Source organism: Hydractinia symbiolongicarpus, chromosome 5 (assembly GCF_029227915.1).
Source record: "Hydractinia symbiolongicarpus strain clone_291-10 chromosome 5, HSymV2.1, whole genome shotgun sequence".
NCBI lineage: Eukaryota > Metazoa > Cnidaria > Hydrozoa > Anthoathecata > Hydractiniidae > Hydractinia > Hydractinia symbiolongicarpus.
The window spans coordinates 6,561,231-6,705,409 of NC_079879.1; the positions used below are offsets into that span (position 1 = coordinate 6,561,231).

Here is a 144,179-nt window from a genome sequence, read left to right on the forward strand (position 1 = left end):
TAAGCGCTACACGAATTTAGTAATTTCGTGTTAAAAAAGCATGAAAATTTTCGCTACAAAGTAAAATACGCCACGAAGTGAAATACGCCGCGAAGTGAAGTACGCCACGAAGTGAAATACGCCGTGAAGTAAAATACGCCACGAAGTGAAATACGCCGCAAAGTGAAATACGCCACGACGAACACAAATACGACTCGACGAAACGTTAAACCACCCCACAAAGAAAGATATGACGCGACAAAAACCACACCACGAAGAAAGATACGACGCGACAAAAACCATACACGAATATTGTCCCATATATAACTCCATAGATTTTGTCCCGTCTTTATATGGAAAAAAGCTTGTTAGAATGTTTTTTTCTTTCAATTAAAAAATTATTTGTCCTTTTATGGTTTATATGAAAGAAAACATGCTGCCCGGAGCCGGTGTGTGAGCAACTTTAATTACTGGAATTATATCCACGTATCTTTGCTCCATCTTTAACCTTTTGCACCGATGCTAATCAATTATTAAGTATACTGACTTTTTTATCGTTGTCAATCGTCTACCGTTACGAGTAAGTCGTTACAAAACAGCAAAAAAGAGTCATAGTTGAGTCGAATCTTCTATTATATTTATTTCTAAGAACAGTCATCGTGTACACCTGGGTTGTTGCGTTATTACTATCTATTTTAGATTTATTTAGCTATTCTTCCTGAAAAAACCCTATATTTTTTATATATTTTTATCATAAGACGTGCTGCGCAGATTTTCTCTGGTAATACGAAGTTTTAGCACAAAGCCTAGTGATCAGTAGGTACTATCTTGGGAACCTTATTATCTGAATTTCTGATGCTGAAAACCCTTGATGTGATGTTCAACAAATGTTTAATTTTTATTTTAATTTCTTTTATGGGAATCAAGAAATTTAGCTTCAGCCTGGGTTGTTTTTATTTTTTTTCGTATGTTCCAGCCTGACCATTATGCTTATTTTGTTCTTATCTTTCAAGTAATTTTTAGTCTTTTATTCTTACAAAAAAAAAATGGAAAAAATTGTAAAAAATTCAACGGTTTTTATAGACAAGATGAGGCCCAAATCCTTCAAAACATATTTTGTCAATAAAACCATCTAGTAATTAATAAACAAAAAAAAAAAATGACAAAAAAAACTCCGGGACTTCCTTTGTTCGTAGGGTCAGCCTAGGTAAGAACACCTCAATTTGATATTTCCAAGTTAGTAGTAAACAAGGTCTAATTAAGCGACAATTAGCCTGGTAATTAAAAAGTAATTTATAGCTTACCGCGAAAACACGAGATGGGCTCGTCTAAAAGATATTTGAAAGTTATCTAGGAACCCGTTTGTTTTTTTTGGCAAAAATCTTTACTGGTTCTCGAGATATTTGTAAGTTGCGCTAATTATACAGTTAGGGGTTAGCATGTTATTGTTGTTATTAAGAATAATTATAGTAACTAAATATTGAAAATCTGTATTATAATACCCGTATACATCTGTCTGTCTGTCTAAGCGAACCCGTGGATTTTCCACGGGCTAACGACTAGTTATTTAAAATGTTCAAAACACCAAACTGGATGGTCAAAAAACATTTTTAACCCTATCTGACTTGTGAAAGCTGTTAAATACAACACCTCTTCACACTCGTCAAACCGTGAAGGAAGAAGGGTCATACATAGTAAGTGGAACTTGCCCTTAAGTCAGGAACTTTTCCTGAAAACTGGAAAAAAGGAAATATTGTTCCTGTTCACAAAAAGTCAAGCAAGCAGCAAGTTCATAACTATAGACCTATATCACTACTGCCGATCTTTGGGAAAGTTTTTGAAAAAGTTATTTTCAATAACCTTTTCAATTACTTTCAGAGTAATAATATCTTTACAGATAAGCAATCCGGATTCAGACCTGGAGATTCCTGTGTCAATCAACTTGTGACAATTACTCATGAAATTTATAAAGCTTTTGATGGAAAGACCTCTCTTGAAACTAGAGGCGTTTTTCTTGATATGCCTAAAGCGTTTAACAAAGTTTGGCATGATGGCATTCTTTTCAAGCTAAAAAGTTATGGTGTTCAGGGAGAACTTTTTAGTGTTCTTGAAAACTATCTAAAAAATCGTCAACAACGGGTTGTTCTCAACGGGCAACATTCGACGTGGAAGGATGTACTTGCCGGCGTTCCTCAGGGGTCCGTTTTGGGTCCATTGTTATTTCTTATTTGTATTAATGATCTACCTAATAACTCTCTTCAACCAAGTTATTTGCTGATGACACGTCCTTGTTTTCTATTGTCACTTCTATTGAAAAGTCTTTAAACAAGGACCTCGATGCCATTAATATGTGGGCTCATCAGTGGAAAATGTCATTTAACACAGACCTCAATAAACAGGCTTCAGAAGTTGTTTTCTCTAAAGAAAGAACTCCCAAAATCAAACCCCCACTTCTTTTCAACAATGCCCCTGTTTTAGTTGTACCTTATCAAAAGCACCTTCGTCTAACACTTAATAGGAAATTCGCCCTTGATCATCATTTAAATGAAAAGATTGCCAAAGCTAATAGACGTATTGGTCTAATCAAACAACTTTTCGGCAGCCTACCCAGAAGCGCTCTTGTTACCATGTACAGGTCATTTGTGCCCCCTCATCTCGATTATGCGGATGTAATTTATGACCAGCCGCATAATGATACCTTCTGTAGTAGGATCGAATCTGTTCAATATAATACTGCTCTAGCAATAACAGGTGCTATAAGGGGGACATCAAGGGAGAAAATTTACCAAGAACTAGGTCTAGAAAGTCTCCGTGATAGGCGATGGTATCGTAGGTTATGCTTATGTATGAATGCAACAAACTCGATGTAGCAATCAGGGAATTAAATTCTTTGCCCTTGTTTAAAAAATCCATTCTCAAGTTTATTCGCCCTAAACCTTCTCCTATTTATAATATAATGGACTCTCTTGGTTTGAAATTGTTAACACGTTTAAGAGTTAGTATGAGTGAGTAAAAGACCATAAGCATCGGCATAACTTCGCTGATACGCTTGCTCCTTTATGTAATTGTGGACTTTTAGAATCAGAAACCAGGTCTCACTTTCTCTTGCGCTGTAGTTTTATGGTAACCAAAGAAAACTCCTTCTTGATAATATTATAGAAATAATTGGTGATATTTCGAATTTTTCTGATGAAAACCTAGTGCAAGTACTTCTTTATGGCCAAGAAAACACTAATATGGTCGAAAACGTATCTATACTGAATAACACAATTGTGTTTCTTAAATCGTCAGGAAGATTTGAGGGACCTCTTTTTTGAGTTAACAGTCCTTTTCAAACCCTTCTCTTAAACGTTTTTCTTGCCCTTTTCTTAAAGCGTTAAAAAATATTGTATATCATTTATATTTTAATTTTGTTTATTTTGGTAGTTAGGTTTGTCTAACACCTATTTAAATGTCGTACTTTTAGTATTTTTTTTCATTTTTTTCTGTATCTGTCTTGTAATTTTTTTTCTAAATCATTATATATATAAAAAAAGGAACTTCTACATCCAAAACCCTATCAAGAAATTAACTTGATTCTTTTGCGGGAAGTAAGGTATTTGCAACCTTAGCGTACAAGTTTTTATTATTTTATTTCTTTTTATATCTGTGGAGAATGGAATTTTTTACACTCTTTCCGCTTTAAACATTCTCCTTTTGTATTCTTTCGTAAAATAGGCCAATATAATATGGTGATTTTACGGATATTGCTACAGTTACCTCCGGGTAGGTCGAAATCAACTTTCATTATTAAAATTTCGTAAATACTTCCTTATAAAAAACTCTGGTTAACTCGAACCTCAAATAAACTCGACTCACTCTGAGGCTAATTTTTTCGGATAACTCGAATTGTTCACTCGAGAAGGAAATCAAGACCTCATGAATGTATGACTTTATTTTTTTTTTGTAGTTTTTATTAACTCTTGATGTAACATAGATAGATAATGTTGTCTGCTGTTGTCCAGAAAAATTTAATTTATATGAGACTTGCATTCCTTTTTCATCGCCAAGATAGCACTTTTTCCCGGTAAGTGTTACCGTACCTCGAAATTGCTTTAATGGAATTATTATCTCATTTTAGTTACACATTCAATGTAACGGTAGCTTCGCTTAACTTTAACATTCGTGAAGTCGAACTATTTTCCTCGTTCCTCGAGAATTAAGTTGCCAAGAGTTAACTCCATAGTCATTGGTTTGTTCTTATATTTTATGACGGGATTCAGGCTGTTCTTAATTTTCAGTAAAACTACAACTTTTTACAAACTAGGTTCTTAAAAATAATAACATGAATATATTAACTTGCTCTGACCTCGAAAAATTAAATCACAACATACCAAATCAAGGACGCGGTTAAGTAATGTGCTGTTTAGGAACAAAAGTTTAAAGAGTTAAATATTTTCAGCTGATTCAAATATAATAACTGTAATCACGAAGATTCCTCAAACCTTAGCAAGTCCGACGAACCTAAATATATTTGCTACAAACCACTTTTGAACTACGACGTCGATCCGGGACTCTATTTACCTCTCGGCTTTAAGAATGGTTTGGAGAGTAAATTCGCAGCAATTGCCAAATTTTCTTGTCAATATTATAAACTTACACACTTAAAAAAATTAGACCTACTCACAACAAGTGTATCTGTACGTTTAATCAAACTTCATCCAAACCTCGACGCGTTGTTAACAAACTTTAATAATTTTACTTCAACTAATTTTCCTGTTTTGTTTTTTGGTGTGTGTGTGGCAACATAATTTCCTAGTTTAAAAAAATGACGCAGTTGAAAACAAACAAATCAAGCGAATGCGGAACTTTTAATATCACTATGAAATTAGCCATATTCTTTTGAAAAATACCGATTTCATGGCCACTAGTGTTTTTACACTAGTTTAGTATCTTGGTATGTGCATTAAATTTATTAGTAATTTATAGCTTACCGCGAAAACACGAGTTGGGCTCGTCTAAAAGATATTTGAAAGTTATCTAGGAACCCGTTTGTTTTTTTTGGCAAAAATCTTTACTGGTTCTCGAGATATTTGTAAGTTGCGCTAATTATACAGTTAGGGGTTAGCATGTTATTGTTGTTATTAAGAATAATTATAGTAACTAAATATTGAAAATCTGTATTATAATACCCGTATACATCTGTCTGTCTGTCTAAGCGAACCCGTGGATTTTCCACGGGCTAACGACTAGTTATTTAAAATGTTCAAAACACCAAACTGGATGGTCAAAAAACATTTTTAACCCTATCTGACTTGTGAAAGCTGTTAAATACAACACCTCTTCACACTCGTCAAACCGTGAAGGAAGAAGGGTCATACATAGTAAGTGGAACTTGCCCTTAAGTCAGGAACTTTTCCTGAAAACTGGAAAAAAGGAAATATTGTTCCTGTTCACAAAAAGTCAAGCAAGCAGCAAGTTCATAACTATAGACCTATATCACTACTGCCAATCTTTGGGAAAGTTTTTGAAAAAGTTATTTTCAATAACCTTTTCAATTACTTTCAGAGTAATAATATCTTTACAGATAAGCAATCCGGATTCAGACCTGGAGATTCCTGTGTCAATCAACTTGTGACAATTACTCATGAAATTTATAAAGCTTTTGATGGAAAGACCTCTCTTGAAACTAGAGGCGTTTTTCTTGATATGCCTAAAGCGTTTAACAAAGTTTGGCATGATGGCATTCTTTTCAAGCTAAAAAGTTATGGTGTTCAGGGAGAACTTTTTAGTGTTCTTGAAAACTATCTAAAAAATCGTCAACAACGGGTTGTTCTCAACGGGCAACATTCGACGTGGAAGGATGTACTTGCCGGCGTTCCTCAGGGGTCCGTTTTGGGTCCATTGTTATTTCTTATTTGTATTAATGATCTACCTAATAACTCTCTTCAACCAAGTTATTTGCTGATGACACGTCCTTGTTTTCTATTGTCACTTCTATTGAAAAGTCTTTAAACAAGGACCTCGATGCCATTAATATGTGGGCTCATCAGTGGAAAATGTCATTTAACACAGACCTCAATAAACAGGCTTCAGAAGTTGTTTTCTCTAAAGAAAGAACTCCCAAAATCAAACCCCCACTTCTTTTCAACAATGCCCCTGTTTTAGTTGTACCTTATCAAAAGCACCTTCGTCTAACACTTAATAGGAAATTCGCCCTTGATCATCATTTAAATGAAAAGATTGCCAAAGCTAATAGACGTATTGGTCTAATCAAACAACTTTTCGGCAGCCTACCCAGAAGCGCTCTTGTTACCATGTACAGGTCATTTGTGCCCCCTCATCTCGATTATGCGGATGTAATTTATGACCAGCCGCATAATGATACCTTCTGTAGTAGGATCGAATCTGTTCAATATAATACTGCTCTAGCAATAACAGGTGCTATAAGGGGGACATCAAGGGAGAAAATTTACCAAGAACTAGGTCTAGAAAGTCTCCGTGATAGGCGATGGTATCGTAGGTTATGCTTATGTATGAATGCAACAAACTCGATGTAGCAATCAGGGAATTAAATTCTTTGCCCTTGTTTAAAAAATCCATTCTCAAGTTTATTCGCCCTAAACCTTCTCCTATTTATAATATAATGGACTCTCTTGGTTTGAAATTGTTAACACGTTTAAGAGTTAGTATGAGTGAGTAAAAGACCATAAGCATCGGCATAACTTCGCTGATACGCTTGCTCCTTTATGTAATTGTGGACTTTTAGAATCAGAAACCAGGTCTCACTTTCTCTTGCGCTGTAGTTTTATGGTAACCAAAGAAAACTCCTTCTTGATAATATTATAGAAATAATTGGTGATATTTCGAATTTTTCTGATGAAAACCTAGTGCAAGTACTTCTTTATGGCCAAGAAAACACTAATATGGTCGAAAACGTATCTATACTGAATAACACAATTGTGTTTCTTAAATCGTCAGGAAGATTTGAGGGACCTCTTTTTTGAGTTAACAGTCCTTTTCAAACCCTTCTCTTAAACGTTTTTCTTGCCCTTTTCTTAAAGCGTTAAAAAATATTGTATATCATTTATATTTTAATTTTGTTTATTTTGGTAGTTAGGTTTGTCTAACACCTATTTAAATGTCGTACTTTTAGTATTTTTTTTCATTTTTTTCTGTATCTGTCTTGTAATTTTTTTTCTAAATCATTATATATATAAAAAAAGGAACTTCTACATCCAAAACCCTATCAAGAAATTAACTTGATTCTTTTGCGGGAAGTAAGGTATTTGCAACCTTAGCGTACAAGTTTTTATTATTTTATTTCTTTTTATATCTGTGGAGAATGGAATTTTTTACACTCTTTCCGCTTTAAACATTCTCCTTTTGTATTCTTTCGTAAAATAGGCCAATATAATATGGTGATTTTACGGATATTGCTACAGTTACCTCCGGGTAGGTCGAAATCAACTTTCATTATTAAAATTTCGTAAATACTTCCTTATAAAAAACTCTGGTTAACTCGAACCTCAAATAAACTCGACTCACTCTGAGGCTAATTTTTTCGGATAACTCGAATTGTTCACTCGAGAAGGAAATCAAGACCTCATGAATGTATGACTTTATTTTTTTTTTGTAGTTTTTATTAACTCTTGATGTAACATAGATAGATAATGTTGTCTGCTGTTGTCCAGAAAAATTTAATTTATATGAGACTTGCATTCCTTTTTCATCGCCAAGATAGCACTTTTTCCCGGTAAGTGTTACCGTACCTCGAAATTGCTTTAATGGAATTATTATCTCATTTTAGTTACACATTCAATGTAACGGTAGCTTCGCTTAACTTTAACATTCGTGAAGTCGAACTATTTTCCTCGTTCCTCGAGAATTAAGTTGCCAAGAGTTAACTCCATAGTCATTGGTTTGTTCTTATATTTTATGACGGGATTCAGGCTGTTCTTAATTTTCAGTAAAACTACAACTTTTTACAAACTAGGTTCTTAAAAATAATAACATGAATATATTAACTTGCTCTGACCTCGAAAAATTAAATCACAACATACCAAATCAAGGACGCGGTTAAGTAATGTGCTGTTTAGGAACAAAAGTTTAAAGAGTTAAATATTTTCAGCTGATTCAAATATAATAACTGTAATCACGAAGATTCCTCAAACCTTAGCAAGTCCGACGAACCTAAATATATTTGCTACAAACCACTTTTGAACTACGACGTCGATCCGGGACTCTATTTACCTCTCGGCTTTAAGAATGGTTTGGAGAGTAAATTCGCAGCAATTGCCAAATTTTCTTGTCAATATTATAAACTTACACACTTAAAAAAATTAGACCTACTCACAACAAGTGTATCTGTACGTTTAATCAAACTTCATCCAAACCTCGACGCGTTGTTAACAAACTTTAATAATTTTACTTCAACTAATTTTCCTGTTTTGTTTTTTGGTGTGTGTGTGGCAACATAATTTCCTAGTTTAAAAAAATGACGCAGTTGAAAACAAACAAATCAAGCGAATGCGGAACTTTTAATATCACTATGAAATTAGCCATATTCTTTTGAAAAATACCGATTTCATGGCCACTAGTGTTTTTACACTAGTTTAGTATCTTGGTATGTGCATTAAATTTATTTTCTGGCAGCGACGCGTAAATCTTGGCAGCATTTTCTTACAGGCGACAACGTATATAATATATCAGGTTTCTTGAGATAACATTTAAACTTCAAAAAAATCACTGAGACTGGCATAAAATATTACCCATTAAATGAAACGGAACAAACAGATGAAAACCGTCTTCGACCCAGAGTTTGTTGCCCAATGTAATAGCGCTTACTTCACGGCCAACAAGACCCTGGTAGAGTCCTCCTTCTATGAATGGCGGAAACGATATCTTTTGGTTGTTTATGTTTTTAACCCTTGAATTTAGAAAGTTTTAGAAACCAAGTTATTTGTTCGCCCGAAACTATATTTTTGGCTTATGATGATGTTAGCAAGATAGCTTAGCTGCACGTCTTTTCTCACTTACCTAAATTGCCAATCATGTTTTTACAAAGCTTCAAAAAGAACCTTTATTTTTATACAAAATGTCAGCAATGGAAATCTGCCAAAATAACATTTTTTATAAAAATATTTAGTTTGGCTCATCGTTTTTTGGTCAATATTTCTGAATATTTTTTATTATCAGGAATGCTTCTATGTTTCAATGTTTTGTAACGAAACCCGCCATCTTTATAGTAAACATTGCATATGTTATAATGCGTAAATAAATGATCTATGTCGGATGTAGACCAATCGCACTGCAACTTATTAGCCTATGCCAGGTTTTTTTCGCCGTCAGCCTCTATGTAAAAAGGACAAGAACCTGGGGAGGAGTCAAAAATGCACAACTTTAAAAACCGAACAAAATTTATTCAGAAATATTTTACAATAATGCAGTTAATGAAAAGATACAGATATGAAATATGGTAATGTGCGAAGTAACATCGTTTGTTTTATAAGTTAAATTGCGGGGTAAAATTACCATTACCAGCTGAAAACTGATAAGCGCTTCCCATCACTTGTGGTTCGATTTGTTGATCTTCCTCATCGCTTTCCAATTCAAAGTAATTGGTGAATATTTCTGTAGCTGACTTGCGGATAGGTTCATTTTCGTGTTTTTGCAAGCTCTCTAAAGGATCTAACCCGTTACACTCCTCGATCATGTACGTTACTTTGCTCAATGCATTCATACCATCGTTCGCGAGATCCATTTTTTGTGCATTCTAAAATAATATTTATAGGTTAGTTATAGTCAATTTTACAATTAGTTTATAATAACGTAAATATAGATACATATAAGGGAGCGCCATCAGCTCGAAGTTGGGTAGTTTAACTAGAGCTTACCGCTTTCACAAAAATGTATGAGTTTTACAAGTTGTACTAGTTTTATTCACACTATTTAAACTTTTTACATTCACCAGCTCAGGGTTAACTCGACTGAACTATTTAATATGTACTTTTCAGGAACGTATAGAAAAACGAAAACTGCTAAGCATAGAATTTTTAAATTTTTCAGAGAAAATTTAGGACTTAAGGACAAAATGTGGACAGACGTTTTACAGAGACACTTAATGCCTATTCAATTAAAACCTACCAAAAGTATATTGTTAACAGCATCTAACGCGACCATTGTTGTTTTGCTGTCATGCGTAGCAAGCATACGACACAGAGGACCCAGAACTTGATGATGCAGTAAAGTAACAATTTGGTCCATAGTTCCACCTGAGGTGTAGTTCGTGATCACCCATACAGCTTCCTTTTGTACTTTAAACTCGCCATTCTCAAGGGCGTTTACAACAGGCTGAAGGAGTTCGCTGTCGATAATAGCCTATGACAAATGTTGCCATATTAAAAATGTTATCACATACTTGCAACATAAAATTAGCTCTTTTTAATCTTAAAACTCGAAGTGGATTGATTTAAAATATACGCAATCAACTGTCTAAGAGGCTTCCAGGTGGGAGGTGGGATTTCACGGTTTTTGAATTAGCAGAGAGACAGTGTTTCGACTCACTTGTATTTGAGCAGCATTTCCAGCTGCCACATTAGACACAGCCCACGCAGCTTCTTTTACTATTTGAGATTTCTTATGAAAAAACAATGCCTTCAGTTTCTGCAAAGCACCACTGTCCACTACAATTTGCGTTTGTTCATCTGTTCCAGTGACGATATTGCCAATTGCACGCAATGCAGGAGTCTAATTAAAATATTTAACATTACACTAGAAGTTTATTTTACAGACATTTGGTATTTTTAGCTGGGAGACAGTGGCAAAACCTACCACAATTGTAACATGTTCATTAGATAACAATTCCACCAATCGAGGCACGACCCCAGTTTGGATTATAACACTGATTTTCTCGTTTGGACCATCTGTCAAGTAAGATAAGGCCCAACAAGCATCAGCCACGACATCGTTGTCTGGATAATGGATAAGAGCTGCAAGTGCTGGTAAAGCTTTTTGAATTGACTCTAACTTTGGAGGTGGATTTTTATTTCTGCAAAGGTTTGATAATGTCCATGTAACGTTGCGAAGAAATAAATGCTAAAAGTCAATGTTTGCATCATCTTCAGTTAGTTCACTGCTGTTGTACCAACATTTTAATCACTGATTGTAGAAAATTACCACCAAAGCCTATTCCCTAACAAAAACTATTACTTACTGGGGTGTTCTGTTTAATCAATGCAAGAAGAGGATCAACAACACCTCTGGAGATAACATAATCACGAAAGTCAGGACCGTCACCTAACAAAACAAGAGCAATCCAATGTTTAAGTTGCTGCTACCCTATTTCATTTAAATGCCCAGGTGCTTGTTAGAGGAAATTCATAAGAAGAAAGTACCTGCAATGTTTCCAAGAGCCCAAACAGCCTGTTCTTGAACTTGAGCGTGTTGTGATGAAAGAAGCTCAACAAAGCAGTCCACTGCACCTAAAAAGTGATGCATTTAAGCTATGACTCAGAATCATTTTATTTATTTCTTGAAGATATAAGGAGATGCGAGACTTGAGATCCAAAATCTCTAAACTCTGACAGATGCAAAAAATGATTTCCAATCCCACAGATAGAAATCTACATCACAGTTCTACTAAAGGAGTACCTGCTTCTACAACTGTTCTTGTTTGCTCAGAGCTTCCAGAAGCGATATTAGTCACTGCCCAAGCAGCTTCAAATTGAATAGACGTACTATGAAGTAAATATTTAAAATTATTTTTTAGTGGTTAAATTTACAGTACATAATCACAAAGTCAAACGTGTTAAATCATCCAACCTTGTTACTCATTGAGACAACACCGTCTACACTAGAATATCATACAAGTTCAGACACATTGAACCTTTTAAAATCAATTTTTTTGTATTGTATATATTAAAGCGTGTTAGTAGCAACTTTGTTAATACCAAAAAAGTATAGAAATAGTAATAAAATATGCAGCCATAATACGGGCGAATTTTAGTACTAAAACTTTCATTCAGGTAATTTGTAATAAAACGTTCAGCATACTCTTGTTTATACTGTAGTAATGTAACCAATTTCGGTACCAGGCCAGATCTATAAATTAAAAAATCAAGTGGTAAGTTACAAGTCTAGAAATTACTGCAGAGGTTGACAAATCGTGTATGCACATTGTGTATTGTCAGTGCATTCCATATAATTGTCAAATTATAGTGGCAGTAAAAAACATTTTTAAAAACAAAGTCTGTACAAAGCATGAAGTACATAACTAAAAGTTAAACATGTGACACTCACTTGATAACTTTGTCAATTGGAGGACTTTCTGCACGAGACAACAATCGTCTAAAAACAAGTTACAAGGTAAAACTTAGTGTATACTTTATTATTTTCTTATTAAGCTGAAAATTAAAAAATACCTTGTACTTTGCACAGCATTATATATTTCTTTATCTGCCGCAGGTACACTACTTAACAAAATCTAAAAAAGCAATTACAAAAATAGTTGTCAAAGATCATGATTCTGCTGCCAGTTTTGCTAATTGCTTTAATAATGAAAGATTTTTTTATGCATAAAAACTAATGGCATTAAGCATTTTCAATTTAATTTTCTGAGAAATAATTTTTACAAATTTTGCAAAAATTAATTCATGCAATTTTTTTCCCCTTTTTAAAAAACGATTTGCACTTTTTCTTTCTGCCTGATTTACATAACTACAACATATAATATATTTTAAATAAAATGCTAACTGAAACAGTCTGATTATGTCTCCTACATGAAAGCCATTAAAAAACAACACATACAAATTGAGAAACAAAAGGTCATCTTGCAAAAAATTGTAGGGCTTATCTCAATTGTGAGGGAAAAAAGTAATGACTCTTACAGAATTAAAATCATTATAAATTATAAAAATGCATTTACGGTAATGGCTTAAATAAGCGCCCCCGCCCCCTTTTCTAGAAAATATTTTTATAAGCGGCTGTTTCAAATAAGCACCCCTTCCATTTGGCCAAGGCTGGGCGCTTATTCTAATTTCACACACAATTCAATGAAATTCAATGTCTTGGAATGTTTTATGAAAAGTGGCTACCAGAAATTCTGATTCTCCCCATTGTTATGAACAATCTGGAACAGAAACATCATTCTGATAAAAGAGATGTGGTGGAGGCTTTCCCCAATGATTTAGATTCCTAGGAGACATACTTCTGAAAAATAATTTAACAAGCGGCCGTCTCCAAAGGCGCCCGTTCCAATTTAGCCCCCCCCCTTTAAAGCAAAAAAATTTTATAAGCGCCCGGGCGTTTACTCAAGCTATTACGGTCATACACAATTCACAACACACATAGTTTTCTATGAAATTTCCTGTTAGCATTAGAATTCCTATTAACATTCCTGACTTTCAACTATTTTAATAAAATAGACAGCCATATTTTGTCATACCTCACAAAGAACAAATAAAATATTTAACAATTGTAAAAAAGTCTGCAATTTCTCACTTTTTTTATCTCCTCCAGTGGCAAATAAGGTGTCGGTGTCTAAAAAGACAGGTAAAATTTTATACATCATATGCAAAACAAGATTGTTCATACTGTAGTGATATAAAACAATTAAGGACTAGTTTGTAAACTTTATCACACAAGCTTAAGGGGTCTCAGTCCTATCAATAAAAAAATAACACAAGAGCTATAAATCGCTCCCCCATGGGTACAATAATTTAAACTGGGCAAGCAATTTGGATAAATAGGATAAGATTAAAAATGCATATTTTATCACAAAGTCTTTTTTATTTATGTTGTGTTAACTTTTATGTATTTTGATTCTATTTTATTGTAAATAATTAGAAAGATAACATTGTTTCCCATGTGAGATGAATTAATGTTGCTCAGCAGAAAACTTTTTTGGAATTGGGGGGGAGCAATTAATGGCTTAGCTAGTTTCTCATTTCTCAGAATTGTGCGAGCCTTTGTGTGAGTTTTCAGTTTTCAAGTCAGCTCAGGCTAAGATCATGCTCAAGTCCCCACATAATAGCAAAACATTTTTAGGCCTGACCCAAGTTAAAATTTAAGCCTGAGCTCTCTATTACCCAAATATCACTATGTTAAAAAGCAATTAAAACATCAAATTGTGAATACAGTAGGGAGATTTAGCTGCCATTCATGGACCAGGCTGAGTCAAGTCTCCAGTTTGGGCCACAGCATGGTAACCTTTAAAACTTGGTGCATGATGGTGAAAGCAAGTGATAGTTTAGCGCTTTTGATAGAAATAGTTTCAGATTTCTGTCAATACAGACAATATTGGGATTGGAAAGAAAAAAATTTAATATTAGTAATTATTAATGTATGGTTCTGAAACCACTGAAGATTGTTTAAAAACTATTAAAACATGATAGTAGAAAATTAAAACATCACCTTATCACCTAAAAAATATCAGTGAAAATATTGGTGTAGTTCATTTAAGAACCATCAAAACAGGTCGAAGAGTGTGTACTATTAAAAACCATTAAAAGATATAATTGTAAAAAAAGCAAAACATTGACATAAATTCTTTAAAAGCTATCCATTGGATCACAAAAGGTGAAAACATGTCATAGGTTATACAAAGCAAAAATGTCATTAGGATCTACAAAGTCTCAAAAGTTTGTTTTAAAATTATGAGTTTTAAACTTTTGTGACACTTGTAAAAGTGAGAAAAGAATTCAGTTCAGAATTTGTTCAGAAATTCCCTTCTAAGGTAATTTCTTTAAAAAGTTTTAAAATCGTTTTCACTTGTACAATTTTTTAGTTTAAGGAGAGGCGAACTGCGCCCAGCACGATGATTATTCATGATCACTCTGTTGATTTTAAAGACCAGATCAACTGGCATGCTCTATAATAAATCAATTTACATGTTCCAGCCATCCACCATAACAAAAAAAACATCCTAAAAAAGACTGAGAATTGAGAATATTTATTTGTACATAAAACGTTGCAGAACGACATCACACCAGACCAAAAATATAAACAGTCTGTTAAAAATACCAGTTTTGATTATGTTTTTTTTCATAATTCAGTATTTTTACACATTTGCTAAACGAGTGGCTAAATTAAAAACAATGGAATATATTTCTCCTTATTGTGATGGTAACAGGTCAATACGTACAAAATAATGAATCAAATCATTTTGATTCGTAAAAAATGCAAAAGAATCCTGAAGACAGTCTCTCAAAGTTTCATGCATGGTGGAAAAAGAAACTGATTTGAAGGAACATAGATATTTGAACCTAAGTTATTAACCTTCTTGTTTTTTATTGTAAGAAACCAGCAGAGCAAGTAGACCTTTTGCAAGGTCTTATAAATAAAATAAGAGCCAACTAAATTAAAATGAACCAATGAGCTAAGAGCCGGTATGGTCACATTTAGCCCCTTCTAAATAGTACAAGAATTAATTGTATTTGTTTAGGTGAACGAGGTCTTTTGGCTCAAAGTATTTCCTTAAAATAATCATGGGTAAGAACAATCAAAGTAAACAATCAAAAAGTGCAGGAAATTTGTTTGTGACCAGCATCATAATATTCCCCATCTTACCTATTTCAATTTCCTTAGCAGTATGGTCTCCTGGCTAACATGTTAGGGGGAGTATTTTAAATTGGGATGGCGCTTACAACCTCTGGACAGAACGATTCCATGCTCGTTTAATTTGTTTTAAAAACAAAAGTAATGCTAAGCTACAATGCAAGATTTATAACTGGAAGAATTTATATCTTTATTAGTTTACCTGCTGATTATTTTCCTTTAATGGACTGAGGGACGCTAAATCAGTCACATTTCTCTTCTTTAATATTTGTTCATCCTTTCTGGCCTAAAAACAAGAAAACAAATGATGTATGTTATGTGGAAGATTATTTATGACAGCTTAAAGATTATTTAATTTTACCTTGCGTAATTCAACTGTGACATCTGTACGTCTTCTTCTTAAATCCTAAAAGTTAAATTCAGTTAAGTTAGCTGAACGTAGTAAAGTAAGGCAGCCAGCCAGAGTACAATAACTGTCAAATTTTTGCAACAAAAAGCATCGCTTACGTCCATATCTTTCCTTCCATTTTTAAAATCTTTTATTCGAGAATCTACACGCGAAGGCATCTTTTAGACAAACTTTAGTGACTTTTAATTTACTTTGATCAAGCTATGTTTCTTCACACCCTAACTGGCACAAGGTAAAAGTTATGTGTGACTCTCAGAGAACCTGGCCTGGTATGCACAACGCATTATATTCAAAATAGCTAACATTTTGAATATCTTCCCTCGCTTTATTTTCATTGGCTCTTTAAAATTAATTTGATTTATGCAAGACATTTGCAAAATCAGCATTGCAAGTTGACTAATTATGCCCGGTCCAAGCTCCCCATGATCTGTGTGGTAACATCCAAACAAAGATGGCATACCAAGCTACAGCACATGAGCAATCACAAACTTTTTTTTGTTTTTTCGTTTTTCTCTGATCGAGACAAGGATGTTGTGGGATTAATTAAATAATATAATATTGCCTTTGATAACTGTGTATTTCTTTGACTTGTGGTAGTTCTTTCATTTTGTTCACACTTGGCTGGTGTGTGCTTATACGCTCTTAGAGAGCTGGTGGTGTGGTTCTCCTCTGGCTGGTCGAAATATCACGTGATCGTGTAGCTATCACTCTTTGGTTAAGGGAAAACACAGACTTTTCATGGTCAAACTCCCACCAAAGAAGCTTTGATCAAACAAAAATTAAAACATGCACTAACTTTCCAAAAAATTTCATAGGAATTAGCAAAATGGAGATATGGGCCGATAATTAGTAGGATCTGTTTTATTGCCACTTTTAAAAATAGGTGACACCCTTTTAGTCTTCCAACATTTAGGTACATAACCAGTAAATAAAGATTTGTTGAAAAGACTTGATAAATAAATACTTAAAACTGACGAACTTCGGCAGTCCTAAACCAATTCCGCCCAACCTGTAGCTTTATTAAGTTTTGGTGAACTAATTATTTTTTTTACACTTTTGGTCTCAATAGGAGCCCACCGAAAATTGTGCCCGCTAATAGGTGGTTTAACATTAGTAGTGTCAGAAGAAAGTTTTAAGGCTAGTTTGGCACCAACACTGACAAAAATGCGCTGACCAAGAGTAATATTTCTCGGAGGATATAGATAAAACCGTTTATATATTCTATTTATTATATTTATTTATTTATTATTGTATTTGTTATAATTAAATCCCTTAAGGGTTTAGCAAGTTTATATTTGCATGTTTAAAAACAATGCGGCTGCGAAGAAATATTAGAGCAATTATATTTCTTGTAATAGCGAGATGCATTGTGTAAACGTATTGATAAGCTATTCCCTTAAGTATTAGCGTGAAGTAATTAAATAATAAAAATCTTTCACAATGTTTCAAAAGAGTTTGCGCAAAATAGATTGCTAAAATTGATCCTGCAACCTATTGTGATTAAACAATCGATCGTGTGGGTTCTTTGTTTATTGGCGAGGCAATTATTTTCTTAAAAAAACAAGAGCTATCGCAATGTTATTGTTCTATGTAACTATTCATGCGAGTTTCGTGTCCGCGGTAGATTACATTCAGACTGTACTGTATTGTAAGAGTTCAACCTTGATATCATTAAATTAACATGTTGTAAACATAAACTGCTTGTAGATCCTATTGGAGTTTCACTGCTTCTGTGAGTGTGTTAACTTCTTTCGTCTAGTGTCATCAGCAAAACTGGTCAATAGACAGGGTATATCTCTCAATATTAGTAAGGCTAGCCATGTAAAATATGTACATTTATCTGTCTATGTATATAGTGTATGTGGTTTGTAGAAGGTAAACACATCTTCTTCACAGGGAAAGTCCATATAAAACAACCAGGTTTTCTAGCTAATGAAATACTTTAAAGTTGAGTATTTTAGATTGTTGAATAATGTACTTATGCACACTTACATCACAGCCAATTTTTAAAGTTGGGGTCTGGGTTTTAAGAGTTGGGATTTTGGGTCGACCCTAGTTCTTGCATTCATAATTTTTGTGGTCAGAAGTCTTGACACTTATCTTTTTGATATTGATATCCAAAAATAAATTAAAAGCCATGAGCGTCGCGTACAAGAGAGGGCTGTACTGATTGGCTGAAAATTCGCATAAATTAGGTGGCCTCATTTGGCTTGTAGCTGTAACCATCTTTTCAATGCATAGTGAGTCTGGCCGTGCAAAATATAAATGTAAAATGGTGAATGCTAAAAGATGTTTAATATTATACAGAAACACAATGGGAATGTTAATGGCAGGTAAAAATGTTTCTGCTGACATTTTAGCACCACCATGTTTTTAATTTTTGAATTTTAATTTACTTGAAAATTTCTGACAATAAAACACCTTTTTGATTTGCTGTTTTAACTACTATTTCTATTTCTGCCTGTACCAAACTCTCTTTTTCTATAATGGTAATTATATATAAATGGCAGAATAAAAATTTAGGCCTGTGAAGAAGAAAAAGTCATTATGGCATGCTGAACTAACTTATTGTGAAAAAAGGTCTAAGAGAAAGGTAAAGTCGAGATGGAAAAGAAGAAATCAATCCTAGATGAAGAATGAAATTGCAAAATATTTGTTCTAACTTGAAATGAGTGTGACCTTAATTCTTTTTTACAGCATGTAAAGCACACAAAATACGTATCTCATATGCATATTGTGTGTGAGTTGGCATACCTTTTCTTTGTGAAGTGTGGTTTTGGTTCTGTTGTTTTGGGTTTTATAAGGCATTTTAAATCATTTTGAACACAATAAAAGACACTCAAAAACATTACTAGTCTTGTTTCCTCAGGAAAACACACATGTTAATAGAGAATATTGTAGTATGAAATAACTTGTAACATAAAGATTTTTCAATGGAATGCAATTTGTAAACTTGGGGAATAGAGCTAGCTTCTTCCAATAAGTTGTTACGAACATCAACTAATTGTCTTATGATAATAACAAATTGGCACAAATTAAATCATCTTCTCAAAAAATTTTAATAACAGTAATATTATTGAGCTGTGTAACATCTCGATTTGATAGTAAAACAATGTTTAATGTTTACATGGGCATGCTTTATTTTTTTGAACAAAGTATGATGTCCCTCATAGCTTTTTGATTGTCATTACAAATTACAGAAATTTTGACCTTTTCTACGGACCAAGTTTTATAAGTTTATAAAAAAATATGGCAAAGTCTAAGCCTTATACCGCTTTGTATTTGATATTTTGGAACAAAATACAGGGCTTTCTAATCCTATGTCCGTATTTTTATCACAAGAAAATCTGGCAATTTCTAAACTTTCTAGGCCTTATCTATTGAAAACATTTCATGGTATGTCATTTCAGCAATGAAAAGTTTTTGCCGTTGTAGTGCCATTGTCTAACATCCTAAGTGATGGCAGAAATTTAATTAAAGTTGTCATTATAATTTTTGTATTCCATATTCAATATACAACCAGTCTTGACAATGTTATAAAACTATGTAATTTTGTAATTATGTACAATGTTTAGTATTGTCAAAATTAATTTTATAATCACCTAGAGAAAATAGAATTATGAAGAAAAATAAAAGGTAAAAAATGGCTAAAGCAAAACGAGGTAAAAGTGGTTCTTCAACTGAAACAGCTCGATGGGAAACAGAACTTATTCAAGCTTCCTTTAACGATGTAAGTTTATTGTTACTTTTATTTTATTTATGTTGCTATATCAACACCTGAATAAATTAGTTAAGTTGCCCCCCCCCCCTTTTTTGGCCTAAGAAGTCAACAAACTTTGACACATTATTATTATTTTGGAAGATAAGAAATTCTAATAAACTTTTACCACTGTATTTCTAGCTTAATCCCTAAACAATGACCCCTATTTATCTGAGTACTATTTTTTATCCAATACTATATACCCTGCCAACTATTTTATGTAAAACTGGTTCATATTGAATAACCACAAATTTTAGAAACTTATTTAGGCTTAGTAAGCTATTTCTATTTTTTTACATGAGTAACAACTGGTTGAATTAAGCAATCCATCTTACAGCCGCAAACAGTCAATCGAAAATAATGTAAAAAAAAATTCAAAAAAAATTATTTTGTACGCAAACAGCAAACATACACAAAAGAAATACCCCTCCCCCTTTTTAACTTTTTTTTCGTTTGTTATTACATTACCTTCTCCATTCTCTCCCCAAGGATGAACATACTTTTTAAATCTTTGTTACAAAAAACATTCTTATGCACACAGCATCAGACTGTCTACGTATTATTTTTCATTTAGGAAAAGTGGAAGCCCATGGTAGTTGTTTTAGCTCCAAGTCACCATTATGACAAATTAATTATATCACTGGTATCAGATGCAATACAGTCTGGACTTAGAAAGTTGTTTAGTGTTGTTGATTATGAAGCTCTCCTAAGTGAGGTATGTGTGTTTATATTTTACATTATGGAGATTAAAGCTTAAGTAGGATGGTAAATCATTTTCTTTGTTTTTGTGATTTTGTATTCAGATTATTTTAAAAGTTTTTTATGTCACACATCAGTTTTTTTTAAAAAACTACATCAGGTGGAGTCTGATGCAATATTCCATGCAGTTTTGTCTGTCACACAAAATGATACCACAAGTAGCAAGATGTCTGCAGTACAGTATAAAAAGGACATGTGAGCCTGTGCATTTTATACACAGACCACCAACTATTCTTAAGGTGGCAGTAACCCTTTTTTAGCTGTCCAAATAGCTGAATTATATACTCAGTGCTTTATTTATACCATTTTTTTTACTGTTTCCTAAAAAAAACAGAAAAAATATGGATCTATAGTCTGAAAATAACCTTTCGTAACTAATTATGTAAAAAAAAGAATTTCCGATTTTAAAAGGGTTTTGCCACCTTAAAAATTGCATGGAATTAAATATGGTTTTTATGGCCAAAAGCATTTTAAAAAAATGGGCTAACTAGCAAAACTTACAATACAATCTATACTTTGTATAGGTAAAAGAAATTGCTACTCAAAACAAAGGTGGAAAGGGAAAGTCATCTGGTGGAAAACAGCATCGATTTTCTGAAGTATGTGATCAAGTGAAAAAGGTTTTAGATCAAAACGAAACTATATCACCACAGTTACTTACAAAATTAATTAAATTCAAATTGCTTGTTATTAAAAGTAAAGATTTGGATAGAAGAGAACAAGAAAACAAGGTGGGAGTCAGTTTGTACCTGTTTGTATTTTTAAAAAACCCTTTTATTCAGTTAAACATATATTATGCAGGAAAGTCATACTTTTAAAAGGATCCTTATAAGAAATGAGATAAAGAGAAAACTTTAAAATTGTATAAATTGTAAGGCTGGCGAATTCATGCACACCAGGCAAGAATTTTTAGCTTAAAGTGTAAAAATTAATCATTTGGCATTAAAAAGAAAACCTTTGATTTGTTGATGCTATGTGCATCGTACCACATTACTAAAAGACATAATTGCTCTGAAGTGCTTCAAATGCTAACTAAACGTTAAAAATAACATTGAAAAATGTTTAAATCTTCTTGAAAATGTTGTTGTACCTACTGCACAAACCTGAACAAGGTGACTATTATTAAGCTTTTGTAAGTTTCTTCAGATGATCTAATCTTGTTTCGTAGTGCATGTCGAACTTTTTGAAGTTTCTAATTGAGTAAAACTTTTTCTTACTTCATAAAGTGCATCAAGATGCTGAGCAAGTATTTTATTTGTCCTTGATTCTTCAAGAGCTGATGGTGTAGATTCCATATTGTTTTGTGTGTTGTGTTTTTTTACCAAACATTAGTTGATAACTGCTAAAACCATGCCACATCTGTAAAGTGTTTCTTACCATGGTAGTCTATGCCAGTAGAATTTCGACACGGATCTTTGGACACTGTTAATAATCTTTTTATTGCTGATTGCTGAAAACTAAGTCTTTCTCGGTCTGCCTCTGGGCTTTGCCCCAGGAACTATCAGAACTCTACACTTTCTTACCCAATTATTCAAGTGCTCCGGCCAATTCAATCTTCTTATCTGGCTAACATCTTTAATTCTACGGATAATTAGCCTGTTTCTTAGCTTATCTGAACTCTGTCTGTCTCTCAGACTGACATTACACATCCATCTAACCATTCTAATATCATTCCTTTCTAAACGGTCAAGATCTTCCTGCTTCACTGCCCATGTCTCACTACCGTACAACATAACACTTCTTACACAGGCCTCATGCAACCTACCTTTTAGCTCAATTAACAAGACTCTGCTAGTCAACAAATGAAGTAACTCTGAACTTTTTCCAAGCAGAACTTATCCTACAAGTAACACTTCTTCCAAAACCCCTTTCACTGCCCAACATATCACCTAAGTAAAGAAGTTCTCAACTAGCTCTAACGATACTTCATTCTCTATAATCTCACCTTTGCAATGCTTGCATACAAACTGAATGTCAGCTCTTAACCTTCCATCAATACTACTGCACTTCTTATGTACCCAATGCTTGCAAGTCTGACAAAAAATTGAGTTACTACCAACCCCTTTCCTGCAAACTCCACAAGACCACTTTCCAACTACAACATCACAATATTAAAACCCTAAATTTAAATTTAACACTGATATAGTTTAATTTGGACTAAATTCGATAAATTCCTGTACGCCTCTGGGAGGTTCTTATTTACAAAAATTAAAAATTAAACAAAATCTATTAAATTATGTTTTGAAGAGTGAAGGGGGGAGGACTTTAGAGAGCCTAGTCAAAAATAACATTGTTTGATTTCTTTTTTCAATTTATTCAGGATTTTTAAATTGTTTAATTTTATAATGCAAAATTTATTTCTAAGACGCTTAAAAGTTATGTTTACATCTTTAAACTTTCAACTTTCCATCTGTGAGCCAAAAGCTACTTAATACCTGTCTAGTCTATCCAAAATATAGCAATGTATTCTCAAAACCACCTAAAGTAGCCACCGTACTTCTTCATGTTCCTTTTATGTTTCTATTTTGCTTCTTCTTTTCTAAAAAATTAAAATTCGGTGCCTTCTGTTATAGAATTTATTAACATCCTCAAACTCTAAACATAATCCTGATAGTCGCTCGCAATCCAAGAATACTGCTAGCCCAAAAGGAAAATCACGGTCGCCTGGGAAAGGAGGAAAAAAGGGCGCCAAAAAGGAAGAAAAACCGCCTTCACCGAAAAAAGACACGAAATTGAAAAAACGTGGAGAGGAATCAGAGAGTTTTAAGACAATTGGTAAGCTTTTGTTTTATTCTTGTGATTTACGACACAAGAAAACTTATTTGTAGCCTTTGACTAACCATGGACTAACTGGTGTATTGCACGCAAGTTAAAAAACTGTAATCTCTGATACTTGAAGTACCACAGTTACAACCCAGCAGCATCTTATTACCTAAAAAAGTAAAAACCCACCTATAACATTTTAAAAACCCACCTAAAATATTCATAAGTGGTCAGTAAAGCAAAACTTGTCTTTACGACGTACATCCTATTTGTAAACAGTACACCAATACACCATCCTGGTTTAAAACGCTTCAAGCCTATAGAAAATAACAACAACAATCTTTACAGGACTACACTTTTTTTAAGTCTTCATTAGAATTTTGGCGTTGCATTACTTGTTAGTGTGACAAATTTTCAGGTTGATAATCACTGGTGGTTGAGAACTCTGTACCTCCAGATAGTTGTTCAACTTGGGTGATCAATCTTAGGAAAATAACGTTTAATAGTTTTAAATATCTCTGTTACACATAATAATATAAACAAATATCAAAACCTTTTTTTTTAAAAAAAATTGTTTTACGAAGTAAACCTAAATATTTTAATTGAACAGCTTACAGGAGCCTTTAACTATGGAACTTTTTCATCACTCTATTTTCAACGCTATATAGATGATGAACCTGATGGAGCAGAAGACCCTAAGCACTACATTGTTTTGACTGGATTCACGGAACCATCTTTGTTGAATTATTTAAACGAGATGAAGGTTACGGTGAATACAATAATCAACCTTAAAACAGATTACCTTATGAAACATCAGGACGCTATTGAAAATAGTGAAGAGGTAAATTGCCTATGTCTGAGAAATTGTTAAAAAAAGATTATTAAAAATAAATTTTAAAATAATTCTTTCTATGAAAATCATTGCTTAAGAAAATAAAGGTGTATAAAACATGAATTCAGTTTTCTGGAAAAGTTGTCTTTATAGTCAAGATTTTGTTTATCTTGTTTAAGAATATTTAAACCATATCTTTGTAATTGTTAGAAAGGCCAATTTTTAGTACAATATTTAGTACATATGAGACTAAAGGAAGACGAGTTGTTTATTTTATATTCTTTCATGATACAGGGTTTTAGCTATTGAATTTTAAGTGATTTCTTTAATCCAGGCTGTACTGTATAACTTTTTTCACTGAACTTCTTTAAAGGAATCTTCTGATGAAAGTGATGAGCAAAAAGCTTTGTTGCAAAGTCAACTTGATATATTTTGGCATGATTCTGCATTGATTGTAAAGCAAGTACCTACTGGACATCCGCTACGTAATACTGCAAAGTTTGATCTAATTGTCCAAGAAGACTGTTTACCTGAACAGCCGTTTGATGTCCTGGATCAGGAGAAAAAGGTAGGCTTTGTTTTATACTGCAGATTCCTTGTGGACAGTGTCCTATGTAATTGTATGACCTATGTAGCAAAGACACAATTTAAAACACAAATAGTGTATTGTAAATAAATCCTGGTTGGAGAAGCCATAACAAAATTGCCTTTACATTTAAAAATATCCTGTCCAATTTACCATCAAATGAAGAGTCAAAGTTGGTTCATAAGTGACTGCATAATAAAAAGATTTTTTTCAACACAAAAGCCTGCTTTATAAAAAGGTCATACATTTGCTATAAACTGCATGAAATGTATAACGAGTGAGATTTATTTTCTTGCCAGTTTGGCCATGACCTTTTGCTGCGTAAATCTCTACTTAGTGCTACAGATGCACAATATGGAATTTTGTACAGGTCAACAAAAACAGTAAACTCATCAATTTCTTTAACTGTAGGTTGAATTCAGTACATGGCTTTTTGATAAAGTTGCTGATGTCTGCTTTGACACATTGGATTATCAGCGACAATATAATAGATATTTGGCGAATTTAAAGGTTATCGATGTTTCAAGTGATGGTATACCAGAAGATAAATCTGGATCTGAAGGTACTCTTTTATTTATTCCTATATAGAATCATGCTGCCTTCAGAACGTAAGAAAGTCTCTTTACTCTGAAGTACTGAAGTCGCATCATCTTTTTTATTGGATAAGGTGTCTTCTTCTTTGAGGTTACCACATGACTTCTTAAAAAATCAAAGGCAGTTATAGATTGTGTCCATCCAACAAGAATATACAATATCACATTACCTTTATTATCAGTGCTATAGTTACGAGTTGATCCACACGTTGAAAACGTTTGATTCGCTTTAATTATTTAAATTTGGATTCCATCTGGCATTTTCATCTCTTTGATCCCAGAATCTGAAGACCCAAATTACATGCTTGATAATTATTTAAATATTTTAATATGCATAGTAGTTGCAGCTCTCATTATTGACAAAAACCCATAGATAGAAATATTGATCAATACTGACCCGTTAGGTTGTGATATCAATGGTCCGAGATCTTTAGGACAATTTAATAATACTAAGCCTTCACACTTTACATCTTTATTTTGTAGTTGGCGAGTCACCAGTAAAACCACCTTCTCCTGACTTACGTTATTACAGAAAACTAATGAGTAAGATTCCTATTGAGAGTGAAAGTGTTCCTCTTATAATGGACTGTTTGTTGGAACAGGTATGCAAAAACAAAAACATTGGTCTTGTTGGAAATATTCAGAAAAAATTTGGTAACATCTCACACACGTTCATAAAAGTTGGATTATTGCATCATTAGCACTTTACACATTTTATCAATCAGAAACTAAAACAAGGGTCTAGTAGACAATTATTTCATGATTTTAGTATTGAATGTGCTTTATCTGATTATTTAGGATTAAAGAGGTAATTTATCAAATATTAAATATATAGCTTACAAGTGTCTTTTTTTAGTTAAGATTTGTGCATATTTTACAAAAATAACACTTTCTCAAAAAGAATATAGGGGAAACTGTTGTAAAGGCAGTGTATATTTCTAAAAAAAGTCTTAAGAAGTCTTAGTACTCAGTTTTTTGAACAGGTTTCGTTAAAAAAGACTGACTATAATTTTACTAAACAAATCTTATTTTTATCAATTTACACTTCTGGCACTCTGAAGTTGTTTAAACGTATTGTCTAAAATATGTGCTTTTATTTAAAGGTCGTTGCTATAACTGATGGTCCAAATCCAATGGATGTTCTTCCTCCAGCCAGAGAAGATGGTTTAAATCATTTGGTTGGTGAATATTTAGATAAAAGACTAGCATTTTATGGAATGCAATCGAGTAGTCAGGTAAAGTGAGAGCGTCAACAATTAATATTAAGAATCATTCTTAACCCTGACCTTCGAACAATCTTACTTTTTTGTGCCTAAATTCTACTTGTGTTTGCACTAATATTTTTTATACTTTTCACTTTTTATGTTCACACATTTTTTTCGTTCTCACATTTTTTCGCATAAGGCACTGTTTAATTTTTTGCAATCTTCCCTTTCACATTTATTTTTTCCCTTGGTGTATGTTGTACTTGACATAGTCTAAAACTTTTTGGTGTGTTTTTTTTTTTTTTAGAATACTGCAAGCATCAAAGCAAAGAAAGGGAGCAAACCAGAACTACTCTACTATGAGGATAAGTTTAAAGCTGCCTTATTAAACTTTGATGAAAATGATGACAAAACGAAAGCTGCAGATGTGTACACAAGAATGCAAAAAATAAACATTTATTCCAACTATGTAAATTATCTTTGCCCAACGCAAGATGAATGGATTGAAAGTTACATACGAAGGAGGCAGTTGTATCAGTTTTGCTGCATGGGTAACGAGATAAGTGAGGAAATATTCGAACAAGCCATGCGCCAGTTCATATTTGAATCTCTGCCACTTGAGACTGCTGCGGATTCAGGAAATGTTATAGAACATGACACGTTTGAAGAACAGTTGGAAAAAATTGTAAGCTGTTGGGATCATCCGTACTGCGACATGCAAAATATTTCAAGCCAGCAGGACGTTGAGAAAAACACCTCTGAGAACGCCGCACTACAAGTATTTCGCAATCTCAATCACTATTGCTGGTTAGAGCGTTTCGAGCCGGGTATACTATTCCAGGTAGGTACCGTAACATTAAGCATTTGATACTTATTTAAACATGTGGAGGCTTGCTAATGTTCCTCAAAATTCAACAAATGTTTATGCGTTTTCAAAGAAAAGGAAGAAGTTAAAGCAATAGGTAAATGTTAGACATTTAGTAAGACGAAAGAGGCTTTAGTTAATTTTGAAACAGGTAGTGATTATGTGTTTTTATTTAATTATTCTTAATGTTAGTATAAGGAATTGTCCAATGTCTTTATTAAAAAACATTTTTTTTTATATATATATCTGATAGATATTGGATGCCGCAGCAGACATTCGTCCCTTCTTAGACACATACTACAATCGGGGAAACAACACCATGCTGATGGTTCTCCATAATCCATCCAATAAGAACTTACAAAACAATACGAACTGGGATGCGTGGCTTCATTCTAATGTTGGCTTCCGAAACTATCTAGAACATGTGGCATATGAAATTGAAGATTGGACAAAAGAAGCGGAACGATTGGAAGAGGAGAAAACAAAACAGGAAGCACCTCAAGAATCGACGGAACCATCCCCTGTCCCCCCACCCATCAAGGAAAGAAGCAGGTCTGTGATACTGAGTTAGAAAGTTATCCTGGCCAACAGTAGATTCTATTGGTACTGCTGCATACAAGCCTGTTTAGTGCTTAATTAAACGTTTTTTTTAGTAAAATATTTTCTCGTATTTTCGATAACCAAATTAGATGTCCTTATTTAGTACACTGATGAGTAATCTACACAATATGTCTAAGTTTGCTTGGATCATCTATTTGTGGACGATATGCCCATTTAGTATCTGTTTGTGTTTAAAGGTGGGGCCTTAAAACAAGAGCAGAAATACTGCAAGAGGAAAATGAGCGAAAAGAAGCTGAAAAGAGCAAGAAAAGTCCTCGTTCTAAAAGTAGCACCCCTAAGAAGTCTAAGTCACCAGAAAAGAAAAAGTCAGGTAAAATGCATTTCAAACGGTTATTAGTTTAATCTGAAACTACAAGTGTTTTTAGCATAAATCTTGTTTTCACATGCTTTGGCTCGCTTCTATTTGGTAAGTTAAGAAACTGATTTGTTTCAGTCACATACATAAACAGTTGAAAAATTTATTTGCTTTTCGCCACTTAAGATTTGTAACTTGCGGTAAAGGTCTTCAAGTGCTGACTCTTGTGTTTTCGATATTATTAAAACGTTTCTATTGTTAATTATACAAAAAATTTATTTCTTCTAATTCTCCTCTTTATTTAAATCCAATATTATATTTTACTGCACCTAAGTAATATTATTTTTATAAACAGAAAATAAACGAAGGACGCCTTCGGCAAAGAAAAGTCGTTTGACAACTTCCGGAAAGAGGCCTGGCTCGACAAAATCAGGTGCAAGTTTTCAGACACAGTTGCCCCCGTTTTCACAACCAGAAAAAGAATATGATTTCACTGGATACAATTTAGGCGATAACTTGCTGTCGGTCTCTGGCGATCTGTCCTATCTCTTTCCCCAGAATAAATCACTCATTAAAATAGAACGATTTCAATACGTGCAAGCGAACACAAGTGTCATGGTGAGTGTAATGAAGCGAGGAGATTTGTTCACAGTCAATTTTGTCAATCCTTTGTTTACTGAAAACGAAGATCAAGAAGGCGATGTTATTCAGGAGGTGGTGAAATCTAACCTTACAATGAAAACATCAGAAAACGGTAAGCTTAATGGTTCAGGTATTTTTTTTCAATCTTTGCTTAAGTGTTACATAACCAGAAGGGAGAACTTTCGAAACATAATAGGCAATACTTTAGATAGGCTTTACACGTATTCTCAATATTCTGTCTTTGTTTTAAAAATGTTTACACGATTTTGAGGGAAACTGAAACTGGTTTCCGTGTTGATTTCATTTCGGTCAGAACCTTCATGTGAACACGATTTACCCAAAAATGAAACTATTGCCCATGTGTTGAAGTTATTGCGCATGTGCACAAACTCATGATGCACGTGCAGATTGCACAACCCCTATTATGAAAATCTCAATGCGAACACGGGAAAATTTTTTTATAATACTTTTGCCTTGATTTAAGTAATGTTTCTTCGTTGCAGTTGCATATTAGTTTGCCCAGGTTTCTCTATATTATGAATACACAGCAACACCATATATGGGTGTAGGTGTGTGAGAGAGAGAGAGTTTTGTCTTTTTCTTACTACTTTCTTCTATTGTATCACTTTTTTAGATGAAATTGAGAAAAGTTCAAAGCCAGAATCGATATCAGGGGAGATTGAGAAAGTTTCAAAATCTGAGTCTACGTCAGGTGAAATCGAATCTGAATTTTCGCTCCCATCTCTTCCGGAAACACCACAACCTTCCTGTATGTACTCCAATATCAACGCTACCTTTTCCGATGGAATGATTCTAAGTTTAAGCTCTTCGGTAAACACGACAAATAATAAATTAGTTGATAAGATGCTGTCGATAAGCAAAGAACCTAGCGAAGTAAGCAAAGAACCTTCGCAGTCTACTGCGCATCCGAAAAGTCCAAAGGGTAAGCGTACTAAGAAGGACGAAGACACGAAAGCGCAAGAGGAAGCCGATAGATTATTACGAGAACAAGAAAACGACAGAAAATTGCAGAAGCGCAGACAAGAAATAATAAAAATATTGAAAGACAAGGAAGGGTGCAAAAATCTGTTTGTGACTACACCCGATGGTTTGCACATGTCAATTTTGCATAGCGTTCATTGGGTAGATGGAGAGTCGTATGAGAAGACATTGGTGCTAAAGCAGGAACAGTTTGTCAATAAATTAGACGAAGATACCTTAGAACAAAGAGAAGTTGTCAAAGAATTGTATAGGTGCATAACAGAAAATGGTTGGTTAATGAAAGTGAGTATATTTAATTTTCTTGCTATTAGTAGTGTAATTTACCTGTTGTTGTGGTGAAAGGAATTCGTTTAACAGATGTATTTGTTTTGATGGCAGGAATTTATTTTACAGAGACAATAACTCTGTTGATATGGTAATATTAATTGATTTTATTGGTGCAACCTCGAAATTGCGGTAATGGTGAAATCCGCCTGTTTGCATGGCCATAGAATTGAAACGCCCCCATTATGGCAGGTTTTTTACATGATCTTTTTCTGTATGAGTAGTTGGTCGGGTAAGTTATGATAATGTCTGTTGTAAACTAGTTCTTTTTATGTGTTTGGTAACAATGTGTTCGTGCTTCAGTACATGTCAGATGAAACAATCGAAATCTTCACACCAGCCGGTGATGTCTTGAGGTCGTCACCTTACGTGAAACCATCACGTTTCGAAGATTTGGTTGCGTCGTCAGAAGAAACTCCATCCTCAAGACCGAACTCAAAGAAACATGGCAAGCAATTAAACCAACTAGTTGATGAAAGTGCTACCGTTAAATCCTCGCCTTCAGTAGTGGAAAATATTGTTGAAGGATTCGATGCAGACTGGCATGTAACGTTGTCGTCTGGTAAACAAAAGATAATCAAATCTGACGGCGCAGAAGAAAGTCTGGAGGATTTATTAGTGTCGTCTGCTACTTGTTTTGACACGAACCAGGTGTGAAACAATTTGTACACGCGTTTTTTTCATAATAATTAATTTTAGAAAAGTTTCTGTTGGAACATCTTTACCCTGGCGTGGGTGCACGTTAAAGGATTTCAAAAATCTCCATTTTGGTAATGGTATAATGTTATAGTTTAATAGCTTCTCAAACTCTTGACGGTCCATGGATAAAGTTAGCCTATAATCTGCTAATTTTATGTATGTAGGTCATTTTGTTGAGTTGTAATAACCTCTCCTACTTATGTAGTTCTGGCTTCGACAAGGGTCCTATCCAGTCTTTTAATTTGAATTGCGAAAGTTGAGCAGTTTGCCTACCACTGTCATATTTCATAAACAAGTTTCTTTTTTGGGAAAAACCCGAATAAGAACGTAAGGCTGTCATTTGTCAAAAATTTAGAACAAATTTTAAAAGTTCTAGGATTTGTAGTACTGAAATTTCTTATGGTTACTCAGTTTAAGAACGTTTTAAAAAACATATTAGGCTTTTTAATTCAAAAATAGAGAACGTAAAGGCTTCTTAAAATTAAGGGTTCCCAAAAATGACAAATTACAACAACTAAGTGAAATTATTTTTCACAACATAATTTTTTAGATTCTCCTAACACGAGAGGATGGTGTTATCACAATTGAAAAACCAAACGGAAGCAAGATCGTTGAATATCTAGATGGCACAAGGTTTACGAGTTTCAGTCAGCAATACGAACAAAGACAATTCAATGCAGAAACAGGAGAAGAAGAATTCGTACATAAAATTGATCATTTCGTTAAGGTTGAAACAATTTTCTGTTTGATTTTTCCTAATATATTTTTCCTAGAATGCTGCAATTACTATAAGGTACTAATCAGTTTCCCTAAAAAGTCTTGCTGTCTGGTTTTAAACGCTGGCCACCTACATCCTACATCCTAAAAGTAATAAGGTTGCAGTCTGCAAAATATTGATCATTTGATGCTTTTGACCGTATTTGTAAAATGACGGAAAAACCGCCATTATCTCAACAATTTCTGCCATTCATTTCAATGTAAAATTTCCTTTTCAGCGTGAAAAGCACAAAAAAATGTTGTTGTTTTTCTTTTTCAGATTGAGCATGATTGTATGGCTTCCGTTCTAATCAACCAATCAGTACCTTCAATGACAATCTCCTTTGGTAACAAGAAAGAAATAAAGTGCTTTAAAAATGGCGGATACGTTATTTCGAAGAATGAAAACGTGGAAATGATTATTGACAAACACGGTATTTACTTTCGATTAGCATAAACATTGATTTAAATGTTATGCTAATAAATTAAGGGTTATTTTCTTCTTTTTCTGCGAGATTTATAACGTGTGCATTGCTAGATTCGTTTTCACGCTCACAAATTCTCACGCGTTTCTCTTTTTACAGTCACATGTATATTAACTTGTTAGTGTGCTTATATGTTGATGTGTTTACACCAAAAGCTTGGTGTTGAAGTAACCACTGAGGTTTTAAGGGTAAATTTGCCCCATCAACAAGAGTTCAGTGTTTGGAAGATAAGAAGTCTGTTTCCAAGCTTGCAGTTTGCAGCTTGCCTTATCTTTCGCGAATACTGTGATGTTCTCTATGCAATTGTCTTTCAGGTAAATCCTCTCTCCATCCGAAGCACGATTTTGATATTTCATCTGATGGATCAATTGAATTACCTGCCAGCGAATTGATACCTGAGGAGCACTGTGTTATTAAAGAATCAAGTAAACAGTGTCTCGATCTGATGGACGGCGAGGGGAATAAATTTGTTGTCCACGCATCGGGTGATTTCACTGTTGATAAAAAGCCCGAGGGTCATGATCGAAGTAAGTCTGGATTTTATATGATTATAAAGGTCTAGCATCGCCAAAGTTAAAGTTAATGATAATATCTTTTTACACGGAGTACATGTAGTTCAGGCATGTATAGCGCATTTCTCTATCTTGAAAAGAACATCGCAGCTACACCGTATCACTTTTCAAAACATTTTTCTCTCTGTCTAATGATTGGACCGATTTTTTATCAAATAAGACACAAAATCTCTAACGCAAATAGGTAGTTTGACATCAATACCATTCTATCCTATGGTGAAATAGTTTTAAAAGAGTGACAAAATTTCACTTGTATAGGAGTACGTGGAGTTGATTGTTGTATATTCTAGTCCATATTGGCCAAAATCCACCCCGATTCAGGTTGTATACGCGTACACATAGTAACAAAACTCTGCTGTATCTTCCCGGACTAATAGGTGAATGTTAAATTAACCATTGAACATTTGATATGGTGTTCTTTCAAGTCTTTATATTTTACGCGAAATCAACTAAAAAAGATTATTTTTTTAGCGAAACTGTATTTTCTGAGGGTTTTGTTGACCTCACGATATTTTTAATAAATTGTAAGTTTAGTCTTGCCATGATAGAATATGTCAATAAATCGAATTATCAATAGAAAGCGAGTGTTATTTCTTAACTTTGCTTTGAGAAGGCTGCATTTCAAAAACATCTTCCCTTAAAGTTTTATCATTGTGCTGTCTTTTCGAACATGATTTTTAAAGGGAGGGGTGCAAAACAATAAATGTTTTGATTGGAATCTCACTTTGATGGGAGAAAGTTATCTGCCACACAAAAATTCATCATTATTAAGTCATTATTATTACAATTATTATCGTTGTAGCAACAATCCCTCCTCGATATTTTGTCGTTTACCCTGATGGCAGTGGAGAAGAGTTGCTCCAATATGATGATATTGCTGAATACTTGCAAGAAGCAGAACTCGACCCATCTGCTGCAGTTCTAAAGACTGGCATTGAAGGAGATGATGAAGGGAATGCAGTTACAGTTATGAAACCTTATGAAGGTATCTACTAGACGGCTATGTTCTGTTGCTTAGAGTTGTTAGTTTAGCTTACACATGTAATACCTTTCGACGTGGGTTTTAATATCTTAAAGTTAGCGTATTTTGACAAAAAAATGCCGAATTCACCAAGGTGATGTCCTCTCTCATGGTACAAATTCCGTACAAATTTATTTTTAGGACCACCTTCCAAGGTGTGGAGAAAGAAGAAAGACGAAGCTAATATAATTCCATTAAGTTTAAGAGAAAGGGACTTTAAATCATTCCCTGCACGTGAAATGAAGAAGCCTGGACCTCCGTTTGGTACCAAAAAAGGTAACTTTTTTCATGCTTAGAGATCTTCTTTACTTCTCTTTTGATCACTTAGGACTTATTACCATATTTTATCATGTATTTTGCATGGTGTATTTGTATACCACTAGTGCACGCATCTGCATCACTATGTACCATTTTGATTTCCTGTGTCTGTTGTACGCAACAATTATTTAACTCGTGTAGAAGTGCCTGCTAAAATTGTTCCCAAGAAAGCCCCGAGTTGTCCAGCTTTGTTAGAAATACGTCATTTGGTGCAATATAAAGAACTCGCACAAGAAATAAGAGAACAAATTATAGATGGTATTAGCAGGTATGGAGAGTTTGTTCAACAACAACAAGAATCAGATGCCGCTCTTTTGAAGATAGATGAAAGAAGTGACGATGAAAAACTGTGTGCTGAGGACATACAAAAGAAGGTACGTCTATGCAGCTATATCTATGCATGTGTGCTGCCCACCATGTTCCCTGTTGAGAACCAACGAAAAAAGCAGGGTTGTTAACAGGTTTGGTATAGCTGAAAAAGTTTGCAAAATAGGATTTTTAAGAAAAAAAAGAACTGGAAAGTATAATTCTGAGCTGGAAAGATTGGAAAAGTATTACTTTGCGTAGAGGAATTTCTTTACTCATATTTTGACTTTCTATGGGAATAAGTATGTTTTGCAGTCAGGCCTGCAGTCATTAAAAGGTGAAAAACATATACAATGCCACATTTTTGTCCTTAACAGTTGTCACACTAAACTAAATATTTACGAATGTATTTCCAAGCAGTAATTTTTCTTAATTTATATATTTTTTACATTTAGTACTTGCATAATGAACAGGTAACTTCAGGTAAATTATTTAGAGTTGAAACCCTGTTTTTTTCTCCATCGCGTTTCTTTCCATTTTGTTCACTACTTTTTCGGGATATTTGCACATTATACTTTCAGATGAAAACCTCACGGTGTCAGCTGAAGAGATACTTGCTAAGAAGTACATTGACACCATTACGCCTCCCTCCCCCGAACCTGTACCGACTGCCAAACCGCAAAGAAGTGAAGCTGAATGGGAAAGAGACAGAATCGAATTGGCTGAACTAAAACATGCCAAATCCGTTATCCGAAAGCAGGAGTTTCCTCCGTACTTTGACACAGAAGAGGGTGAGTTACGTTTAGTAAAAGTTATTCTGACATTTATCATGCTGAAAATATGACACGCACACTTTTTATATGAATTATAAAAAAATTAGGCTGAATTATTCTCAGCAAATTCTTATACATGTGTATTATTTAACTGTGTGAAGTGGTTGTTATCTTGTTAGAAGTTCTGGACAATAGCTAACAATTGAAGAAAGTGACACGTTTGATGTTGATGTTATATATAGTTGTATCAGCTAAAAAAGGCTTAATGAGACTAACTCTTTTTCTCCTTTCTATAGAAAATCAGTCTGAAGATAATTTTTACAATATTCTTAATTTTCGAGAAAATATTTTTTACAAAACATATTCTTACATGGAAAAGCGTAGTTTGTCGTAAATTTCGTAAAAACACGTGATTGTGTGCTTGTTTTTCATTGGTTGTATTACTGTAGGTCAGCGGTTTCTTTATGAAAGTGGTATCCTACCTGATATGGAGAAGTTGACCAGTGATTTAGCATATGAAACTGTACATCCTGTTAAAGGTGATTCTCCCATTTCTACGACGACATTAACTAGATCGCAAATTTCATCTATGGAATCTTCGGCAGGAACACCAGGTATGGTAATTCGCGGGTCTCCGCCATGTTTGTTTAATTCTCGTGTGTGGAAATCGTTTTTTACAAGTTTTTCCTTATATTTTATGTAAAAACAATTTGCAGGTAAAGATTTTTGTATAGGGTCATGTAATTGGAAAGGTATTCAGCGTATTTTTGTTTCTACGGACCATGAGTAAGGACAAATTACATGTGCTATGTTTTTGCAAATGAAATAAAAATAATTTAGATCTTTGAAGACTTCAATAGAAAAGAGCTTGATAACACCACAAATAGTTATTCTTTCTGTGTTGTTTTCATTTAATCTATTTGATTCACAATCTTTGGCCCTCTGTTTAGTTGCGGCAAGCACACCTCAATTTGAAGACTCGTCTTATTCAATGCAATCTTCCTGGTCGTCGATGAAGTACGACACAAGCGGTAACACTATCTCGCCGCACGTCTCCTCACTTGACGGCCGACCTTTAGGTCCGACACCGAAACAGGCCAGTAACATGACGTCAAGTTTTGATGGCGTTCAAGTAAGTGAAGAAAATACGAAACTACAAACCATTCCAGAACTTCTCACCAACAGATCGACGAGATCTGAACCTTGTAAGTGGATACTGTAACTTTTCAGTTATAAGCGGGAATTTATCAGTGAGTTTTAAAATAAATTTTCTATGACACATCAGGGTATGTTGTTGGCATCTCAAGGAAATATACAGGCTGCGAGGAAAATATTAAAATCAGGGGCTTTTGGGCGTGGGAGGGGATGGAGTATGAATGAAGGGATTTAATTTTTTGAATTGACCAGAGACACGGTATCTTTAGTTGTCAAGATTCAAAATGCACCAGCTCAGTGTTAACATTTTAATTCAATAGTCTTAATACTGGACAGCTCCAACTATAAAACTATAAGAACAAATTAGAATAAATTTCTTCTTCATCTAGCTAGCACAGCCTTAAGAAGTTTAACCTACGATGCTTCAGGATCACTACGAAGAGATTTAGTTAAAACGCCAACGTCTATATTGGGTTCGAAACCTAACGCAATAGCGAACAAGAGGGTAACGCATTTTGTTTTGTTTTTTCGTTTCCACTTTTTATAACCATAGGAAGAAACTGTAATGTTGCGATATACTATTTTTTATAAGCAACCAATTTTTTAAAGCAACGTTAATACGAATAATAATGGATAAGTTAGCCCGTGGAAAAATCCACGGGTTCGCCCGTCCTTTTAATTTACCCGTCGCAACAAGGAGGATAAAAATTATCGCATTTGATATTCCTGTTTCCGTAGCACAATGTTCTAACTCAGCGGGGGGTCTGCGCAGAGACAGACAGATGGAATACGGCTATTATTAAAGAGAACTAGTCGTTTAGCCCGCGGGCACACAGACAGACAGACGACGGCTATTATTAAAGAGACTAGTCGTTGCCCGTGGAAAAATACACGGGTTCGCCCATCCTTTAAATTTACCCGTCGCAACAAAGTGGATAAAAATATATCGCATTTGATATTCGTGTTTCCGTAGCATGATTTTTTAACTCTTCGCGATTAGTACAGTTAAATTGTGTAGCACAGGCGCATAGGGATAATATCCTTTTGAAAAACAAAAACACTTCATTGCAGCCTGTTTAAATAAAAACACAAGAAGCAGTCCATTGTTAACACATCGCAACTTCGGTTTAAATAAAACACAGGAAAAAGCTTGTTGTTACCCTGTCCAGTTAAAAATATCACTCTGCCATTTAATTTTGCAGAATAAGTTTTCATGACAGTAACAAATAGTGTATTTAGCATAATAATTTTGTTGTAGCTAGCTAAAAACTGCATTTGGCTGCTCTCACTTTTTGCAAAAGATAGCTATGAAGAGCTAGCCACAACCAAAACATAAAAAAATATTGATATACCAAACTGAATAAAAACATCAAAGAATGGGAACCAATAAGGCTAGCTATAGCTTCCTAGCAGAATGCTGCCTTGAAATCTACATTCCTAGCTAACATCTGAAAATTGGTTTGTTTAAGATTTATACATTGCTAGAAAACGTGACGATATATTCATCTTAACATGTAAAAACATCGAAATAAATATTCCTATAGATTCAAAGTGTTTAGAAGAGAAAAAAGGTCAAAAGGAGACTTACGAACCGGACAACATCACCTCCAACTAAAATGGATTCCGAGCATGTTTTCGTTGTTTATCCGGTTCTGGCGTGATTCCGAAATTATGCTGCGTCCAACCGAAAAACGGAGGACCGTAAAAATCGGGCCCCGCGATAATTTTCCGAAAAAAGCTGCGCGCAACCATTTTGAACAGAATACGGCTATTATTATAGAGATAAGCGACAAATTATGTCAAACTCAGCTTTAAAAGGTGTTCTTTTCGTGTCTCCAATTTAATCCGTTTACCGACTAGTAGCCTTGTGGGATAGAGTTCGCCTCTAGTTAAAGGTCCTAGGTCAAATCCCTAGCTAAGCCGTGCTAGAGACCATAATAGTGTAAATCTATTCTTTCCCCTAAGTGCGAGAATAGGTTTGAAACTTTAGGCGGTTGTCTAAATGAGCCATTGCCGTGCTTGCACGACTTTTGTAGCTCTAATAGGAGCTTTTAATGCGCTGGAATCTCCTTTGCAGAACCCTTGTTGATAGCAATATCAATATGAACTGAAGAATCTATTCTGGGTGATGAAGGACTAAGTAACAATTTACTCTGGGTTTGAGGTAGGAATTCAACATAATCAAACCACTGCGTGTGTGTTGACACGGATATTATTAGCATTTGGTAATCTTAAAATTTTACGACTTTGGTTTAACAACTGTGAAGCAACTTTTCTATTAATTTAAACGGAATTTTCTAGCATCTCAAGTACTAGGTCGAAAGTAGAGTTGCTTATAAAGAAAAGTATAATAGTGTTGGTGGTGATATGGGTTAAGACACACGCAGCATAGAATCCCTTTTTAAAATTGAGGTAAACATTTGTGTACGTGAAGTTTTAATCACGAGCAAATGAATGTACTCACCAGACTTTCCGTGTATATAACCCTTTATTTTTTACTGCTATCTGTCCCCATATACGAGGCTTCAGTATTAACAAAGTTAGTTTTTACAAAAGATTTTCATACTATTTTTTTTTAGTTTCAAACTGTGGAGGAATCAGTACGTCGACAAATCAAAACGGCGTCAGTCTCAGGTGCAGTCGATCATGATATAACCTCTAAACTTCGTGGTTTCGTTTTATTGCCAGACCTCGTAGATTTTGGAATTTTAAGAGAAGGCTTAACTTACGCGTTTTCAGTCACCATGAAAAATGTTGGCGTTGATAGTTGCAGGTTTAAGATTAAGCAACCACCCCCGTCTACAGGGATGAGAGTTATATACAAACCTGGACCGGTAAGTGTGTTTAGGCGTTATTAATTACACGTGTCCGGTTGGAAGGAGGTGGCTGTTGTTAAAAAGTGGTCTATAAACCAAAAAAATAAAAAGTGACAAATCCAAATTTATTGCAGGAAATGCTATTTTCAAGATTGTGACAACCTGAATTTAGTTGTTTTTATTTATTTTGCGCGTCGTTTGCAATTGGAAGGGAAGGAAACCTTGAACTGTTAAAAAGGTTTTATCAGACACGCTGTGGAAATTTGTTGGTTGTCTTTTGTATTATATAAAGTTGTTAGGTGAAGCAGCCTAAAAAAAATGTTTATTTAAATGAAAACTACAGCAGTGAAATGACTATATAAAGGTTTTCCTGCACTGATGATTGACAATAATCAAATATTGGAGCGTTTAGGACGATTTGTGTGCTCGTAACGTCTCCATTCTCTATATTAACAAATAGCCATACTGTGTTTCCGAGTGTTCACGACTATTTTTCTTTTACCTTTTCGTAAAAATTTTGGCAAGCACTAATTTGGCGGTTTTAGTCTGAAATAGCTATATTAAGTGCTCGCCAAGTTTAATTTTTTTCATCCATCGTCGAAATAAGTACTCGTCAATATTTTTTTTATCTTTCGCAAATTTAACGCAAATAAATTTAACTGAAACGGGTTTGACATAATCATTGACGACGAAGGCGACGTAGAAAACTAGGCTACATAGAAAACCAGACTACATTTTACATGATTCTTTTTATTTTAATACGAAGAATGCTCTTGTTTAAAAAATCGTTGTTTTTATCTTTTAAGATAAAATTTGTAAGCAGCATGAAGATAAAAGAAAATCTTTTCATCGCTAAATTAAATATAGGACAAATTTAAGTCAAAATGGCCAAATTAAATATATATTTGCCATCGCCAAATTAAATGCCTGGCAAAAAAATCAATTTGGTCCATTGCCAAATTAAATGCTCTCCAAACTTTGTACGAATAAGGTATTATTTGCATTCACACATTTTAGATAGCAGCAGGAATGTCAGTGATATTTGACATTGAAATCTTCGCTCTTGCTGTCGGTGTCGAGGGAAGCTGCGGAATTGGACAAATATCGCATCACATTGAAATTACTACAGAAACTGAGATTTTGTTCCTACCCGTCATTGCAAGTAAGCTTCATTTCGCTGGTGTGTTGTAGCAGACAAGTGACTATTACGTTGAGTATCCACCTATAATTCGGAAGTTTTGTAGCGTACCGCGACATAACCAAGCGTCCGTCATTCTGGAAAATATTTTTTCGTGGAAACCCCTTTTTTTACCCAGTAAGAAATACACGCGAAAAATAATACACTCCAGGTCGTAAATTGTTTTCTGATATGTGATATACCTAATGTGGCTCTGGTGTGTTGGGTAGAGGTTCTCGAAATAGTACCGTCATTAACAAAAATAGGGGACGTATTCATGCGGTAATTTGTAATTTAATTTCTTTGGCTTTGAAAGTCTATCCTTTTTGCCATTATTAATACATTCTTCATTTTTAAGAGTTTCATGTTTCTAAGAATTCTGTTAACTTGTATTCTTGTAGCTATTATAACGCAAGAAGAATTCGAAAATCCTTCAGACCAAGGACCACGAGGAGGTCCTTCAAAAGGAACATCGATACTTGGACAACGTCCTTCATCGAGAGAATCATTAACCCGACCAAGAAGAGAATAGATAGAAGGAATGGTGAAAAGTTTTCGCCTCTGTAAACTAAAACAAATTCGTTTATATGTTTATTTGTAAATTATTTTATTTTGTTGAAATAAGTAATATATAGATTCAGTAAATATAATGTGATGGTTTAAACTTGTTGTGTGTAGTGCGAGTGTTGGATAAAACAGCAGCAAGAAAATCAACTACAATATTGACGATAAATATTGAGACAAAGGTAGTTTTTTAAATATGGGCAAAAGTGTGTCAATGCGCTGCACCCGGCAGGCTACGAAGTCGCTACTTTTGCACACACTTTGGCCAGGCAGACAGCGTTAAAAACTTGCTAGTCACATTCTTTAACACGCCCCTACACTGAAATAATCCACGTCAGGGCCCACGGTGTTTTCACCGTGGGCCCTGACGTGGATTATTTCATTGAGTTTGGACTTAAACTACTACTGGTGGCGAACTTCGAAATTAGTTGTCTTGTCTCAACATAATTTGACCAAGATTGTAGGTATGAGTTTCTTTATCACCTCAGGTGAAGTTAAACTACTTCGGGTGGCATTTCAAACCGTTGCGGATTGAAAAAACTAATCTACAATTTTATAATTGAAAAAACTAAAACAGAAAAATTCTAAAAATATAAATTAAGTACTGGTTAAAAATAAATATGTGCATGTGTTGATGTTGGATAATTCTAAGTGTGCATATTTTTGCAGAGTGAGCATATAGATTTCGTCCCCGCAGCTACTAGAGTGAAATTACGCCATCGTCGAACGCCCACTTTCACGTGTGAAGTCGATATTTGGTCCTACAGGAATAATACCAGATGGATTGCTGTTTTTGAAACTTGTCTAAATATAAACACGAATTGTCAACTATTCATTGATCTAATTTTTTTAATTAAAATGTTGCCTTGTATTAAAAAATCTATTGAAATGACATTTGTATTTCACCATGCCAAAACTCAATGAATAAGTTATTGTCATGCATGATGTCTGAAGGCAATCAAAAAATTTAATTACTTTGTGATAAATTTTCGCAGAGATGAAATTTCGCGGTTAAGCTCATCCGCGAAAATCGGAACATTTCGCGGTGACATTTTTGACTATTTTTTGAAACTGGCAAAATTAACTCTTTGTTAATTTTCGTAACAAACAGACAAATCTATTGTCGAAAAATCTTCAAAAAAAATGAATTTACGAAGGCGAATTCTGGCAAGGAAAACAGCTTTGTGTCCCTTTTGATATCGTTAAACCTCTTTTCCTTACTTCGAAAGATAGAATAGATTACATATCAAGAGCAGCCGACGCTAACTTAGATTCATGCGAAAGTATACATTCAAGAGAGAAAATGTTTGCCACTGTAAATAGTCACGCCCAAATTGTGGCAAAACTCCCAAAATTCTCTGATAAGTTTAAAGTTCCTTAAATTACCTGAAATTGAAATAGAAAAACAAAAATTCACTGATTAGTCTTAAAGTACCTAATGCTAATAACTTTCGCAAGTGGATAGTTACGCATATTTAACATAAATTCTTACTCAAAAAAAAATAACATCCGCTAAAATCAGTACCTACGATAAAATCGACTGCCTAAGGTCCTGTAAATACATGTTACTTACATAATACGAAGAAACTATATGTCTCATGTCAACTGTAGAACCAATATTTCTAGTTTGGTATATATCTCGTGCATACGCCCACAAGTTAGGGTACTGAATCAGCATTTTTTTGTTGCACTAAACATAATTAGCAGGTTATGTTAATTGTTATGTTTAACATATTTTTTCTTCCGCACGCACGGTAGGGTGATGTATTTAACTGATATGCGTGTAAAAAGAGTCCATACTTTAAAAGAACTTTAAAGTACAGGTAAAACTCTCATTTTCGTTCAGTATTTTACTTTAGGACTTTAAATCCATTAATAACGACAAACAACTGCTAATTTTCGCTGGTATGTTTGTTGGTGTTTCATTCTTATCACTACAAAAACAGGAAAGAAATCAAGTCTGTGGTATTCCCTCGGCCCGAGTTACGATAACCAAAAACTATTTATGGACTTCTTATGACTAAAATCAAGTGCATATAAAATATTCTCCAGCCTTCTAACCAGTCGCAATACGACAACTACATTTTATGGCAACCTTACCTTAAACAACGGACCATACACCGCATCGAATCGAACCAATGGTGTAAACAAGAAAATATCGGCTTCTGTAAGTTTCGAGCCCGTCAAAAATCTCTTCTTTGATACAGTATCTTCTAACTGGAATAAAAAAAAAATTAACACAACATCGCAAGAGAAATCGTGATGTACTGAACAACCTTGACAAAGCCTATGCTAAGCTTTAAAAGTACAAAAAAAATTGGAAACTTAAGATAAAATGGAAAATTGCTATTGGAGAGCACCTTATCCAAAGCAGTAAACAATTTTTCCACTTTTTCATCGTAATCTTTTTGTGTTTGCGCGAATCCGATACCATAAACAGCACCGGCAACATCGCTAGAATGAATAAACGCCAAACAAAACATATAAAAATATATTTTATATACCCAAGGTAACACCGATTAAGGCTAACTTAGGTCCCGGCTAATTTGCACTCATAAGTTCTCTCAAAATCTACCGTCGACATAACGAGGGACTGACAAAAAATTCAAAAACTGCCGAGACTTGGCATAACTTTGCAATACATTTTGATAAAACGTCGATTTTTATTTGTAAAGGGGTAAATTTTTTCAGGTTATATACTTTATACATAGTGTCATGCAGTAAAACTGTCCAAGCACATGACATTCTGGAGATGCATAATGGAATTAAAAAATTTGCTTTAGATAGCTTTGTTTGCTCAAAGAGGCATGTTTTAGTTTCAAAATGTCATTTTTTACTATATAGTCCTAAATTTTGCAAAATTTTAATATCGCTAATAAACTGCACGCTATTAAATTTTGCGAAAATTGAGTGTCAGTTTATGTGCTAAAAAACTAAAAAATTGGCCAGGGTGACGAAATAGCAAATCAACAGAAAAATATCAACAACCAACTCGCACTTACGATGAAATTTCCTTAATCAAATCATCAATTTCCTTCCTCTTCTCTTCTGGGTACAAATCCAAAGCAGCTTGTTCCTTCGTTGCACAAAACTCGTTGAATTGTGTCGCAAACATTCTCAAAATAGCGGCGGAGCTGTTATTTACAATTTTCTTTGTTTGCTTATCAAACAGAACAGGAACGCTGATCCTGCCCGTGTAGTTGGGATGCGACATTTCATAAATTTCTTTCATATTTTTTTTCCCGTTCACTGTGTCTGCAGTGCATCCATCTTTTTCTGGAGAAAATTCCCAGTAGGTCTCCTTTACTGGGTCAACGATATCCATTGTGATTACATCTTCCAATCCTTTAATTAACCGGCCAATGACAGGTCTAAGAAATAAAAATAGTAAGCTTATTAAGGAAAAAAGTTTTTGAAAAAATTTTTACTGGTGAGCGATCCTTATATCCCGAAATTTTTTGATGCTGCAGAACTTTAGTAGTAGTAATTTTAGTAATAGCAGAATCGGTCTATATGCCTGTGGTTATGTATTTTCTTTTTGTAAGACGTGTGTCGCCATTTGTTTAAAGGAGGACTCAAAAACCCATATGTTGAGAAATATTAAAGAAATGCACAGGAAAAAATCGGCAAATACTTTAAAGGAAAAATCTTTCGCGAGTTAAAAAATCGAAAAACTATGGAAAATGACAATACGGATGAAAGTGATATAAAGTGAATTTTTTTATCCCCAAAATAAAAAAAATAAAAAATGGAACTCCAAGAGAATTAACCTTCATGAATAGCCTATTTTGATATTCAATTCAGGGAATAACTTTCGTAATCAAGTGTGTTTAAAAATTGGATAAAAAAACGTAAAATCCCAAATTTGTTGATTTTAAAGTAGTGTTTGTAACTACATGGGAGAATGATTTTGTTGTCAGGTCCGAAAAATGTCAAATCTTGAATAAAATTTACCACAAAAGCAAGACGTTGTCACAAAGAGGAAAAAGTAAAGACAACACTAAGGTATTATTGTGATGTCAAGACAACAGTTCTAGACGGCAAAAAATCGACATGATGAGAAATGAAAAATTGTGAAAAAGAATATTTAGATTTTTTTGGATTTCAGCTAAGCCCCTAAAAACAAATTTCTTCCCCAAAAAATATTTTGCAACAATTTAGAGTACTGAATAAGCGGAGGTCAGAATGAAAGGAGTGGGGTAGAAAAAACATGAATACTTAAATGCTTGCTTTCATTATATATATACAGTATATATTTATCTATTCAGTTATATGACATATGACTGCAGTGCTACATTATTCTTGTTTCCACTCTGAATGACTTCGTTTTGCATTCAGCATGTCGTTGCAAATTGATCTTGGATCAAATTAAATTGAGTTTGCTCATCCGATTTAAACAAATAAGGGGTGGTTAAATAACATGGGGGTGAAATCAATAATTGGAAGAGAGGACGTACTTACTAAAACAGGAAACGACCGAAAACGACCAGGAAACAAGCAGAAACGAGCAGTAAACGACAAAAAACGAACAGAAAACCATCAAAAAGCCCAAAATACAACCAAAATACAAGAGCAAATAGCTATACGACAGGCAAAAAAGATTACCAAAATGCTTGATTATGCGCCCAAGTTTCATTCAATTTGTGTTTTTTCTGGGAAGCCATTGCATTGAAGTGTCACTTAACCGAAGTTTTTTTGCGCAAGAGACCGTAAAAAAAGGTCCTGTTTATCTGCGGCCTTTCCTCTTAAGCGGAGTATTTTTGCTTGGATTTAGTAAGGAGATTAATGGACTGAGAAATTTGGTCCCAAATTAGTGAAAGTTCCACTTATCCAGGGTCCTCTTAACAACTTTTTTCTTATTTAGTTTGATGGTTACACGTTCGTGCATTTGATATCACCTTCAACTTTTTAAACTCAACAAAAATAGCCGCTGGAAAATAACAAGCTGCGCGGCAGAGGAAAATTTGAAAAGAATGAATGGTGACATGAATGAAATTTCTGTTTCACCCATGTCTGGAAATTCATAAACTTTTCTTTTGGTTTTTCTATGTCTGGGTATGATATAGGAGGTTTAATGGACTGAGAAACTTGGTCCCAAATTAGTGAAAGTTCCACTTATCCAGGGTCCTCTTAACAACTTTCTTCTTATTTAGTTTGATGGTTACACGTTCGTGCATTTGATATCACCTTCAACTTTTTAAACTCAACAAAAATAGCCGCTGGAAAATAACAAGCTGCGCGACAGAGGAAAATTTGAAAAGAATGAATGGTGACATGAATGAAATTTCTGTTTCACCCATGTCTGGAAATTCATAAACTTTTGTTTTGGTTTTTCTATGTCTGGGTATGATACATATATAGATGATAATCTTCAGGTCACTTCTACACCTATGATATGCCGACACACAAGAGCCCTGGTGACCAACTTGTATGATATCTTCAACATTCCTGCCCTATTACCGGTTTAAGTAGACAACTAAAAATGACATGGATCATGCATATCGAGAGCAACAACTATTTCATATTGAACAAAAACTAAACAAATTTAGAAGTTTCTTCATGAATGATTTTTAAATCTCTAGACATGTTTTTTTTTCTTTTTTCTTCCACACGAAACTTTTTTCGCAGTCACGAGAAAATCGTGCAATTAGTTACATGAAAACGAAGTTTTCGGCCAAATTTAAAACAACCTGGGGGTTTTGAAGATATTATCTGTGAAATAAATATTGCAGAGTAAAGCGCTAATTTACTCTGGTGAGTCCTCCGTGGGTCACAGAGAGAGAGAGCACAGGTTTTATTATTTGTTAACTGCTGGTTTCTGGTTGTTTCTGTTTGTTTCCTGCTCGTTTCTGCTCGTTTCCTAGTGGTTTTTGGTGGTTTCTGCTTTTTTGTGGTGGTTTCCTGTTTTAGTAAGTACGAAGAGAGGACGCTAATTAGAGTGCGCGTGGACAAAAAAATTATTTTTAGAAGCCTATAGTTAGAGATTCATGAATGAATGTATTTGTATAAAAAAATAAAGCGGTTTAGCATTTCCTCTTCTTATGTTTAATCTGTTCTCTAAGATTTTGATGCTCTTTTTAATAAAATCAAACTCTGCAGAATATAAATTATACTCCTGCAAAATTTAAATCAACATGCATACTGCATACTACAAAACAACACCAAGATTCAAATAATAAAACCGAATAATATGTAATCTAAAGTATAAAGAATATAATAATAAAAAAACCTATAGTTATACCTTGCAGCGAATGGACAAGATTTTGAAACATACAAATGATATCTTCCCTTCTCTGCTTTGTAACCACTACTTCCATCAGCGGTAATTGTATCAAGTATGTCTTTTAGCTCATTCGCCATCTTGTTTTATTATATACTGGAAAAACAACAACACATACCCATACAACGTTTTCCTGGCAATCTCATACTTTACATACTATTTGATTTTTTCATACTATTTGTGATTTTTAAGATAAAAAACTATTTAGTTATAAAAATATTTTTTTATATAAAAATAGTTTTTACAAGTCAAAACTTATGACAATAGAAAATATTGACAATTTCTTATGGAAAATATTTTGGTAAATAAAATTTTATAGCAGAATATGTCAAAGTCTGTAAACATGAAAATCACCTTAAAGGTTTTGTTATATAATATAAAGGTAGGAAAAATCTCATAGTATCAAAGCACCTGTTTTTTTGGCGTTTTGAGACATAAGATATTGCGGTTTGCCATATCTTATCTAAGAAGTGCTGCATTTTGCAAAAAAAAACTGAAAAAACTATAAAATATGCAGCTCATAATATGTCGTCTCTCTAACCAGCAGTAGATGGACATGGTGTGACATTTAAGCCTTGAGTCTAGGAAATACAAGTGCAGCCCCCCCCCCCCCCCCCACTTATTTTAAGGCCTATCAATAAAAAAATTAAACCAGAGCAATAAATCGCTCTCCAAGGTTACAATTATCGAGCAACGTGAATAACAGTTTATAAACGCATATTTTATCACAAAGTCTTTTTGTATCTATTTTATATCTTTTTTATGTATATTTTGGTTCTTTTTTACTGTAACTAATAGAAAGGAAACATTTATTTCCATGTGTGATGAGTTGATATTGCTTGGCCAGAAAAACATTTTTTGGAATTGGGGGAGCAATTAATGGCTCAGCTAGTTTCTCATTTTTCAGAATTGGGTGGGCCTTTGCGCGAGCAAGAGCACTTCTTCTCCCCTTATTGATAGGCCCAATCTTATTATTTTTTAGACTAAATTTTAGGGGGATTTCAGGATATTGATGTCAATTTAAAGAGGATTTTAGGAAAAAACAAAACTGTAAGTTAACAGAACGACAGATCATTATATACAAAAAAAATTCACTCAACCTTTTAAGGTTACTGTAAAGGAAACATTTTTTTTTAAGTTTTTTGCAAAAAATTCATGACATATAGAAAAATTTCTTTCGAATGACATATTTTATATTCCATGAAAATATTTGGCACATCCCTTTTTTCTGGAAAAACTTTTTCAGAAGTGTTATATCCTTCACACCTTCAAGAAAATATGTGCAAAATGCATTGAGCATATTTTTTGTAAACATTATACATGATATGGCACTCCCGTATAAATATATGCATAATAATATTTTTTAGATAGTTTACTTTCACCATCGATACACATATAGATGTTGTCATATGAAAAATTATTAAAAAAAACAAAGTTAAGGAGTATGCATATGAGCTGTCTCTTGTAACCCTGACTTCTGTCTATTAATAATTCTGAACGTGTGCACGCATATTCAGCATAAGAAAAAAGTTGGCACTTCTGTCATCTTTCTGCATACACAGTTCACACATTTTCACAACACCTACGAAAATCTTTAAAAACAAATGTCTCGTTAGTAAATTTTCGCATACATGCCTTTACGTTTGTGGTCTCTTTTTCTGAAAGCTTCCTATTGGCTCATTGAAATTTTCGGTAATGGAAAGCTGAATAAATTATGCACAAAAAGTTCCCGGATTTTTTTGTATAAATTACTGATTAGCGAATTAGACGACAGAAAGAAAAAAAATATGCATTTTTTTGATTGATTATATATAATTACAAATAATTTCATAACGACGTTATTAGGAAAAAAAAACGGGAACCTTTTTGAATTTAATTTATGCTGAATATAATGGTGCAAAAAAGAGAAGTCTGCGACCAGGCGTTCTGAAAAAGAAGCCATTTTAAAACGTATGGTGAAAAAAAAAAATGGTGTGTGTTTATTTCATTATATTTTCTTTTTGGAAAATTAACATTTCACGAAAATAACACCATCAAAAAAGTCTTTCATCAAGCATTCAGAAACAAAAAAAAGAAGAAAAAAGATTGTAGGTAAATTTTCCGCTTATTTGTATGAGATTACGCGATCAAATTGATAAAAAAAGTAACAAAAAAGTAGGAGATTGTAGGAAACTCTTTTCAAACTTCAACTTTAAAAGTTGTTAATTTTGTATAATATAATAATTCATATAAAAAAGGAAAGAATGGATGAAAAGTATTTCGAATTACATTAAATAAATATCAGGGTTTTTGCTAAGTGCTAGAGACTAACTTCCTTGGTTTTCCCAAGAACTTACTGACATTAAAATGTTAAAAAAAAATTAGGAGTTTGTATGAGAAATTATATTTTCAGGTAGTTTTGTATGTGATTGTATGAGATTATAGGAGATTTGTCATTTTGTACGAGATTGTATTATTTTGGATGAGGGTGGGCACCCTGTATAAACACAAATTTTAGAAACAAAGATGTAGTTTTATACTAATTTTATACTTGAAAATTAACCACATTGCCTGACATAACTTGAAATGTTCTTGTGTGGATTGCCCAGATTCTATTATAACAAAAAAGAATTAACTATAGATAACTTATTTTCTAAAAATCCTTCTCTAGATACATCTTTATAACTTGATAAAAGGGCAACCGAGTTAAAATAAAAGAGTGGGGCTAATATTTTTGCATGTTTTGCTATTATAAACTCCAGGAAGAAAGTTCAACTTATATACCCCAGGAAAAAAGTTAACTTATTCCACTTCCATTGTAACTCTTGATATATGGATTTTGTTGTTTACATTTTCAGTGGTAAGCTTTTCCAGCTCTGGCATCTGCATGGCATGAAAAAAGATGGGGCCCTAGGTAAAGCAAAGTAATTATCAGTCCAATTCAGGCCTGGAAATTTGTGGAGTCTAGGGAAACGATCCATCATTACTGTGTTTCTAAGCTGACGAAAATGATCAAAACATTTTTTCCGCAAAGTAGACCTTACAGAAACGATACGTTAACAACGGTAATAATTAGCTTTAAACCGATAAATAAGTGTAGAACGATTTCATAATTGCCCTAGTTAGTGACAAGACCTATTCCATAGTAGTAAAATATTATAATATAAATATATAATATTATAATATAAAATTATTATAATTTGAAATATTGTCCAAGGGAAACCATTTATATATTGTTACCGTCTTTATTAATTTGCGGAAACGTCGCGGCAACGAAACGATGGTTTTCATCAAACTTCTAGGCCTGCATTTCATCACACAATGGCATTCTTAGGACTTTAGATGAATTCAAAAAAATAAGAAGGCACCGATTCAATCTGCACTCGATAATAGTTTAAAACCACAAACCATGTTTCCATGAGAAGAAATCCACAGGAAAACCCCTCTCTTTACAAAATCCTAGCATCTTTTTTCGTCAAGCAAATGACAGTGCTAGAGTCAAAAACCTTACTGCTGAAAAATAACAAATAATGCCACACTGGAATTTATTTATGGCTATAATTACTAGCTCTTCAGCTTGGACCACACACTACACTACCACTTCCAAAAATTATCCTGTTTACTTAAACTAAAGTCTGAACCACCATAACAATTCATTCAATGAATTCTCAGCCGTTCTTAAATTATTTAACCCTCAAAAGCCTGATTGCTAGCTAGCTTAAACTGTGGGGCAGGTATAGGGTCGTATGGAAAGGATACCTGTTTTTCTTGTTTAGTTCACTAGATTAAGGGTCGTGCATCGTGTGCGAGACAGGCCTGAAACTTAGCCTGACTAAACTTGGGTTTTATTATATCTGAAAACTAAATTAGGTTGGGTATGGAAGTAAGAACAAACGACTCTGTATTTCTCATTGGTTCAGTGTTAGCTACATACGAGCCACCCAACTAAAGTCTAGCCACCAAACACAGCACCACTCTATCCCAAAACGAACGCGACCAGGTGAACGGATTTTGCTTAAATCAGCATGACGTGACTAAATAAAGTTTTGGCGGATTCTTCATTCACGTGCAACTGGTGTTCAATTCAGTTGGAAGCATATAATACTTAAACAGCTGATTTCATAACGACAGTTTTTAATGGTTGATCAAGTTAAAAAAAAAAATGAAAAATGAAAAAAAAAGAAAGAAACAAACTGTTAAATAAATATTTCCGGTCCAATGTTGTGTCGTCTCGCAATGTCAACTTTATTTATCTTCATACTATTAGTTATCTTTCTACGTGGTCTCAGTAGTTTATTTTTCACATTGTAAAGTTAATATGTCATCAATATATTATTTCTTCATGTTCTTGGGAGTTCACACTTGCATAATAGAGGCTGTTTACAACTAAACAACTAAAACATTTTTTACACTTGTGATCGCAAAAAATATAGCGGTCAGTATTGCTTTATATCCTTGTCGTAATATAAAGCAAAACTATCTAGCTTCTCTGTAACTCTTGTTTTTTTCAACTGTACGGTTTTTAATTAACGATATTTGTACGAATCAATAAGGAAAACATTCATTTTTTGAAATATTAGGAACATTAAAAATCAGTTTTATGTGAAGGGTTGTATAAAAACTGTCAGAGCTATTCATGTGAGCCACTGACAAAATTATTGACCGTCTGCAGAGTGAACGACTGAAAAACAGGTCGTATGATCCACATAGGGGTAAAACAATCATGATAGCACATTGGAATGACTTTCAAATTCCGGAGTCTACTGGCTTGCACTTTTGTTCAGGTAGCTACAACAACATACCAGGGATAGTTAGTTCCATATTTTAAGAGTCTAAAGCGTTAAAAGAACCATCACAACATACTACGTGTAAATTGCAACCTTGACCCCAGGACCTTGGTCATGTTTAGTTTGTTTGTAGTCGGAAAGTTTTTATTTTGCTGGATGCAATATACAAAGGTGGATCAACGTTTTTTAAGCGTATTGAGTTTTGATCAGAAATACAAAGGGATTTTCAGCAAGTTTTAGACTAGCGCGCCATATTCGTTGTGCTGCAGTTTATGTTAAATTAGCGCTCGATATATTTTTACGGGAATATATTTAACGATTTTTATCAATTGTGGGAAGAGGTTAATACTTTATAGCGATGGAATGTACGAGAGGAAAAATAAAAATTGACATATTTAGCTGGAATCACAGTGAAGTTAGGTTGTTAGCCTTTTTTTCGAACCCTAAAATATAGTTATAAGCGACCCTCCAATTTTGCATGCTCCCGGAGGCTTTTTCGATAGGAGCGCTTATTTCTATAATTGGAAAGGGATTTTTTAATCAATTTAGGTCTTAGAATGAAATATTTTATAAGGAAAAGGTTAAAATACAAAAATAAATCTTTTATTAAGCTTTTTAAACCATTTTAAAATTTTTACATTTCATAAACATCAAACTCCGCCTGTTTAGAAATTGAGGTTTAATGTAAGGTTTTTGTCTAAAAAGAGAAAAATGCTTTTTATGAAGTAAGAATAGTTGTTTGTCTTGCAAAACTAATTCGCGTAATGCTTCTATTTTTGATTTGTACAATATATTACAACAATAAAACACGCGTGTTTTATTCTGTAGTGTAACCACTCTTTGGCTGCAAAGGTCTTCTCGGTCTTCTTCTAACACCTTTGTTTGTTCGACTTTCGATAGCTAAAAAAATAAAAAAATATGAATAAAATACACTAGAAGTTATCATTTTTTTTATTTATCTGTTAGCCTAGACTCTAAAACAATACTTAGCCAAATTGAAACCACAGGATTGTTTGTATGATAGCCAAGAAAACCTCCCCTCGTTACTCCTCCCCTCTGCACGCATGCTAAAATGAAAAATCATAGCAAGGGGAGAGTTCCCTGGCTGTCTGTAGTATAGTATGTAAAATTTTTACGGGAATACAAATTCACGTCAGCCAAGTTTTAAGGGTTTTTAATAATCAGACATGTTTGAACCCCGGTTAATCATAAACATAAATAAATAACATCATCCTGTTGCATGAATTAGAAATTTGTCACTACTCTCGTTATCTATTTTTTGAAACAATACCCCAGTCTTGATCCCAGGGCCTGTAGCGTTTCATTATTATAATAAAAAAATTCTACAGATCCTGAGGTTGACGTTGCCCTTTGTCAATTTGTGAAAATAACCTAAATCTAAAGAAACAATAAACAATATGAAATAATGGAAGAATTGCAGGCTTGTAATTTCAAATATTCTCTCTTTAAACGAAAAAGGGATCTTACATTCTTTAATCATATCAATTGTTCTCTTCTGTGAAGCTCCTATTTTGGTTTTCGTTGCTTCTACTTCTGCATCTAGTTCAACTTGTCTTTGGGATAATTTTTCAAGCTCTGTGTGAATCAATGTTAAATGGTCGGTACCAACTGGTTGTTTCTCCTCCTTAGAAAAAGCTGCCTTTCCTACAGCAGACAAACATTGTTAAATTGTGGTGTCAATATAGATACCTTCAAGACAAAATGTCCAGCAAATTAATCAAATCGACCATTCTCGACCCTAACCTCTAACCCTAACCCTAACGAGAATGCGAATCAACATTAGTTTAGGTCATTCACATCGAAATTTAGTCCAGAGAAAAAATTGTCCTACTTTCTTTAGCAGGAAATAACATTGATCATGAAGGCAAACTTATAATTTTAAGGCCGCCTTTTTTAGAGATATTTGTTAAGAACAAAATTGATGATTTTTTACAAATTCGGAACATTTTCCGAAGATTTAAGATTTTTAATCCAGTTTGAAAATTGAACAGTTTAATTCTATTATCCACAGTTAGCTTTTCATTCCAATCTAGTTAGTGTGTATCTTTCTATAAGTAAAAATATTAGTTTACCGAGAAAGTTGGTGATCTCTTCTACCTTTGTCGTGATATGTTCGATACCAATATTTATATTTTGTCCGTCATCGCCCACCTTATTTCCATCAAATGGAACGACCTACAATGCGCGGAAACAAAGTTATTAACAAAGACAAAAAACTAAAAAAATGCAAAATAAATGACAGCTCTGTTGTTGAAATTGTTTTTTCTCTCTTCAATACGACACTGAAAAAAGAAGCCTCAAAAGTTGCGAAATGAAGTAAGCAAGAGTCTAAAATAGGAAGGATTGTGCTAGGTTATTCATTCAGTTTGCAAGGCAACAAGACAACAGACAAAGTTGAAATAAGCAAAGAAAATAAAAAATAAGATCTCCAAGGTTCTAAAAGTTATTATTAAAGTTTTAAAGTAAAATGTAAATAAAAATAATTTATTTTCTATGTAAGAATACATTACCATTGGGCCGCAGCTGTTTCTCATATACTTTCTTAACTGTTTTGTTTTGGAAATGGACAGCTCTTGTTCTTCGTTAATAGCCAAGGAAGCAATTAATAAATTCGCATTCGCGTTAGCATTTTTATGCAATCTGCAAAATACCTCAGAGATACGACCGATGTAGATGTACAACAACAATACAGCTACCATAGCAAAATATGACCCAACTACAACTTGCCCAACGTGGTGATTCACAGAATTTAAAGGATCTTTAGGATATTTCCCTTTCACAGCTAATATCCATACGTAGTAAGCCTATAAGCAGGAATCAGATAATTAGATTTATTATAAAGGAGATATTATGGATAAAAATAGATAAAAATATTTTTCTAATCTGGTTTAGCCAATACTTTTTGAAAGTTGGGGAGAAGTGACTGAATTTTGTATTTGCTGAATGTTCTTACTGACATTTTTCTGGTCGATAAGTATTTCTAACTGATTTCGAAAAAGAAAAAGTCCTGCAAAAAAAATATATAAAAAATGCTTGCATGATGAAACATAAGATATTTTGAATCATTGAATCACAAGATAACAAAAACATACAACAACAACAACAACTACAAAACAAACAAGCAAACAACAACAGAAACAAACAAACAAACATAAAACATCAAAACTCACCACATCCGATAGTGATTCTAATGCATGGTCTTCTTTGAATTTAGTGACGTCCGCGTCTTCATTTGAGCCACCAAACAACATATAGAAGAGGAAGACATATGGGATGTAGAAGACCATATAAAGTAACAGGAACTTACAAGTCTCTGATATCACATGACCTATAAAGAAAAACTGCTTTGCAAGAAAAACACATTCATATTCAAACCGGAAGGAGCGCCGCAGAAGAAATAACAGAACCTAACGTACGTAAAAATGCGTAAAAAACAATTTAAGGAGTAACTATTCCAGCAGAGCAACTTAAAAAAAACCTTCCTTAAAAAAAGAAGTTGGCTTTGTTTTACAAAGCTAACTCGTTTTTGATTGTTGAACTGTAGCAATTGGTGTGAAAACAGTATAATGCAATGAAAAAAAAAGAGCTTTGTGCCTCGCCTAACCCAATACCTTAACCCTATGTAAGATTGTTATCAACCTCGTCCCCAAACTTTTTTGTCTCTTTTGGGGCTGCGCTTGATGATATATTAAGTGATATATTTAAAGTGATGCAGGTGCAGGGATCGGGGTTGATTTTTTACCAAAAATCTTTATTTAAATTGTATACCAAAGAAGCATAAGCAGAGAATATAAAAGGGCTTTTTTACCTAATAACACGGTTAGTTCCGAAAACATTCCTATTACTCGCAAAGTTTTGTATAACCGAAACCACACCAACAACAAAGATATCGCCGATATAAGTTTTGCTGCTTTAAAAGTATCTCTGTTCGGTTCGATAACATTAACAATATGCAAAGCAAACATGATCAATACGAATACCAAAGAAACCCATTCGAATATATTCCAGGAGTCTTGCCAAAAAGCAGATTTGTAATGCTGTATGCGCTGCACTTCTTCGTTGTAATATTCACGTTCTTCTTCCCATCTGGGATGACAGTAAGGTTTTTGCTTACGAACACAAAGCAACCTCTGTTCTTTGTACGCATTGTCCCTTTGAGAAGATCGTCGCACGAATAGAATTTGCTGAAATACAAAGTAACAAATATTTGTTTTGCATAATACAATGTAAAGCTTTAAAATGACGTTTGGTCAAAGTTGGAAACTGATGGGATAAGTTTGACGTAAAACAGTCGATGTTATGTAGGTTGTTGTTTAAAAGACAATTTGATTGATTGATAACTTCAAGGCATTTGTCAAGACAATATCCTTGTCTTCAAGGGCCCATTTTTATCTTTCTGACAATCTCAGACGAAGAGATAGAATAGCAACTAACCGAGGAAGGTCTTGGACTAAAAGAAATACACGCCGACATTTTCGTTTTAATTGTTCCGTAACAACAAATTGTTCGGCTTTGGGTTTAGTTTCAAATTAACGGTGAAAAAAGCTAGTGGAAATGTTTTTTTTGCACAGGGTGCTACTATTTATGCAACTTGTGTTAACCCTCTCAGAACATGCATTTTCATCTGTACATTTGGGTAATATTTGCGAGTTTACCTGCATTGATGCACAAAAATCAATACAAGCAAAATGTCGAAATTACGAGGATTGAACTACAAAAAATTAAATCAAGAGGAATTTTTATCTTTTATAAATTTGATTCTAACTTGTTGTAAGGTCAAAAAGGGACGATCAAAATTATTGAAATTAAGCATATTACGATTCTATCAAAATTTACCTTTATCCAGAAATAAAATGTCAAAATGAAGAAAATGACAGCAAGGACAATTTTCCATGCTTTATCCTTCACAGGTGTGAATTGACGATCATATGCTGAGAAAGGGAGTGTGTATGTGAGAACTGTCGCCAGAACAGCGTAGAATATATTCCAGAAGTTGTTGATGATGGCTTGTGTTTTGCCAAAAAGGCTCCATTTGACATCTAAAAGTTTTTGTATGGCAGGATGCATGATCAAATCTAATTCATTGTACATCACGATCGCCTAAAATGAAGAAATATTGTTGACGTAAGTATATTAAAGTTGATGTTCTGATTTAGTATTCAATTTTTTCTTTCATGATGATCGTTGATCGTGGTTACCACTTTGCAAGGGCTATAGCTCAAGATTTAGCGACTTCTGAACACTTTGATCGATTTTTCTAAAAGTAGACTTAATCTTCTTACAAGATCATGCGGTTTTCACGCTGCTATAACCCAAGGAAGTTTAAAAAACCCATCTTGTATAGCCTAATGCGAGAAACTTGGGAATTATTTTTTAAAAAAATGCACGACTTTCCAGTAATTAAAGGGTTAAAAATATAATTTTTAGAAAAAAAGTCTTTAGAATGTATGATACTACATTAAAACCTATTTCGGATTAAAATTAAACAATTTCAAGTTAAAAAATATTTTTGGTCATATGTTTAAATTTAGATTTTACAAGCACTGTTTTCGACCAAAATTATTAGGTAAGTAAACATTTTAACTGCTTTGTGTGTTGTAAAAATTTTTGTAAACAAGTTGCTTTCAATTGTTGTGCTGATTCAGAACGCAGTGGAACTCTTATGTAAAACAATAAAACTGTATGCGACGATCATCTCAACTCTTATTTTTATCTTCAAAGCGGACTGTCAGAATTTATGTTTAAACAACTAAAATATCCAAAATACCAAAGAATTCCCAATCCAGAAACTAGTACCTGCAGTACACTTCTCGAATCTTTTTGACCGCCTCTAGCTTTTACATCAAATTCCAAGTGATCCAGGTAATAGTATCGTCTACGCATCGCATTGTCTTCCACAAAAAATTGATTTAGTCCCTCGTAAGCAAGTTGCGGCATTTTTTCGACCATCAAGAACACGGCTGAGTTTCCGAAGATATCGTAAACACCGGCAGGAGCACCAAGTTTTAACAAAAACTTGACTGATTCACGGGCACCTGTTGAAGACAGATTGCATTTAGTTCTTCATATAAATATGTATCCCAATACTTATAAATAATAAACAAAAACAGACAACAGATTAGTAGAACGTGAAATAAAAATAACAAACAACAAAATAAAATAGAAAAACCACAAGTAAATGTAACAATAGTACCTATTTCTGCTGCAACCTGTAACGGAGTTCTTTGAATAAAATCAACCTCATCAATCATAGCACCAGCTTGTATCAGTACTTTCATCGCTTCTACTGAATCATACCGAGCAGCATAGTGAAGGGGAGTTTGTTCTTCTCCGTTGGTCTTCGAGTTGATAATTGCTAAAATGAATTCGAGAAGCTTAGCAACCCAGAACTTAAGAGAGAAATTGTTCGCTTGTCTATTTATTTGCTGTTCAAACCTCGCTCCCAAGGCATCTTGACTTTTATGATAAACTAGATAGCGACCGCTCATGATAAACGATAAGAGACACTGGGTATACGGGGATGTGTTTTTTTTAATAGATGAAAGAAAAAGTACAAAATTGTGATTTTCTTAAGGATCAATATTTGAAAATAAAGTAACTTGTGATGCTTGTGGAACAGAAAGAAAGATCCAAAAGTGTGATAAAATTGTTTTTTCTAAACTATATTTGGCGTATAAGCGCAAATAAGTCATATATGCCGTTGTTAATAATAATGTGATATCTTCAATAAATTTGCTAAGGTGAACAGTTAAACAAAGGTTAAAATAGACAATGAGGGACACACAACTTGAGACTCACCATTATTTTCGAGCAGGAATTCTACCATTTCCGGGTAATTAGCTGCTGCAGCTAAATGAAGAGGAGTCCTACCAAATTTATCTCTATGATTGACGTCTGCTCCTCTCTGAATTGCAAAATACGCCACATCTATGTGCCAATCTCTGACCACAGCAAAAAATATACTTTGGCCATACACATCTGGATAGTTAAAGGTAGCTCCTACTTTTAAAAGAGAATCAACAAATGCAAGATTAACTGCGTCTTTGTCGTCCTCTCCAGTACCAAGCCTGTAAAAATTTATCATGGAGAACAATAAACACTTCATAAGATCTACAGGTACTTGTTACAGCCCAATTATTGGTTCAAAGAAACGACGTGAAGACGTATTATTTCGCCCTGCTTTGATATAATTGCATTATTCTATTCTTTTTAACGAGTCAATATGTTTTACTTAATTATTGCTAAGTTATTACATTCAGTTACAAGTTATGATCAGATTTCATCTGTAGCGTGACCTGTTTTTCATTTACTGTAAGTGCATACAGAGATTAATGCAGTCTAGAAAGAACCTTCCCTCTAGATTGGATGAAAAGCGTAATAAACGTTGGTTGCTGGTATGTTAAGCATATTTTTTGTTAACAATGAAAAGTACTTTTTCAGACTTATAATATGCTTAGGTTATGCTTAATGACAAAAAGATTTATTGGAATATGCTTATGAAAAACACATGATCAGGCTCAAAAATGCCTATTTAAAAAAAGAAACATCTCAATTGAATAATGAACACCAGTAAATAACTTAAATCTCACTACATACTGGTTAATTCAGACTTAAGAATAAAAAGAAACACTGCTTATGAAACAAAAAACATAAAAACTTCACAATATTTTTTTAGGCTTCACATAATGCTTAGTATCCTAAGCATAAAAAATGCTTAAAAAATGGTGGATGCTTATAAATGCTTTCATTTAAAAATAAACAAAAACGTGTAGATGGTAAAAAAATCAATTACATTTTTACCTGGCAAAGTATGACAATAAACTCTTGCTGCTTGGATCTTCAAACCCTAACTGATTGTCAGAAGTGGACTGATGTAAATCGTCCCATTCTTTTAAACAGCCTCGCCTTGAAAGACGATTTTGCTCCTTATTTGAAAGAAACTCTATAGGTACTGGCCCTTTTCGGAATAAGGTACTTGAACTTACAACCAAATTCCTTGATGTATCAATTCCTTCATACTCAGAATACTGCGTGTTTTCGAATTGCTCCGGAATGACAACCTTACGAATAGATCCAGGCGATCGAGTTGATTTGAAGGACCTGACAGATTGTAATTCTACCTCATCACCTACATTAACTCCGAAGAAGAACTCGTTTACTTTGCCATATGCGTCTGTCCCTGCCCCTGTGACACGATTAAGAAACCCTTTTGATGAGTCTCTAACCGTTGCCCACATTGTCTGTAAAATCTGGTCTTACACGATTTTATGGCTGTAACATCTTAAACATTTCTTTACTTCTTACTGTGTCTTATTATTATTTTATAAAAACACCATAAAGTTATTACGAATGCTCTCTTGCAGTAATTATATCAATTAAATTTGATTGATATGTTGTAAAAGACTTTGTTTATCACTATTATATAGAATGAGCTTAGATGAGCTGAGCGTAATAAGTAACTGTAATTGCAGCTGGTGCATGGTTGATTAACTCCGTGGTTAATGTACTTCTTGTTATGTTGCTAGAAGTGCTGTAGGATAGTTGAACACATGAGCACCGACGGTTTTTAGCGGTTAGAAAAATAAAGCAAACCCATTCCCAGCGCCTAAACATTTAGAATTTAAAAGCAGGATAACGAGGCGAAAAGTACATGTTGTGAAAGCTTTAACCCAAAGGAATGACAGCTCCAAGGTTCCTGGCGAACATCTTACACTGGTAATCTAAGTTGAGGAAGTCTTAAATGTATCTCCAATAAAATGTTAGCATGTGTATCAGATGACCTTATTGGTCAAAAACGGATGATCTTATTATTCGAAATCATTTGATCTGATTGGTCGAAAGTGGATGACTTGATTAGACGAAATCGGAAAACTTGTTTATTTGGCCGATGCGTACGCGTATAAAAAATTGTTCGAAGCGAAGGAGAACCAAAACATAAGCAATGCCGTAATTAGTAAAAAATAATCATTTTATATTTTTCTTTTGTATTTTTGCTGATGCATGGATGAATTCACAGAATCTTGAAGGCGGGTGGAGCCACTTTATCAACCCCGTTCCCAGGGTCTTGTGGTCCCTGACCCGTTATTACTCAACTTATCAACCAGGAAAAATGCCCTGGAAACGAGGTTGCCAGTTTATATCAACTCGCTTTTTTCCTACAAATAGTGGTGATTCTTTTTAAAAACTAAACTTCTTTTATTTGAATTCCGTTGCAAGTTCAGTTTCCTGGATTTGCTTTTGGAAATTGAGTGAGTGTAAAAGTGGGCGTGGAAAATTTTTATCAATGATATCCCTCGATGCGACCTCAAGAAAAGAACTGAATGCGGTAGAAAAGATTGCAGAAGAAACAAATGCAGAATTTTGTTAGCCAGTTTGCCTTGTATTTGCAATTTTATATTTAGCATTTCCTGCGAAAATGTAAATATGTCTTTTAACCTGGAGATTTCTTCCTTTAATTTTTTCGACAATACTTTCATAACATTACAAAATCAATTAAAATGTCACAGAAGCACATATCATAAAACTGTTTAACACTGATACCTAAATTCGATATTTTCGCCCGCACTCCAGATATACAACAGTAAGGCTTTATAATCGTATCAAGTATTATATATCTTTGTTCTGCCACATCAAATTTTGCGCGTTAAAAATTACCTGTTGCTTCTAGGAGTACTTGTCACAGTGACGGATGTATGACCTATATGTTGATAAGCAAGTTGTTTAATTTTTAATCAAACTCCAACTGGAGTTTTAGAAGAAACTGGGTTGCTTCTAAAAAATGTGTTTATGTAACGTCATTTCTTATCTTGGTGACGTTTCAAACGCAGCTGAAGAGTAGCTCAGATATTATTTTAAAGAAACTTTTTTTTTGCACCTTTTGGTAAAAATCACGGAAGTTACGGTCCAAAAAAAATTTTTAAAAACGCTTGATCGCGAAAGTTCAATTTGATTAGTGCTCCATTCATGCAGTGAGTTCTTTTATTTTCTTTCTATCTAGCGTTTTTTTGTGGTTTTTGTCTTTTCTCCTATTAGTGTTTCTTTCATTTGTTTATCCAATATCTCTTAAATATCTATTTAATTTCCATCATATGGCCAGGCTTTAGTTGTTTTAATTAAGGTAATTCGGTTTATTTCAGGAAACTATTTTTTCTGTATTTGTTTTAAAGGAGGAAAGATTTGCGATTTTTGACGTAAATCGCTGAAGTTATGCCCTGCAAAAAAAATTTAAAAAGGCTTCAAATATATATAACTCTCGCGAATTTTTATTCATTTTGGAACCTTTTTATGAGATAAAAAAATCCTTGTCATCATTGTCATCCTTATTGCTTAAGATTTTGTGTCATAATTGTTAAGCAACTCTTTAAATCGATTCAAAATGTTTTTTTGTATCTTTGATGAATGATCAACCACAAAATACATTTACCTTGATTTCTCGATTTTTTTGGACATGGAAAATTCTTTTGCGAAAATTTCTTACCTTAACGTATACGATATTTCCTTTAATGTTCAGTGATACCAGAATTCCTGAATTTTCCCTGCTTATAAATTTTATCAAAAAAAAAAATGGTTGTGGTTGACACATAAAAACTTAGCAAATTTATATACGACATGAATGGGATAGTAGAAAAAAGTGCCAATAGAACGACCAAAAAAAAGACAAATATATAACAAATGATAATGAAAAGTGCACATTCTCTTTTAAAGTACACTCATTTATAAAAAAAAAACATCATTTCTACAAAGCACTAAATCTTTGTTTCGTTAAATATGAAAGTACAAATATGCTAAAAGCAGTTACAACAATAAATAGTAATCTTGTTTTTAAGTTGGTAATTATCATTTACTGAGTTTTCTTTCCCTCTTTTCCAGAATTCTTGACATTCTCAGTTTTGTCAGTTTTTTTGACTTGTTTGATCGAGTCTTCAGAAACAAATAAATTCAAGCGTAGAAACAACAACAGCAGTACTCCACCAGTGAAAATTAAATGCTCCCTTGGATCCTTCAACACATACTTGAAGTACAAAGCACCAACCATTATTGAGGCCAGCAGCAAACTACTTATTAACCTAGCTACCCTTCCGCCGATGCAAAGAAATACCCCGCAGACAATTTCAATGTAACCAATCTGAGGCATGAATTTTAAGGGATCAATCTGGTAACCAAAGCGCACAGCTGGATGTACTTTGGAAAACCGCACAAATTCTCGATACTAGAAACAAGAACATTATATAGTCAATTATTCACGATTGCCATATAAAAACATCCCTAGAATAACTACTCGAAGGAAGTTAAGTCTCGCTAAAATTTTTAAAGGTTTACTCGCGAAAGTTTATTGCCTCAAAATGTATATATCAAAATAGCTTATTCGTGAATGTTAATTCTTGCGAATTTTATGAGGCTTTATTTTATATCACTTTCATTCGTATTGTTTAAAGGGAACAACCCAAGGTATAAAATGATGTTGGACTTATATTATAGCGCTTAAAAGGTTGGTTACCAAGTCTTTAATTTTTTTAGAAGCTTTTTTTTCTTCTCAGGATATTTACATTTGTGGAATTTCAGTTTTAATTATGCTGTATAAATTATGTAATAGCGAATTTTGACATTTTCTGTCATCAGTAATTTTAGACCTGCTAAGTGATGTGCATTTAAACTTTATCAACGCATAGATAATAAAAGGTGAATCGATTCAAAATCATATGGTTTTTTATTGTTGATACTTTCACGCTATTTTGAGACTTCTTGAACAAATCACAATAACACCCATTCTAATGGCAAAAGTTAATTCTCGCAAAAATCATTGAAATGATCATTTCCAAAAGTTGTTTCTCTTGAGGTGATGTCTTTTCTTTTTTTAGCCTAATGAGTTATCTGATCTTTGTTTGGAAATATTTACCATGTCCCATCGTGGGTACCACCTCTGTTTAAGCCTATACTTTGTGCCAATCTCCTTTCAATAATAAAAACATATTTTTAGATCTAGCCATTTTTGTATATTTTGCTATTGATGAATAAGTAAATTACTTATTTTTACTCACTTACATACTTAATTTCGAGATTTTTTTGACTCGTAAAAGTTTGTTTTGCAAAAATTTCTTTCTTTGTTCATTTCTATAGGGTGTTTAGGGTGTGAATCCATACAGCAAATCTGGCCCTTAAAAATACCAAAAAGTTAACTTACCAGTCTTTTATGATATTCTTGTGATATGTTTGGAGAAACTTTTAACAATCCCATTGAAATAAATATAAATGCTAAAATTCCTGTTAAAATGCCAGAGAATATTTTACGTCCAACAACCATCTTTTCTATTTTTTTCTACGAAAACAACAACAATTACTAAGTATTATATATATATGTCTGGTACTGTGTTCTACTAGCGTATAATGTAAAATACTGTATCTAGAGGACGTATGTATATATGGGCAGAAGGAGGTATTGCAATGTACTGAAGCACACAGCTTTGTGAAGGTGACTGTGATTCGTAGAAGTAAAGGCTTGTCCTGGTAAATAGAGAAAAACTTATCCCAGTCAACATGCGTATGCATGCTACCAACCACAACAGGTGTTGACTGGCCAGCTTAACGTTTAGGACCAATAAAAAACATGAGAACAAAATTTGCATTTGAATTAAATGCCAAGTATTTTCTGCACATGTTAAATTTGCTTTTCATGCCCATTAACTGTCTTTTAGAACAGTTTACTTCATTATTTATCTACATTTTGTGTGTCTATTGCTTAGTACTGACGGGTGAAACACTTTACCTCTTTTCTTTGGTATATTCAGGCTAGTAAAAGTGCAATAATAAACTAAGGTACAGAGTTATGTAAAAAAGTGCTGTTGATAAAAACAAGGCACTTTATGGTTACAGTACTTTGTGAATTCTTCTTCAGACGAACATAAAGGCAAACAGGGGGATGATGATAACCAGGTTTAATTAAGTGCATCTCAGTATTTAAACGTTATTGTACATATCTCTATCTCTGTGAATACACTGTAACTAGATAGTGAGCACACTCGGCCAAGTTCTCTTTACTTTGTGAAAGTTGCAACCATCTAAAACTTTCATAATTATATGCGTAATTGCGAATTTCTGCATAAAATTTAAACATTGTTTTTTCTATGTTATAAAGAGAGCAGTGTACCATTATCCCAATTTCCCTCACATGATGGAGATAGATAGATAGATGTGCATATTTTACATGACTAGCCTAACAAATATAGAGGGATATACCCTGTCTATTATTTCCAGGAGGGATCATGGCTTAGATGGAGAGTCCTAGAGTATTTAATGCTCATTTTGAGCTACGCAGACCCTGGGGCCCGCGCTCTACTAGACAACTCTCGGCAACATCCAACCGCCCACACAGTGTGCCATCTCCCCAATTTCCCTCACATGGATTGGGTTAACCCGAGGCTATGGAAACATTCACTCGTCCATGTTGAATCGACGACAAGAGGAATCGAACCCCGATCTCACACACAGAGAACAAGAGCTATAACCACTATTACGGGGCCATTGCGTTAAAAACCAAGGCTATGGTCATCGACATCAGACGTCCTGGCTAGTTACAAATGACACACTAAAATTAATATTAATAATAAGTTTATATTGTACATAAATCTTGCTGCACAGTCAGCCTAGCTAGCTAGTTAGGCAAAAAATATAAAATTTTTAGACTACTGGGAAATAGAGTACGAACAGCTGAGGTTGAAAGGATTAGCTAGCTTAGATGAAAAATATTAGGGTGGCCTGATACGCTTTGCGAAACACCAAAGTTTTGCAAATATATATATACACAATACATAGCTACACAAACAAATTCTTGCCGATATCCATATTCCGCGTATGTTTGTAAACAATGGTGCATTTCTTCGATTTTTCGCGCTGTTGAAACACGATTGTCCCTAAAACGAAAGTCTAAAAATATGTTTTAACTTAGCAAGATATTAAAGGTATATCTCCAAGAATTTTGAATTTAACATTTTCTTATTCTTTAACTAATAATATAAAATGTGAGATATAACTTAGCAGATAGTTTGGTGTCTTAAACGTTTTGTCAAAGAAAGGCAATGCCGCAGTTAGCAAGATCTGTTTTATGTTAGCCAACCCGGATTCTTCTACACTGCCCTGCAAACATGTCAGAAATGGAAGCCGAAGAATCAGCACCTGTATGTGCAGGGAAACCTGAACAGCCTTTTCAGTCCGTCGTGCACTCTGCACAGGAAGAAGAAGGGATCAATGACAACAATCAGACAGAAGACAATAGCATATCATATGAGATAGAAAAAATAATCGGTTCAAAAAAGGACGAGGTAGCAAGTTTATGTGATGTTAATAATACTCACCTGGATAAGTAACACGAGGTCCCAATTTAAGGTTACTATAAAGGAAAAAACTCACTTGATGAGTAGTCTCAGAAAAACCCTTATAATTTATCAATAGTTTTATATTTTTTTTAATGTTTTTTTTGTTTCTAAATGCTTAATGAAAGACTTTTTTGATGGTGTTAATTTCGTGAGATGGTAATTTTCCAAAAAAGAAAATATAGCTAAATGAAATAACACACACCAAATTTTTTTCACTGTACGTTTTAAAATGGCTTCTTTCTCCGAACGCGTGGTCGCAGACTTCTTGTTTTTGCACCATTATATTCACCGTAAATTTCAATAAGCCAATAGGAGGAAGCTTTCGGAAAAAGAGACCACAAAGGTAAAGGGATGTATGCGAAAATTTACTAATGAGATATTTGTTTTTAAAGATTTTCGTAGGTGTTAAAAATATGTGAACTGAGTATGCAGAAAGATGATGGAAGTGTGAACTTTTTTTTATGCTGAATATGCATGCATGCGTTCAGAATTATTAATAGACAGAAGTCAGGTTTACAAGAGACAGCTCATATGCATATTCCTTAACTTTGATTTTTTTTAATTCGATATTGAAAGTAAACTATCTAAAAAATATTATTATGCATATTTTTATACGGGAGATTCCATATTATGCATAATGTGTACAAAAAATATGCTCAACTCATTTTGCACATATTTTTTCGAAGGTGTGAAGGATATAACACCTCTAAAAAGGCTTTTTCCAGAAAAAAGGGATGTTCCAAATATTTTCATAGAAAATGGATACACCTGCTCTCATTTCTGTAGCTAGGTAGAAAGTGTAAACAACAGAGTGCAGAAATCAAATAAACCATTTAAATACGAAACATTCATGTGGGACTGATGAAAAAGGGTAGCTAATAGGTTAAATGTCATGTCTAACATTGATACAATTGATACAATTTAGTGTTTGCAACAAGTTTACTTCACCAACAATGGGTATAAAACTGTTTTTAATGATCCATGTATGAAACTCAGAGTAAGTTTTATTGAACAGCAGGTTTAGTTGCCAGTCACTTACCATTCGTTTTTTTAACCTGACAGTCAACTATTGTTGGCATTCCATGACCGTTAACCAAATTTTTGCTCCTAAAATATGGTGATTAATGTAATCATACATAACAGAAAAAACAGCACATTTATTTACTGCTCATTTCACTGAACTTGGCAAATTAATTAAGAAGCAGATTTTGTTATCTTGTTGGTTATTTCTTCATTTCTTTAGTTTGACTCTGTTGTTTCAATTGTTTAGAATGGGAAAGTGCTGTATAAAGCGCGATGGATTGCACACACATGGATTCCAGAGGATTGTTTGGCTTCATTTCACCATTTAATTAAGGAGTATTGGGACGAAGTTGAGACAAAGAAGCAAACAACTGCAGATGATTCTAATGTAAGTATATTGAAATCTAGTTAGTGAGTTATGCTTAAACAGCTCAGCTCTTTATGGAGATATTTTTGAGGGCTCTACTTGGGGAAAGCACTTAGTGAAAAGGGAGGTTAATAAAAATTTAATGTTCTGTGACATGGTAAAGTAAACCTCTGCGTTGGTACACCCCTAATTTTGAACTTTTGTTCATATTATGTTTGTTGAAGTCAACATTGTAATTGCGAGCTGATAGACAATAAGATTAGGGTTAGGGAAAATAATGTGTTTATAATATTTAAATTTATGCATCATCATCACAATTTATATGCATTCAAAATTTTCAGTGTATATATAGATATTTTAAATGTAAATTAATTAAAATACTTGTTTGCTTATCCCAGACCTCTTGATTTTTCAGTGACAGGCCTATAACTGGAATTTACCCATCTGTTTGCAGTAAAATTTTGTGGTTAGGCTTGTTATGATTAATGTGTTTAACCAAAAGTTTTATAGCAAATCAATATGCAGATCCTATTTTTGCATAAAAATGTAAGAGGCACTGAAATATCGTCTATTTAATTAAATTAGGTAATTGAACTTACAAGCGATATTTCGATAAAAGAAATTATTGAAGATACGTCAGAAGTACAGACGTCTATTGCTGCTGCCTCTGCTGCAACAGAAAATCAAAGAGAAGACGCAGTTTTCACAGAATCAGGTGTTTATTTTGCTTCATTTATTTGCTTATATGTCTTCATGACATTGCGTCCATTTACTACAATAGTTTTCAAAAATTATTTTGCCGCAAAAAAAAATAAAAAAATTCAGAGTACTCTGCAGTGACAGGCTTTTAAAATATCTTTTAGTGATAGATTTTTTTCTGATGCTTCGCTGTCTGTCAATTAAGTATTTTTTCATGTGTGTATAAAAACGCTTTAACCTTGTACTAAAAATAGCCTTCAGTATTTTTTTGTCGCAATCTGCCCTATTTACTTATTAACTATACCACACTTTTAATTTGGTTATATATTTCAAAATCACAGCCGACGATGTATCATATAACAACTACGATAACCTTAGCAATGTGGACAACGTGAGCTCAACAACATCAAAAGACGATTCTACCATATATTGCCCCAAATGCAATCAACGTTTCTATTTGAAAAGCAACCTCGAGGTTCATGTGTTGTTTTGTAAAGGGCAACAAAAACAATCAAATGAATCAGCAGCAAATGATGCTCCTGCCACACAGGGTGTTTCAAACGAAGAGATGTCCGATTCTCAAACCTTCGAGTATGTGCCTTTTGATGCCGCGACAGCGCAGGCGTGTGCATCGTGCTTGAAGCGATTTCCAGACAGTGAGGTAAGCGGGGCAGCGTTGACAGACATCACGCAACTGATTGAAAATTCGCAGAAGAATATCATCTCGGATAAGGTTGAAGTGTATGAATGCAACGAGTGCAAGCGCAATTTTTTATTTGCATATCCTACAGGAAAACCGGATGCAGGGAGCGAGATAAAGAAATGTAAAAGCGCTGCCAAGACGTATAAGTGTTCAATATGCAATAGATCTTTTGTAGAAGAAAACGAGATGCTTGAGCACGAGGTGAAACACGCGAATACAGCGAGTCGGTACGCATGCGCGACATGCAATGAGAAGTTTGTCACCAGAGATTTGTTACAGAAACACTACGATAACACAGATAACTTGTGCAAGCCCCGGAAATGCAAAATCTGTGGTCGTACATTTATACACCTGAATCATTTAAAGAGACACTTAACCATTCACGCTGGCATCAAACCTTTTTCTTGCACCATCTGTGGTCACGAGTTTAATCAAAAGAGTGATCTGTACAGACACGAGAAACTCCATACGGTGGACGGTAAGTTGACATGTAGCAAATGTGCGCAAACTTTTTCCAGTATTGAAGAGCTCCGAGAGCATGCCAAAACACATACTGCAAAAAGCGGAGAAGACTCGAAATCTAGTTTTCCCTGCGATCGTTGTGGTAAAACGTTTGGTCGCAAGTCACACCTAAAGCGTCACCTGAGTGTACACGATGGCTTGAAACCGTATGCGTGCGACCAATGCGGCAAATCGTTTAATCAACGCACGGATTTAAAACGTCATCTAATGTCCCATATGAGGCGCGAATTAAAAGCGAAAGGAGTGGAGAAAAGTCGAGAAAAGGTGGCAATGTCAGAAAGCGACATCGTGTGTACTATTTGCAACAAGGCATTTCCCACACGAGCCGCATATCTTGTACATTCACTCAGCCATCAAAAAATAATGAACACAGGTGCGTTGTACTGAACAACCTAGTTGTCCGTGGTAAATATAGTAAAAATCATAACGGGTATAGCTATATTAAAAGCGATTTGTGTTGTATACTTCAAATTGTATATTGTATTTAATTGCATCTTTTTTAACGCATAGTTGCTATTCTGTACACCTTTTGATGTGAAAGCATTCCTGATTTCTTAGAATGGTGTTCGCTTGATTTGCGCATCGTGCGCGAACCAGCACAATACTTTAAACTTGGACCTTGCGATATAATTTGCAACACCTACAGTGATAAAATGTAGCATTATCGATTGGCACTAGCTGACTAGTACTATATTTCAGCGACTGCATTGACTACTTAGGATGTATTCTTACCTAATTTTAGTTAGATGAAAATCTACGCGTTGTATTGTTTAGTGGCTTTTTTTCTGCAGAAATAACAATGAAACCAATGTAGGTTAGGTACATTTTATTATAAGCGACTAGTTCCTGAGACCGAGATTTGAGTCAAAATTAAGCCTGCAATACAAAGAACGCTGTCATTAGTTCTAAGATGTTTATGTGCTTTTCCTGCTTCTGGCCGAAGACTCACCTTCCTGTGTGAGAATCGTTAATTAACGCTCTTCAACCTTTTGTTAAAGCATCTGTCGATATTACGAAATTTGGATTGCCTCGAACTATGCTTCCAATAAATTATTTTCTCACCAGGATACGTCTTTCATGGCGGTAGGGGTTAATGTACTCTGTTTATCAAAATTTCGTTTTTCAAGATTTAAATTTTAGTCTTTCATTAGCTCTGTAGAGTCGACCATATGGACCCCAATCAATGGCTACTGGTAAACTTATCTATGAATCGCGCTAGATTTGTTATAGTTATTGTCTCTTTCTGTGTCACTTCATTACACAGGTAGATTTTGGTTGACTTCTTTTTCAGGGTAAGATCTGAGGATCTCCAAAACATATTTTGGTGCAAACTCAGATTTATCTATTGTAAATCACAGAGAAGTTAACACCACGGTTTTGTGTACATCATTGTATCAGGGTTGTTTACTAACGTCCATTGTGATAAGTCATCAATTTAGTATAAGGGTCGTTTCATAATCTTGGTGAATTTCCGGGGACTTTCTGTATAGTCAAAGGGGAGTACAAGGAACATGTAATATAACTCTACCCTTGTGTTTGAAGTTTAGGAGCTCCTAATGCTTTGTTGAATTTACTGAATGGAAGTTTGCATCTTAAACTTTCTATTTCCGATCTGTAAGTTTTATGAGGTGTAGGATTAGTCTAAACCTCTAAACGAATATGGATGAGGTGAAGTCACCTGGTAATAACTGCTCAACATTGTCACACCTTTTTCCAGTAGACTTTTGACTTCTTTATTAATGAAAAGTGTTCTTCTGGTATTCGCAGGGTATGTCTGGTACGGGGTCTAAGGTATCCCGTTTGACTGCGTGAAAGATCTCAATGTTCGTGGTTCGTGCCTTTCGACTGATCGAAAAGACGCTTGAGAGAACCGGATTGGGGCCTCATTATCTCTCACCTCTGGAATTAGTTTTTCATGTTAACGTATTTTGAGAATCTTGTGTTGCTGTTTCTGTATGGTTTTTTGAAATTGTGATGTGCTCGTTGTGGAAGTTGGCCCTCTTTTGGGACTTGTAAGAAGGCCCTTTGTTTGATGCTGGCTTGAATTTTCTTTTTATACCGCATTGCATGCTTCTCGCAGCTAAGCTACCATTTTGCGTGACAGACAGATGGACGGACAGACGTATACGGGTATTATTTACTGAGTTTGAAAGATGCTACTAATACTATCGTATCAACTGTTGATGGGTCCATATCAAATTTTAGTTTATTTTTTGCAGGGATTACAGGCTGCCTCTACCGTTTTAGCTTTCTGTTTACTGGAAAAAAATATTCTTAAGCAGATTATTTATTATACCGAACAATTTTCATTTCATAATTGGTGTGTTGCATAAAATTGGCGTATTGTTAAAATAAGTTTGAATTTTTTTTGACAACGTAATTAAAAATTTAACAGTTACTATTAAACAAAACGTTAAACACTTCAGTGTATTGAAACAACTTAAAAGTGCTTGCAAATGTTCGTTCTTCTCAAATTACATCAATCCCTAAAAAATTCAAAGTTTTGGTAAACATTTCGGTTAAAAATTAAGAAAAGAAGGAAGCAGAAAAATGGAACAACACAGATAAAAATATAAAAATAACAATAAATACAAAAAAAAGAAGAAAAAGAAGAAGAAACAAAGTAAAAAAATAGAAGCGAACAAACTAATAAACAAACATTGAAGATAAAAATTGATTTGTTTCTTGACTAAATAAAAAAAATTAGATCTAGAACTAAAATGAACACATCCCATTAGTACATTTGTAAATTTTTGTGCATGCTTCCCGTAAAACGAAACAACTTTTCTGTTACTATGGTACTGTTGTTGCAGTTCTGGAGATACGGTACTCTTGTTACGGTGCTCTTGTTACGGTACTGTTGCTACGGTACTCTTTTTGCGGTTATGTTGCTACGGTACTGTTATTACTGTACTGTTGTTACGGTACTGTTGTTTCGGTACTGTTATTCCGGTACTGCTGCTGCGGTAGTGTTGCTAAGGTACTATTGTTACGGTAATTTTACTACGGTGCTGTTTCTACGGTACTGTTGTTTCGGTACTTTTGCTACGGTGCTGCTGTAACGGTACTGTTTCTATGGTACTGTTGTTTCGGTACTGTTGCTGCGGTAATTTTACTAAGGTACTTTTGTTTCAGTGGTGTTGCTACGGTACTCTTGTTGCGGTAATGTTGCTACGGTACTGTTGTTGCGGTAATGTTGTTATGGCACTGTTTTTTGGTACTGTTGCTACGGTACTATTGCTACGGTACTGTTGTTACGGTATTGTTGCTGCGGCACTGTTGCTACGGCACTGTTGCTGCGGCACTGTTGCTACGGCACTGTTGCTGCGGTACTATTGCTGCAGTATTGTTGCTAAGGTACTGTTGTTACGGTACTGTTGTTTCGGTACTACTGTTGCAGTAATGTTGCTACTATTGTTACGGTACTGTTGTTACGGTAATGTTACTACGGTAATGATGCTACGGTATTGTTGTTACAGTACTGTGTTACGGTACTGTTGCTGCCGTACTAATAATACGGATGTTGCTACAAGATTGATGTTTCGGTAGTTCTGTTGCGATAATGTTATTGTTGCTACCGTGTTGTTACTACTGCGTTGTTGCTACCGCGTTGTTGCTACCGTATTATTATCACAGTATTGATATCAAGGTATCAATTGTTGCTATAGCATATCTTTTGCTTTATTGTTTTCAAGGAATTTTTTCGACAATATGGTTGATACGATATTGTTTTTGCGGTATTTCAGCTATTTTAATTTTCAAATATTTTTATAGTACCACTCGTTTTAAACCGAGGTAAAAGAAGACAAGGGAAAATGTCCTGGAAACGACATTTGGAGTCCTAGAACGCCACCAGTCCCCTTTCATAAAAACATAAAAACACGCTCATTTTAAGAAAAGTTGGTAAACCACGGAAAAGCACGGCGCGGCTTGTCTGCTTGTAACTACACTTTAGAAAAATATTAATAGCATATACAAAATTTGATAAAATTATAAATATTGCAGTTAACCAATGTTTTGGAAATTACGTCTGAAAAATATTCAAATAATCATTTTTGCGACGCTTGTAATCATCACTGACCACAATTTATCATTCAAATCACCAGGTAAGAATTTCACCATGTGATTAATTGTTTAACGATGTTATTATTAACTTTGCTCCGCCTTCTGCCATCATTATCATGAAAACCACAATTCTTTTTATTTTCTGACTGCTCAATATTAGAAAAAAGGTTCAGTAGATTATTTTTAATGGTTTCACTAAAGCGGACATTCGGTGAACAAACATTTTTGTTCACTTTGAAGAAGTTTGATGAAAAAAATAATGGGATGAAATAATGGGGCTGCAAATTGGAAATCGCTCTTGTAAATTACTAGCCTCGTTAAATAAAATTTCTTGGAGGATATCAAAATTCAGTTTATCGCATATCGCACAGCAGCTTAGACGCGAATACATATTTAATCGAACTGTGAACACGAAGTCAGCACAGCCACATTTAAGGAGGTACTTATGTTTGTTTGGATGAGTGAGACCATTTGCTCGCTGGCCTCAAATTTTATTTATTTTGTTTAGTTTTGTGATCTTATATGACTTACTTCAATCCTGAAAACTACTTCATCATGTATCATTGTCATAAAATGGCATGCTATCAAAACAGCTTTTTGGTGTCTCCAATATGGTTAAATTCAAAAACTAAGAAATTAAAATGATAGTCTAAATTTGTTTTACTAATTGCGTATACGCCACTGTTGATTCACGTTCGTAACAGATTTTTTAACTCGTTCAGCACGTCTCGGGTATTGCGATTCCGGCACGTCACATTGGCAATCAGTTTTCGACGCCCTTATTAAACCAATCAAAGAGCATGAATTTTGTAAACAAAACGGTCATTTTAGAGTTGCTCAACTCATGAGTTTTGAAAAGGCCTTTGGGTTTGGTAATAATTTTATATTTTTGGAGTATTTGTTTTTTATTTGTTTCTACATGTTAAGATAATTACTTCTTCACAATTTTCAGCTAGTCATAAATCTTGAATAATCTAATTTCAATTTCAAAGTCTGCCTAGCTAAACTTACTCATCATAAGGTGCTAGCCAGCTATCTAGCTAGATTTTTGTAATTTTCTCGTTATTTATGGTATTAATGCATTTTATTCTACAAAACACAATGTATAGCTTCAGCAATATGCCTTTTTTTAGGTGCAGACATGTGTTTCATAGTTTTGTAGCGCTAGTAAAAACAGACAAAGATTTCATAGAATTTTAAATGTTTGAATGTAGGAGATACTTCAACTATTTTTTGCCTACATTTATTAATAACAAAGTGAACCACGGTTATTTTTGTGATAAGAGCTCTCTGTGGATACATGACAGCCATTTATATTATACCTATACTAAGCGGTCCACCTGAACAAGCAAGCGGCACGGTGTACCTGTATTAACTACTTAATTGAGCATCGCGTACCATCTATTGTTTGTCCGATCAATAATTTGATAATATTTACATGTATTTATCCTGCAAAATTAAATATGATGGGCGACTCTTTTAGCTCTGACAGAGTAACAACCCTTGTGTTTTTATTGACCAAAAGAGCAAACAGCCATTGTTTATCTTTTATTGAAATGATAAATAACACGTAACACCACAGAGCTGCACTAAGTTGAGCAAAAGCTATAGACATGTCCCCTGGAGATAGCTGCTCTGCTGCTTGTGCGACAGAAATTTAGTTGGTACTCATACCAAATGTTCCACGCAGACATGTAAAATGGTTCACAAATGTTAATTGCTTGATCGACGAATAATTTGGCAGCCTTCACTAGTATTTTATCCCACGAAACTGTTGGACAATTGTTTTAGCTCTGACAGGGTAACAACCTGGATTGTCTGGGAAAAGAATTTCACAAGTGCTTGTTCGATTTTTAAAGTTTATCAATCAATAACATGGGCCTTTTTAAGAACCAGGAGATTTCGTAAAGCCTTTTAGGTGTTCTTATTTTTACCCTAAAACTACTATTTCTTCTTGTTATAATTTTGAGAACTTTAAACACATTAAAAAATTTTGCACTTTAAAATCGTGTTGCAATATCACTGAAAGTGAATTTGCGAAGATTTCTGTGGAAAATGTCCGGTGGAAATCAGTATATTTCCAGCCTTACCATTCTTCTTATTGTGGTTTTAATTTTGAGCAATTTCCAGATGTGGTTTTTGTTAATAAGTTTACTAGTTTACGAGAAAGGTATAAAATATGCATGGAACAAGTTTAATTTTATGAAACTAAAATATGGGAGTTAAGACTGAAAAAACAAAACACTAAAATAGAATTAAGATGGTTCAGAAATGCGATTTATTTTAAGTAAGATTTTCATAAGTACTTTGCTTCTCCCAACGGAAAACTTTTATATTTGGTCTTGATAGTGGCTTTGCAGAATTGATTCAAAACGTATCTCTAAATCTTCTGTTAGGGGGGAATTTAGCAGTAGAAATGTCAATTAACACTTTCCGTGGCAATATTTTAAACCTTGCTGTATATATGGCACAAAAATAGTATTTTTGTTGCAAACTTACACGATTGCATCTACCATCGGCGTTTTTGTTTTTTTAATATTGACTGAAGTTGTGGCACTTTTTAGCTTAAGCGAAAAGTACAGCCTTACCGTTGGGATACCAAAACAGCTGAAATTGTTGCAAGTACTTGAATTTCCTTGATACAAGATAATATAAAACTGGACATATGACAAGTCTATGAATAGGAACAGTTTGGTAAGTGGTACATCAAATTTCAATTAGGTTATCTTGTAGTACTAGTCGCAAGTACGTCGAAATCCACACACAGATGCCATATTTGGCACAACCAGACAGACAGCATTATAATGTAAAAGCCGGGTAAAGGGCATTAAACACCAAGTTGAGCGCTTAACCCAGTTAAAATTTGCACATACCATGGTGGTGGAAAAGTATATAGTATGACGCACATTTACTGAATTATTATTCAAAAAACAACTTTCTTGCAACAACAGGTTAAACAAAAAACACAGGATACAAACTTTTGTAATTCCATCACAGCAAAAACAGTAGCTCGATATTTTGTACTTTGCAGAATGATTTCTCTTAAAACTTTTGTTTTTTAAAAAACAAACAGAGCTTGTTGGAAATTCATTTAGTTCGGAAAAATAATCTTTCCACAACTTCGGGTTAGCAAAAACAATCACTCAAGTTTTATTATTTTCCGGAATAAGTTCACATCGGTGCACCCTTCATAATGTCTTAATTTTAAAGCATAACTTTCTCGCAACTTGCTGTAAATAAGAAAAAACAGAGCCTGTAGCGACAGACTATTACCATGTCTAACTAAAACAGTTTACGCAGCTTTGTAAAAATCAGATTGAGGAAGATAGTACAGTATCAAAAGGTCTTTTACTGAACTGAATAAAAACTTTGGCTGAGATGCTTCTTGCAATGCACGTTTGTAGCCAAAATTGTAAAACAAAATATTTCACAAAGTATATGACAATACATTCAACATCCAATTTCAACATCACCACTTCTAAAGCAAAAGAAACTTTTTTTGATAGCTAGGATTTTTGCACGTTCCCTCGTCGGCATGTCGAGGGCGCAAAGAACTTGGATTGGTTAGTCATAAAACTCCGTGTATGTGATAAGACTACGCACTAGCAGTCAAAATGAATTTTTCGTGCGCAGTTTAGCACGACCCTCTTTTTGTCGAGGAACAGACAGGCATAGTTAGTATTAAGCAGTTGTTAAAATTATATTTTCTGTGAGGGTACAGCTTGTCTCTGACCGAGGGGTTAGGAGATTTTAAAAAATAGAACCTCTGAATTGCCAGAAGAGTCATCGAAGCAAGGGAGTTTTAAAGCGGCGAGGAAATGATATTATTTTCTTGTTCAATCTTCCTCCATGGTTTCCATAGTCCAAACCATTGTTACACTTGCCTAAGCAATGTTCGCACAAGAAGCAGAAGATAAACTCCTCATTAAGCCAACGGCTAAGCTTTTACTAAATACTTGTCGGTTTTCTTACTGTCATGGTCTAATGTAGCTGTAAGCGGCTATGGATGTTTATTTAATTTCAGTTTAATTAACCACACATACTGTGTGCTTTTGTCAATATTCATTTTAATAGGAAATCTCGCATGTTTTAAATTGACTTGATACATCAGCATAAAGTGGTTTTACCAGATAACGTGAAGTAGCTAAATTTTTGCATTTCACCAAATGATTTAGCTACTTGGATATTAATTTTATTGCTATTATCCGGATTCAGGTTCTGTGATTTTAACATTTGCTACAAATTACCTTGTTTTGATATTAACTTTTAAATTTGTAGATACCATGCATTCTCCCCAAATACTGTAAAAAACTATTTGCGTAGTCGTTGAAAAAAGTCGGCAATAAAATCATGTCACTTTGACATATTTTAATCACTTTTTCCGACTAAATTTTGAAAAATATTCTTTTTTGTCGACTAATTTGTAGATCGAAAATGATAACAAAATTTTGTATTTCCCATCCTTTTTTCTTTAAATAAAGACAATTCCAACTTTTTCTCTGCTACCAAGCTTGAAACATTATTAAAAACAAGGCCAGCACAGAGACTGATACCAAGTTGTTTTACGTGTTCTCTTATTAATGTTATTGTATTATAGATACTGTATTGAAAAATAGGCATAAAATGAAAATATCGGCAAAAATTGTTGGTCGGCAAAGATAATAGTCAATTAGCAAAAACTTGCTCACTTTTTGCCGACCTTTTTACCGAGATGATTCTGGTATTGAAATATGTTTGTACTTGACATAATCCAGTTTAAACTTTTAAATATTTGATTCCAATGTTGATTAATTTGACAGACCTACGTAACTGATAAATTAACTAGTGCATCAAACAAAGAACAAAGTTAAATCATGTGTGATTCCAATTAAACGATACAGCTCGCCATGTTAAATGGTAAAATTTATTTTGAATTATTTCAGCAGGTGAGGTTTGTAAGCGAATTACGAAAATCAAGAAATGACCTTCTCGGTCAACAATAGACTCTGGTTGAGTTTATAAGCTAAGTGTTGGAACATCTTGCAGTTATAATAAACTCAACTGTAATAAACTCGGGATTTGTGTTTTTGATTTGCTCCTTCCAGAGCCATCTTTTTACTATGTCGTTACACATTTTTTAAGGATACATAAAACACTTAAATCGTTAGCTATTTTTGTTAAATCTTTGATTTTTAATCATTGGAAAGCTTATAAATCATAGAAAATTTATTTCAAATAGAAGATACAAAAGGTAAAAAGGGGGGAAATATAAAACAACAAATTTCTGAGTTCTAAGTTCTTCACTCTATGCCTCTCTAAGCTAAAAATATGAAGACAAATTTTAATGTTTTCTATATGCTGAGCTCACTAGAACGATTTTTTGCTTGAAAATAAATTGTGAAGGTTAAAAACAATAGGGAAAACCAATTTCTCGATGTAAATTCGGGATAACGTTTTAGTATTCGATTAGCTTTCAATGTCTTAGACCTGAGGATTGACAACTCAAAAAATTGTGCAATATTTTTTAATTCTTTTCAGCTCACTATTTTATGACAAAAAATCCTTACATTCGACATGAAAAATGTGTCTGGCTTTCAAAAAATATGTAATTCTGTATCAATTTATTTTGCAGTTAAAGTGGCTACAAAACGGCTGTTGATTTTTGACTTTAGTGACTTACACGAAAGTTAAGCTAACAGCGGTGAAAAAAATTTATGATCACTGAGGACAAAAACAGAAACTAAAATATCATATTGGACATGCAAATATAACTGGAAATAACATAAAAATCCCTAGACATCCATGATTTATTCGATATAAGTACTAACCTCGCTTTTAACTCAAACTTTCTAATAAAATAAACTTCCAGCCTTATAAGCTAGCTAGCTAGCTTTATCCTTCGAAATTATGCATAAAAACATATTAGTTTATTGTACATAAAGCCAGTCTAAGCAACAACAACAAATGGCTTTAAAATCTTTTCAGAGTTATTAATTACTAGTAACATTTTTTAATAAATACAGATCCTCGTGTTGTCTCTGTTCCCTCGTCAAAACAAACTTTCGATTTACTGATATTTAATATATTTTACAGATCGTAATTTATTTTACCGCTAAGAGAATACTAAAGGAAAATTTTTCTTTTTTTAAAAGTAAAAATTTAAAAGTAGCGAATTTATCATACAAAATAACTACTTATAAATAGGTTGTCTAGACGTCTTGTCGTTCTAAAGCGTGTAAAATTTGTTGCATCTTGACCTTTTAGGTGGTCCGTTTATTACACGCCATTTTTCAGAATGCGCGGGCATCGAGCTTATTGAATCGTATCGCAGTCCATTTCCTCTTTTAGAAAATAAAAATGTGTAATGAAAATCAAGGAAATAGAGCCAATATTCTTAACATGGGTGAAAATGGGTGTTTATGTAGCCTTGACAAAAAAATCAACTTTAAATGTAAGAAATGATGCCGTGACCTACCCCCGCTTCGCCTTACAAAATCTTTTTCGTAGTCTCTCATATTTTAATTATATAATTACAATCAAATGTGCTTGGTAAGAATCTTCTCATTTATATTTTTTTCCTTACACAAAAGCCAATATCAGCACCGCAACCGTGCCTAAAATTTAATTTCGACAAAAGAAAAAAAATAATCAATTTAGGATCGTTCAAAAATCATTCTAGGTTCAAAGAGACAGTTTCTTCAACATCGATGGGAAAGACAAGGCTGTAGTGTTGAAGTTGTGAGTTCTCTTTAAAATAACATTGAAACAAAATGTCTGCATGCGTGAACTATGTTGAAATAACGTGAAGTTAACCGGATTTGAGAAACAAGGGACGATGTAGCAGTTTTGCAAGAGCTATAGTTTGTAGTAGGAAATTACTATGTGATAAAGGAGGACGGAAGGTGACGAACGTGAGTGACAATCATAGCCGAACTGACAAAACATTGTGAAATATTAAGGTCAATCTAGAACACGTACGTACAATTATTATGCTAATAGTAATTATATATATAAGATATATTGAGGAAAGAAACAACAAAAAAATGTAGTTTTGATTTAAAACGGCGCCGATGTTGATGCAGGTTTTAAAGGTTATACCATCGTCATTTCTTGACAGTTCATATCGCATATCTAAATACACCTACAGTTAGACATGACACGCATTTAATTGCAATATAATTCTGACGTATTAATGTCACCTTAGGGCTTCTCGTTCTCACTCCCATTCGAGACAAAAGTTTAATTGTATTTGACCAGGGGTAATCGATTTCTCATGACAAAAATGAGTTATGGAAGTTTTCACACCTCCTTTTGTTTCGAATCAAGAATCAAGATTTTTTGCTCTTGAAATTTTATAATAAATAGTGTTTAAACCCAAAATTAATAAACTTTTTATCCTTTACGCTCTGTTCAGAGTCATTTTTTTATAAGCAACCACGGTTTGAATACAAAAAGCAACTAGCTTTGGTCCTTGCTCAGTTAAGGTCGAAGGAAAAGGGAGATAAGGTCCAAGTTTTATTACCAAGAAGAAAATATATTTTTAACCCTACACCTAACAAAACTTCCCAGAAGCCATTTATTAGTCAATTATAGTCTTAAATAGAATGATGACCATGACAGGACTGTCGAGCTTGAAAGTTTGCAATATCTTTAGGTTTCTCTTTTGTTGGCCCTCCACTTTAAATTACTTTGCACCTCCTGGAATCCCGAATATCTAACTAAAGACCAGTTATTTTATAAAAAAATCATGTATTATGTCACAGAGGAAAACTAACGAGAACTATTTTTATTATTATTATTATTGTTGTTTATTTTTTTCTTGTTGTCGTTGGAGTTGATATCATGCACGTCAAAATCATCTATGCGGTAAATTCGAGAATTCTCGTCAAATGAAACACTGATCATCAGTCAGTGTTACGTTTTAATAGCATAGAGGCGAGGTCTAAAACCTTTAACGATATGTCATACATAGTTTGAGAGTTATAAACCGCTAATGCATCATAAAAATTCATAAAGTTTTGCCCCATGCTATTTTTTAAAACATTAATAGGATCATAAAAATACATATCAAGGTGATGTTAAAAAATGTCTAATAGTAGTGTCAGGGTGCTTTAAGAAACGCCGAAACTAATCGCAGCTTAATGATGTTTTTTATAACATATTATCGTTTGTTTTGAAGAAATTTGTTACTATTAAATGTAATTATTGCCAGGGCGGAAAGCTTGGAGTTAACATTTGATACAAAAGAAGAATGTGTGATACGCACACCGCTGCTGCCGCGTAACTCAAACCTCCAGAGGATTTAAAAAGTTAGAGTTAAAAAAGGTTTGAGTTGAGCGATTATTAACAAAAAAAATAATAATGGCAAAATGAGTGACGTACAGTGTGAAACAAAAGGTTATATCGTTCTTTAAATAATCATAAAACTTTAAACATAAAATAAATATTACAATATATAAGTTAACTCTTGAAGCATTTTTGAAGGACTATACTTCTCTTGATCTGTTCACTTTCTGTCAACCACAAAACAAAAGTTCTTCCAACTACACTGCAGGACAGACACAATATAATGACATTTTAAAAAAGAATCTAAAAGATTAACGTGGTTGGTATCTTTTGGTTGTTTAAACGGCAATAAATTTTGGGTTTTATCACTTCTTTATTACAGACAAAAAAAGAGGTTTTTTTTACAAATAAAGTAACTTTAATCATGCAAAACAAAAACAAAAAAAATAACCTGCTTAAGCGAGATCCCGCTACAAGTATGCCCAGATCTTGGTTAGGCGGTTATTTATTTAACATATGAACGCAAAACTTTTTTTACTAGAAAAATACTTCTAAGGGGGGATCTCGAACCCGCGTAGAGATCTATTTGGAAATAATCAAATGATAAATTAAACTAAGAATAAGTAATAAATTAATATATATGCAATAATTTGGTCTTTTTTGCAATATTTGTTATATAAATCATTACGTAACAAGCTAAATACACTTTGAAAACCCAATCCTATTGCAGACAGCCAATAAAAAGATTACAGTGATTGATAATTTTAAATTTATATATTCAAAATAAATTTAAAATTAAATAAATAATTAAATCTTATTTAGTTCACTTTTTATTATTGACTATTTAATAATGAACGAAAAATGAACTTGCTTTTTGGTAAAATATTTTATTCTGGCTAGGTACAACGCTCACCACTCAAAGAAAAATGTTAATATTTGTTCGTGCATGACCAAGCACAGGGATAGTGACGTCACGTGAAAAGTATTTTTCTTTCAATTACGTATTAAAGAACACCGACCGCCCATTTAAATTCTTCTCGTAATTTACAAAAAGCACTAAACCAATCAGATTCCAAATATAACACAATTAATGAGACAATTTGGCCCATGCCAAACTACGTACAAACTTAGGACTATATCCTCTTGGCACGTTTCCTACTACTTGTATTGTACTCGTACAATACCTTGTTTCAATTAGTTTTTGAATTTAATAGCAGTTTTCACTTAACCATTTCAATCATCCCCAAGAGTCTGAAAAACGCGGCATATCTTCCTAGTCAAGGACTTAATGCACACAAAATAATAAATGCTAAATTTTTTTTAAAACAATTTCACCTCATGTCTTTTGAAACAGTGTATCAGCTTAATGTCATTGAAGTTAACATCGATTAAGCCCAAATATTTTTTTTATACATTTTAATGAAATTTAACGTATCAATGGAGCCTTAAAACATTCCTCTGAAATATAATATAACCTTCACCAACTACAATTCATGGCCTATATAAAAAATCAAAATAAAACAATGGAATATTAACTGATTTTTACCTTGTCGCTCTTAAATATGCCTACAATTCAAAGGTTGCATAACAAGATATCAATGAGAATGTATCTCTCCTTAAAGATGGTCCCACTTGGTTAGTGTCTTTGTTGTGGCTAAACTTAATTGTATCTCGTTCGACGTGAGTGGATAGTAGCCATAAAACAATCAGAAACTTCTAATTATAGCGTTTTACAAAGAGAAATCTTAACTATAGTCTCGATTAGTCATTTTGTATATTGTGTGCGCTGCGTTTGGTGCACGACGAAGAAAATTGATGCTCAATTTAGTAAAATGAATATAATAGCAAGGCTGGTTACACACAGTAGTTCATCTAGAACTGCAGCACGATGGAAAATTGTTTAATTCCCCAATGTAGGTCATTAAAATTCTTGGGAAAGTTTTATAACATAGTAATGATAAGAACAATATGTGAATCTCCTGTAAAAGTCAAACTTTAGCAGACTCTTCTACTGCATTAACTTCTTTAAACATTCTTAAAACAAGATTGGAAAAACTCTCCAAACTGCAGAGTTTTATAGATCTGACAGAGTTTAAGTTTGTATGAAGTTTAGGAAAAGTCATTGCTAAACAAGAAATTGTTAGTGTAAAGCAAGCATAAGGCTAGCTAATTGTTCTCTGGAATAATTCAAAATAATGCGTGGTGATGGTCATAATAGCTTTCTAACGTGTTCACAATTAACGATCTTATTCTGTAATTAACTGCAAAGGACATTAAATTAATCGATACAGCTACCGGAATTGGAACATCCTGTTGGAAAGAAAAGCCCGATTTTTAAAGATTTTATTTCTTTTAATTCTATTGAATTTGATTAATTATATAAGTGTGCTTATAATTAGGTTGCCATCCAGACTAACAGACCGTGACTAGTTCCTTTGTCATTGAATGATGCAGCGCTTTTTTTCTTTGTGGCCAATAACACCATTTTAACATTTTTGATTTAGATTTCTCGTCATGTCATTAGTTCAAAAGAAATGTTTAACATTTGTTGATCTTGTAAAACGATAAAATAAGCGATAAAAAACTTTTAAGGATGTCAAAATAAATGGACAAACTTTTTAGTTCTCATCCTGTCACTAGTTAATTAGGATTTTATAGTTCTTCATAAAAAAGAAACAATGTATAAAATGCAAACTTGACGTATAAATAAATACAACTGGAAATTGTTAAGGAAACACAATGTCCGCAACAAAAAATTACTTATTTTATTATAAAGAAAACCTGTACCTTTTATTACGTTTGGCGCCCCTCGTAAAAAAGAATTACGAGCTACTACCACGGTCAAGGTTATAAATCATTTATAATTGATTAACGCATGATTGACGCTGTTTAATTAATGCTGACAAAAAGCATTTAAATAGAAACTTTGGTATTAGCGACATTAGCTTTAATCGACAAACAACGCAGGTTTGAAACACATCGAATCAAAACTTTTAACGAAAGTTTGCAAAATGAGTATGTTTTCTGGTTTTTAAGTTTTTCTTCGTCAATTTTTACGCTGAATTATATTAGTGTATATCCAAGATCGGATAATTGTGATTGTTAGTATATTTAGTGTATTTTATATTTAGACGTAAAAAGATCTATCCTTTGTGCTTTTATTCTTATATCAATGGTGTGCATTTCTTTAGGAAAACCGGTAAGTCATTTTTTCTTTCTGTAATTAGGTGAGATACTTTACGGACACATTTTTTATAGTCTTAAGGATATCTTGGCAAGGAACAGACGGAATCAGCAACGTGTAGTTAAAATTCAATTCAATTTAATTTGAAGTTAATTATTTTCATTTAATGGTTAAGGAAAAAAGATCATGGTTAGATGTCCTAGTTTCAAAAGTAGAAAGTACCAACATTTCCAAAATTAGAAAAAAGATATTTTTCCTTTCTGCTAACATAGTTTAAAATTGTTAAATCTAAACGCTTTTGCTAAGTCATGCTTAGTTATCTATAAATCTATAAATGACATTTACTCCAAACGAAATTATTTTCTTAAAAGTAGAGAAGTAACCTTTTAAGAACCCTGTTGTCATATGGTTAAAAAGATAGATTAGTTTTGTCTAAACCATTTTAACCTGTAAACTATTTTTCCCCAAAGTCAAATGGACAAATAACTCAGCAAAAACATGATTTGTTCTTTACGTAAATGTATTTCTCCAATTTTTTCTTAAACATTGTGTAGAGAGAACAATACTACGTCGTCAGTTGTTATTCTTCTGACTCTAAAAGTGTGAAAGGGGGCTGGACAATCTACTTCCTCTGCATCATATGTTGTATATCTGCATGTAACAAACGAGGTGGCAGTATCATAGTTTTTTTTACTACCCAACACGGATTAGATCCGCAGCATGTGAAAACTGAGCAGGGATTACACCATTTAGAACAGTTAGAACCTAAACATCTCTAACCATACGTGTTTTATGTAGGGAAAGAAAACCGTTTGGATATAACGTTTTCCATTCTTTTAATAAAGCTAATTTATACAAACTAAAAATGTTTAAACGAATTAGATTACTTTGTGTTTTGACTTATCATTCAATCAGGTTAGAAAACGTTCACAAATACATTTTATTCTATCTTTTAAAGTCTCAAATCACCTTTTTCAGGGTAACGTAAAAGTAAAGCCAATTTATAAGATTTTTTATCCTCATTTGAAATGATCCGATTAAAAATATTTTCAGCATGGTCACTTCTTAGCTACGAAAACAACAAGGCCATTTCGAAGTCGTTAAAAATAGATGACGGCTTTAACTGCATACCATTAATGTAAATGTTTTCACCCAAAAATTAAAAAAATTGGTTACATTAATTTGCAGACCTAACTCATAGCAACTATTACAGTCGAGTAACTATGTGCTTCAGAAGAAAGTGTTACGACAAAACGATGGAAACACTTTATATATTTAAATATATTTAACACCGAAGGATAAATTGTTACGGCGAAAATTTGTCATTGAACACATACAATACTAAAAGAGATAATTTTTAAGTTGGGCGCATGTGGTTATTTTTAGATATGGTTATTCGCTTTTGCAACTTCTACTAAGGGGTCAGTTTTGGGGTAATAATGGTTTCAGACCTTGCGCTTAGATGGTGCGTAATTATATATTGGAGAGATTAGTGTGTTGCGTCAAGAGTAGAGAAAGGCACATAATGCGAAGAAAAAAAAATAGTGTTTTTATGTGGTGGGAAAAACAAATTACGTAATGTATTAGCTCGTACTGAACGTGTGTTGTAGATATTAATTCAAAACATTTTACTGTTCTAGTGACACTTCTTTGATTGCACACCCTTGTAGAAATAACGACTTGTCATAAAAGTATAACTATAGATAATAACTCGACTAATATATCCCTAATCGCTAATATATTTCCTTTTTTCACAAATTAGATACATATCACTTTTATAAGTACCAGTATTCCGCAATTACAAGAAATTTACTTCCATTCTTTCTGTGAAAATCTCTAAATATGTAGTATGATAACTTTTAAGTCGGTCGCTTAAATAGAAAAGATGACCGAGAGAGAAAATAAGGGCAGAAACATGTAACATACAAAAATTGAGTATTTGGAGTTATGTAGCCTCAAAAGATCGATTCAATTATAAGACGTTTGATTTTATGATACCTTCTTGTTTTAAAATGTCTATAAATTCTAATAACTGTTATATTTAATATATATAATATATATATTATATTTATTTTAATTTAGACTGCGGAAAAGCAGACTAGACCAACCGAACCAAGCGAACCAACCGAACCAAGCGAACCAACCGAACCAACCGAACCAACCAAACCAACTAAGCCCACGACCCCATTCAACCAGGACTGCAGTAAAATTTTATGGTTTAAACCATGTAACGCAAGCATCCCTGCTTATTTAGAATGTGGCGGAATAGCTTGTAAGAAGAAAGTAGCGTGCCAACATAACAGGGCCTTTGACTTTCATTATTGTGTTGGCACCGAAAAAGGAGATTATAAACATTAAAAAATGAGAAGAAAGGAGAGAAACTGGATATGCGTATTTTGAAGAAGTTGTAAACACTCCACCTAAAGAGTTTGTTTTGGTCTTGTAAAATGAATTATATCTAAGCAAGCGATTTTGTTATTGACCTGTTACAAACGAAACGTAAAACAACTTTTTCATAACGTGAATTTTTATCAACATCGAATTGAATATTTATTATTGTATATTTATCAATTAGTTTATCAAATATATTTCAACCTAATTATCATTCAAGATGTTTCAGATTTGCTTTCTTATGGAAGATATGGCTTATTCAAGAATCCCTAACTTTTCTAGTCAATGTTTTATTTTTGTAAAAACAGTTTAAAAACAGTTTGAAAAACATTGTACCCTCTCTGCGATTTAGACCAGATATCGTTCTACTGATAAAACTGAGGACAATTATAATTGTGATAAATATAAATTAGGATAATATTATTAAAAATTTTGCTAATTTCACATTTTCAGAAATTGAGAAATTTTCAAATAGGAGCCGCAGCACTTAGGTGCAATTGACAGAGAATTTCGTTATTATTTTATAAATCGACAGAAATATGCACAGGACATCTGTTCATAAGAATTATAAGATCAAAATTAAATTTTTATCGGTATACTAATTAATGTTACTTTTTCCCTCTTTTTTCCCCGAAATATAATATTTTGGAAACGTAAAATAGCTTCGGGAATAAATGATACGTTATTTTTTTGGTTGCCAAGATAATAATAATAAATATTAATCAAAATAAAAAGAACAACAACAACAACAACAACAACAACAAAAGAAAACAAACAAACAAGAAACAGAAGGAAACCGTAACCCTGGTTTTCAAAATGATTGTCCTAGAAAATTTATGCTATTTGTAAATTGATTTTATAAGACATGTTAAATAAATATATATTTATTTTTATATTACAAAAAACTAACTGATGATTAAAATATATCCGTGCATATTTTCATAATTTTTTAGGAACATTTAAATTTATTGTATAAAAATCAAAAATATTGACTATCTCGCATGTACTATCGAAAACTTTAACAATAAACAATCAAACTAGAAATCAACAAAAGTTTTTATTTTGACATAAAAGTGATACTGTAATACATATATAATTTTTAACATGGGCGTTCATATTTATATCACGACATAAACACGTTAATCATTCATTTAATGTGTCGCATTAAGCGCAATAAAATTTCACATTTACCCATTCAGGAACAATGCTACCGAATCAGACATACTTGAATTTGTTAATTTGGCTCTAACTAATGTTTAGCTATGCCAGCTATTTTACGTCACACAACATGCGAATAATTTGAGATACTTTGCAACACTCAGATATTTAAGTTGCGTACAAGGCGTTATATTTGCCTGTTTAGTTTCTCTTAAAAGTTTCCAACCACCCGAAGTTTTGATTCTATAGAATGCCATTCAAATTCTGCAATTTAGAGAAATTTATGGGAATTAGAAATTTGTACCACAAAAGTAACGGCCCCACTTTAAACTCCGCGCATAACGCCAGTTGCAAATGAAAAAAAAAATTCCGTTTTGGTCTTTGTGTTGTTTCATCAATCATTTTTTAATTGGAGCTCAATTTTAATTTAACAGCCTTTCAATTTGATTAACGCAGCATTTTGATTAAAAAAAGCCAAATGATAGTTAAGGAAAAACAATTCCAGTTCCTTTTTGTTATTTTATTTTTTAGAATTTAAATCCAGGTTGTCTTATATGATTCTTCTTTTCTTACCTGTTTGGTTACGCGTGCATATTCAGAACTTTATAAACATTCGCAATTCAACCATTACAACACACTTGAGACACTTTATTAATTTCTGCAACGAGATTTATTTACCAGATCTTTTTACGGAAGTTATTTGCAAGCCATTAAAATTAAGGAACGCTGTTTGCAGACACTGTGAAATTTTAGTGAACATTGCAATAGGCAAAGTTTTACCTGAGAGGTCACCAATTTTCGTGACGTAAATATGAAAAAGCGCGCACGATTTATTGATTCTTAAAAAAAATATTTTCCTGTTTACAATAAAGTTGTAGGTTTGGTCAATTTTTTTCTTCATTTAAGAATTCCACAAAATGCAAAAATATCATTAATGGTTGCTAATCGCCAAAATATGCTTAATGTCCTAATAAATCAACTCCATCTCGATGTTGATTACATTGTTAACCATGACTTTGACGTCAATTCTTCCTGATAACTAGTCAATGCACTTAAATTTATCCGTACATCCGCCTAAAGAAAGCCCTAACCTCAACATGCGATTTTGATAGAGGGCGATAACCTCAACATGCGATATTGATAAGAGGGCGATAACCTCAACATGCGATTTTGATAAGAGGGCGATAACCTCAAATGGACTTCCATATCTATTGCATCAAAAATTATTTTAGAAACCATGTTGAAATGAAATGACGGAAAAGTTTAATCTTTTAATTGTGTTACCACGATTTTACGCCATGATAAGCCCATATTAACTGTTTATGAAAGCACTACTAGAAAGAAAACGACAGATTTTTATAGCTCTTAGAATTATTAACTAAATTTAGCAGATTTAACGATACCAGTGAATTTTTCCATACTCCACGCACGATTGTTCGTGGTTCATGGTTGTTCGGGATTTATTTTTGATACCCGCAAATCCATAGCACTGAGAAGTCATGGATTTTGATCTCTGAATGATTTTTACTAGCAGGAAATGTCCTGTCTGACCATGTAGGGTTCATTCCTTCATCTGCGTGTTTATCCACCTATGTTTAAATTGGGCGTCAAAAATGGCCATATCAGCAGGTGGCCGATTACGCCACAAAGGCGGTAAAAGTGAGAAACCTAAAATTTTTTTCTTTCCTGATTACAATTCTCTGGACACGGTTCTTGTAATTTCACCAGTAAATGATGCTTATATATTATTCCTTTTAATTCGCGCCCTTCTTACGCCCAAGCACCCAATATTTTGCACGACACGGCGTAAAACAGGCCCATAAAGCTTTTCTATTATTCTTTTTTCCCTATATTTATTTTTTTACTTTTCGGACAGCTCTAAATTGCATATTTTGATGTTTGAGATTGTTATTCTTTATTCCATATAGAACAACTGTAATGAACTTCAATAGAAATTTGTTCATTTTGGCGTCCCGTTATAATTACAAAAAACTTGAAAACAAGTTAAAGATCTTATAATCTGATTATTCATTGTCTATAGAAGTATCTTGACACAATTTGGACATCTAACGCCATCTAACGCCAATTTTCCATACCTTTTAAGGGTCCGCCTACTACAAAATCGATCTTGTCCTGGAGGCCTTGGACGAATTCTTTTTCTGTAGTTACTACCCGTACAATTTGTCGTTATTTTGATTTTAATACCTTGCTCTATATAACTACTATTAAGTGTTGTAGCCAAAAGTGAGAAATTTGAGGTTACTTTATAATTACCACATGTAAGTTTTTTTCGTATTGGAAGAAGGCCAAAAAGATCTCATCGCACATCAGGTTTTTAATAGTAAGTAAATAAATTAATATAGTGTAAATTAGACAGTGAATGCGATAGGCGTCCTATAAAGTAGCAAGTGACCATAGAATACATCGACTATATACAGGTGCTCGTTATAGCAGGTTAAATTGTATAGCGGATATAGACCTTGCACTTGATACAACTTTTTTTCTTTTAATATCCAGTTTTAGAAACAAACAAGAAAACAAAAACAAAAACATTAACGAACAAACAAACAAACCGAAAACCGCGCAAAGAATGTTCTTTTAGCAGAGATGTGGGATGTCGGATGTGATTACAAAGCTGTTACATGCAGGGAGTCTAAACTAAACATGGCAAATTAAAATGTTTATTCGCTGACAGCTTATTCTTTTCGACATAATTTACCATGCTGGTAATAATTGGCTTGTCTGGCCATCGATGCAAAAAACTTCTCCAATACACATTTACAAACAAGGTAACATAATTAGAGACTCGACAAGAAGTCTTTACAAACTCACATAGTTTCAAGGCGACGGAAAAGCTAAAAAATGGTTGAATAACAGACATATCAATGTCCAGTATAATCACCCACTGGTACATAATTTCTCTTTTTTGATGCGTTTTTTTTTACTTAAGGCTTACCTCCTGCGAAAACACAAGTTGATTTCATATGGGAAAGCTTGAAAAGTTATCTATGAATCTTTTTATTTTATTAAAAAATCTTAAAGTTTGGTTAATTATAGGGAATTAGGTCATAAGCAATTTGATGCTCAAAAACAATTGCTGGTATGAATGATAATCAGGGTAACTAAGTATTAATAAAGGAGCTACGAAACGGCTGTTCGTTTTCGAATTTAGTGACTTACACGAAAGTCGAGCTAATTGCAGTGAAATGTTTATGATCATTGAGGACAAAAACAACATCTTAAATCAAGCTAAATGTTATATCGGGTATCGAAATATAATGACAGAACAGTTTTCTACATGGATACCTTGCCTTTAAGTCAAGTTTTCTAACAAAATAAACCTTAAACTTTTTGAACTAGCTAGCTATATCCTTTAAAATTTTGCATAGAAGCATACCAGTTTGTTGCACATAAAGCTAGTCGAAGCAACAACAATGTTTTCAAAATTTTTTTAAAATACTAATCACCTTCTTAAAGCTAGTAACATAGCATTTTTTAACAAATACAGCTTCTCGTATTGTCTCTGCGTCTCCGTCAAAACAAACTTTTAATTTACTGGTATTTAATACATTTTACAGACCGTAGCTTATTTTACCGCTAAAAAGAATACTGAAGGAAGGTTTTTTCTTTTTAAAAAAAAGAAAAAGAGAAAAAGGACCAAATTCACTAGAAAAATTAATTATTCATAAAGTTTGTCTAGACGTCTATGTGATTCCAAAGTGTATTTAATTTTTTGCACATTACCCTTTGAGTGGTTCGTTTATTACACGCTATTTGAAATTGTACGGGGATTAAGCTTATCAAATCGTTACATAGCCCCTTTAATATTCGTGCAAGTATGTTTAAAATATCAAACTGGATAGGTTAAAACATATTTACATCACAATCCAAAACGAAAGATATGCCATTATGCTTCTACACTATTGTTGTTTGTTCTGTCCCTAGATGATACTTGAGAAAGATTAGGCAAGAACACCTGATTCATTGACTCTTAAAACAATACCTTCTTTTTTCTAATCCGTGATGCAATATGTTAATTAGCATAATTATGAAAAATTTCAAATCTTGGGAACGGTTTAAGATTTTTTGAAGCAATAAAAAGATTCGTAGAAAACTTTATTTAGCGTGAATTTAGTTTAAACACAAGATTGCAACTTATTTAAATAATTTAAAGCTAGGCTTTTAAAGGCAATAAAAAAGAGTTTGTTCTTGTCAGTTAAAAAAAAAAATAATAAAAATAATAAAAAAAACTCGAGAAAACGGTGATTAACCAGGAATTGCACAGTTAATTAAAAGTCAATTATACTAGTAATACCTACAGAAACAAAAATCGCCATTGTCATGCACGCTGAGTTGTTCTTATTATCATTAGTCTTATAATTTATAGTTAAATGTACTTGGCCGCAGGTGATTATTGGTAGAAATTGAATTAAATTAGAGTGAAAGATGTATTAACGATGGGAAACCTTTGTACGCCTGATATGGCGTTCATGCTTTAAATGGTTTAATGATTCTTAGTATGTTTACATTAAGACAATTAAGAGAATAGCTAACATCAAATTAACGCCTATTTCTTGTTGGATATCTATCTGCAAGGGGATATTAAACAACATGTTTGCAAAATGCTGCAAGTGGGACTTCAGGAAAATTATATAACTTGGGCTATTTCCTCTTCCGCGTGGTTTTAACTTCCTTGCTTACCAAAATGTTGCTTTACAATGTCGGAAGTGTAAAAATAAAAAAGTTGAATGCTTAAGAAAGCAGATCGTGTGTTGTCGAAACATGTTCAGAATTATAATGGAATTTTTTTCTAGAAGTGCGTAAACTATATTTTTAGAAACAGAAGACCTAACCGAAAAATTTCATTAAATTTGACACTATGAACAACTGGTAGCTTCTGGTGGCTACATAATTAAATCAACGGATATTTTAGGTCTCTATTCTTTTAATATTCAGAACTAGACGATACTTCGAATTAATAAAACTACCAGTAATCGCAAAAAATTTTTACAAATCATATGTAGACTTCCTTCTTATAAACTAAACCTTTACAAACAGCTTGACAAAATGAAAATGTCGTTACCGTAACTGATTAGTCAAAAAGTGATGGATCATTTCATTCGTAGAACTTAAAAAGAGTTAGATGGGCGCATGTTACAATAAATTTCGGTCTGCTTTTGTAGAGGTGTCATTTAATCCATACACGTTGTTATTAATGTCAATAAACGCTTAGCATGCATTTTAACTGCTTCGTCATCCACGCAACGTGGGGAGAATAGCTAACTTAATGCCTAAATTTTCCTGGGTGACTCTACCACGCATTCGTGCAGTTTAGTTATTAATCATGCTTAAATATACAACTTATTCTTTGCGAGATATATTTGGAGCAACCTGATGGCCAACTACATCATAGCGGATTTTATTTTAATAATCTACAACGAATTTATGGTCTAAATTTGCCAAATTAAAAAAAAAATAAATGATTAAAAACGTATTATTATTCCGAATATTTATACAAATATAGTCACTCCAGTGATGCAAACCCTGTTATTAATGTGGGTCCTGTGTTCGAAATGCTTACATTAAGTAGAAACCGGCATTGTCTAACCAATTTTCCTCACATGACATGGGTTGACCCACAGCTGTGGTAAAAACACTTGCTAACAATGCCTGCGCTGTGGACCGAACCAAGAAATTTGTAATTACAAAGGGAACTCCATAACGACAAGGCCACACGCTCTGACCAATACTATTTATATTTCCAAATTTTACTTCTTCTTAAGTGGCATATCTTAGAAATAATATGACAAATACCAGGACACCAGCATAACACACGCACAACATGTGGTAGAAAAACTACGGAAATTTTAGGCGAAGAATAAATTAGCTGATGATTACATATGTTGTGGGTTGTTTCCTGTGTTCAAGAATTTTCGTCCTTGTACTACCAAATATAATATTACCTACCACAGAATATAATTGTGCTGGTAAGGCGACATGCTTGACTTTGCTTAGAAATAAAAAAGAGAACTGTGGAGTGAAAGATATCATTGCACATGTAACGTAATATATTGGCAAGACAGCGAAATTCGGCGTCTCACACCGGATGTGGCACTACATGGAAACTGTCTTTGTGCACTTATGGTTTGTTTTCTAAGAATTCAATTATAAGTTAAGCTGTTTACATATTTAAAAGACGGACAAAATCTATCAGCCAATGCTCTGTTTGAAGACAATTATTTAAGCTAGTAATAATATAAACATGATCCCTGTTTTATGTGTTAACTTCAGCTGGTGTTGCATTGTATTTATTCGTAGCCTAAAGAGTTTAAAATTGGGCAAAAAACATTTTTCCTTTTTCTACTGAGACATTTGAAGCATGAAAAAATAGTCTTTAATCGATTTCTATCAATATTGCATTTTGTACACACTTGTTCACTTTCAAATTGACTTAGCTTGAACAAAGGTAGATGTTAAAGATCGATTAAAACGCGTTATATATTATGAATCATCTGGTTAGTCTAATTTTAAACCTTACAAGATGTTTATCAAATAATATATGCTAGTCGTTAGCTCGTAGAAAAATCCACGGGTTCGCCCGTCGCAGCTAAGCTACCATCTTGCGTGACAGACAGACGGACGGACGGACAGACGTATACGGGCATTATAATACAGATTTCGCTGTTAAATAAGCTGAAGTAGTATACTCGTATCATATATTCAAAATAATATCGAAATTCTAACCACTGTTCATTATTCTGTGTTCCGCATAGTCTGAAACAATAAACCTATTGTTTTTAACGTGAAATCCTGGCTTGAAATCTTTTACACAAACACAAAGTCAGGCTTAAATTTTTTTGTGTGAAAACAAACATAATTCGCAGAAAAAGAAAATCCAGCAACTAAAAATGATTTTTATATTTCATCTTATTATTTCATAGTCAGCAGTTTTCTCCAAAAGAATCTCACTTCCAAATTTGCCGTTCACTTGACATATGGTTTTAGCTACAAGACACAATGTCGTACAGTAAGCGAACAATGTGTCATCCAGTTCGGTAATTCTGAATTTTCTAATTAAAATGACTATAATGTAAGCGATCCCATTCAAAAGTATGCACTAAGTGACAATTAGTGAAAAGTACTAAGTACTAATTTGTGCATAGCTAGGAAGTGATTTCAAGTGCGTTAAATTTTATTACATCCTTTAAGAATTTTTATTGCATTATTAGCCCTGTAATTTTAGCCTATTTTATATCATATATTATGTTAATTAGGTACTTTTCCCATATTGCGTTGCGAATTACAAAACTTTCCAAAAACTTTTGAGTAGTGCTCAGCCGTCAACCATGGCTCAATAGTGCAATTCCTATTACCGTGCCTTTATGTATGTGTGATACTTGTCTGTCAACTTGCTAATTTTTCTGTTCTCTCGCTATTTTTTTTGTCCTTTTGCTACTTTCTCCAACAATTTGCTACTTTTTGCCGACTCGCCACTTTTTCTGTCGACTCGCTATTTTTTCTGTTCTCTCGCTACATTTTATGCCTCTCGCTACCTTTCCCAAATGTACAAATAAGATATTAAGTTACAAAAATTTACGTAATATTACAACAGCTAATACTATACTTCCTTGGATGGGCTGCGAAGCCATTGTTGCAGCGTCTCACTTACAATGAAGAAGTTTTTGGATGCAGAAGTTATTTGAGAGCTCATTCAGAGAATGATTGTATGTATTTTACACCCAGCTTTGGAAATAAAACACAAGTATTGCAATGTTTATTGTGTATGTGTTTTAGTTTGTCTGTTTGTAGATGGTAATGTAGATAGTAATTTATATTTTCTCTTACTCCAAGCGTTGCTGAATTACCACATATTGTTGATTATGCTCCGTTGCTTAGAAAATTAAAAGATCGTTATTTTCTAATTGGTAATTCAAACGAAAATAACTTTATCACTTATAGTAGAGTTAGTCTAGAAAGGCACAGCGAGTGTCATACAATATCTAACACAAAAAATACCGTTTTTATTTTTCTTCTCAATATATGACCTGCAAATGTCATTTTAATTTAAGGGTGGGTGGGAGGGTCAATTCTATCGACTTGTGATGAGTCGTAAGACGGAACACCTGTAAAAGGACTAGGACACGTGATAAAGTCGCGCCAAAGAAACAAAGAAAATTCATTGATATACTAGTTAAAGAAATGAACCATGCATTTATTGAGGCAAGATCAGAAGAATGAAAGAAGAGAGCGTAAAATAACAAGATCTTGTGACCTGATGAGTAGTAAAAAATCCCGGGTATTACAAGAAAAAGATTTAACTAATCAACATTAGGTGGTTACAGTTAGATGTATTCATCTTTTTAAAACAAGATTGAATTAGTAGTTTGGCAACCAGTCCAGAACATTTTCACTTAAAGAATAATGGTAAAAATCACATCATCACAAGGTAAAAATACGGAACGATGTTCAAAAATTGTTTCTGGTGTTTATAATATGGAGCCCTCAAAGACTTTTCTAATGTCACCTGAAAATGCTTTTCAATGTTATTTAATTGCTTTAAAAGAATTTTTTGATGACAGTCTCATCTTGGTTGAGCACAATCAAATGTCTTAGCACAATCAGCTAAAAGTTGATTATGATATGTTGCAGCAACGAAGAAAAGAAGAGCAAAATAAGTAAAGAGGACAGAAAAGCAACGAGGCGGCAGAAAAGGTGGCGAGTCGGCAGAAAAGCGACGAGTCGGCAGAAAAGGTGGCGAATCGACAGAAAAGGGGCGTGTCGACAGACAAGAAAACAAAAATGGGTGCCATTAGAAATGGCACTATTGAGTCACGTTTTTGCCACAAAACGTGTAACAAATCATTCTTACGACAATAGAGGATTTTGGGATAAAAAAGGTTTGAATGACGTTATTTAGTCCAAGATAACGTCATCTGATTTCCCTGAACCTGAAAAAAGGAACCTAAAAGAAGGCTAAAACGATAGAACATAAACTTCGGAGTATGAAAGAAGATTGTCAACGTTTCAGATGTGCTAAATTACTTGATAGAAGCACAAAAAGGATAAAATATGACTTTGCTATGGTTAATAAGGATAAATTGTTTTGCCTGTTTTTTCTCCTCACGACATGCAAATCGTTGATTCACCATAGCAACAGACGTGATGGCATACCAATTTTTTGTTTTTCACTATTATAGAAATGATTAAAAATTTACCAAATGTGTTAAAAGCTAATACTTACTTTGAAGTTTTTAAAGAAACAGGCTTTATATCATAACTGCTGGCTAGGAGAACTTTAACTCGGGATTATTTTCCACGACATTGCCTTTTATTCAAGTTAAACGTGTTTATTTTCTGAGGTACTTGGTGTAAATGGAAAAAAAAACATTAGTAGACTTAAATCTACTGTAAAACAATGATACCACCGAAATACTTAAAACAACACAAAGAAAGTTTACCTGCATGTCCCAATTTATCGAAACTATATTGCAGTGGCGCTGTTTTTAATCTTCTCTACAGCAATAACACCCACCGTGTTACGTAGTGACAAAATAGCACATGCAACAAATAAACGACGGACGAATCTCCGTGGACATTCCACGACTCTACATTAAAAACTTCCTCCTGTAAGTCGAAAGTATGGCTAGTTTCTTTAGTAATATCCGTAATCTGTCCGTCCGCAGAAAATCGTTGTGTCACGGCCACACAAAATTTTTCATAGCTGCACGAAATACCAAATACAATATATTTTTGTTGAAATTGTTTTGATCACTCTCGTGTAACCAACCATTAAGACCAGTTTTTCAAAAAACCAACCTGAGATTTTCGCGGCTCAGACATGCCCACGAAGAAAAGTGACATAGAAAACAATAAAGCCAATTCTAATTTTGGAAGTGTTTAGTGTTAGGTTTGTACGTTTTCTTGTCCTTCTTTTTATGTAATTTCTATGTAATTTTTGCTTTCTGTATGTATTTACACTTTTTTCAGCCATCGTGAATTCGCGTAATACACAACACACAAGGAATGCGTAATTTGCGAAATTATTTACAATTATCTTTAACATAGTATAATGAATATTGTTCCCTACAAATGTAATTACAACTTTTCTTTTTCTGTTTTTCTTTCTTTTTTCAAATGTCTAGCTAACACATTTTTATGTTGTTTTATTGCCGTATCCTTTATTGTTACAGGCAGCTGGAGTTTCTGGTATAAGTACATAGTTGAGGTGGAAATTGCGATTCATCTTTTTAGTCTTTTTATTTATTAACCTTTCCACTACCATTTAATATCATCGTCACACACTTTTTCACTTTCTACATTCTCATTTTACTTTTAACTAATTTCACTAATTTTTTTATTATATTTTTATTTTCACAGACTGAAGTGGGATGGGCCGTATAAATATTCATAAAATAAATAAAAAAATAAATAAAATAAAATAATTAAAAAAACCCACCGGGATATATTAAGACTTCTATTTATAATCATGAAGTATCTGCCAACTATCATATATTCATACAGCGGTATTTGTTCCAAAATCTTTCTAATTTGGAAAAGATCAACTGGCCAATAGTGCTTAGCGATATTGTTGCAGTTGTGTAGGCTAAGCAAGCAGTGTTTAAAACGCTTCAAACTTTCTTACATTCTTGAATACGAAACTATTTAGAAGTGACAACGGACTGGAAATTCAGGGAAAGCATCAAGCTGATGTCAGCAACAAAAACTCATTTTTAAAGCTATAATTCTCATTTTGTCGTCGGCTGTAAACAATAACAAACGAACATGAGGAGTTTAAAATATGCTAGCATACAAAATTACTTCTATGGACTAACTTTGTCTCAATATAGTTAATTAGGGATTGTAGCAATAGAGTGTTCAGATAATTTTAGATTTCAAATGTTTTTAAGTTGCTAGAAAACATGTAATTAGTTTTTGGTACTTTACGAATATTGAGTGGACGTTTTTGGGTATTCCAACTTGTCTTCTGATGCTTCATCTAGCAGAGGACTAAATATATAAAATAGAATCTTTAGAGTGTGGCAATATCCTGCAATTGTATTCTGAACGTGCTGTAACCGGTTGGTAGATGCCCGAACACCGTGGCAGACACTCAGCAAGACATATCTGTACTTTGAAAAGCGTAAATTATTTGAATTGATGTAAATCTCAAAGAGTCTTATTAGCCACCAAATATTTTCAAGATATTGACTCGTTCAACACATAGATCCTTTTAAATAGATCGTGTTTGCTTATCATTTTCGGCGTTAAAAGAAGCAATGACTTTGTTTTGCTATCGTTAAATATGAGATTTTCCGTTTTGTGACATTCTGCGAGTTGGTTGCTGTCAGTGATAATAAGAAGTTTGCAATGATTGTAAATGCTGGTATCGTTAAAGTATTTAACAGAGTTTAGTTTAATGTCTTTAGGGCCTAATACACCCTGAGGGACCCCATAGTTAATCAACCTCATTTGCTCATTTCGGTCGTCAACTTAATATGAATTAATGACGCTCAGTTGTATACTTATAAAAAAACTTCCAGACTGTGCTTGAATACATTCATACTTGACAGGCTTTGCATCAAAAATTAATAATTATCGAATGCTTTGAAATGTCGGAATTAATATGGCTAATGTAACTTTGCTTTTACTCATTGCTCGTTTAATGTCATTTCTTAATTTGAGTAGTTGCGTAGTCGTAGAATAGCCACGTCGAAAGCCGGATTGCGTATCGATGTCTGAAATTTGCAGGCTAGCAATACGGCTTTTTAGGTATTTTGATTGGCTTAGAGCTCCTGAAAACAGGCCGATTTAGAGAGGTTTTTCCAGTCATCAAGAAAAATAGTAGCTTAAAATATAAACAAGCACGAAAAACAAGTTTCAAGAAGCATTGGAAATAATTATATTTCAACTCCTACAGTACATTTATCAATAAAAAACATTTTCATGGGATAAAAACAACAACAATGTCAAGTTTATCAGTTAAAATAACTAGATTCATCAACATTCTGTCTGAATGTTTCTTCAGCATTGCTAGTTAACTAGCTACATTGTCCATAAAAAACGATGTTTTGATATCCAGTTTTATTAAAAGTACTAAATACAGGACGACAAAATTATAAAAATACGTCTCCTCTTACTTTCAGACTCGTTCTTTCAGCTTTTTGGTTACTCAGTCAATATAAAACTCGTTGAAGCCCATGTTATCCTGGCTAGCTAGCTAGTTAAAAATTTACTTCAATATTCCCTGTTCTAACTAAATTTTAGTTCAGCATTTAACTTTTCACATTCTCCTGTAAGTGTTGGACATAGTATTTGTTTTGTTTATAAAGATTTATTCATCAGCTACAGCTTGTGGAAATTTACCAGTATTTCATCATGTCCACAGGAATCCATTATATCCATTTTAATTTCCTTTATTTCGCTATAATTCGTTTTAGTGATACTAAATCCAAGTTCAGGTTCGCCGATACGCTATGCGATGACTTCATTCTAACCTCTGGAAGCTTTCTCTCGATCAGTGAGTTTTGATGCTAACGTTGAAAAGTGAGCAATTAGCTCTAATGGATGGTGTTATTACTTCAAAATTCGATTTATTGTCTTCCAAACAATTTTAGCTTGCCTGGAAGATAAGCCTGTTTCTTAAACAACACTTTTATGATTTTGATCGTGTTTTTAGATCGTTTCGAGCGTTTTGATAAACCCGACAGCCATGTGTGCAAGCGGTCTCCTTCTGATCTACTCTTATATTTTTGAGTGTGTTTTGTAACGATACTATCCCTGTATCCTGCATCCAGTGGGCAATGGGTCGCGTAAGCTTGACTCTACGGAGAGCTGCATTACGATCAACGCATTATGACACAATTTTGTTAAGTGCTTTAATTTCATCCTAAATTTGGATCATCAAAACTTTATTCGCAATGAGAATAAATTTATATCTAGGTTGAGACCATATAAATTGTTCGCAATGAAAAAAAGATTATTCCACGGGCTACGACTGTCTTTTAATAAAAGCCGTATTTTGTCTATCTCTGCGCGGACCAACCCCCCCCCCCCCCACGTTGAGCTAGAAAGATGTGCTACAGAAATACCAATATCAAGTGCGATATATTTTTACCCACTTTGTTGCGACGGGCAAATTTAAAGGACGAGCGAGCCCGTGGATTGTTTCACAGGTGAACGACTAGTCTATTTAATAATAGCCGTATTTTGTCTGTTTGTCTGCAAAAACCGCGTCCTGTCACAGAAGCACGAAATGCGATAGATAAATGACGGGCGAGCCCGCCGATTTTTCCACGGGTTGACGGCTAGTCTATATCATAATACCTGTATACGTCTCTCTGTCTGCCGCGCAAAATGGTAACCGCAGTAGCGGGACGCACGAAATACGGAAATTATAGGATGGGTTAGTCAGTGGATTTATTCACAGGCCACCAACTAGTTTGTTATGTTACTACTAATGTGGTCGATCAACTTTTGGTTGGTTTCAGAGTTGGTTGCAGGGTTGGTATATGTAAAATGTCTTTATTTCGCAGTATGGATTCCTTTCCGTCAGTGATAGATCTATGTGAAAATGTCTAATTAAAAATATTGCGCTATTCCATCTCACGTATATTTCGTTATCACATGGTCAAACGTTTTAAGCCATTCTAATTTTTATTTTTCAGTAAATTTACGTTGGTATACTACCCCAATTAAAAATTGGGTACTTTATTGACGATAATGTACCTCTATCCGTAACATTTTCCAAAATATTCTTTTACAGCCCAAAAAAAGTGTTCCTTTATATAACAAACAACATCGCCCCTCTTCCGTTCTCTCGATTATTAAAATGCGTTTTGCAGCCTTTAATATGAACATAGTTTTCTTGGAAATGGTTTGATTTCTCAGAAGTTGGTCAACCCATAAATGTAGCAGTTTTTTGCTACCTCGTAGCTGGCTTTTGTTGTGTTTAGAAAACAGTAAAAGTTAAAAAAACTTTATACTAAAATACGTGAGAATACTATTTATGCCGCGAATAAATTTTTATTTCGCAAAACTTGACCTGCAAATTTAAAACCATTTGGACATTAGTCGGCAGCCTCTGAAAAAATTCAGTGCAAAAGTGGTGGGAAAGGGAGCTGCAAATAAATCGCTACTCTCCGTTGCTACGAAACAATAACTTCTTGTATCAATACTGTTGAAAAATCCTTGCCTGGACAATTGCCCCAAAAATTGTAAGAAGCACTCTTTATCCACTTGGCATATAACCCCAATTCATGATATCATTTCTGCAAATTACAACTTCTCACCGCACATCCATTCTTAATTCACCCTGTTCAGACCACAACGAGCGAATATACTCGGTATAAGCAAATTAAAGTACAGCTACTTTATGCATCGCTTACAAACTGTCTAGCAGTGATTGAGATTCGAACAGCGATCCTCAAAGTTGGGAGCTGCATACGAACCAACTAAATCACGTGCCACAACATGTTAAAAACATAAATTTGTCACTTCCGCTATAATTAGACATTTTTCACATTCGTGAAAATTAATAACCGCAAAAATTAGTGCTATCAAAGTGGGGCGATAGAACCAAAATTTAATGGCGTTACTTTGTCTACTTGTCTATTTAAAAAAAATGCTTTATCGCAATTAATTGTGAATTGCACAATCTGACAAAATTAAATGTTGACTTTTTTGACAGTCGTTTATTATATGCCACAAAGGGGAAGTAGAAAATAGCTGTCTAAATATTTTGATTACTTGATGTTGTAATTAGATACTGTTTCTGGTGAAAATGATCGGTATTAACAAACAGAAACCATTAGACTTTATAGGATGTAAACATGACATTTGATGTGCGTTTAACTAGCAACTTGTTAGAAAAAGGAAAATGTTAAATATAGAAAAATGCGATTGTAATTAACATCTTAATCCATTTAATTGCAGGAAAGTCATCAAAAGGTTTAATATAAGCAAATGTTAAAATTCAAATCATCTGTGATCACAATAAATAATTGATCCACTCCTTCTTCTTAATCACTCAAAGGAGATATATTTTTTATTGTTTTTCTTATAGCCCTGCTACATTGATGGCTAGTGACTTATATAAACTTTGTTGTTGTGCATATGTACCAGAAAGTTCCCAAAAACACAGCTTTTTTATAAGGAGAAGTTTAATTTTAAATCCTTTGGATCATCTATTTTGTCTTAAATAATACATTTGTACAGAAAGTCTGTTGTTGCTTTGTGCGCAGGTTAAAAAACCGAAACAAAACACCAATTGCAGCTAGCTACATAGTTAGACTGGACCTTTCTCACGATGTGCATGTGTGTAAGTTGTATGTAGCTAATTTGTAGAAATACTAATTTCTACATAGCTAAACATTCATCTTAACACAAAAACAAAAATTTTAGGGTAAAAAAAGGCTAAAAGGGACTTTTAAAATGGCCACCTTTTCATTCTTCGTCTTCCAAACATCGTACCTCGGCTAGGACTTTATTTTATACTCAGTAATAAAAGTAATACGTTCTTCGAGTAAATAAAACTCCCTGTCTTTTTAGATAAATGAGGATCAAAGAAATAGGACATGCAGCGCGTTCAGTTTGAACACATAGGCAAAATGCAGTTAGTAACAACGGAAGCTAATGGTAACTAAGTGTATTACGACGTAATTCATATGGTGACTTCAAATAGCCCTTATGGTAAATTAAAAAGAATAAATGTGTCTGGTGATAATCACACGTATTAAGACAGGACACGAATAAATCTTTTACGGTAACAAAATATGACATTAAATGTGAATTTAATTAGAAATCTCTTTGAAGAAGGTAAATTGTGAAAAAAAATTAGGGTCGAGATTTTAATCTGTTTAATTGCAAGGAAGTCATTACAACAAGAAGACTGCTTAATGTGAAATCAAACCTAAAAATGTTAATAAAATCTTTTACAGCATCTGTCAGTATATTAATTGAATCTGTGCTGGAATCGTGATTTCGAGGCATCAGTTGCAGAAAATAAAACGAAGATATTCTAACAAAAACATTAAAATTATCTCTATATTTCAGCCATTTATTTCCTAGACTTTGCATCTTAGGAGAAGACGTGATAGAAATTCAAAATTATGACTATGCTTTACAAACAAACTATGATGCATGCTTTAGCAATTTAATGATTTTTTTATTTTGCATTATTGACATAAATTTTAACCAAAATGATTACATTAACTTTTTGTTCATGGGAGGTATATATAGACGCTAAACAACGCTTTACATTTGAAAAGATTTGATAGCCGTGCTTAATTGTTGCAAGCATATAGGAGCAATGTAAAGGTGTAGCATCATAAGCAACACCTATGCTGTTAAATTAAATAGATGTGGAACCTTGTGTTATAGCATTGATACAGTTGTTTTCGAGTAGCAGGGGAATCCTTTACATTGTGAATTTAGTGGGTATGTCTTTTTCTGGGCTTGAAAGTCGGCCAAAGGTTTGAGATGAACATGTCACATCATTTAAATAACTAACTATGTGAAAAACAAGTTCGAATGACGAATTTAAAAAACAACAAAAACAAACGAATAAATATTTCTATCGATATAACCATTTAGTGGTCACTGTAGTGGTCTGATTAAGTTTATGAATACAGGAGTACGAACTTTCTATAAGAAAATCATCTGTTTTTATAAGTTCAATTCTTTAGTTTTAAAACAATTGTTAACAAGAAGACTTTCGTCTAGTCTACTGTGTAACAGAAGACTATCCTCGATTCTCAAACAGAAGTAGTTCCTAGTACCCGTATTCCGCAATTAATTACTTAAATTCTTTTATCAATCACAAAAACAGAATTGTCTTCGGGTCGATATACCTATTAGAAAATTGTTAACATTGCACCGAGAAAATTTATTTCCTCATGACATTAAAAGTTTACCGCACAAATCTCATTTCAAAAGGAGCAAAATGTTCCTGGGATCGAGGTTGGGAAATCGCCGCGGCCGATGTTTTTTATTTTATTTATTTTTTATTAAACGAATATTTATACTGGATATACATGTCAACTAAAAGCTGTTATAAATATGTGTCCAGTTAAAATATATAAAATGACATTAAAATATAAATATGTATACATAAATAATAAAACCAAGTATGATAGACACACAAGAATCAAGGACTGGTCAAAATAAAGAAGTCGGGTGAAAAAGAGTTTAAAATAATCTAGGAAAAAAGATTGAAGGCAGAGACAAACTGGGAAACCAATTTAAAGACTGGCTAAAGACCTAAGTATTATTAATAAAAACTAATTGAAATGTTCATTTAAAAATGTTTTAAAATCAGACATGCCTAAAGAACGGGCCTCTAGAGGAAGCGTATTATAAATTTTTGCTCCCATGAAATAAAAACTTTTTCTGGCATACTCCGTTTTAATTTTTGGAATAGTAATCAACTTTCTGTTATTTCTCGTGTTCATTTCATGATTTTGAGCGTGAAAATAGTTCTGAAAGACATTTGTTGCAGTACCATCAAGACTCGTTTTGACAACCAAGCACGCACGTTTTTTATTTTCATTTACTATTGATTTAAGCCGATTGTTCGGATCACTATAATCTCTACAACTATACACAACACGCAAAGCTCTCCTGTGCAGGGAATCCATTTTGTTATGCTGAGTGTTCGTGAGAGCCAAGAGATGCAGCCCACAATAGGTGAACGTTGGCATTACCATACTTTGATAAATTGACTTGGCGGTTGCAAGTTCGACTTCGTATCTGATTTTCGACAGAAGGTTTAAACGAGATGAGGCTTTCTTATAACATTTTCCAAAGAAAGTATTCATCGAGAGCGAACTTTCGATAAGGACACCAAGATACTTATATTCGTTTGCTATCAGGACGTTCTGATGGTCAACTGTGATGTTAAAGTTGACCAGCTGATTTTTTACTTTCTTTGATGTTCCAAATAATAGAGCCTCAGTTTTTCCTTTCTTCAGATTAATTATAAGTTCGTTTTCTTTGCACCACGATGAAACGGCATCGAGATCTGCGTTCATTTTTGTAGTTATGTCTTCAACGTTTTTCGAATTGCAGTACAATACGGTGTCATCAGCATATTTAATGAGCCTTGAATATTTAATGACATCGCCAAGATCATTGAAAATCAGCAGAAGCAACAGAGGACCAAGGATAGACCCTTGCGGTACTCCAGAACATATATCAAAGCTTTCAGATTCACATTGATCAAATTTGACATTAGCTGTACGACAAAAAAGATAATCTGTAAACCAATCTATTTCACGATCATGTATTCCATATTTCGGAAGTTTCGATAGCAATTTAGAATGACTAATTGTGTCAAATGCTTTCGTAAGATCTATAAAACACGCACCAACCATATCTCCTTTATCAACATGTGAACGAATGTCATCTAATAATATGGTAACTGCTTGTTCGGTTGACATATCCTTACGAAAACCAAATTGACGTGAATACAAAAGTTCGTTTTCCTCCAAATAGCTGTAAAGCTGATTATGAACAATTTTCTCAAGAATTTTGGAAAGAATTGGTAAGATTGATATTGGTCGATAATTGTCCAAAGTAGATCGAGTACCAGATTTGTAAACCGGTATAATTTTGGCATTCTTCCAGGCAGTTGGTATAATCCCAGTTGATATCGATAGATTTGTAATGTGACATAAAGGATGTTTTATTGAATGCTTCGAATCTTTCAGTAAAGCGGATGGAAGGTCATCGTTACCAGTGGCTTTCTTTCTTTTTAATTTGCTAAGGTGATCACAAACTTCATCTGAAGAAACGTTTTTTAGATGGAAGGTTTTGTAAGTCTTGAACAATATATCTGACGGTTTTCTCCAGATCGAATCACATAAAAGCCACGACTTCGACTTTATCGATTAAACTATTGTTGAAAAGAATGATTTAAAGCCGTGCGCGATCTTGTTGCTATCTTTACATTTCTCTCCACCAATGTCAAACGTTTTGCAAGTTACATTTTCTGATGAGCTGGATAGATAAATCGATTTTAAAGTTTTCCAAAAGTTTTCGGGATCATTAGCGTTTTGTTCAAGCAAGTTCTTGCTATAGCTACTTTTGGAGGTCCGAAGCAGGATATTTACGCGATTTCTTTTGTTTTGGTACGCTCTTCGATCAAATTCAGATTTTGTTCCGCGCGATTTTCTTAATAATTTATCCCTTTCATTCATTGCAGCTTTAATTTCAGGTGTTAGCCAAGGTGCAGGTTTCGACTTTACGCGCTTCATAATAAAGGGAGCATGTTTGTTAAATACTGTGGAAACTGTTTGATTGAAATATTGCCAGGGCCGTGTTAACATTCTTTTGAATTATAGACATTTTGCCAATCAGAATTTTGGAGTTCAGCGTTCATTGTATTGTGATTATAGTTAGAGTAGTCTCGACAACGGATCTCTTTAGGTTTGAATTTTACGTGATTCAATTTACGCACACAGCCAACCAAATCATGATCACTGAAGGATGTCGGGAAAACGTCACTTGATCTAATATTTTCAGATTTGTTTGTGGCTATTATATCAATTTCACGAATTACACGTCTTAAGAATGAAAATTTCCAAAATTAGGTAGAGAAATACAGGACATAAGTTTAACCTAGTCGAAACGCTCAGGAACGTTATAGGTAGGGTAGTCTACGCATGATACAAGAATATTTTTAGGCAAGTCAAAATTTTCGGAAGAAAAATTTAATTATGGCGTAAGACTCACGAAGTTCTTTCCCCAGAATGACCTTGTGTTGTTGTAACACTTCCCCTATTTTTCAAAAAGTTTGATGAAGCACGGAGACTAAACACACTTAAAAGCCTAAGCAAAGAAGACGCGATTACACTGCTTTATTACCGACCATTTCAAATTAGTCCTCTTTTTGAGAAGCAAAGCGTAGTGAGCGCCAGCGAACAGAGCGTAGCGGAGCCCATTTTCTTATTAAATAAGCCAAATATATAGCCACTTCTCGCCCCTATACATCAAAAACATCGAGCACTCTTCCCCGCTATAAATTCAGACACATTTGACTGTGTTTCGTAGTAACTTTGTCTCGTAATTTCTCCCGTAAGTTTCAAATTTTGCGAGACAACGTAATTTTTCAGCACGGAGATGGAGTTTTTGTTGTTTTTTAAAGATGGTGCTAAGCGTAACTAGAAACAATATGAGGTTTTTCAAGAAAGAAGTGGAGGTTCTGTACCTAGTACATCACTATTTTCTACTTGTTATGAACCCCTTATTTGGCCTTACTTACACCCTGAAGCTAGCTAGCACAACAGTAGCAGCTAAGCTAGCATGAAACTACCAATTTAGCTAGCATAAAACAACCTATTAAATTTTCTTTTATGCTAGCATCATAATAGAATTCTTTATAACATTTTGGAGCTAGCTATCTGTTTCAAATTATGCACAGTGATTGACATAAGTCGGCTCTAATTAGGAATGTCCATCACATAACTTATGCTTGATAGTTACATCCGTCACCATGAAATATGTTGGTCCTTTGTAATTTTTATTTAAATTTAGCATAAAATTAGATAGTTACATACTAGCTTGAAAAATTCTTTCAGATGGATAAACAAAGCTGGCATAAAATTAACTACTTAACTGGGATGAAACTACCAATGTAGCTTGCATAAAATTAGCTAACCAAGTTATTTGCTGATGACACGTCCTTGTTTTCTATTGTAACTTCTATTGAAAAGTGTCTTGTGATGATTTAAACAGGGACCTCGATGCCATTAAGATGTGGGCTCATCAGTGGAAAATGTCATTTAACCCAGACCTCAATAAACAGGCTTCAGAAGTTGTTTTCGCTAAAAAAAGAACTCCTAAAATGCAACCCCCACTTTTTTTCCACAATGCCCCTGTTTTAGTTGTACCTTATCAAAAGCACAACACTTGATGGGAAATTAGCCTTTGATCAAAATTTAAATGAAGAGATTGCCAAAGCTAATAGAGGTATTGATCTTATCAAACAATTTTCCGGCAGCTTACCAAGAAGCGCTCTTGTTGCCATGTACAGGTTATTTGTGCGCCCTCATCTCGATTATGCGGATGTAATTTATGACCAGCCGCATAATGATACCTTCTTTAGTAGGATTGAATCTGTTCAATATAATGCTGCTCTAGCAATAACAGGTGCTATAAAGGGGACATAATAGGTGATGGTATCGTAGGTTATGTTTATTTTATAAAATTGCAAGTGGAGATGCTCCTCAGTATCTCATTGATATTCTGCCTCCTTATGTGTGTTTGCGTAGTGTTTTTCGTAGAAATTTATTTAATCGCATCCCATCACGGAGTAACTACTTTGCAAATTCTTTTTTCCCGTATTTGATAAATGAATGGAACAAACTCGATGTAGCAATCAGGGAATTAGATTCTTTGCCCTTGTTTAAAAAATTCATTCTCAAGTTTATTCGCCCTAAACCTTCTCCTGTTTATAATATGATGGACTCTCTTGGTTTGAAATTGTTAACACCTTTAAGAGTTGTGAGTCACCTAAAGGACCAAAAGCATTGGCATAACTTTGCTGATACGTTTGTTCCTTTATGTAATTGTGGACTTTTAGAATCAGAAACCACGTCTCACTTCCTCTTGCGCTGTATTTTTTATGATAACCAAAGAAAACTCCTTCTTGATAATATTATAAAAATAATTGGTGATATTTCGACTTTTTCTGATGAAAACCTAGTGCGAGTACTTCTTTATGGCCAAGAAAACACTAATATGGCCGAAAACGTATCTATACTAAATAAAGCAATACACCTTTTTCTAGTTTTAAAAGCGTTCTGCAAATTACTCATTGTTTTTGCGGGAATTAAAAAATTTCGACTATAGAAGACTTTAAGTTGTTCAGTTCTTTGGCAATAAAAAATTACTTGTCCTTACGGAAAAAATCTACTGTGGTTCCAAGGTAAGAAAATTGTTCTTCCATATAAACTAGATTTTATTCGCTGTAGCTAGCTAGCTATCTCTCTTTATCAGCCAAGGGCATTATTCTGCCAATACCTTTTTCTAGTTTGAACATTCATCTTTACAAAGCTTACGGTGAGTACGAAGAAGGATGTACAGTGATACAGAATTGCAACACAGAGAGCGCTCTTTACTCAATGAGTACAAAAAAAAGTTTGATGATATTTTATTGCCTGATCCAATGACAGTGAAAGATGGATGGGTTGGTGAAAAAGGGGCAGATGTACTTGGCCAAAATTTTATATAATGGACATATCTCGATATTATTTGGAGGTTATATCTCACAGTAATCTGTGGCAACGTCCGGAGTGCAAGTACAAAGAGGGAAAGGCCTATCGCTATTTTTCAAACGGTTTCGTAGGAGAGATTCAGATTAATAACAAGATTTCTTCAAAGTATTGTTTATTCAAAGCAAAGTGTTTACTGTCACAAAGGGTACTACTGGACTTGCTTTACCTTGTGTTGATTATACATGTGTTAAAAGAATGTTTATTATATATATTTGTACATAAAAGAAGACACAGTTTCTTATAATGAAGCAATTTGAAAGAACCAATTTGACAAAAGGCAAAAACTTAGTTCTTATCTGTACATACAAAACATAAACAGCCAGACCACAAATTTATCTGAAGGAATGAAATGACATATAAAATATTCCATACTATAAAATGTTTAAATTTTCATAATAGGGTTTTTCAAATTAGCCAATGCAGCACATATTATCAAAATATCGTGAAAGTGAGGCAACGATGTTAATGGTAATTCATTTGCAATTATTCGAAACGTCTTCACCCGTCTAATAACTTGTTCCACAAGTATTCGAACCTTAGCTACTTCACTTGTTTTCTTTATTTCTTGTGGCTTCATCTGAGAAGTTGCACCTTTACCAGTTGGCACTGTTAAATAAATTCGATTAGAAGCACACTCTTTTGAAAAATTAAAGCCTTTATCAGTCATAATTCTTAATGGCTTTGTCTGATATTCTTCTTGTGTATGGCTCCGACATAAAAGTAATAAATGAATTTGGTGTAACTGAGATTAGGAATTTTACTGTGTTATGGTGTTTGTACTCTGACCATGTGGCTGATTGTAATTCCAGATCTTTTCGCGTTTCTAAGAAAATCTCAGAGCAATCAATTATGCCAACAACATCACGAAACTCATTAAATTTATCAGGAAGATTTCCTCTGATTCCTTTTTATTCAGGCATAAAAATTATGGACTTTAAACACTGGGACATAGCCCTGATCCATGATTCAAATATTTGTCGCATTTTTGTCGTTTTCCATTGGAATTCTTACGTATTGGGGTAGATATGGTTTTCTTTTTTTTCCAAATGTGAAAACGGTAATAAAAATACGGTTTTATTATATCATGCAGTTCATGAAATAATTGTAAAGAATTAATGTTAGTGTAAAAATTACACTTTTTGTCAGATGTCAACAATGTTTCTGTTATATACTGTTCCTTAACTTTTTTAACTTGGACACTTGAGTCATCAAATCACTCACTTTTTTTAGTTTAACGTTATCCTTTTTTAATTTGTAAATGATATCAGCATGGTCACAACAAGATTGTGATTGTAAAAACTATGTATGATCTTCTAATACAACAGAAGATGCCCCATTAGCATCAACACCACAATGGGAAAGGTCTTTCTCACAGTTATCAGTGGCTGGATTAGTTCTGTGATTGCTTACATCAATATCCATTTCTTCGACTTCATGATTTTTAGAAGAACATGAAGGATTAAGCATTTTTTTACTGAAGATCTTGGTGTTAACATTGATGATAGGGAACTCAACTTCCTTGTGGCATCATAACCAAGGTTTTGAGTAGGATAAGGGTCAGCTTTAGTTGGTTTTAAATCTTTAAAGTGTGCTGAACATATTCTTGAATCTATTAAAGGTTCAAGTATTTATTGAGGCTGGTTTTAAACGATTCACAAGGTGGATCCAGATCTTTCTGGAAGCTGGATCTTTCTTGATCGTTGGAAACGGTATCAGTGAAAATAAGTTACACGAACATTCTTTTTTGTTGTCTGATGCACTTCACAAAAACTATCCTTTAACTTTTTTAACTTGTAGCTACCATTAGAGGAATTTCTCACTGCACAATGTAACCCCATTTGACCATTAACTGTGAAAACATACGCGAATGCCCTACTGCTTTGAAAATTTTGGTCGAAATTTTTGTGTTTTGTAAACATGAAAACCCCAATGCGGGAAAGCGTATAATGGTGTACTGTGTTTCTTAAATCGTCAGGAAGATTTGAGGGACCTGTTTTTTGAGTTAACAGTCCTTTTCAAGCCATTTCTCTTAAACTTTTTTCTTGCCCATTTCTTAGAGCGTTAAAATATATTGTATATCACTAATATTTTATTTTTGTTTATTTTGGTAGTTAGGTTTGTCTAACACCTATTTAAATGTCGTACATTTAGTATTTTTTTTTCATTTTTTTCTGTATCTGTCTTGTAATTTTTTCTAAATCATTTAAAAAAAGGTATTTTTGAGTGAGATTTATTCATTTTTTGGGTTCAACCAGAAAAATTTCTACAAAAATTTCTAAAACCAGGAAATAGTTTCCCGATAAAGAAATATTCTCCGTGTTTGTAACTGGAACCGAACTATACAATGATGTCGGACACCATTCTTGTTCCGTTTAACCGTTTTCAGCATTTTCTGATACATCAGGTTCTTTCATAAAAATTACGACACGTTTTATTTTTGACATGTTTCGACTTTACCAAAGTCATCTTCAGAATATTATACAGAAGTTGATACATACACTCTTTATACAAACATTTTTTCGAAAGTTATTTAAATATTTCCCAAAAGTACAATTTTATATGAATTATACACAAGCTAATCCATGTTGACAAAATAATATTAGATAAACTAACAAAAGTTAGTTAAATAAAATTTATATACACCATTTGTTTAAGACAATTAAATATTTCCCAAAAGTACAATTTTTCAATTTTATTAAATGAATTTACACATGCTAAATTAATATCTAAGTAACAAAAACGATATTGAACAAGCGGCTAATACAAAACATAAAATTAAACGGGTAAATTGATGATGCAATGCTTAACTTGTTTATTGAGGTCTGGTTTCAACCAAGAAATATGCATACCCTCTTTGAGTTTCCTCTGCCAATCAGTGTCTGCATGATCCAAAATAGAAAAACAATTTTCGTTACATAGTAATTTACAGTTAAGATTTGACTGCATATGCTTAAATATTTGTGAGTTTTTATCAGTTTTCAAATGTTCTTTAACTCTACTAGAAATGTGCCTGGTGGTTTTACCTACATACATTACAATTAGCACAATTACAACTAGCACAAACAAATTTATACACAAGTCCAGATTTAAAAGATTCAGGAACTCGGTCCTTGCAAGAAAAATAATCTTTAATTTTACACGACTTAAAAACGAGGCACACATTGATTTCTTTACACATCTTATTGACAAGTTGATTGACTTTTTCTTTGGCAGTATTAGAGTACTTGCCAATAAAATGCAATTTAAAATACCTCTTTTCTAATACATTAGTTGTCTCTGTACTGACAGCTGTAGAAAAATTCTTATCAAGGTAATTTGAAATATGGCGGTTTACTAGTTTTGTAGGAAAAAAGTTTTTTCTCAGGTTCTAAACAAAATATGTCACTGGCCCATGCAATATTGCGTTCACACTGCTGTACTGCTAATGCAGAAACCCCAGGAATTGTTTCATCAAGGCGAAGATGAAACCGTTAATCGATTACCATGGAACATGTGGTAAATTGGTTTTTATACGATTCATTATACAATTCAACCGAAAGGGGCATCTAAAATTTTTCTCTTGCGAACCTAGGGTCCCACGCTCCGCAACACTTTCTATATTGATTCTATATACAGCCATTAGAGGTATATGATTATTTTATTACAGTAAAAATTTCGATTATATTTGTTAGACATGGATTATGCATTGGAAAATTCACAGGATTTGACCCGTAGTACATATACTTCGAGCATTGCATTTTATGCAGCGCTCGTCTGTTAGCACAACGAAATTATATAATTCTGCGGGTGGTCCGAAATAAATAAATTTGGAATAAATACCAGCATTTATAATGTCGTTAATTTAGTGGGAAGCTTTAAGGATGTTGCCGTTGACTTAAAGAGGAAGTTAATTATCAAATCTTTGTGTTTTTGCATGTTGCATTAGACAAAACTGAAACGTGAACTTTCGTTAACTGAGCATTTAAAACGAATGAGATACATAAAAATCCTTTAACACTATTCGGTCCGGGGGTCGGATTTAATAACATCTGTTAGGACTATTCTTAGAACTTGAAACTTGTGGCACAACTTTATTTTTTTTAAAAGAATCTTTTTGCATAATTAGGACACGTGATTAACCCAATTTCCCGATTTTGTCGGATTTTATCTGAAAATAGGAAAAAAAACGTATTTCCGGGCAATTTTTCGCAATTTTTTATGCGCTTCACGTAAAAAATGGAAAATATGTTAAATAAATTTTATTTAGCTTTCAGAAACTTCAAACAGAATGCAAAAATTCGCTCTGGAACAAAAATAAATAAATTTTAAGCAGATTTTAGCAAACTTATAGCTTCTGATAACGTCACAGAGAATGTGCTGACGCAAGCAAAAATTCATTGCTGCCATTTTGTTCCTTTTATGACGTACTATAAGTGTGCCAAGTTTGATTCAATTTGAACAACCCTATGGAAAGTTATTGAGGGGGGTGGGGGGAGGGGATTCCGCCCCCGGTCATAGTATGTTCGAAAAACCGCGGACCGAATAGGGTTAAGTTCTTCCGCAGTAAATCAAGAGATAGATGATTAAGGCATCTTTATTGAAGTTAGAAAGCTGAAGTGGAAGAAAGCTAAACTATCCTAAAGAAACAAACAAACAAATAAATTAGCATACAGAAAGAGAAATAACTTAAGAAAGGGAGGTAGAGTTGATACACTGCGTTGATTGATTAAAGGTTAGTTTTCAAAGACTTTAAATGAAGGTACATGGACTGTTAATAATTTTATTTTATAATATCTCTTGTTTTGTTATCAATTTTGTTATTCTCTAATAATTCCTTGTTTACGGATATAAACTCCTCCATTATTTCCCTGATTTTTATCTTGTTTTTATAGATAAGATCGTGACGCATTTCTGAAAATGAAAATAACACATTGGACGTTACATGACGATGGAATCCTCGATTTAAACTTTTGCGTGACGCATAATGAAGAATATCTTTCATACATTGGAAATTTTTGTCGATAGCAAGGGGATGATACTTTTAAAAAGCACATGCTACAGAATATAAATGTTATGAATAGTTAGTTTAAAATTTGATGATATTGACAAAAAAATTATTCTACGCTCGAATTACCCTTCCTACAACATCAGCACTCAGGTCTAGGTCGTATACGATCATTGATTACTCATATACAATTTATGATTACTCCTATAGACCTTCCACATAGTCCCTAAATGGTAAATCCACGCTTTTTGTTGTTTTACCTATGTACTATATACTATATGTGAAAGTGCTATATAAAAGTTTCCACAAAGTTGTGTTCATGAGTTTCTATAGAAAGCTAATTATGATAACGTTATGTATTCGGAAATGACGCAATATTCACGAAAAAATTAAAACACGTAAAAATGACTAATGTATGACTGAGAATTAAAAAACTAACAAATAGTGTTTCAGATTTATTGCTGCGATTGTAGTTATTCAAGAAGAGGTTCTCAAATTTTCTTATCGAAGGATTACTAATTACATGGTGATAAAAAATCCATTACATATTGTTTTTTCCTTTTGTAATTTTCCAATTATGGATATGGACCCCTCCATTATTTTCCTATTTTTTATACATATTTTTATAAACAGGAGGATAGGGGAGTTCTGAACATTGTAAGTGCATGTCATATGTCGCGCCACACGGCGTGGACATTGCATGCTACGTGAAGACGTTGATTTAATAATATTAATTTAAGTTTCCGTAACCGATTGTCAAAGATACACGATTCTGTACGTTTTGTTGACCAGCGCCTTAACCGTATTCGGTCCGGGGTTGTTCGAACATACTATGACCCCACCCCCCTCAATAATTTTTCATAGGGTTGTTCAAATTGAATCAAACTTGGCACACTTATAAGACGTCATAAAAGGAACAAAATGGCAGCAATAAATTTTTGCTGAGCACCTTTCTGTGACGTCATCAGAAGCTTGAAACTTCTGCTTAAAATTTAGTTACTTTTGTTCTAGAGCGAATTTTTGCATTCTGTTTGAATTTTCTGAAAGCTAAATGAAATTTATTTAACATTTTTCCAGTTTTTACGTGGATCGCATGAAAAATTGCCAAAAATTGCCCGAAAATCCGTTTTTTCCCGTTTTTTTGGGTAAAATCTGACAAAATCAGGAAATTGGGTTAATCACGTGTCCTAATTATGCAAAATGATTCTTGCGGAAACGCCTCTCCCCACCAGACCGAATTGGGTTAAGATCTATACGATGAAGGCAACGGGTATGAATTTTTTTTGTATTTTGGCGGGTCTTTTTTACGTCAACAAAATTTTTATATTTTCTTATGCGTTCGTCGAATACATATAATCCTACACATTATTTTGATCTGCTTTCCAACCTCCACACATTACAGACAACAAATAAACTAAATTTCGCCAATTTTTTTTTCTGATTGCACTGCTGACGTCAGCAAACACATTAAACAATCTAATCTTCTGTCTGAATGGAATTTTCAATGGACCTTTTCCACTACTTTTAATACCAAAAGTTTGGAAAAGAAATAATTATAAAAATTGAGATTGCATAAAAACCTCTGACTTGTTTTGTCTGGATATAAAAAACAAAAAAACAACAAATGTTTTGTTGTGGCAAAGAATTTTACTATATACCTATTTTTATTAGAAGTGGTTTAATAAATCCTTTTTGCATTTAGATGTTTTCAAATACAACATAATGATTTCGAATCTATAGCTCAGTCATTAGTCAATACGTAGTCCACGCGTGAAGCAAGATCAATCGTAAATTTCTATCAAAACCTTTGTCATAAAATGGTGGGTTATTACAAATGTCAACGTTTGTGATTTATCAATTTATTTTACAGAAGTTATTACTAACTATATTTTTGAACGCTGTGTTTCAATGCACACAAAACGTTGGAATAAGTGAAGCATTTAAATAAAAGCGTTGTTATAATCTTTATACAGGTCTTTTAGTTAGCGATTAATCCAAAAATAATATGCATAAAAACTACTTTGAATTTTAATAATTCGACAATTGAGTTTTATTTAAGAATGTCCCATCTTGTTGGTAATTGGAATTCTACGCTACGTGATCAGATCTAATTCAATGTAGGCAGATGGATAGATCAATGTTAACTTTCATAAACTGCTATTTCATTCCTTATCTACGACTTGGAAGAAGTTTACACTTACAAGGCTTTTGTATAAAAGAGAATAAGATGTCGCAAACGAGATCATTGCAAGGATGACAGCATCAGTTCTTGTTTAAAAAAGAACAAAACTGACTTTTAAATCACAATTTTTGCAGTTATAATGGGTAGTACTGATAGGATACTGGAAGGCTAATAAATAATCTGCTCCCCAAATGGAAACCTTTAAATCTATTTCAATGATGGATTAACCTCGAAGCTAGTTGTACTGTCCTGTTTCAGATTGTACATTATTTTTATTGTTAGTCAGCGCTTTACGCAATATACAAAACGTGTTGGGTTATTATTTTATCTATTTCAAAATTTCATTGAGAAAATAATTTGTTTACAGAAGAAGAATTTGGAAGCATTTGTCACAGTCTTTTCATATGATCAGATCAGTCATTTTTTCAATAATTGAAGCCATCCACCAGCTACTGGAAATAAAGTCAATAAGAAATTTGTCATGTTTTTAAGGAAGATTTACAGCCAGTTCTTTTTTAAGAAATAACTTAAAAGCACGGTCTGGCTTGATGTGATTTTAAGCGTAAATAAATTATTGAATTAAGGTGAAAATGTTTTAAGGAATAATTTTAAATATTCCCACAGTTATGAAAAGAATTATTAATGTATAATATGTTGGAGCAATAAAAATAAATTTTAGCAGTTAAAACAAGTTTGTTTACGCATTTGCAGTGGGACGATCTATCGTAAATACTGCTGGAATATTGATCACATTGGACTAATAAATGATCGTTATTAACATTAAAATGCCTCAAAACCTTTCTCTCCTCCCCTAATGATACCTATTTATTTTATTGTAGTTAATTTTCGATTTGTCTAAATTAATCGCTAAAACTGACGGTAGAACTAATGAGACTAAACAGAACATACTGGAATACAAAATCTTGAAAAACTAACTGACATTATTATCAATTTTTTTTATCACTAACATGATTTTAAATTTTATAGCAAAGAATAAATAAAATTCTATATTAGCAAAATTCAATAAGAAAAAATGTTGACGAATGAGCGCGAATTCGTGTGTCGCCACAAGGAGTAAATCTCGGCTATTTATTTATTTATTTATCCGATTCACACAATTTGAACAAAGTTCACTTGTCGTAGTTTATTTGGTAAGATCCTAACTGTTAATCTGTACTGGCATCAGCATGACCCTATTATAGGATACTTCGGCACTTCGTGGCATCAGATGTGGATTATTTCATGCAACTAATTCATGTTAGTATATGCGACTAGATCATTCTAAACGCTATCTATGCATAAACAGAAGTTGCATTATCGTATTCAGCCAGCTGCGGAATATTGCAAGTTCATTGTTTACCAAGTTGATTGTGCTAATCAAGATCAAACGATACAAGTAAAAACGTTTTAATTTAAGATAAATTTAGCTTGATAGCTACGTTGCATATTAAGCAAACAGAGCTGTGGTTTCAGTGTATGATAATAAACAGCAAGGAACAAGCAGCAAGTTTATTTATTTATGAGATAATACCTGTTAAAGTGAACGATGACATACACACGTTTAAATAATTTTTCACAATTTTTTAAACACCTATGCCCACATAATGTCGTTTACGGTGTATATTTCGTTTTATCTGCATTTTTCACAGCTTTTGCGAAATTCGCGATTGTTGTTGCTTACGTCCGCTATGCAATAATTAATGACGAACATGTGTATTGATTAATGACGAAGATGTGGAATGATTAATGATGAAGATGTATACAATTATGTTGAATGTGAATAGTCAGAGTAGGAAGTTTATTATAAATTTTGTGTTTTCGGAACTCCAGCAATATCCACGCAATCAATGGAAACAGGTAACTATGCTTATATTTGAATCTGATAAGAATAATGAGTCTTATAAAGATAATAAATAGTCACATAAATATTAAATGTTACATGGCAACTTTGAGAGGCTGATTCAAACAAGTTAAATACTTCTTAAACAAAAGCTACAACGTCATTTTTAAATAGGAATTTTAAATCTCAATATTGCAGAATTTCAAAAATTATACCAACAGTTTACTGCCATGTTAAGTCTCAGTATTAAGCGAAATCATATTTAACAAAAGCTCAACAAAACAAAAACTGTAAAATCTCTCCATGTCGAACTTTTAAGTAACAGGGTTCGAGAGGAAAGCTTCATAGAAAGAGAGAAGTTAGTAATTGTTTTTGACTAATTAGTAATTGACAGATGGGACCAAATTGTAAGTTCGAGATAGAGAGAACTTGCAAGAAAGGATATCAGCATAAAGAAATTGAACTGCAATTGGCTATGGAAAAAAGTAACTTATCTTAATTATGGTATCTCTCGTCGTTAATTAAATAGCTCGACAGACACATAAAAGCGATGTTTAGCTTTAATCACTTTGACTTACACCAGGCACGTATAGTTCTTAAATGGTTATTGCTGGCATTAATTCTCCTAATTATTTTACAGCCCTAATTACATGTAATACACGATAAAAAACGATATATTATGTACAAGGAAAATACAGACTTTTAGTCCATAGATACAATTTTCGCTTACTTAACAAAATACCTAATAATAGGCTTTTGCAATGTCCACCACGGCAACTTGTGATTATCTTATAAGAACCGGATTTGAGGTTAACAAGTGACCTCTATTTCATGTGTCGGCTTTTTACATTATTGTGACACTGGCACGTTTTACTGTTTTAGGAGACACTGCTTATATTGGAGTTGTATTTTTGCTTGAATTAATTTTTATATTTTTCATGGGGTATTTTCCTGTTTACGGATACCATCGCCTCCACATTCACTTATCTTGATTTGTTCTTGTAAGTTGGATGTTGACATAGTTCCGAAAAAAATGGCAAGAGTATGAGTAGTATAGTGTATGTCCTACGATACATCACTAGACGTAAGCATTTAATGCTAGATACCGGCTTGCCATGCAGTTCTTTTTATAAATAAAGGCAGCTTAAGCACAAAACTAATTAAAAATGGTGGCTCTGGAATTGCGATTATTAAGAAAAAAATCCATGGAAAAATTTAATCACAAATAACAATTGTTTAATGAGAGAACTACATTACATATAATTAAAACTGTGAACTAATTAAGAAGCAAGTTTGTTTAACGTTCTAAAATTAGGTCGATGTGATTACAATGGCTGTCAAAAAATTTGTCTAGAATTATCCGCACTTTCAATTTGACAGAATAATATTTTTTTGAATTTGTGTTGGTTGAGACTACTTTGAGTACGAATTTTTCACAGAGTTCGCTTAACAATAGCGGCTATTCCGTTTTATGATGTAAACAAAATCACTGCCTCAATCGTTTTGACTACTCTTAGACCAGCGAGGTATAATAATAAGTTGAAAACAAAGGAAGTTAAAACTGGAATGATTTGAATGGTTAAAATTGACGTGAAATCCATCAGAATTAAAGTTACAATAAGGAACATATATAAACTTACAGTTTTGTTCTATTAAATAAACTATTGGTATATAATAAGCTGGCATAAGACAAGGAAGAGATTCAACTTTAAACAAATTATTTAGAATTATAGTCAGAGTTTTGTGATTTAATTTAGTTTTTTGACTACAGCGTAAGAACTGACTGAGAAGTCGTAAAACCATATTAATTATTATTTAAGTAGTACAACCTTCACACATCAAATCAGTAGGGCATTCATTATCTTATCTAAGGTAATTCTAGCCAATTTGTTTTATAACGCATGAACGAAACAACATTACCTTTGTACTACGCCGTTGTTATTGTATTATATTGGAGGAGTTTTAATTTTTCATTTAAATGTAGGTATTTTTTAACTTACTAATGAAAGTATATTAGATATGTGTCGAGAAATAATCAAGAATATTTCACAATTATATAAAAAAAATGTTAATTCACAAAAAATAATTGAAGTAATAAAGATAAGTGTTGACAATTTAATTAAACGTTTTTTATGCATTGTCAATGGAAAGATACTTCTAAGCATTACTTCAATATAGATCACATTGTAATAATAAATGATGACTTAACATTAACTAAAGTGCCTTAATACTTTCCTCTTCTTCCATATATAATACCTATCGCCTTGTTAGTTTTCATGTTCTGTTTCGTCTCAATTAATTTAAAAACTTTTTTTCTCAAGAGGAAGTTGATACAAAGAACCTTTTCTTTCTCATTTTTGCAGGTAATAATACCTGTCTACACGCTGAGATAAAATGTATTAGTTTTTTAAAAAAAATGAATACCAAAGAAAAAACACGTAAATGTTCCGTTGCGGGTATTGTTATAGCAGCAGCAGGGTAAATGGTAGAAGAAAAAAAAAACGGTTATGTTTAGAAATTGAAGAAATATGCTCAAATCTTTAGTTTAAGCAACAGGTCATCATTCTGTTTATTTCAGTAGAAAAAACCTACAAAAAAAGGTAGACATATCCAACTTTTGAAAAAGCTTATAAAACCAAAAAAAGTTGTACATCTTTCCTGTTTCCAAGGTAAGTTTATTCTATATTACATTTAAACGGTCCGTTTAAACTTACCGTGTATTTTAGCCTTAACTAACTTTGTCCCAAATTGCCAATTGCAACGGCACAGATTTAAACTTTGTACCTAAACTCCCTCAGTATTTGGAAGTCATCTAGATGACGTTTCAGGCAAAAATTGGTATTTGTTTTTTACAAAATTTGGCACAGTTAACAAAAAAGTATGCAGAACATAATAGTGACATCATAATTTTGATTTTTGTTACCTAAATGTCATTTTAGGCCAAAATTGGTCCACAAATTAAAACCACTTCATTTTTAACGCATTTGACACAGTTAACAAATAAGGTATGCTGAACACGTCACCATTATGTTCAGGATACCTTATTTGAAAATTTGAAATTATAGGTGACAAAAATATCAAAATTTTAATTCTTTGTCACCTAAATATCATTCTAGGCCAAAATTGGTCCGAAAATTAAAACTACTTTATTTCAGACCATAATTGGCACAGTTAAACAAATAAAGTATGATGGTGACATCAAAATTTTGATTTTTTTTCATCTAAATGCCGTTTAAGACCATAAACGTTTCAATTGCGCGACTTTAAACCATACATGATAGGCTGTATTTTTTGTTAGCAGATGTTGTAGACTTGGTTCGCGCTGTCGATGTTTCATAGTTGTGCATTTTTAATAGCGAGATAGTTTATGCAGCGCCTGCATCTTGTTGTTATTTGAGGAGAGGGTCCTATAAAATGTTGATGAAGTATTATGAAAAAGATAGTTCATAAATAGTTATTAAATAAATAGTTCCTATAAATAGTTCCTAAATATACATATAAATTTGCTAAGTATCTGTTGTAACTATTTTAAACATTGATTCGTATGTTAATTATTAGTATATGTACGATCTGCAAAAAAACACTGAATTTATTGTTAAAAATCATGTGTACAGAAAGTAGACACGCAAAATTGTATGTAACAAGTATGCTTGCAGTAGATTTCTATTGTTAGTTGGAGCTTGCTTGCAGTCCTATAATTGCGATAAAGTATGTTAGATCCTTTTGAGAATTGAAGATAAAGCTATTTACAGAGGTTATTTAAAGTAGTTAAAATGGGTCAAATCAAAACTGCTGATCAGAATTTAATCCAGCCTACAAATAACAAATAACATGCAACAGCAGGTAATATATCGTTTTATTTTATTCGGCTTCAAAGTTATTTTAAAAAGATAGTTTACAGTAGAAAATAATCAACCAGGGTATGTATGTGCCAAATAAATAAATAAATAATAAATTTTGATACGATGCTGCAGTTTAAAAGAAAAAAACTGGTACGGACTATGATACGTTACTGCACTTTAAATAATGACTTGTATGGACTGCAAACGTAGGAACTTGGCACCTGAAACGAAATAAAAAGATTTAATTTGACCACAAAAACTGAAGAGTACGGGGTAATTTTCCCTTATTAGATTTAATTCGACCACAAAAACTGAAGAGTACGGGGGTAATTTTCCCTTATTGCTTAGTAATTGCGGGTGGAGATAGGTCAATTTGACATATTCTTTTGATGAAAAAATCTTCTATAAAAGTATTAAACATTGTGCATTGATGGGACTTATTTCCCTGCCCATGATTATATATCTTCTAAATACTTTTCAATACCGTAATTTTTTTCTAAAAGGTTTATTTACAAAGAAGTCAGTATGCACACTTTGCATGTATGAGTTTCAATACACACGTTATGACACTAAATTGGAGAAACAACATGGAGTTATATTTTTGGAAGTCAACAAATACCTTTTAATACAAATGACAACAATTTCCTACCGACTTTTTTAACCTCAAGAATATGTACCAAAAGATCGCATGAGTCTTGTATAATATGCGACTGTGTTTTACGGAGGAACAAAATCCTCAAATAATGTCAAATGAAACTTTTTAAATAGTTTGACCATTGGCTAATTTAATTAGCCGTGTTCCAAATATATCTGGACGAGCGGTCAAAAAGAGTATGTTTAATTACTTCAATAACATTTTGTATGTTGGAAGTGCAAAAGTTGTTAAAATTTAATGTCACAGTAAAATGAGATGCTAAATCGATGACGAATTGTCAAGAAATTGTTTTTACTTTCTATTAGGTTTTAAATTAAATTTTATTTCTTGCATATATAATGCCAGTCATTAAGGTATGTTTAAATAATTGGACAGTTTCCTAGTTTTCTTTTTAAGAATTCCGTATAAACTTTTAAGTCTGTCAAAATTTGTGCAATTCAATTCCGTTGAAGTGATGCACTACAGACAAAAATAACAACAAACAACAAATGAAAAACATGGAAGGTAGGGTATGTAAAGTATAAGAGTCTTGCATGCCTTGTGAACACCCTAAAAAATCTTAGCTTGCTGTTTCATAACACGTACCTAAGCTATAAAATATTTTGTTTAATCTTTTAAGAAAATGAGTATAAAAGAGAATTATTTCTCAAAAAGAATCATGCAACAAAAGGAATTGTGCTAAATGATCTAACAATAAATTAAAACGAAGGACAACTATAACGGAAGTTGTAATTTACCTTAGTAATACGCTTTGTATTCTCTGTCCCTCCTCCGCCTGTCTGTATGTATATATATACCTAATGATAGCTTGATTACTTTATATGAATGCAGTCATTTCTGTTAGTCGGTGTGTTTGTTGACTAAAATAAGATAGACAAAGAATAATTTGTTTGATAAGAATAGAAAAAAGTAAAAAAAATAGTGGTAGGTGGTTCTTATAGTTCTTATCAGTCACCTTATTTTGTAACGCATTTTTAACTCCCTATCCTGCTGGAATATTTACGATAACTTTTTTTTAAAAAGTGTCGAAATATAATAATGTTTTGGTGAGAAAATTGTTCAGGATTTTTTCTATCGAGGCTATCCGAGTATGCGAATCGAAAATATCTTTTAAACCCGAAAAGAAGCATGGCTTTTAACAAATTCATAGTTTATGCTATTTATAAACAATATTTAAATTATCAATTCTAATTAACTCAATTTTTTAATTATTAGCCACGATGAAGCTCGTTTTATTATTCACGTTGATGCTATCAATCTCTATGTTCGTCAAGGCTGTACCTGTAAGTATGAGTACGTACATTTTATTAAAACTCAAAAATATAAAGTATTTTTGTTTTACAAAGAAGTTGGACTGTTTCATATGAGTAGTAAAGTAAGGATATGTTGCATTTTTGTTAGAAAGTTAGACTGTTATAAATGAGTAAAAAAGTAATTTCCAATGCATTCAATTCTATAGAATTTTTAAATTGTATTGGAGAATGTTATTAAACCATTCTGTCTTTTCTAACCAAAGGTTCCTGACACTACAACTTCTACCACAACAACGGCTACTACCACAACGTCTTCACCAGTGGATTGTAACACCAAAATATTTGAAACGTGTGAATTTGAAGCTCCTAATCCTTGCTTTGGATGTGCTAGTTTAACATGCGAATTTGTCACTTCATTTAATGAATATGTTTGTATACAAAGCGGTAGTGGTCCTAGAATTAAGTAGCATCCTTTAAAGAATGCATTGTTTTATTTGTACATATAAAAAGAAATAATATTGAGGGTTATAGCTAATATTTTATTTAAAAATAACTTATATATCGCATAACGACATTTCGTATTGAATTCTTCCCTGTAGTCAATTTTATCTGATAGGGCCACTTTGCCTTAGTTAAAAAATGACCTAAGTTTGTCCCATAGTTCTTACTCAGAAGGTTGGACAAAGTTTTCTTATTATTTTTTTCTGGGATCTACTAGATCCCCATTTTTGACTTATGGCTTCTCGTCAATACGGCAAAATACAAGTTAGAAGAGAACGGAACCGAACTTCTTTTTCTTACGTAGACACAGAGAATATCTAGTTATAATTTAATGCAATATCAACAACACTTTTCTATTTTTATGTAGCTGTAAGAAAAAGGTACACGATCCGTACGCTAAGTAACGCTAATGTTAGCCAAAATCTGCACACATATATAACTATCATCACACGACCTCCTGAAGGCATGCAATTTACTACGTCATCATTTTGTGTTTTGATATTTGCTTTTGTAACTTTTTATTTTGAACGTAAGTTGATTCTTTCAATCTTGATTCGTAGAACACATTGCCCATTTACGTTTCCTTTGAAATTTTAGTTGCAGTAAAAACTGGCTTACAGCTGTAGGAAATGACGGATCTTTTTAAATGTTCATGCTGCACAAAAAAATACTTTTTAGCACCTAATTCCATTTAAGCTGTTAGGTCTTGTCAGGTTTGGTTATATAAAAATTAATAGCTGGAAGACTTTGTCTTTTCTACAAAATTTGTTTTTATTTGCAGATATGATTAACCGTTCTTATATTTGAAAATGATTAAAACGCACATAATGTTGTTAGGATTGGCGTTTTAAGGCTTGAGTGCTGAGCAAGAGTTGTACAACAAGCGCTGCTACAACTTTATTGGAAACAACATACAACACAAGAGTTATAGTTTACGGACTTTATTGGAAAACACCCTTTATGATTTATTTACTAAGTATATTTATTTATTTATTCTTTATCTAAATTCGATAAAATGAAAAATGTAAAATACAGATAAAAATAAAAATAATATAAACTGTCTGTAAATCAATAGAAAATATTATATTTCAGAATTACAGAGAGTGGTTAGCTCGTAAAAGCTAATTTAAATCCAAAAATACTAAGAAAATAACAGTGCTAAAAAAAGGAATAAAGAGAAACAATAATATCAAATTATGTTAACAAAAGTCCCTGATACACTGATCCCATGTTTTAGGAAGTTAAATATCTCTGTTAAGCTGCTAATTTACGAAAAATTAAGAAAACGTGGTAATTGGTTTAACTAGTGGCCAGTTACTCATGGATGAGCGTTCTACAAAACCATTTCGCGAAATGAGTTAAAAAACAATAATTTGGTTTCGTCTGAATTCATTAGTTGCATTTAACATCATTAAGAAATATTATTTATATTTTATTGCACGCATTTGTATTTCGCTACTTTCATTTTTTACTTAAAGCAGCTCAAGTTTGGTTAGGATAACAAGCACACATCACAAAGTGAATGACAACTTTACTGCAAAAAAGTAGTTAACTGGTTAAGAAAAGTTCTCAATATGAACGTTTGTAGAAATCTTAAAACTGATTTGTTTAAGCGTAATCGGTTCGGCGTTTTATTAAGATACTAGCTGTTTCCCGTGGAAGAATCCACTGTATTCCATTTAATTTATGTAGCAGATATATATCCATCAAAAAACAAACAATACAGCAGTGCGCATCTTACATCTGCATTATTATATAAATGACCAAAAATATTAAAGGTTTTCAACAACTGCAGTACATATGTGACATTTAAAATCTAAATCTACTAAAATTACTTGCTCTGACCATCTGACAAATGCAAAAATTATTCGGAAAAAAGTTTTTAAAAAGCATTTCAACATACATCTCACCCATAAAATTTAAATCACTCAAAACGCCACATATATACAAAAAAGCTGATCAATGTCAAACACAAATCTCTCTCATTGTATATTTTAAAATCGGTTAGTTTATTGCAAACCCTGCCAAAGGTTGACACAAAATGTGAAAAATAAACAATAAATTTTGCCTAAGTAGAAGTTTTTATCTAAGGTGTTAAAAAGGGATTTGCAAGGATAAATTATAATGCAATAAAACATTATTTGATATATTGCATACGGTCCTTCCTCACCAAACTTTAGACAAAATGCCAACAAAATAACGGTGTTTAAATCTAAAATTAATAAAGTCCTTTTAGCAATTTGCGTGCTGTTTTACCATCAATAAAGTAAACAAAATTTCAAATCTCACATAGTATTCTGTCACAAATTTTCATAAAATATATATATAAGTCATAATGAGTCATGTTAAACAACAGCAATCAATCTATATATAAGTTCATTTTATGTCAATTTTTGCACCAATTTTGCAACACAAAATACAAATTCTAAATAATACTAAAATCTCTTATTTTGGTCCTTCGCATACCGACGGTCTCCCACAAAAGTTTAATCAAAATGTAAAAAATGAGAGGTAACAACAAAATCAAAGTTTGCAAAATTTAATTAAAAATGCCCTCTAAAATAATATTTTAATCCAAAATGCCAAAGAAAAACAGTTTGCAACAAAAATCAGTTATTTCGATGATATTGCATACACTCTTTTCTCACAAAAGCTTCACAAACTGTAAAAAAAAGAATGGTTGTAGGGAGTGCTTCTGATTCAACAAAAAAAGTTTTTTTGACATATTGCATCTAGCCCTTACCCATTAAATCTTACACAAAATTTCCAAAACTATATACGATTTAGAACACATCAAATTTAAATCGAGAAGGATCAGTCATTTCGATATATTGCACGGAGTCCTCCCCAGTAAGAATTTATACAAAATATAGAAAAACAAAGCTTGCAAGGTGTAAAATTGAATTCTTCTTCTGTGTATATATATATGGTCCTTCCTCGCAAAATTAACATAAAATGTCAAAAAGGTTCAGATATAACAACAGATATAACACAACAAAAATCAGTTCTATCAGTATATGTCATGCCATTGTCTTCCACCAAATGTTCCCCTTAAAGTTTCACAGACACAGCCTGTAAATTAAAAACAACTAAGATCAGGTATTTTGGTCTATTTCATACCATTCTGTTCCAAATAACTTTTTTTTATATGCATGTATATTATATGCCTTCAACAACAATAAGTTAATTCAAAATGTCAAAAAGAAGAAAAAAATAGCTTACAAAGAGTATAAAATTGAAATCAACAAAGTAGCTCTTTTGGTGTATTAAATATAAGCACAAAAGTTTACACTAAATGTAAGAAAATGGTTGTGTTTAGTAATTCTAAATTAAGAAAAGTCAGTTCTTTTAGCATGCTGATTAAGGTTTTTGCCCACAAATTCTTACATGAAAATGTCAAAACCACAATTTGAAAATTTACATTTTAAAAATAAGTAATTTCTGAACTTTATTTTCAGAATATTTGGAGGAAAAGAACTTCGCAAACCAAAAAAAACCCAGGAAAATGTTTAAAATTTTCAGGGTTAATAACGTTTGATGTGTTTTCAGTAAGGGATAACGGCAAATTAGGCTTTCACGCCAAATTAGGCTAGTAGCTTAGTTAGGAGATTTTTCATAGACTATTTAGGCGAGTATCTCCTATTTAGGCGATTTGCTATCTTCTTTTATGATTATCTCGAAAACCACGTTTGGTCGCACCATCTTCTTTCAGAGCTTTGTTGCTCATTACATCATCTTTGTTCGAGCAAAATCTTTTATATTTTGCTTCACGGGACTAAAAATTATACGTCAAAAGTCTTTGGATCGGCTAATTAGACGAGAAATAGTCTATTTAGGCTATGCGCCACCATGTTGAAAATATGCGCACGGGAAATTTAGCCTTTTTCAGAAGCAACCGTGGCCGTAAAACAAAGAAGCCGTAACACAGCGCATGCGTTCTTAATCAAAACAAACTAAACGCTATATCTTCGGACAGCGCAAATAATAAAGAAAAATATGTTTGGACCATCAAAAGGGGGTTCTATAGAATGTTTTTAGCTAATAAAATCATTGCGATTATGCAACAGAACAGCGATAGGCAGCAAAAACCATGTTGATAGCCTAATTAGGAGAGATAAATCGGCTATCGTATACTAATTAGACTATTATAGCCTAATTTGCGGTTATCCCTGACTGGTTTTGTGGGAATGTATATACTGGGAATCTTTAGTTTAAAGCTAGTATTTAGCATTTGTCGTTACCTCTCATTTTTTACATTTTGATTAAACTTTTGTGGGAGACCGTCGGTATGCGAAGGACCAAAATAAGAGATTTTAGTATTATTTAGAATTTGTATTTTATGTTGCAAAATTGGTGCAAAAATTGACATAAAATGAACTTATATACAGATTGATTGCTGTTGTTTAACATGACTCATTATGACTTATATATATATTTTATGAAAATTTGTGACAGAATACTATGTGAGATTTGAAATTTTGTTTACTTTATTGATGGTAAAACAGCATGCAAATTGCTAAAAGGACTTTATTAATTTTAGGTTTAAACACCGTTATTTTGTTGGCATTTTGTCTAAAGTTTGGTGAGGAGGGACTGTATGCAATATATCAAATAATGTTTTATTGCATTATAATTTGTCCTTGCAAATCCCTTTTTTTACACCTTAGATAAAAAATTCTGTCAGAGGCACAATTTATTCTTTATTTTTCACATTGTGTGTCAACCTTTGGCAGGGTTTGCAATAAACTAACTGATTTTAACATATACAATGAGAGAGATTTGTGTTTGACATTGATCAGCTTTTTTGTATATATGTGGCGTTTTAAGTGATTTAAATTTTATGGGTGAGATGTATGTTGAAATGCTTTTGGAAACTTCTTTCCGAATAATTTTCGCATTTGTCAGATGGTCAGAGCAAGTAATTTTAGTAGATTTAGATTTTAAATGTCACATAAATACTGCAGTTGTTGAAAACCTTTAATTTTTTTGGTCATTTATATAATAATGCAGATGTAAGATGCGCACTGCTGTATTGTTTGTTTTTTGATGGACATATATCTGCTACATAAATTAAATGGAATACAGTGGATTCTTCCACGGGAAACAGCTAGTATCTGCTTAAAATTCAATTACTTTAGTTCTAAATCGATGTTTAACTTTTTGTTTAAAGTTTAGTGACAGTCAAATAAAATTTATTTAACAATTGTTCCTGTTTTTACATGGTTTGAATGAATGAGGTGGGGAGCACAATCCGCCCGGCAAAATAAAAGGAACTATCGCTACTCAAATACCATATTGGCGACGGTACGTAATAAGGCACGTCTGTTGTAAATAGCTTCCAAACACTTTGTGTTGCGTCTTTTTCAGGAAGTAACATCTTTCCGTATCTACCGAAAGTTAGCAGTAAATAATAACTCTAAACGGACTAAAAGCACGGACCTTTTATTGTCTATTCCCTAAAAATGTTACTTCGAAATTTACACCAAACAATTTGCCAAGGAAGCACTTTACTTTCTCGCGATTAAAATTAAAAATAAAAGCCTGACGGCAACAAACGGTAGCAGTGTTTGAACGAAACGTAGCCTATCAGTTTATTCAATCAATTAAACCCTTTATAACTATGCGACTTTAAATTTATTTTAGTGAACGATTGTAAATAATTTTATTAAAACGGAGATGGAGAGCGAACGTACAGAGCACCATGCGTTCGGACCCCGCAAAGTACCAGTACGTTGAGATTGTTATTCCGCTAATATAATTTGAAAAGCTTAAACGCGACAGTGCTTCCGAAACATTTTGGGGTAGTTTCGGTCTTGTTCTTTTCTGTAAGATGTGTTTTCCTTATTAATATTATACGTGCTTCTTTGTTACATTTATGCTTTTTTGTTTCCGAAAATTTGTCAACACTCTTGTCTTGTTTTTTTCATTCTATTTGTTGAAAATTCCTGCCGCGCAAAACATTGTCAAAAACACTAATATCATCTGCGTTTCAACACTTCTGCATAAAATAATCCGGTCTGTAAGATTATTAAAAATTGAATTCTAGGAAAGACAATCGATTTCAGTGACCTCATGGTAATTATTAAAAACCATGAAAAAGATAACACTAGCGTAGTGACGTACAAATTATGTTAAGCGAGACAAAACTGCAGGATTTTTGTTCTTCGATCATATTTGCAGGTTCACAAGTGCAGCGAAAATGGTATACACAGACTGGTGGAGAGGATACAGAAATTAAGACACATCAACTTAGAGATGGTTTTTAGTTAATCTTTATATGAAAAAACTGATGTGGACCAGCCACATAACAAAATAATACAAAATAATGAAATGAAAGCACTGACAAAAAAGTTTTTAGTTCAACACTTTCAGATGTCAACAACTTAATTTGCATTTCTTCAACATCCTTCAGATTGGTTTCAAGAAGATCAGCTAGTTTAACCATTTTTAACTAAAATTAACGGTTTACTTGACCAGTCTTTTGAACCACTTGTATTCAGAAAAAAACAAATACATTTAAAAAAGCCAGTAAGTTTGGGTATCTAAAAATGAAAATTTTAAGTACATAGCATTAACTCTACAAGAAATATGAGAACTTGAAATTCATGAAAAAAATCTGCAAAAAACACTTTGTCACTTTTTTACAATTTTTGATTTGGATTATGTAAAATGAGAAAATTTCTGCAAAAATTGTATATTTTCACATTCTCTAACATATTTGTAAAGATAGTGCAAAAAATCAGAACAATCTTGCAATTTTAAAAAGTACAGCTGAAATTTGAAAATATCGAATAATCAACTTTTTGCGCAATTTACTTCTACACTAAGTGTAAATCTCACAAAAACAAGTCATAACATCTTAGTTTTATTTTCAATTTTGGTCTTTGTTCACACAACTATAATCTTTTAATGTATTATAAACTTCAAAACACACCGCTCATGGTTTTGTTATGTTTTTGATAACGTCTCGCTTCATAACCGGATCACCAGTTATTCCGTTCTTTTTGCCACTATTAGCGTATTATCCAATATGTATTGCAGACAGCATACTAGCAATTTTGTGGTTTTGTCTTAGTAATGTCATTCCACCTCATTAACATAAGATTACCATGCATTCTGATTTTGACACCCCCTTTCGCAGGTTTCCCAGACCAGATGTTTCTCGCTACGCCTTCTTTGAGCCTCAAAGTCTAATAGCAAGATAAAAAAATTCATCTGCTTCCTCAAAGAGAAAAACACCTTTGATTGGGACTTCAATGTGTCAAATGTTGCCAGTAAGTTACGTCCTGTATCTTGCGGGAACGTGATATCAGAACAATCTTCGTACTTAGTGTCTGCACCTGCATAAATAATAAAGCGACACAAATACCCACTAATGCTCTCACACAGCATGAACAGTTTGACACCATTATGTTCTCTTTTGGGTCGTATGTATACCGGCCTTTCAACAGGGAAAGATATTCGTCAATGGCAACATTTTTTTCCGGCGTATAATTTGCTTCATAGTTTTTACTAAGTTTCTCCATGATGAGAAACCTAAGCTTATGTAAGTGGTCTGCCTTATAGTCGTTTATGTCAGAAAAATGAATCATTTTCTGGAGCAAATGAAATCTGTTCCAACTGATAAGTTTTTGAAAAATTGGGGTTTGAAATACCAATAAATAAAATTATATAAAATTACTCCAATACATATCAATCTCTGGTTTGCGCTTGATTTCCATTAGCATAATAAAAGTGTTGTAACAAAAACCCAGATCTCATCAGCGTCTGTATCAACCCATTTAGCAAACAAACTCTCATTCTCAGCTTCAATTCGCTCCATAATTTATCTCTTCTTGAGTTTTAATTACAATAATAGTATCTAATTGCCATTCAGAAGATACTCACTGAATAAAAAAACACTTCCATCTTGCACCACAATTTCTTGCATACAGAAATACAATATTGATAACACTTACTACCATGGAACGCAATGTTGCAGAGTTGGTTTTTAATTTCGTTAATGAAAACACGCGTTATTATCTCTTGTGTTATGCGTAGACACGTTTCTCCCTAATTTGAATATATCTCCGTGAAGTTTGGCTAACTATGACAAAACTAATACGTTATCCGCTTTGCTGCTACCGTAATTAGCTTCGTTCGGCAGCGTTGCACACGGGGCTTAATCGCTGTGTTAACTGTATCGGACCTGAAGACTGCAAATAAGGTCTATGAAGTTTTTATCTGTATCATTCTGGAGGGAAGGAAGGAGCAGGGTACCCATGGATCATGGATCTGCAATAACTTAAGCTAACTCACGAAACTTTGTTGTGGGATATTTAGCTACTACATTATTCCAAGTAAATATATATGACTGTGCAATTGGAATCAGAAATGACCATTCTCCTCACTTTCTTCTTGTGCTGTTAATGCTATAGCCTTGATTTTAGCCAGGCTTGAAGATCTATTTAACATAAATGGGAAATTAAAGAAGAATAGCAAACTTTTTTAGTTTGAAAACATGTCTGCAAGACATTATCAATTAATACATAAACAATTTTTTTTAAACACGTGTTTAGAACGCGTATATAAGTAATTTTTTTAACATGTATTTTGCCATCACAAGCCACTAATAATACTTTCCGAAAATCGCAAAATTTCAGCAATAAATTACATGGAAAATAAAAATACGTGAATTAAATCACAGGGCATGTGTGCCAAAATTTTTAGTTTGTAGATTTGCGAAGATGATGTAGTGGTTGCGCATTCGACTTGTAATCATAAGATTTCAGATTCCCCACTCCGGCGTACTTTAAATGTAGTGTTGTCAGACTATTTGGTGCTATCTACAGACCGCAAATTGGCTTGGGTGGCAAGGCAAGTATGTGAGAATGCCATATTTTTGCCGTGAATAAATTTTTGTTTTGAACAACATGGACCGCAAATTTAAAACCATTTGGACATTAGTCAACAGTCTCTAAAGTATTTTAGTTTGAAGGTAGTGGGAAAGGCAGTTGCTAATAAAGCGTTTATCTCCGTTGAAGAGAAATAATAACTTCTTGTATCAATAGTGCTGAAGTTCAGTGAAAGGAAGGAACTATAAATTAGATTCGTCTAAGCAATTACATTTTCCCTACATATTTTTACATAAAAATTTTTATTACATGTTTAATAATGCAGAGACACGAGGAAAAGTCGTCAGGTTGTAGCACAAATCCCCGCCAGGTATAACCAAATTAACGGAAAGCTACTTCGTGTATCGCTAACATACAGAATTTGATCGATACATGTCAACTACACCATATGCAGTAATATGTTAGCGATGTACCCAGATGGCGTGTACACGTAGTTCAAAGTTAATATTGCACATCCATTTGTCACTCCGCTATAATTTTAATATTTCTCACATTCGCAAAAATTACTATCCGTAAAAATTAGTACCATCAAAGTGGAGACAACAGGACCAAAACTTTAGTGGCGTTAATTCGTCTACTTCATTTTTAAAAAAAGAGGTTTTATCACAATTAATTGCGACTTACACAATCTGACAAAACATATCTTGACATTTTTGACAGTTGTCCATTACCACAGACCACAAAGGGGAAGTAGAAATAGCTGTCTGAATATTTTGATTACTTGAAATTGTCATTTGATACTATGTCAGGTAAAATTGATCGGTATTAACAAACAGAAACCATTAGACTTTATAGGATGTAAAAGATGACATTTGATGCGCGTTTAACCAGCAACTTGTCATAAAAATGGAAAATGTTAAATATAGAGAAATGCGATTGTAATTAACATCTTAATCAATTTAATTGCAGGGAAGTCATGAAATCGTTAATATACGCAAATGTTAAAATTTAATTCATCTGTGTTCACTACATATAAGTGATTCACTCCCTCTTGCTAACTTCGCAAATTAAATGTATTTTTACAGTCCTGTTTTGCCTTGATGACTGGTGACATATACAGCTTTGTGGTTGTGTATATCTACCATCACGTTCAATAAAATACAACTTTTTTATGAGGACAAGTTCCATTTTAAAGCCTGATTGACAGTCTATTTTGTCTTAATTGAAAAAGTTGTACAAAAGGGCTGTTGTTGCTCTGTGTGGAGAATAATTCTCAATGAATTAATCAATTTTATAAAACATAAGTTGCAGATCAAAAAGGTAAAGACAACGCCAGAAAATCGCATAATGTTGTCTCGCAAAAAGACTGTAACAGAACAGAACTAGAGCTAGCTAGATAACTAAGCCGGACTTTTCATACGATGTGCATCTGTGTATGTTCAGTACTTCTACATAGCTGTTCTTAACACATAGCAAAATCTAAAAAATAAAAAAAACCACAAGTGGCCTTTAAAATGGCCACCCCTTCACTTTTCATATTCTAAACATCGTGTGTCGGCTAGGACTTTATTTTGCACTCATGTACAAAACCGGTAATTAGTACATAGAATAGCGTAATAAAACTTATACGTCTTTCCATAATAAATAGGACTCTCTTGTTTTTTTTTAAAAAATGAGGAGCCACAAATAGGGCCTGCGATGCCACCATTTTGAACACATGATAAAATTTGGTTGTTAATAAAGGAGACTAGTAGCAACTAAGTGTATTACAGCATAATTCATATGGTAACTTTAAATAGCCCTTATGGTAAATTGAAAAGGTATAAATATTTCTGATGAAAATCACACGTATTGAAACAGGACAAGATTAAATTCTTTAAGGTAACAAAATATGACATTAAATGTGAATTTAATTAGAAATCTCTTTGAAGAAGGTAAATTGTGAAAAAAATTAGGGTCGAGATCTTGATCTGTTTAATTGCAAGGAAGTCATTACAACAAGAAGACTGCTTAATGTAAAATCAAACCTAAAAATGTGAATAAAATCTTTTACAGCATCTGTCAGTAAATTAATTGAATCTGCGCTGGAATCGTTTTTCGAGGCGTCAGTTGAAGAAAGAAACGAAGATATTCCAGCACACACAACTAAATAATCTTTATATTTCAGCCTTTTATTTCCTAGAATTTGTATCTTAAGAGAAGACGTGATATAAATTAAACTATGACTATGCTTTGCAAAAAAACTATGATGCATGCTGTAGCAATTTTAATGATTTTTTTATTTTGCATTATTGACAATAATTTTAATCTAAACGAATAAATTATCTTTTTCTTGGCTGGACTTACATAGATCCGGAACAACGCTTTATAATTAGAAAGATTTAATACCCAAAGATAAACAATCTGCTTGATTGTTGCATGTATATAGCAGGTATGTAAAGATGTAACATCATAAGAAGCACTTATACTGTTTAATTAAGTAGAGAGGGAACCTCATGCGTTGTGTTACAGCATGGATGCAGTGGTTTTCGAGTACCAGGGGAGTCCTTTACATTCTGAATTTAGTGAGTATGTTCTTTCTCTGGGCGTGAAAATCGGCCAAAGATTTGAGATGAACATGTTACATTATTTAAATAACTAACCATGTAAAAAACAAATTCGAAGCATTTTATAATGTCGAATTTAAAAAAACAATGTTTTTATCGATATGACCATTTAGTGGTCACTGTAGGGATTTGATTAAATTTATGAATACAGGAGTAAAAACTGTCTATACGGAAACCATCTGTTTTTTTAAGTTCAATTCTTAGTTTTAAAACGACTTATGTTTTTGCAGCATGATAAAATAATTGTTAACAAAAAGACTTTCGTCTAGACCATGTGTGCAACAGAAGACTATTCACGGTTCCCACACAGAAGTACTTCCTAGTAGCTCTATTCCACAATTAATTACTTAAATTTTTTTAACAATGACAAATCAAAATCGTCTTGCCTTGGCCTCGGGTCGATTTCCGTACTAGAAGACTGAAAGTTTACCTCGCCGTCCTTATTTCAAAAAGAGCCAAATGTTCCTGCCGCAACAGATTGTTTTTACGAATAACATTTCCAAACTCTGTAGTAAATACAGGACATAAGTTTAACCAAGGCGAAACGCTCAGAAATTTTATAGGTAAAGTACTCAACGTATGATACAAAAATATTCTTAGGTAAGTCAAAATTTCATTGAGGAAGTATAGCACTGGGATAAAACCACGCTTAAAAGCCTTCCTATGAAAAATTCAAGCACGTAATTACATTGTCTTATGACCAAATTTTTCCAATATATCTTCTATTTTCTACATATAGCATATGATTCCTATTGGACTTCACTGCAGTAAAAATTCTAATTATATTTGTTACACATGAATTATGCATTGAAAATCAATAGGATTTTGCCCATTATACCTACATTTATATTATCGCATTTCATACGCCTGTTAGCACAACGTAATGAAAAAATTCTGCGGGTGGTCCGAAATAAATAAATTTGAAATAGACAAAATGCCGGCAGTTATAATGTGGTTGATTTAGTGGGAAGCTTTCAGGATGTTGCAATTGACTTAAATAGGAAGTTAATTATCAAATCTTTGTGTTTTTGCATGTTGCATTAGGTAAGATTGATATGTGAAATTTGTTAACTGGGCATTTAATAACACATAAGATAAATATATCTTTTAAGTTTTCTCGCAGTAATTCAAAACATAGATTATTGAAGCATTTTTATTGTGCCTAGAAAACTGAAGTGGAAGAAAGTCACACTCTCCTAAAGAAACAAACAAACAAATTAACATAGAGAATGAAAAAGAGACGTAAGAAGATGAGGGAGAGTTTAAACACTGCGTCGATTGATTGAAGGTTAGTTTGCAAAGGCTATAAAAGATGGTACATAGACAGTTAATAATTTTATGTCATAATACTTCTTGTTTTGTTATCAATTTTGTTTTCCTCTACCTTGTTTACGGATACAAACTCCTCCACTATTTCCCTGATTTTTATCTTATCTATCTTTTTTTATAGATAAGATGTTGACGCATTTCCGAAAAATGGAAGTAACACATTGGATGGTACATGGCGATGGAATCCTTGATTTAAACTTTTGCGTGACGTATAATGGAGAATCTTTTTCATACATTGGATATTTTTGTCTTAGCTAAGAGAAGACTTTTAAAGCACATGCTGCAGAATATAGCTAAAAGGTTATGTATAGTTAGTTAAAAATTTAATGATACTAAAAAAAGATTGATGCACGCTCTAATTAACCTTCCTACAACATCAGCACTCAGGTCTAGGTTATATACCATCAATGATTACTCATATATAATCTATGATTACTCCAATAGACCTTCCACACAGTCCCTAAACAGTAAATCCTACGCTTTTTGTTGCTTAACCTATGGGCTATGTAGTATTTGAAAAGACCTATATAAAAGTTTTCACAAAGTTGTTTTTATGAGTTTGTAAAAGAAGCTAATTATGATAACGTTATGTATTCGGAAACGACGCAATATTCACGAAATTAAACTACGTAAAAATGACTAATGTATGACTGAGCATTTAAAAACTAACAAATAATGTTTCAGATTTTTTGCTGCGATTGTAGTTATTTAAAAAGAGGTTCTCAAATTTTCTTATCAAAGATTACTAATTACATGGTGATAAAAATCCATTTCATAACGACCTGTTTTACGTTTTTGTTTTTTCCTTTTGTAATTTTCCAATTATGGATATGGACCCCTCCATTATTTTTCCTATTTTTTTATACATATTTTCATAAACAAAATGCACTACTGACGTCAGCAAGACACATTAAACAATCTGATCTTCTGCCTAAGTGGAATTTTCCACGGACTTTTTCCACTAGTTTAGTATCAAAAGTAAGAAAAGAAATAATTTCAAAAATTGAAATTGCATAAAAACTTCTGACTTGTTTTGTCTTGATGTAAAAAACAAAGAACAAAGTGGCAAGGAATTTTACTTCATAGCTTTGTTTATCAGAGTTGGTTTAATAAATAACCACTGCATAACCACTTGCATAACCACTCAAAAAGTAGATATATTGAAACACATCATAATGGTATCGATTATACAGCTCAGTCATTACTCAATACGTAGTCCACGCGTGAAGCAAGATCAATCGTAAATTTCTATCAAAACCTTTGTCATAGAATGGTGAGTTATTAAAAAACGTTCAAGTTTGTGATTTATTAATTTAATTTACAGAAGTTATTACTAAATATATTCTTGAACGCTGTTTTTCAATAAACAAGAAATGCTGGCCCATCAAAATGACTAAAGTGTTTAAATAAATGCTACCATCTTTAAACAGGTCTTTTAGTTAGTGGTTAATCCAAAAATAATATGTGTACTAACTACTTTGAATTTTAATAATGGAATTCTACGCTACATGATCAGATCTACTCAAATGTAGGCGGATGGGTGAATCAATGATCACTTTCATAAACTGATATTTCATTGCTTATCTACACCTTGGAGGAAGTTTACACTGACAACGCTTTTGTATAAAAGAGAATAAGATATCGCAAACAAGATCATTGCAAGGATCACAGCATCAATTTCTTGTTTCCAGTTCTTTCTTATAAAATACCTTAAAAGCACGGTCTGGCTTGATGTGGTTTTAAGCGTAAATAAATACTTGAATTAAGGTGAAAACGTTTCAAGGAATAATTTTAAATATTCCCACAGTTATGAAAAGGAATGTTAATATATAAGAAGTTGGAGCAATAAAAATAAATTTTGGCAATTAAAACAAGTTTGTTTGCGCATTTTCAGTACGAAGATCTTTTGTAAGCACTACTGGAATATTGATCACTTTGGACTAATAAATGATCGTTATTAACATTAAAATGCCTTGAAAACCTTTTTCTCCTCCCATAATGATACCTATCTATTTTTTGTAGTTAATTTTCAGTTTGTGTAAATAAATTGCAAAAAAGTGACTTCATCTGAAAGTTGGTAGTCATCTCTAGTACTGATGACACAAGTGCTGATACTAAACAGAGCATACAGGAATACAAAATCCTAAGAAAAGTAGCAGACGTTATCATCAAAAAGTTTTAAACACTAGCATGATTTTGAAATTTGTAGTAAAGAGTCAATGACGATCTATATTAACAACATTGAGTAACAAAAAATGTTAACACATGAGTGCAAATTTTGAAGTCCGCCGCCACAAGGAGTAAATCTCGATTATAAATTTATGTATTAGACTTACACAATTTGAACAAAGTGTACTTGTTAGGTGATTTGGTAAAATCCAAACTGTTAATCCGTACTAGCGTCAGTATGAGCCCATTATAGGATATTTCGGCACTTTGTGGCACCCGATGTGGATTATTCCGCAACTATGAAATTTTAGTATATGCGACTAGCGCATTCTAAACGCTACCATATAAGGAAGTTGCATTTTCGCATTGTGCTGACTGTGGAATATTGGGATTTGATTGTTTTTGCTAACTTTGAAAACAGACCAAAGAACAACCGTTGTTAAAAATTTTTGTCACTGATTGTAGATAGTCAATAAGAAACCAAACTTTTTTCCTTGCCAAGTTATATGTGCTAAGGGTAGATCAAAAAGATCCACAATGCAGGGGCACTGAGATAATTAACGTGAAAAATTGCAAAAATTAGTTTGATGTTAGAGTGTTAAAGAAGATTACCTTATAATTGTAATTAACAGTTTATAATCATATTTAGTTGATTTAGTTAATAGACCTTTCCCGAATTTCCTATTATGTCAAAACTAAAGGTCGATACTAAAAATGATTTTTATCTTTCAGTTCCTTAGCAAAAGGTTGAACAATTTATCTAATTTCATAAATATTTCTGTTGGTTAAGTGCCTCAATTGTAAACTGGAAGTTACGGTCAAACCCTTTTTATAGCCGAGCTTTCTAAGAATAGCCTCGTTTTTAAAATAAATATTTTCTTCAAATCTAAATAAAATCCAACCAAAATATTATATTGCTCTAAAAACTTCAGTTTCGTCTTGATAATTTAATATTCTATCTGAATATCCTTATTTGAAGAGCATAAAACCTTTTGGATGACGTCATAATTATTTGGTTTCAGACATATTTTCCTTGAATTTACATTGCATATTAAACAAACAGAGCTGTGATTTCAGTGTGTGATAATAAGCAAAACGGAACAAGCAGCAAGTTTATAATACGATGAATGACACAATATCTGTTAAAGTTTACGATGACATAAACGTGTTAAACAATTTTTCACAATTGTTTAAACACCTATGGCCACATAATGTCGTTTACGGTTTTCTTCATATCGGCATTTCCATACCCTTCTTTTTAATTAGGTTAAATTTGCGATTATTATTGCTTACGTTGACTTTGTAATAATTTATGACGAAGATGTATAATAGATACCAATATGTCGTATTTAAATAATCACAGAAGGGAAGTTTATTATCCTAATGTTGTGCTTTTTGAGGTCCCGTAATATCTACGCAATATATAGAAACACGTAACTATGATTGTAGGGTGACTTGTAGTGTGATTTTGAGTGGTTATTTAAAAAGGGTTAGAGAGCTATTTCTACTAAATATACAAAGTAAAAGTATTCGAACCTGGACAAGAGCAGGGATAAAGAGAGCCTTGGAAAATAAGAAGAAATTGAAATAAAGCTGATTACCCAAAGGTTAGGTTACCAGAAAAAATCTTATGAAAAAAAAGGAATAATAATCAGATTTCACAATAACCTGTTTTTCTTCTTTTTTGTTTATTCTAGTTGTAATTTCCAATTACGAATACTAACTCCTCCGCTTTTTTTCATATTTTCATCTGTTGTGTAAAGATGAGGTTAGCAGAGGTTCTAATAACGTTAACATAGTTATTAAATGCTACGTGGTAATTTGGAGATGCTGATTCAAACAAGTTAAATACTTATTACACAGATACAACGTAATTCTTAACTTGAAATTTGATATTGCAGTACAAATTAGTGACAAGTGAAACCGAGTTGCAAATCCGGGATAGAAAGAAGTTACAGTACAGGATATCAGTATGAAGAAATATAACTGCATTTTGTTATACGAGAAATACATCATGTTAAGTAAGTTAACTCTCTCAGTGAATATAATAGTCTAACAGACACATAAAAGCTATGTTTAGATTTAGTCACTTTGAACATATACCAGGGCGCACAGTTATTGAAAAACTGTTGCTCGCATTATGTTCTTAATTATCTTGCAGTCGTAAATATACGTAATATGCGATAAAAAGACATTGTATTATGTACAAGTTAAATGCATATATACATAAGCTGAATGCAGACTCTATATACATAAGTTTTAATTACTGAACAAGACCTAACTTATATGTTTTGCAATGTATACTTTCGACTGGTTGTGGTTACCTTATGGTAACGGATCGGATGTCTCCTATTCTGATGTGTCGGCGTGTTTTTTAATACTGTGACACTGATTAGATGCTGTAAGCACGTTTTACTGTTTTAGAAGACACTACCTTATAGTGAATTAAATTAATTTTTATTTTTCATGGGGTATTTTCCTGTTTACGGATACTATCGCCTCCATATTCACTCATATGTTTTGTTGGTTGAACGTTGACGTAATTACGAAAAATGGCAACAGTATGTTATACGATGCATCTTTAATGCTAGATACCGACTAGCCATGCAGTTGTTCTACATAAATTGAAATTGATAACAAAAAGTGTTCAAACTCATCTTTTAAAAGCAGCTCACGTACTAAAATTAAAAAAAAATGAAAACTGCAAAGAAAAATAATAATAATAATAAAATAATAAGAACAAAAATTACGTGCGGCAAATAAAGGCGGCTCCGGAATTGCAATTATTAAGGAAAGAATCCATGGAAGAATTTGTACAATTAACAGTTGTTTAATGAGTACGTATTAGATATATTAAAACTGTAAACTAATTAGAAAGCAGGTTTGCTAAACTTTCCAAAATTATGTCGATGTGGCTACTTTGGCTGTCAAAAATCTGTTCACTTTCACCATGACGAATTATTATTTGTCTTAGTTAACACTCCTTTAAGCACGAATTTTGATTGAACAATAGCGGCTACTCCGTTTGACGATGTAAGCAAAGTTACCGCCTCAATTGTTTTCGACTATTTTTAAAACAATGAGGTACA

General features: G+C 33.2%; 7 protein-coding genes across 8 annotated transcripts; 3 read left to right on the forward strand and 4 right to left on the reverse strand.

Annotated features, from left to right (window-relative positions):
- Positions 1 to 9,359: 9,359 nt before the first annotated feature.
- Positions 9,360 to 16,212, reverse strand: LOC130644446 (importin subunit alpha-1-like). Its single transcript, XM_057450061.1, has 14 exons — positions 16,021 to 16,212; positions 15,875 to 15,919; positions 15,716 to 15,799; positions 13,459 to 13,497; positions 12,381 to 12,442; positions 12,259 to 12,306; positions 12,013 to 12,060; positions 11,611 to 11,696; positions 11,355 to 11,441; positions 11,174 to 11,256; positions 10,792 to 11,055; positions 10,525 to 10,707; positions 10,105 to 10,338; positions 9,360 to 9,733 (listed from the first exon to the last, which is right to left on the reverse strand). The coding sequence occupies exons 1-14, from the start codon at positions 16,078 to 16,080 to the stop codon at positions 9,464 to 9,466; spliced, it is 1,593 nt and encodes a 530-aa protein (XP_057306044.1). The 5' UTR covers positions 16,081 to 16,212; the 3' UTR covers positions 9,360 to 9,463.
- Positions 16,213 to 19,526: 3,314 nt separating this feature from the next.
- Positions 19,527 to 40,895, forward strand: LOC130644444 (sperm-associated antigen 17-like). Of its 2 annotated transcripts, none has more exons than XM_057450058.1 (29): positions 19,527 to 19,652; positions 20,257 to 20,397; positions 20,966 to 21,172; positions 23,015 to 23,216; positions 23,873 to 24,045; positions 24,410 to 24,604; positions 25,034 to 25,184; positions 25,699 to 25,817; positions 26,319 to 26,450; positions 26,728 to 27,261; positions 27,539 to 27,837; positions 28,083 to 28,216; positions 28,557 to 28,973; positions 29,478 to 30,127; positions 30,473 to 30,820; positions 31,419 to 31,595; positions 31,905 to 32,058; positions 32,424 to 32,636; positions 33,484 to 33,666; positions 33,844 to 33,978; positions 34,162 to 34,394; positions 34,782 to 34,809; positions 34,908 to 35,117; positions 35,549 to 35,713; positions 36,050 to 36,304; positions 36,644 to 36,759; positions 38,834 to 39,088; positions 40,088 to 40,232; positions 40,649 to 40,895. In XM_057450058.1, exons 1-29 carry the CDS (start codon positions 19,566 to 19,568, stop codon positions 40,777 to 40,779), a joined length of 6,189 nt encoding a protein of 2,062 aa, XP_057306041.1. In that variant the 5' UTR covers positions 19,527 to 19,565; the 3' UTR covers positions 40,780 to 40,895. The 2 variants fall into 2 exon arrangements, with proteins under 2 accessions (XP_057306041.1, XP_057306042.1); XM_057450059.1 differs by having other exon boundaries at positions 19,533 to 19,652; positions 28,557 to 28,955.
- A 498-nt stretch (positions 40,896 to 41,393) lies between these two features.
- On the reverse strand, positions 41,394 to 47,371 carry LOC130644447 (glutathionyl-hydroquinone reductase YqjG-like). The gene is made up of 6 exons (XM_057450062.1): positions 47,053 to 47,371; positions 43,814 to 44,182; positions 43,172 to 43,265; positions 42,912 to 43,028; positions 42,385 to 42,501; positions 41,394 to 41,615 (listed from the first exon to the last, which is right to left on the reverse strand). The coding sequence occupies exons 1-6, from the start codon at positions 47,169 to 47,171 to the stop codon at positions 41,523 to 41,525; spliced, it is 909 nt and encodes a 302-aa protein (XP_057306045.1). The 5' UTR covers positions 47,172 to 47,371; the 3' UTR covers positions 41,394 to 41,522.
- Positions 47,372 to 52,409: 5,038 nt separating this feature from the next.
- LOC130644445 (uncharacterized) lies at positions 52,410 to 60,237 on the reverse strand. Its single transcript, XM_057450060.1, has 11 exons — positions 59,679 to 60,237; positions 58,677 to 58,945; positions 58,072 to 58,233; positions 57,675 to 57,913; positions 56,715 to 56,978; positions 55,687 to 56,062; positions 55,049 to 55,206; positions 54,389 to 54,682; positions 53,951 to 54,053; positions 53,346 to 53,522; positions 52,410 to 52,757 (listed from the first exon to the last, which is right to left on the reverse strand). The coding sequence occupies exons 1-11, from the start codon at positions 60,113 to 60,115 to the stop codon at positions 52,675 to 52,677; spliced, it is 2,562 nt and encodes an 853-aa protein (XP_057306043.1). The 5' UTR covers positions 60,116 to 60,237; the 3' UTR covers positions 52,410 to 52,674.
- Positions 60,238 to 62,553: 2,316 nt separating this feature from the next.
- Positions 62,554 to 64,216, reverse strand: LOC130644450 (uncharacterized). Its single transcript, XM_057450064.1, has 2 exons — positions 64,060 to 64,216; positions 62,554 to 63,087 (listed from the first exon to the last, which is right to left on the reverse strand). The coding sequence occupies exons 1-2, from the start codon at positions 64,177 to 64,179 to the stop codon at positions 62,719 to 62,721; spliced, it is 489 nt and encodes a 162-aa protein (XP_057306047.1). The 5' UTR covers positions 64,180 to 64,216; the 3' UTR covers positions 62,554 to 62,718.
- A 1,774-nt stretch (positions 64,217 to 65,990) lies between these two features.
- Positions 65,991 to 70,121, forward strand: LOC130644448 (zinc finger protein 569-like). The gene is made up of 4 exons (XM_057450063.1): positions 65,991 to 66,193; positions 67,518 to 67,658; positions 68,223 to 68,352; positions 68,678 to 70,121. The coding sequence occupies exons 1-4, from the start codon at positions 66,017 to 66,019 to the stop codon at positions 69,946 to 69,948; spliced, it is 1,719 nt and encodes a 572-aa protein (XP_057306046.1). The 5' UTR covers positions 65,991 to 66,016; the 3' UTR covers positions 69,949 to 70,121.
- Positions 70,122 to 84,536: 14,415 nt separating this feature from the next.
- Positions 84,537 to 88,005, forward strand: LOC130646263 (uncharacterized). Its single transcript, XM_057452438.1, has 3 exons — positions 84,537 to 84,906; positions 85,023 to 85,090; positions 87,158 to 88,005. Exons 1-3 carry the CDS (start codon positions 84,903 to 84,905, stop codon positions 87,431 to 87,433), a joined length of 348 nt encoding a protein of 115 aa, XP_057308421.1. The 5' UTR covers positions 84,537 to 84,902; the 3' UTR covers positions 87,434 to 88,005.
- The last annotated feature ends 56,174 nt before the right edge of the window (positions 88,006 to 144,179 follow it).

Excerpts from the sequence above, each read along its gene's own strand:
- LOC130644446 (XM_057450061.1), bottom strand. The coding sequence starts at position 16,080 with ATGCCTTCGCGTGTAGATTCTCGAATAAAAGATTTTAAAAATGGAAGG. Across the intron at positions 11,257-11,354 it reads GGCTCTTGGAAACATTGCAG|GTGACGGTCCTGACTTTCGT; the intron begins GTACTTTCTTCT and ends TTGTTTTGTTAG. Across the intron at positions 9,734-10,104 it reads CTGTTAACAATATACTTTTG|AATGCACAAAAAATGGATCT; the intron begins GTAGGTTTTAAT and ends ATATTATTTTAG.
- LOC130644444 (XM_057450058.1), top strand. The coding sequence starts at position 19,566 with ATGGCTAAAGCAAAACGAGGTAAAAGTGGTTCTTCAACTGAAACAGCT. Across the intron at positions 27,262-27,538 it reads AGCCGGGTATACTATTCCAG|ATATTGGATGCCGCAGCAGA; the intron begins GTAGGTACCGTA and ends TATATCTGATAG. Across the intron at positions 34,395-34,781 it reads CTGAGGACATACAAAAGAAG|TACTTGCATAATGAACAGGT; the intron begins GTACGTCTATGC and ends TTTTACATTTAG.
- LOC130644447 (XM_057450062.1), bottom strand. The coding sequence starts at position 47,171 with ATGGCGAATGAGCTAAAAGACATACTTGATACAATTACCGCTGATGGA. Across the intron at positions 43,266-43,813 it reads TTGATTAAGGAAATTTCATC|CGATGTTGCCGGTGCTGTTT; the intron begins GTAAGTGCGAGT and ends TATTCATTCTAG. Across the intron at positions 43,029-43,171 it reads TGTTTACTGCTTTGGATAAG|TTAGAAGATACTGTATCAAA; the intron begins GTGCTCTCCAAT and ends TTTTTATTCCAG.
- LOC130644445 (XM_057450060.1), bottom strand. The coding sequence starts at position 60,115 with ATGTGGGCAACGGTTAGAGACTCATCAAAAGGGTTTCTTAATCGTGTC. Across the intron at positions 54,054-54,388 it reads GAAACAGCTGCGGCCCAATG|GTCGTTCCATTTGATGGAAA; the intron begins GTAATGTATTCT and ends CGCGCATTGTAG. Across the intron at positions 52,758-53,345 it reads AATTGATATGATTAAAGAAT|CTATCGAAAGTCGAACAAAC; the intron begins GTAAGATCCCTT and ends TTATTTTTTTAG.
- LOC130644450 (XM_057450064.1), bottom strand. The coding sequence starts at position 64,179 with ATGGTTGTTGGACGTAAAATATTCTCTGGCATTTTAACAGGAATTTTA. Across the intron at positions 63,088-64,059 it reads AAGAATATCATAAAAGACTG|TATCGAGAATTTGTGCGGTT; the intron begins GTAAGTTAACTT and ends TCTTGTTTCTAG.
- LOC130644448 (XM_057450063.1), top strand. The coding sequence starts at position 66,017 with ATGTCAGAAATGGAAGCCGAAGAATCAGCACCTGTATGTGCAGGGAAA. Across the intron at positions 66,194-67,517 it reads TCGGTTCAAAAAAGGACGAG|AATGGGAAAGTGCTGTATAA; the intron begins GTAGCAAGTTTA and ends TCAATTGTTTAG. Across the intron at positions 68,353-68,677 it reads CGCAGTTTTCACAGAATCAG|CCGACGATGTATCATATAAC; the intron begins GTGTTTATTTTG and ends TCAAAATCACAG.
- LOC130646263 (XM_057452438.1), top strand. Across the intron at positions 85,091-87,157 it reads GCATTTCTTTAGGAAAACCG|ACTGCGGAAAAGCAGACTAG; the intron begins GTAAGTCATTTT and ends ATTTTAATTTAG.